Source organism: Schistocerca americana, chromosome 2 (assembly GCF_021461395.2).
Source record: "Schistocerca americana isolate TAMUIC-IGC-003095 chromosome 2, iqSchAmer2.1, whole genome shotgun sequence".
In the NCBI taxonomy this organism is placed as follows: domain Eukaryota; kingdom Metazoa; phylum Arthropoda; class Insecta; order Orthoptera; family Acrididae; genus Schistocerca; species Schistocerca americana.
Window position 1 is genome coordinate 538,097,137 of NC_060120.1, and position 105,666 is coordinate 538,202,802.

Genomic DNA, 105,666 nt, shown 5'->3' on the forward strand with positions numbered 1-105,666 from the left:
ATTAATTGATATATTAATGTGTGCTATAATGTACAAAGGTACAATTAAATATAAAATTGTTAACATTAACATAAAAAACCAAATATCTGTTGCACATTGTGCAACTGTAGATGAAAATGGATTATTAAATCAATGTCTGAACTTCAACTGAGGTTTTTAAGTCTGATCTTTTTTTAGGGGATGTAGCAAAAATCCTCCTCCTTTGCTGTTGGCCACGCTGAGGCTCTCAGCTAGCACTTACTGTGGAAGACGCTCTGGGTGGCATTGCTGTTGTTGGTACCTTTATTGGTGATGGTGCTGTTGGAGTCATTACTGTTGTTACAGTAATTGTAGGAAATTTGGCTTTTGCTGTCCTTCCTGGTTTGTTTTGCAGCATGCTTTCTGTTGCTCCCCTTGATGGTGCCTCTTTTGTCACCAGATTTCTGCACAGAAACCACTTCTGCATAGGAAGGTGTCCATGAAGGAGGTGTTCTGTTTGGTTTATTAGATTCTGTTGCTGCTTCTTGTGCTGTTTCTACCAATGTTGGCGTCGGTCCCACACCATGGAATTACGGTGTTTCCCTTCTCTCTGCTTGCAATGATTTCATTTATCATTTATTTATTTAATTATTTATTTATTCCATGTGATCTGATGGTACACAGTGTGTTACAGATGTCAGAAAAAATCAGTTAACATTGTTTACATATATTAACATATAGTACGGTATCATAATGTATTATATTGCAAAGATTGGTTAAGTTTACTTCACTCCATTGCTCAATGTTTTCAATTTAACATAAATAGCAAGATTACTGTTCTAAGTATTCATTTATAGAATAAAAACGGTGACAACAAATATGACATTTTACATATAAAGTTCTTTCCTTTGTAATTCAGCTGGAGTACATGCAGGCACCTGTCCTATTCTCTTATGTTGATGAGGCTGCAATTTCCAAACAAAGAACACATCTGTTTTATATGAATGTTAGTTTTCGTATTTCTTTGTTCACACACAAGTGATTTATTTAGTCAAATCTGTGTGGTAATGTTGCAACGACTGTATTATTATTATTGTTATGTTCTAGAAACTTCTTTATTTCTGCTAGGCAGTTATCTGCTTCGTTTTTGCAACATCCTTTGCACCTGCTATATACACAACAATCTTTGTTTTGTTAACATTTTTCATGCTGTTTGACACCAATAATATTTCTCGTTGTTGCTCCTGGCTTCACAGTAATGTTGTGCAACGTCTCCTGTGTTCTTTGAAAAGTCTTTTGTCACGTTTCAGCCATGGACAGCCGTTAAAAATAATATACCTACTACTGTCATATTTCTGATGTACGTTTTTGATACCACTTTCTTTCACATTCGTTTCATTATTACGTGCAGTGGATGGTATGTACAGCTTCTCACTGCTACTGTTTTTGCTAATGCTGATTTTCAACATTGTTTCACCATTCTATCCAGGTGATTGATTTGAGTGTTCATTTCCACTTACCGGCATAGGTTTAGTGTCTTCACCCACGAAAGAGCTTGAAATTTGTTTTTAACCACCAATTGTTTTATGTTTTCACCTTCTGACGGCTTTTTTGTGTTAAGAATTTTGTTTTTGTATTATATTTTACTCCATTCGTTTGATTTTTTAGGCAGAAAAGAAGGGGGACCTTTGTTTGTGTAAAGGCTCACTCATTTCTTTTCGTAGTGTGGGGTTCTGCCCACTCGTCTCGTATAGTGTGCCCAAAGGATGCTGCATTCTCGGAATGCTATACAACAATTAAAGCAAAATCACAATAGTTTTTATTAAAATATTGAAGATTGACAATAGTTAACTTGTATTTGGAACAAGTGTCGCAAGCGATGAGCAACATGCAAACAGTAATGTTCTTAGCTACAGACAAAGTCCAAATAAGCAATGGATATGGATCACTATTAACTGTTCTCCGAGCGCCGGTCTACAACTGAGCGACTACTGTCCTAATCCTCGTAAATACTGAGTGGCCAAGGCTGGCAGGGATGGCGCTTATATTCTCCTCTTGTAGAGGCCGCTCCTATCATGGTGTGGTCCAAATCAGCGCACCATTGGCCGATGTTATTTTACCGCCTTTTCTTCTCTTGTGTTCTTCATCTTCGCTCCTGCACTTGTGGTTTCACCAGAATACGTAGTATTTACATATCACTAATAAGTGATATGTAAATGAAGGCTAGAAATAAGCTCACTTAATTTCACGGTTTCCGTCCTATAATTTGCACACACTTCACTATTACCGTCGTCATTTTCGTTTTTCGCAGGAACACTAGTCATTTGCACACGCAATGCCGCCACACATCTGTAAATTTATCATACACAAAATACCTAATCTTAACTATTGAGATCAAGTGCTGTCAAAACTGAAATTTAACAGACATCTTTACTTAAGCTGGTCTAACAATCCCTGTTAACATATTCATCTATAGATCAGAAGGAAATATCTACCAGAATGTCTTTCAAACTGTTTAAATTGTGCATTATCTGAAACCAAGTTTTTAATGGTTGCTGGCAGTTTATTGAAAATGCATGTTCCTGAATATTGGGCCCTTTTTGGAGTAAGGTGATTTTAGGTCTTTATGTAGATTGTTCTTATTCCTAGTATTAATGCTAAGTATTGAGCTACTGGTTGGAAATAGAGACATATTGCTTGCAACAAATTTAATTACGGAATAAATGTACTGAGAAGCAATGATTCGACTACCCGGTTCCTTGAAAAGGTTTCTATATTATGTTCAATTTACTCCACAAATGAGTCTTACTACACGCTTTTGCACTCTAAAAACTTTTGTTCAGTTTGATGAGTTACCACAGAATATGATCCCATGTGTTGTAATAGACTGAAAGTAAGCAAAATATGCCATTTTTTATATATTTATATTTCTTGAATATGACCTCATTCACATTGCAGATGCACAGTTGTTTAGGTGGTTCAGAAAATCTGTGGTATGCCCTTCCCAACTGAATTTATTATCGAGTTGTAGTCCCAGAAATTTAACGCTGGCAATCTCTTCTGCCTGTGTCTTCATATGTTATACACATGCTGGAAGGAAATCTCTTTCAGGCTCTGAACTGCATACAGTGGATCTTTTCAAAGTTCAATTACAGTGAATTAGCTTTAAACCAATTATTAATGTCAGTGAAAATTTGATTACCAGCCATTTCTAAATCTGAACTTGGCTTGCTGTTTATTGCAATCTTTGTGTCATCTGCAAATAAAACAAGCTTAGCATCTGCCAGTGTAACAAACAAGAGGTCATTAACGTACACAAAAAAAGTTGCAGATCCAAGGTAGAACCCTAAGGAAGAACACATGTTAGTCAAAACTTGAACCATTTTGCAGCACTGCCAGTGACACAAAAACATAATAAATTACTTAAGAGAATTCTGTGATTCACACAGCCAAAGGCTTTTGATAGGTCACAGAAAATGCCAGTAGCATCTAATTTGTCATCTAATAAAGTAAGTACATTCTCACTGTTCGTGTAAATCGCCTTCTCTATATCAGAAACCTTAAGGAAACCAAACCCTTGATGAGACTATAGCCAAAGGTCCAGTTGATGAGTCTGTTATGATCCAAATCCTGATGTTTGTGCTCCATTGCATGAAGCTCAGATAAACAGTGCTCCTGTTGGAATACATTAGTTGAGAAGTCTGCTGCTGTTCTCAGAACTAGGCTTCAATAGTGTGCACTGTTTGTTCAATACACATCCTGCCACATTGGCACAGAATCTGGTATACCCCAGCCTTTTGCAAACCGAGGTCATCCTTGACACTCCTCAGTAATGTTCGTGGTTTTTGGGACAGACAGAAGAGAGCTTTTAGTTAGTATTTTTTGAGAAAATCGTAAGTTTTTCCTACTACCACAAAGGTATGCAGCATAAAGGTCATGGCTGCCTCTTTGAAATTTCGTCCATCTCTACAAGTTGATCCGTGTGGTGGGGCAACGAATACATCTAATCTGCCACTATCAGCGACATTTTCCCCCTAGAATACTGCCCTGAGGTGTTCCATTTCCCACAGGGAGACCCTCTGTATTTGATATGGCGTGCATATTTATAAGAGCTCTTTGAGCATCCCATTCTGCTATACAGGGCAGTGTGTGTTTCCTTCCGATAGACACTGTAGTGATGTGTGCTATCTGCTCTTCGCTTGACCATAAATTCCAGCAATAGTAGTCTTCCATTTACCTTGATCTCCATAATTAACTTGATTTTAGGATGTAAGCAATTTAGGTGGGTGAGAAAGTTTTGGACATTCTCTCTTTCATTTGACCAGGTAATTCAGGAATTGTGACTGTCTCACCGCAAGTACGTTGCACAGTGCGGCGTGTAATAGATGTTTTATTTATTCTAGTACCTACATTTTCCTTATTTTCCTTATTTTATTTATTGTAGTGCCTACATTTTCCTACCCCCATGAACCATGGACCTTGCCGTTGTTGGGGAGGCTTGCGTGACTCAACGATGCAGATAGCTGTACCATAGGTGCAACCACAACGGAGGGGTATCTGTTGAGAGGCCAGACAAACGTGTGATTCCTGAAGAGGGGCAGCAGCCTTTTCAGTAGTTGCAGGGGCAGCAGTCTGGATGATTGACTGATCTGGCCTTGTAACACTAACCAAAACGGCCTTACTGTGCTGGTACAGCGAACAGCTGAAAGCAAGGGGAAACTACAGTCGTACTTTTTCCCGAGGGCATGCAGCTTTACTGTATGGTGAAATGATGATGGCGTCCTCTTGGGTAAAATATTCCGGAGGTAAAATAGTCCCCCATTCAGATCTCTGGGTGGGGACTACTCAGGAGGATACTGTTATCAGAAGAAAGACAACTGGCGTTCCATGGGTCAGAGCATGGAATGTCAGATCCCTTAATCAGGCAGGTAGGTTAGAAAATTTAAAAGGGAAATGGATAGGTTAAAGTTAGATATAGTGGGAATTAGTGAAGTTCGGTGGCAGGAGGAACAAGACTTTTGGTCAGGTGAATACAGGGTTATAAACACAAAATCCTATAAACACAAAATCAAATAGGGGTAATGCGGGAGTAGGTTTAATAATGAATAGAACATAGGAAGGCAAGTAAGCTACTATAAACAGCATAGTGAACACATTTATTGTGGCCAAGATAGATACGAAGCCCACGACTACTACAGTAGTACAAGTTTGTACACCAGCTAGCTCCACAGATGATGAATAGACTGATGAAATGTATGATGAGATAAAAGAAATTATTCAGATAGTGAAGGGAGATGAAAATTTAATAGTCATGGGTGACTGGAATTCCAGAGTAGGAAAAGGGAGAGAAGGAAACATAGTGGGTGAATATGGATTGGGGGAGAGAAATGAAAGAGGAAGCTGTCTGGTAGAATTTTGCACAGAGCATAACTTAATCATACCTAACACTTGGTTCAAGAATCATAAAAGAAGGTTGTATACATGGAAGAAGCCTGGAGATACTAGAAGGTATCAGGTAGATTATGTAATGGTAAGACAGAGATTTAGGAACCAGGTTTTAAATTGTAAGACATTTCCAGGGGCAGATGTGGACTTTGACCACAATCTATTGGTTATGAACTGTAGATTAAAACTGAAGAAACTGCAAAAAGGTGGGAATTTAAGGAGATGGGACCTGGATAAACTGAAAGAACCAGAGGGTGTACAGAGTTTCAGGGAGAGCATAAGCGAACAATTGACAGGAATAGGGGGAAGAAATACAGTAGAAGAAGAATGGGTAGCTTTGAGGGATGAAGTAGTGAAGGCATCAGAGGATCAAGTAGGTAAAAAGATGAGGGCTAGTAGAAATCCTTGGGTAACAGAAGAAATATTGAATTTAATTGATGAAAGGAGAAAATATAAAAACGCAGTAAATGAAGCAGGCAAAAAGGAACACAAACGTCTCAAAAATGAGATTGACAGGAAGTGTAAAATGGCTAAACAGGGATGGCTAGAGGACAAATGTAAGGATGTGGAGGCTTATCTCACTATGGGTAAGATAGATACTGCCTACAGGAAAATTAAAGAGACCTTTGGAGAAAAGAGAACCACTTGTATGAATATCAAGAGCTAAGATGGAAACCCAGTTCTAAGCAAAGATGGGAAAGCAGAAAGGTGGAAGGAGTATATAGAGGGTCTATACAAGGGCGATATACTTGAGGACAATATTATGGAAATGGAAGAGGATGCAGATGAAGATGAAATGGGAGATATGATACTGCGTGAAGAGTTTGACAGAGCACTGAAAGACCTAAGTCGAAACAAGGCCCCGGGAGTAGACAACATTCCATTAGAACTACTGACGGCCTTGGGAGACCCAGTCCTGACAAAACTCTACTATCTGGTCAGCAAGATTTATGAGACAGGCGAAATACCCTCAGACTTCAAGAAGAATATAATAATTCCAATCCCAAAGAAAGCAGGTGTTGACAGATGTGAAATTTACCGAACTATCAGTTTAATAAGTCACAGCTGCAAAATACTAACGCGAATTCTTTACAGACGAATGGAAAAACTGGTAGAAGCCGACCTCGGCGGAGATCAGTTTGGATTCTACAGAAATGTTGGAGCACGTGAGGCAAAACTGACCCAACGACTTATCTTAGAAGCTAGATTAAGGAAAGGCAAACCTACATTTCTGGCATTTGTAGACTTAGAGAAAGCTTTTGACAATGTTGAATGGAATACTCTTTTTCAAATTCTTAAGGTGGCAGGGGTAAAATACAGGGAGCGAAAAGCTATTTACAATTTGTACTGAAACCAGTTGGCAGTTATAAGAGTCGAGGGGCATGAAAGGGAAGCAGCGGTTGGGAAGGTAGTGAGACAGGGTTGTAGCCTCTCCCCGATGTTATTCAATCTGTATATTGAGCAAGCAGTAAAGGAAACAAAAGAAAAATTCGGAGTAGGCATTAAAGTCCAAGGAGAAGAAATAAAAACGTTGAGGTTCGCCGATGACATTGTAATTCCGTCAGAGACAGCAAAGGACTTGGAAGAGCTTTTGAACGGAATGGACAGTGTCTTGAAAGGAGGATATAAGATGAACATCAAAAAAACCAAAACGAGGATAATGGAATGTAGTCGAGTTAACTCGGGTGATGCTGAGGAAATTAGATTAGGAAATGAGACACTTAAAGTAGTAAAGGTGTTTTGCTATTTGGGGAGCAAAATAATTAATGATGGTCGAAGTAGGGAGGATATAAAATGTAGACTGGCAATGGCAAGGAAAGCGTTTCTGAAGAAGAGAAATTTGTTAACATCGGATATAGATTTAAGTGTGAGGAAGTCGTTTCTGAAAGTATTTGTATGGAGTGTAGCCATGTATGGAAGTGAAACATGGATGATAAATAGTTTGGATAAGAAGAGAATAGAAGCTTTCGAAATGTGGTGCTACAGAAGAATGCTGAAAATTAGTCGGGTAGATCACATAACTAATGAGGAGGTATTGAATAGAATTGGGGAGAAGAGGAGTTTGTGGCACAACTTGACAAGAAGAAGGGACCGTTTGGTAAGACATGTTCTGAGGCATCAAGGGATCACAAATTTAGCATTGGAGGGCAGCGTGGACGGTTAAAATCGTAGAGGGAGACCAAGAGATGAATACATTAAGCAGATTCAGAAGGATTTATGTTGCAGTAAGTACTGGGAGATGAAGAAGCTTGCACAGGATAGAGTATCATGGAGAGCTGCATCAAACCAGTCTCAGGACTGAAGACAAGAACAACAACATACATTGTGGCAGTTTGAAAGTAGTTTATATATTAGTATTGACGATAAGAAAAGGAAAATTGATGCAGTCGCTGGTTCTGTGTACACTATGTACTTGTATATTTCTGATTTCTGGGATGGAAAATAACGTAATACCTGTAAAATAATAAAAGCAACACAGTGGGTAATAATCGACAATAACGAACATAGTAGAACTAACATTTTATTGGTGGTCACCTATAGTGTTGGTTTACACAACTGATCTCCACTTTATACACTTCTTTCAAGAGACTTACTCTTTCTGCCATCTGGGGTTATTTGTGAAATCAGTGAAGGTATTTTAAATGTGCCTTGCGAGTCCAACGAAATGTGTATTTTTATTACCAAATGTGTTTCGCATTATTGAAATAAAATAACATCAGTGGTCTTAATGAAATACGAGAGGCGTTTGAAAAGTCCGTGCAAAGCTCGAGAAATGGCACCACCGGCGCGTATCGAGACTTGCGTCTAGGTGACGCCGAGGAATTGGGTTTGCTGATTGGGCACATGGTGCCATGACGTCGTCTCCCACACCAGCCAATCCAGACCGTTGCTGCGTTGTGTGGGTAACTCGTTATAGTACTTCATGTGGTGTCACCGCCAGACACTGCATTTGCTAGGTGGTAGTTTTAAATCGGCCGCGGTCCATTAGTACATGTCGGACCCTCGTGTCGCCACTGTGTGATCGCAGACCGAGCGCCACCACAAGGCAGCTCTCGAGATACGGAATAGCACTCGACCCAGTTGTATGGACGACGTAGCTAGCCATGCACACTGTCGAAGCCTCGCTCATTTGCAGAGCAGATAGTTAGAATAGCCTTCAGCTAAGTCAATGGCTATGACCTAGCAAGGCGCCATTAGTAACATTGCATGTATCTACAGAGTCTCACTTGTATCGTCAAGAGCGATGTACCACAAGAATGGATTAAAGTTAAGTATTCCAGAAGCTACGTACTTTTCTTTATAGCATTCATTACGTATCCTGTTTCAGACCTCACGCCCATCTGCGTGAGCTTAGCGCATGCCTTTCGGCTACTTCCGTGGCGTGGCTGTCTTGCTACGCCACAACACTTCACTGTTGTGTGTTCTAGGCCTATGTCTATAATGGCAGATTCCAACACATTAAAGTCACAATCGTTGTAATCCACAATGGGTAATTAATAAACTTTATTTTTACTGTCCATAAATTGTGTAGAAACTTTTTTTTTCGTTCGCTCAAGGCATGGAACCCAGATTGGAATCCAGTTTCATGTGTAACAGATTTCTCTTAGCAAAAGGAACAATTTAGACATACCGGGAGATAGTGAGCAAATTCTGAAGCTGTGGGAAGAAATTGCTGTCACTTGTCACATCTAAGAAACAGAACTTCAGTCCAAAAAGTGTCTTTGGTAAACCAACCCTGGCTGAAAAGTCAAATGTTGCAAGTGCTCTGGTGCAACCTGACAGTGAAGTGTTGAGTGTACATGTTGGCTTTAATCACACATACTCTAAGAATTAAATTTATCTGCCCTACAGTTGAGTGTGCATGTTTGTGTATCATGGTTTATAGGCCTACTGGGGAAACTCGCCATGTAAAAAAATTAGTAACGCGTCATACTCGGTACCCCATGGTGATGTGGAAATCCGAGTGTTCTTAATAAAGAAAATGTCACTGTTTGTGTGTTTCTTTTGAATCATTTATCCTATAGCATATAGTTAACAAAATGTAACTGAAATATCTACTAAACTATAACATTAATTGAACTATGTACATAGTAATTTCAAATGGTTTTGCTATTTTTCACAGGTAAAGTATGGGTATTCACTAGAATTCCCCAGTACAAATATTTTCCAGTTGACAACTGAATGAAGTCAAAAAGCAAAATTTGCTTGGACAAGCTGAAAATTGTTTATTCAGTTCCAGTTATTATTTTTTATATTAAAACAGTCCCCGAGGATTTATTTTGCTGACTTTGTTGGTATAATTTTCTATATTTAACATGTCGGTTATACATGCTTGGTGATGGATGTTTTGTCACCAGGCATATGGCATTAGGTGTGTGGCTTTTAGCGACAATACTGCAGTTGATGTGTTAATAGCTTTTTGGGACCTTGAGCATGAAGTATATGCATCTAGAAGTCTTGTTTAAAAAGTGCAGCCAAAATTCTAATGGAATGTTTTTGCCCAATAATTCAGTTAATGTCTGCAAACTACTTAACATGGTAAGTGCTGTGAGGCCAACACCAGCCACAGCAGAGCCATCTGCCATGCTTGCTGGCATCTTTGTGACATTTCAGGGATAATATACAAAAGTGGGCTGTGGGCTGGTTAAAGCAATTGATATCAAACTTGTGAAGCATATTAAAAATCACATACTCCTCACCATAATTTAAATGTTTACATTGAAATGGTTCTGACATGTGCATAACATATGGAAATGTTATATTTTCTTGAAACCTTAAGAACCAAACCTGTTGGTTGAATTAACATGTGAGTAAAACCATCACAATAGCACTATGTTATACATCAATTAGCTGTAGTTACAGGACAAGTAAACATGTACAGAAAACTTTTCATATAAATTTTATTATAAAGCTTGCAAAAGTTTTAGAAAAGATGGACAATAAGATAAACTTGTGTAGGCATAATTTTAAATACATTTTTACTTTAAGAAAGCTGAATAGGATAATAATCTCAAGATGCCTTAAATTGCATGACACATAACACCAATCAGGTATTTTCTGTTGGAGAAATAGTCTGGTTTTTCAGAATTTTTTTATTTGTTCTTGTGAAAAACCTTGTATCAAACAGCTGTTTTTTTACGATCAGTCCATTATTAGATGCATGTAGTTTCAGTGCCCCAATGGCAGCCATCTTAAGGCTGTATGCAAACCACAAGATAAACATGTCTACATAGTTGGTCTGCATTGTGCAGGTCCCAGCAGGTTTTTTATTAGATTCTGTGAATGTCTCCTTCAGTTCCACGTAGATGACTCTGACATGAAATTATTATGATAATTTTATTAAATGCTTTCTCGCTGTGTTGACCTATATCAATGATGACACAAGAAAATTTTTACTGGATCGGGATTTGAACCCGTGTCTCTTGCTCTCAAGGCAGTTTGCACTGACTACTTCACTACCCAGACACAGTGCCCATCACGACTATGTGGATTACCTCAGCAAGTCTCCCATCCGATCCAAAATTCCATATGTCACTACTACTCCAGTAGTACCCTCACTACAGCAGTCCACCTCGCTCGTCATATCCATGAGATATTCCTGCACATGGCTCTGAGTGTATTAGTGCATCTGAACTGAAGAAAGTTCCCCAATGCCAAGCTAGGCTATGTATAGATACAATTGTATGCATGGTGATTGTTCTTTCGGATGTCTGAAAGAATGGATACCATGCATATAATTGTAGAAATATAACTAGTTGTCTTATGACTGAGGTGTCAATGTCAGTCAGAAAGAAGTGCGTGGAATCTAGTAAAAAAACTGGTGGCACCTGCACAATGCAGACCAACTATGCTTATACATTTATCTGGTGGTTTATGTATAGCCTTCAGATTAATGGGAAACTAGTTGCATATAGTAAAGGATTTATGAAAAGAAAAACAGCTGTTTGGTACAAGGTTTTTCACAAGAATTTGAAGCCACCTGCAGTGCTATATCCCACCTCTGATGGATTCACAAAAAGAAGAAAATATCATTATTGCCCTAAGATTTTCTCTGAAAATATTACCTGTTACATGGGATGACCAGATGCTGCATTCAGAACAAGAATTTTGGAGACCTATGCAGGACCAATGCCTGATAAGTGCTAGATCAAAATATGACCTCTTCCAACACCTCTTCATTTTCTACCTCGTTTTCATTTTCTTCTTCTTCACCTAACTCTGAATTACTGTCATGGCTGCTATATAATCCGGATAAAGGCCTGACTCGGCATTGTAACTGGTTACTTTCTGTAGAAGAGGGCAAAAGGAAGGCAGAAGTTCTAAATTTCGCATTTGAGAACTCGTTCACACAGGGTGATAATACAGACATACTCGATTTTGCCCATCATACAGACCGGCATGTGATTGAACTTGAACCTGGCATCAGAGCTCACTCCCCAGAATTTACAAGAACTAGGTGATTTGGGTGTGCAGATGTCTTGCCAACTCCCTCCAGCGACCTATTAAGGCTTCGTTGGTTCCGTGCAAAAACGCATCGTCACTATTATCCGTGCTGAAGATAGACATACCGGCTATTAGGTAGGTGGTCAAAATGGTCTGGTTAATCAGTGTGGGTAGCTGTACTTAGTCAAGGATAGACTGTAGCCATTCATGGAGTTGATCACATATTTTCATTTCTTTACGAGAACATAACATTGTGCCAATCTATAGTTCGTTAGAGAAATCCCACAAGCAGTATGGTGGGGTCAGTCTGGCTCCAAAATTACCTGCTCTAAACACAACCACTTGGTTTTACAGTTCAGAGCGCAGAGTATGCAGACCTACAGCACTACAATTATACAACCATTCAATCTAAACATAAACAAAATTCCTTGGCATCCGTGTGACCCCACCACACTGGTTATGGGTTAGATAGGCTACGCGTGATGACTTGGCACACATTTGTAAAAGAATGAAATGAAGGTAGTTAACGGAGGTGATGGAAAAAAAGAGGCAAGTGAAAGTAAAGAGTAAGTATCACTCAAGTAAAGATGCACTTGAAAATTGCATACAGGAAGTAAATTGTGTGAATTAATTGGAATATATTTCAAAATCTTGCAGCGCACAGAAACAACTAACTTTCAGTTTATTTAAATAATATTACTATTTGCTTAAATAAACACTTGCATAATATTGTATATACATTTTCAATAAAAACGTTTTGGTTGCCAGCAGCTTTTCAAGAAGTAATGTACCTTACACAAATTCATCCCACCAAATACGGTAATAAATTGTAAAGTGAAAGAGTTAAAATGATTGTTTCGATAGTATTCTGTAAAGTGATCGGAAAATGGTGTTCACTCATTCTACAGAAATTCTGGAAGTGCTTCTTAGTATTTCAGCAGGCTATATGATTCATGTTTTATGTACTTTCTAGCGTTAAAAGGTTTTGCTTTTCACATTTAACCAAATATAACATTGATGATGATTATTTATGGCAATGTTTGCCGACAAGATAAAGAATGCAACCTTTAACACTAGATGCGTACTCATGGCAGTTCTCCTTGGCCGTTTTTTGGTACGACTTGGAAAGACAGAAAAATTAATGAATGATCGCCGATGCATCGGTTCTCGATTGTGTTCAGGAGACGTACAGATTGATTGCGCGAAAATAGTTTCTCAAATTACGCCTTAACCCGGATTGATTTCACGCAATCAGACTCTTCAATGAAATCACCTAAGGGACCTATTTGAATAATAAAAAAAATTGGAAATGAATGCAAAACAGTGAAATTTTGTAAAAAAAGTTGTCAGATCGGAAATTGAACGCATTAATGGTCTCCCAAATACAATCGAGACACCGCGATAAAGAGCGAACCTGTAACAAAGTTCATTTAAACATAAACATTATTTGTGGTTAATTTAAAGAAAAGAATAAGCATAGATTTTCTGTGCAGTGAAGCATCAATATATCCACAAAGAACAAAGGCGTTGAACTATAAACATTAACAAATTTACAATGAATACAAAACTTACATTTTTATATTTTTCTCATACATGGAGCAGTCCAACAATCGCTGCTTTTGTATGTGTGATATTTTGTAAAAATTAAATGTCCTGGCATGCGCGTAAGTATTTTTTATCGTCACAAGGTTTACAAAAGCGTTTTTTTTCTTTGGTGATAACGTGGTTTTTCACACTAAATGAAATATAACTTGTAGCGGTGCTACACAACACGTCTTAACAAGTCGGCGACCAAACATCAAAGGTAATGAAGTGTATGTTAACATATCGGCGACCAGAAGTACAACTGACTATAAAGACTCTAGAATTTTCCTAACAAATGATAAATTGTTCTTTCTTATGTTTCGTAGCTTCTTGCTATCAAGCGCTGCGGCAATGATTTTAAATATCTGCGCCCAGCGAGTCATAGTGTTTAAAAGTACCTTTTAAACGCTGGCCGCGCGTCTTGGTATAGGCGCACGTTATAAGCAGATTTCTTTATTTATTTGTCCAAATAAATCTCTTTTTAAGTACATATATTGTACACAGGATATTGGACAGAAAACATTTTTTGGCTATTGGATTTTCAAATATCAAACATAAATTTTATAAATTTTTATGACAAATTGGATCTATACAGTTCATAATTACAAATTTTTGAAATACTGTATATTTATAATTTATTTCTACAATTAAAGATACAAATTACATTTTTTCTTGCATAAGATACTGTGAGACTGAATAGTAGCAGTTTTTCAGAAGGTAGGATGTCACAGACTTTTTAAAGCTTTGTAGTTCAGTAAGAGATTTTATATGTCTTGGTAATCTGTTGTAAAGTTTTGTTCCTGCATGATATACACCTTTTTGGCATAATGTGGTGTTACAATGATTGACGTGTATGTCACTGTCTGACCTGGTACTGTAATCATGGACACTTTTGTTTTGAGGAAAAAGGTTTTCTTTTCTCAGTATGCTTTTTTTGACATGCGTGACTATTTTCAGTATATAAATGCAGGGAAGGGGTAGGATCTTTAGATCTTTAAAGAAAGGTTTGCATGATTTTCTGCTGCTCACTTGTTTCATTATTCTTATAATTGCCTTTTGTTTCCTGAAAACTGTTATGGCCTGATGTACATTTCCCCAGAAAATGATACCGTACTTCAGTATTGAATGTACACGAGCAAAGTATACAGCCCTAACTGTTTCTGCACTAGTACTGTTGCAGAGAATTTTTACCACATAGCTCATTTTTGGTAGTTTTGAATTTAGGGCTGTGATATGAGTGTTCCATTTAAGATTTTCCTGGATTTGAATCCCAAGAAATTTAGTTTCATTGACAGAACTAATGTTTTGGTTATCTATACATATTACAGGTTGTGCCGGATTTTTATTTTGATCAGTGTGGAAATTCATTAGTACAGTTTTTTGGGGATTAACTATTAGCCTGTTTCTGGTAAACCATTCAGACACTCCTTTTGTAATATCTTTTGCAGATGCAGTAAGATTTTCTTCATTATTCCCTTCAATCAATAGACTGGTGTCATCTGCAAACAGTACTGGTTCAGAATCCCTAACGTGTGATGGGAAATCATTAATGTAGACCAAAAAAAGAAAGGGACCTAAAATGGAGCCCTGTGGAACACCATGAGTTAGTCCACATGGTTCTGAAACGTGTACCTGGAGTTCATTTCCTTCTGTGTACTTAATTTCAGTTACCTGAGAACGATATTCCAAATATGATTTGATCCACTGATTTGGCACACCTCTTACACCATACCATTCGAGCTTCCTCAGGAGTATAGAATGATCAATCACATCAAAAGCTTTTGTTAGGTCCAAGAATAAACCTGAGATATTTCTGTGGTTGTCCACTGCATTTACGACATGGTTTATCAGATTGAAAGTGGCAGTTTCAATTGATCTCTGTGGTCTGAAGCCATGTTGACACCCAGAAATAATATTATTCTTGTGGAAGAATGTAATTAGTTTTGAAAGGAACACTTTTTCAATAATTTTCGAAAACCCTGACAATAGAGACACAGGCCTATAGTTACCCATACATTGATGATCACCTTTTTTTATATAGGGGTATTACTTTTGCCATTTTCAGTTGCTGAGGGAAGACACCACATGATAAGGATGAATTGCATATGTCCAATAAAGGTGAAAGTATTTGTCTTGCTGTTATTTTTATAATATAATCTGGAATATCATCAATACCAGTTGAGTACTTACTCTTCAGTGAATTAATGGTATTTAGGAGCTCTGTTGGGCTTACTGGACTGAGGAACATGGATATATTATTTATTTCAATAGATGAAAGTTCTTTCCATGTTGTATTAGGTGGATTTCCAAATTTTTCCTTCACTAATTTCCCAGCAACAATTGCATAGTAAGAATTGAAACTATTTGCAACTTCCCTAGGGTCAGTGACATTCTTGCCATCATGTGATATCACAATATTTTTGTGAGTTGTCTTCTTCCCAGTAAGATCCTGCACAGCTTTCCACATGGACTTAGTTTTATTGGATGACTTCATAATATATTTGTCATTTTCCTTAATTTTTGCCTCCTTTATGATGCGTTTCAAAACTAGCTTGTATTTTTTGAAATAATTAATAAATTCTGGACTGCTGTTAGTTTTTGACTGCAGAAAAAGTTCCCGCTTCCTTTTACAAGATACTCTGATGGCTGATGTAATCCAGTTTCTGAATCTATCTGTGCTCTTGGAAATAACTTTCCTTTGTGGAAAAGCTATGTCAAAGTTATGCTTGAATATGTTCAAAAAATGTTCCATCTTTTCGTTAGTATTAGAGGTATCATATACTTCTCTCCAAGATTGTTCACTGATTAGGTACTGGAAGCATTCAATATTTTTCCCACTATAAATCCTTTTATGGATAACATTTTCTATACTGGTCGAAGTGTGACTTACAGGTATGGTCAGTAATTGTGAAAGGTGGTCACTATAGCCGGTATCAAAGTTTTCTGATGTACACTTGTCCATGTTTACACATACCTGATCAAGGAGAGTGACACTAGTTTTAGTTACATGTGTTGGAGAGCTAACAGTAAGACAAAGATTGTAGGCTTTTATAATATTTAAAAACGTTTCCCTGTGAGGGCTATGGCTCAGAAAGTCAATATTAAAGTCACCACATAGTACCACTGTTTTCCCAGTTGTCTTAAGTTTGCCTAAAGCAAGGTCCAATTTTTTGAAAAAAACACTTATGTTGCTAACAGGAGATCTATAAACACATAAAATAATAGTGTTTTCAGACATTAACTCTACAGCTGAGATTTCAAAGTCTCTTTCACAATCAAGTTTGCAAACAGATGTTATACTCTTATAATCTACATTTTCTTTTACATATATACAAGTTCCCCCATGTTTTGATTCCATTCTACAAAAGCAGTTTGCAAGGTTAAAATGTAATATTTTTAAGTACTGAAAATACTCATTTTGTAACCAATGCTCACAAAAACATAACACTGAAACATCTTTCCATTCACTATTGAGGAGTATATTTATTTCATCAACTTTGTTTGTTAATGACTGTACATTCTGGTGTACAATCTTCAGTCTATATTTGCAATTTAATTCTGCATCACATTTATTTGTGATACAGTCTACTTCCCTAAAAAATGCCTTTCGCCCTTTTTATAAGACATTGCATCTTTCTTTATGACCCATTTGTCCAAAGTACTTTGGACTGCTTCTATATTAGGCCTACTGTGATTCCAATTTGCTAGACGACAGAGTTCTTCAACCAAAAATTGTTTCCCAATGTGATTTAAATGAAGGCCATGGCTGGTGTGCATGGACCTGTCTAACGTGCTTACATTTATGAAGTTCACGTACAGAAACTTTTTGCATACAGTATCTATCTCTTTGTTTACTCTTTTTATTAACTTATTTACACATGACCAAGGAGGAAGGTCGTATCTGTGTGGTTGATTTACAACAGCTACATTTGTGTTGCCTAATTTGGGTAGCACACTTTCAAGAACAGTGATGAGTTCACTACCTTTATCTCTGGCAACATCATTCGCACCTGCAAAAATTACGACACAGTCTTTTGGGTTAAGGTTTTCACACGATTTTACCACTGTTTTTGTCACTTCTGCAATGCCTGCTCCTGGTTTGACAAAGGCTTGGACACTTGCGTTAGTTTGTGTATCTGCTACCTTTTCTGCTATCTGACGTCCATGATTATCGGCAAAAATCAACACTTTTTGTTCTTTTTTGCACACTTGAGGCCAGTCGACTGATTTTTTAATCACATTTCTTTGTTTAGGATGCAACATGCGCGAAAAATTTACAGTGCACGGCTGTTGTTGTTTGTAATTATTATCTGGACTCATATGTTCCTGATTGACATTGTTTGTGGAATCACCTTTGTCATTATAACTATTTGATGCAGTTACTTTATTATTTCCAAGTTTTGTACTGGTTTCCACAGTAGTTCTTCCTTTGATTACGTCACTCGTAGCTGATATTTCTTCCAGGTTCAGACCATGCTCTGTTTGTTGAGTTTTACAGCCAAGATGTTGCAGCTGTTTCTCCAATAAGGCTACAGTCCTTTTAAGTTCACTGATTTCACTGTTTTTTGCAGTTAAAACGAGACGAAAATCATCGCAATGTTTACATGTCGATGTCACTGAATTTGCATTTGCTACGGTTTTTTCACTTGATTTTGATCTTGTAATGATTTCGTTTGCGTTTTTTGCTTTAACTTCGCAGCAGTAACATTTTCCAGGTCGAACAACGATACTTTCTTTGCACTGAATACATAAAGACTCATTCTTTTTTACGTTTTTCGCGGAACTCGATTTTCGTGAACCTTTTTTCACCGCCATCTTTGCTTTAACTCTCGCATTGTCATGCTTAGTATCATTACAAACTACAACTCGATGGCTGTCCTTTTCTCATATGCAAAATGTCTGAAATCCAATAATATGACATAGCTTCCCGCGTGAGGAGCGATGACTCCGTCAGGATCATCGCGACTCACACGTAGTCGGGGTATTATTGCTTTCGTGAAACAAGTTAGTATTACTTGCAAAAATTCTTTACAATAGATTTTACACACTACATCAGGCAAAGTGGTTAACATACAGAGTATCAGGTAAGTATATTCGTACGACTGAAATTGATAGTAATTTGTCCATAGGGTAACTACATGACAATTGAACTGTGCTCTTTCTAATGTATTGTACAAGGATAACAAATGTTCATTTCTCGGTAAAAGATGATGAAATTAAGATAAAGATACACATACATAGATACATTATACAGCGCTGTTGTCCCGATGTTCCTGTTCTTCTTGCTTCCTCTTTAGATGAGAGGGTGATTTCATTAACCCCTTTTTCACGGCGCGTGCGGTCTGAAACTGGGCATAGCCATCTATTTACAACCACTGTTTTTCCCCTGATAATACCTACTTGCCAACTTCCTGATTTAGATGGGAGACGCCTGATTTTCAGCTTTTTCCCCCGCTTCCCGATTATTCCATTATTTATCCCGATTCTTAACTAATATCCGTCTCGCAGGAGAGTTTCTGTAAAGTTTGAATGTAGGAGACGAGGTACTGGCAGAAGTAAAGCTGTGAGGACGGGGCGTGAGTCGTGCTTGGCTGCCTCAGTTGGTAGAGCACTTGCCCGCGAAAGGCAAAGGTCCCGAGTTCGAGTCTCGGTCCGGCACACAGTTTTAATCTGCCAGAAAGTTTCATATCAGCGCACACTCCGCTGTAGAGTGAAAATTTCATTCTTAAAATATTTCTGCATTCAGAAGAGAAAGTTGGTGATCGAAATTTTGTAAGTAGCTCTTGTCGCAACAAAAAACGACGTTGTTCTAATGATTACCACATCAAAACGAAAAACGCCGTTGTTCTAATGATTGCCACATCAACTCATGTATCATTTCACTGACAGACTGACCCCCCGTCCCACCGCTATATCGCGACAGTACAAAACGAGCTGCCATTCTTTGGACTTTTTCGATTTTCTCTGTCAATCCCATGTCATCCATCATAATTCTAGCAGAGGGCGGGCAAGTGTAGTGTAGGCAGTCTCTCTAATGGATTTGCAGCATTTTTAAGTGTTCTGCCAACAAAGCGCAGTCTTTCGTTTGCCTTCCCCACATGTTATTTATATGGTCTTTCCAATTAAAGTTGTTCTTTATTGTAATTCCTGCATTTGTAGTTGAATTGACAGCCTTGAAATCCGCGCGACTTATCTTCTAACCGAAATTTGACGCATTTCTTTTAGTACTCAAGTGAATGACCTCACACTTTTGTTTATTTACGGTCAGTTGCCACTTTTCGCACCTTACAGATATTTTGTCTTTGCGGATGTAACATTTGTATATCACATGGTGGAAAACGCGATATTTCAAATCACCGAGGAAATGTTAAGTTTGTGACTGATAAAAGAAAATGGAATTCGGTGTTAGAATTATTTGCATCATTATTTACATCATTTACAATTTGCCAAATATTTGCACTGACCATGCATGTGACCTGTCCAGGAAAATGTTACCGGACAGCAATACAGCAAAAAAATATAGCTCTACAAGAACAAAAAACGCCTCAACCTAGTAACGCAGTTGTACTGTGTTACAGATAACGAGTAAGGAATTGACACTTCGGTTAGTTCTAGTGTTTGTATTTGTATTTTTATAGCCATTATATAGTTTTTTGGCATCACATGCAAAGACTCTCATCATTTGTCTCGGGACTACATTCAAAATGAGCTGCGATTTTTGATCATTTCTGCTTTCTGGTTTTTATAAACTGAATCTTCAGATTTTTGAATCTTAAAGGTTGGCAGTATGTAGTATCACAACTTTCACAAGGATCATGTCATCGCCTTATGTGGATATTTGATTGTGCTCAGGATCATGCTGCTTGTCGTCTGACAAGATAACTGGGCGTAATGAAGATGCTCCGTTGACGCTTGATAGGATGGTAGTGACTGGTGAATCGGGAAGCATACAGTTGACGGCCGGTTCGTTGACCTCCGAGCTATTGCAGCCTGGCGTCACCTCCACCACTGCCACTAAAGCTGCATCAACTAACAGTCGTATTTCAAATTACCTGATTCAGGATTATGTTAAAAGGGTGGAAATATTATGGACTTAGCAGGCTGTCGAAAATCATGGGTCCTTTTCTACTAGAGGAAAGCAGACTGCTTTGTTTTCGATTGTGTTCCCTAACGATAATGTAGCTAGTAAAATCCAGTCCGCGTAGACCAAGTATTGTTCATGGGTAGCTGCGTGCTTTAGGAAAAATATTCTCGAAGAACTTGAAGGAGACGTACCTTTTATAGTCTTATTTGATGAGAACATGATCAAGGAGGCTGAGTTCCAGCAAATGGATATTCTTCTCAGATATTGGCATAAAGTTAACAGGCAAGTTGAAATGCACTATTTTTCATCTGCATTTTTAGGCTACACCACTGCTGTCGATATGGTGGATGTTTTTAAGATAGAAACTTCTGATGAATCTTAATAACATGCTTCGAGTACCAAGGAATGTGCCTAATGTCAACTGGGCATTATTGAAGGGTTTGCGTCTTCATCTGAAGAGTATTCATGGGGACAGCGCATAAACTTATGATAGGGGATCTTGTGGCCTTCATACGATTTATCAGGGTTGAAAGAATGCAGCTTTAAAGACTTAACTGTGGCGTTGTGACTTTTTTGAGATCGATGTATAATTTGTTGATGAATGTAGGTCTACCTGCAAGAAGAGCTGATTGTAAAAGGTTTAATAAGCCCGAAAACCCACGCTTCTCCAAAATATTTTTTCCCGTGCGCTGGCTGGAAAACGAGAATGAGGCCGACTGGGGTATAAAAATCATCCCCTTTCTTAAGACTTCAAACTAAAGGAGCAAAAGATACTTAAAGCAGGCAAACAATGTTGAAGTGCGTCGAAGATCATCTGCTTCTGGCGAAAATATCTTTTTTTTTTTAGCTGTGTTTCGGGGCAGGTCACGCCATTTTTGGAGGAATACCAATTATTCCAGTGTGTAGCTCCCTTTACACCTTTCCTGTTTAGTGCTTTGTCATCTCTACTTGCCGATATGATGACCTAATTTGTTAAGGCTGAAGTATTGTCTGCCGCAAAAACAGCATGTGATAAAAATTGATAATAGAGCTGGTCTTATTCCTGCAATAAACATGAACTTAGGTCATCCTGTAGAGTCTGAGCTCGGAAAAGTAAAATTGCCTGCAAAAGGGCTTTTTGATCGAGATGTGCTCAAACCTCCTTCTAAAGTCACATGTGAACTACAACATTTGTAGATACATAAGCTTTTGTGATCCAGTTGTGATAAATAGCAGCTCAAGAACAAGCAAGGCTAGAATCTTGAATGCCTTGCAGAAATTCTCTTCACAGAATTGGATTAATACTTAAGGACTGTGATAAAGTTAAGAAATAATTCGCGCAACTTTGTGGTATGGAGTTATTTTTGGATCTCTGTGCAGACTACAGGTGGTTTGAGACGAGAATCGATCACTTTTGGAGAGGCTTATTGGATGGTGATGCCACCTGTCAGCATTTGTACAGCTTTCTTCAAAAGGTTCTCATTCTGAGCCATGGTCAAGCCGTTGTAGAGAAAGGTTTATCCATTAATAAAGAATTTATTATAGTAAACCAAATCATTGGTAGCCTTACGACAAGTATATGGTGACCTGAAATCAGCTGGCGGTGTCCTAAAGATTGATGCTAACAAGAGAATGATTCTGGACTATTGCAATAGTTGAGATCGGTATGTTGAGGCCTTAAAGCAGAAGCAATGTGAAGAAGAAGAAGGAGCTGAGAGAGCTAGAGGGAAGAGGTCCATTGTCCAACAAGTTAAAGAGCTGGAGTCTAAAAAGTCATGGATACTGGCCGAAAGGGCCGCTGAACTGAGTGGAATTGATGAAAAGATCGCTTCTCTCACAAAGGTTTTTGACTGGTTTTCATTGATTGATTGGGATTGTTTGACAAAATACATACTGTAGTATTATTATTTGGCAGAGAAAACTCAATAAATGTACCCCAGTGCTGTTCTTATTTTTTAAATTAATGTTATATATTTCTTTTGTAGTTGTCTGGCCTGATGCATTTTCTTGCCTGGAAGTTCACAAATCCTACATGGTAAGATGAAGGTGTTACCAGATATGAAACCTAATGAAAAAGGTGGCTGAAAAGATGTCTATTTACAATTTGATGTTCAGTGTGCCAGGCTTGTCATGATATGAATATGTTTTTTATACATTCTAATTTGTGTCAATTTTTTCAAACTCCCATGTAATATTTGGTGCCAGAATCTTGACCATGACAGACAGCCCATAACAATCCATGGTAATTTAGTGAAATAATGTCCACACAGCTTATGTGTCAGGTGTAGACTGCACATGAAGAAAAAAAAATTAATAAGAAATTAGTTACACAATGTGTGTGACAAACTGATGCTAAAAAGTATTTCGAGCCATGTCTCTTACAACATTTGTTACGACATTCCGATCAGTTGTGAAGGAGCCTCACAACCATTTAGTGGATGAACATGTTATTTCACAGTCTGTCAGTACCTACCTCAAATTTCCAAACTCAATAAGAGTTCTAAGCAAGAGTGTCGGTTTGTGTCCTAACTAACAGACACTTTTAATCTGTCAGGTGACTGCATGACAACTGATAATCCTCTGTGGAAAGAAATATGTACTCTAAAGAATAGTTTTTGATGTCATCTCTGCTGCAATATTTGTCCTCAGCCCATCATTTGAAAAATGACTTTTATGGTACAAGAGAAAACTTAAAAATGAGATAGTAATAAATCAATATTGTTAATGCATAGGTGAATTGCCATTTCCAACCATGTGGTACAAGGATGTGTACTATAATTATGATGTGAATTGTTGTTAAAAATTCTTATTTTCGCCCTTAACAACTTTTCAGATACATTGTGTATGATGTTGGGCAGGTAAACATTCAGTATTTGTTGAAAGTTAATTTCAAGTACAAATTTTAAATTTGCTATGCTTGCACCTTACAAAAAGTGTGGTAACACTTGTACACAAAGTATAAAGAAATGTACTGTTATTATTTTTATAAGTATGTCTTGTTACATTACAGTAGCACTTTTAGTGTCCTGAGCGACTGGAAAAAAGCGCGGATGACGCCTGTATATAAGAAGGGTAGAAGGACGGATCCTCAAAATTACAGACCAATATCCCTAACGTTGGTTTGTTGCAGGATTCTTGAACATATTCTCAGTTCAAATATAATGAATTTCCTTGAGACAGAGAAGTTGCTGTCCATGCATCAGCATGGCTTTAGAAAGCATCGCTCCTGCGAAACGCAACTCGCCCTTTTTTCACATGATATCTTACGAACCATGGATGAAGGGTATCAGACGGATGCCATATTCCTTGACTTCCGGAAAGCGTTTGACTCGGTGCCCCACTGCAGACTCCTAACTAAGGTACGAGCATATGGGACTGGTTCCCAAATATGTGAGTGGCTCGAAGACTTCTTAAGTAATAGAACCCAGTACGTTGTCCTCGATGGTGAGTGTTCATCAGAGGTGAGGATATCATCTGGAGTGCTCCAGCAAAGTGTGGTAGGTCCGCTGTTGTTTTCTATCTACATAAATGATCTTTTGGATAGGGTGGATAGCAATGTGCAGCTGTTTGCTGATGATGCTGTGGTGTATGGGAAGGTGTTGTCGTTGAGTGACTGTAGGAGGATACAAGATGATTTGGACAGGATTTGTGATTGGTGTAAAGAATGGCAGCCAACTCTAAATATAGATAAATGTAAATTAATGCAGATGAATAGGGAAAAGAATCGCATAATGTTTTAATACTCCATTAGTAATGTAGCGCTTGACACAGCCACGCCGATTAAATATTTGGGCGTAACATTGCAGAGCGATATGAAGTGGGACAAGCATGTAATGGCAGTTGTGGGAAAGGCAGATAGTGATTGTCGGTACATTGTTAGATTTTTGGGAAGATGTGGTTCATCTGTAAAGGAGACCGCTTATAAAACACTAATACGACCTATTCTTGAGTACTGCTCTAGCATTTGGGATCCCTATCAGGTCAGATTGAGGGAGGACACAGAAGCAGTTCAGAGGCGGGCTGCTAGATTCGTTACTGGTAGGTTTGATCATCACGCGAGTGTTACAGAAATGCTTCAGGAACTCGGGTGGGAGTCTCTGGAGGAAAGGAGGCGTTCTTTTCGTGAATCGCTACACAGGAAATTTACAGAACCAGCATTTGAGGCTGACTGCAGTACAATTTTAGTGCCACCAACTTATATTTCGCGGAAAGACCACAAAGATGAGATAAGAGAGATTGGGGCTCGTACAGAGGCTTATAGGCAATCATTTTTCCCTCGTTCTGTTTGGGAGTGGAACAGGGAGAGAAGATGCTAGTTGTGGTACGAGGTACCCTCTGCCATGCACCGTATGGTGGATTGCAGAGTATGTATGTAGATGTAGATGTAGAATACAATTGTTACATCGCATAGTTCTCCAGTCCCAGATGGTAATTATTGGGACTGCTGGTAATTGTGACTGAAGCTATATAAAAATACACTATCTATCATTTAAGACTGAATGTAATGCCTGAATGCTTTGATGGCTCATTTATTACATGCAGTGCATTTTCTGGCAGCTTAAAATTTGTTTGAATTTTACATGGAAGGATTGAATGTGACACCTAATTTGCTGAAAATTATTGAATGTTCACATATTGTAACATCTAATGAAAAGGTAAGACTTCTGTTTAGTTTTCATTGAAGCATAAAATTGTCAGCTCTTTGAATATAAAAGTAGCTTTGACAAACTTAAAATTTGTTACCGATTTTAACTTCGTGAACAGTTTTTGTTCATATTACATTCTTGTACTGTGATTCAAACAATTTGTATGATGATTAGATGCCATCACATATGTTTGATTTCATGAAAAATATTATCTTTAAAAGCATTGATGGAAACTATGATACTTCTTAGTATACACACCTTAAAATTGAAGTAGTCAACATGATGTATGACATTTTGGAGTGATAAATTGCAATTAAATATTGGATTGTGCCATAAAAGTTTCTTTTAAATTATGATTTCACAATATGTCACTATCACAGCTATTAGATGAAAAACAATTTTAACCAAGTAAAATTTTCTGTATTCACTTTAATTCTTTGCTGTCTGCCCCCGGTAGTTTAGTGGTCAGCATGACAGAATGTCAATCCTAGGGACCCGGTTCGATTCCCGGCTGGGTTGGAGATTTTTCTCCGCTCAGGGACAGGGTGTTGTGTTTTTCTCATCATCATCATTTCATCCCCATCAACGCGCAAGTTGCCAAAGTAGCATCAAATCAAAAGACTTGCACTCGGCGAATGGTCTACCCAACAGGAGGCCCTAGTCACACAACATCTATCTAATTCTTTGCTTTGATAAATTTGTGTTTTTAAAGATACACCATAAAATACAGATGCATGTCAATATTTGTTCTGCATTTGAAGAGGACTGATATTTTTGTAGCATTGTTACCTGAGTGTTTTAATATGTAATGTTCACCATTTGTGTATTTAAAAATTGAATAAAGTGACTAAAAAGTAAGCTAATAGGAACAGAAGAAAAGTTCTAGAATAAAATGTTTTTGCCTCAGTTTTTTCTGATTTGGTGTTAGAAATTCTGGGATTGCTGTTAATTCAAAGTTAGAGTTAACTCAGTAAAAACAGAAATTCTTCATCTAAAAATGGCTTTCACTTACACAATTTACTTACCCTTGAGATCATAAATCCTGTAAAGGAGACAGCTTGCTGTTCATTCATAATTAGAGGATTAATAACACATTTGGAAATACAGAAGTCCTCACATTTTTTTGTCAACTTACATCTTTATTTAACCTTGAGATCTCAAAGAATGTCAGGAAAAAATGCTAAAACTTGGCTGGAAATCAAGGAAATATCAGGGAATTTCACCTTGGGAAACTTGTGGCAACCCTGCATATTTAAATAAAGTCCATGGAATCACAGATGTGATGAGTGCATTTACCCACGTAAGGGCTGAATATGTCTGTAAGTGTTTTACCAGCAAATATTTAACAGTCCTTATGTCACTGAAAATAGGGCATAGTGGCATCCCATCTTTATGAACCTTGGAGAATCTGTAAAGTCTTGGCAGTACAGGTCCTTGTACTAATAGTTACTTCATAACCTCTTTGGGTAAATCCTGCTCTTTGAGAAGTGTCTTGGCCTTGTTCTCTACCATGTTGGTAGGGTCATTGTTGACCTTCTGGTAAGAGTCATCGTCTAGCACATCTTGCATCTTCTCAGAGTCCTGTTGGGTAAGCACAGCTGTTGCCCTAACTTTGTCAGCTGCTGCTAAAACAACAGTATCATGACATTTTCTCAGGTCCCAAATGGATGGCTTCTCTGTTTAATAGATGTTCAACATCACAGATTTAGTTCTTTTTAGAGATGATGAGAAGACACTTAGCAAACACTACAAGCTTTGGGCTGAAGTAGATGGAGCACCTATATCCACACTGTCGCATCCATGGCATCACTGGCCACAGTCACTGATCCAACAACTTCTTTGGCTGATGGCATGTGTGCCCTCAGGTGTGGACAGTGTAAGAAGCAGCCCACGGGGGGGGGGGGGGGGGGGGGGGGGGGGGCAGTCACCCAGGCGCTCCTAGGAAGGCAGTTTGAGAGCGCACCTGATGATTGCGTCATTTGTGATCACTGAAATATTGTTCCCACTGGACAGTATTAACTGGCAGTATACCCACGGGCTGTTCAATCTGTTTGTTTCAGTATTCACTTCTTGTGTTAGTGTCTGAAGAAATAGGATATTTCAGTTTATTGAATCCAATCAACAGAACGTGTACCATCTGTTTATTCTGCACATGAAATGCTTCTTCAGAATGTTGTATTGTATTCTCCAATTAAGTGGTCTGTTTTTTTAACCTGTTCAGCAGAAATTTAGGGAGGATTTTGTAGCTGCTGTAGTTGATTATATGATGTATTGGCTTTTTTGTGAAGCAGGTGAATTACTGTCGTCACCTATTCTTTTGAAGTAGTCTCAGTGTACCAGATATCCTCTAATTTTTATTGAAAAGTCTGGACTTGTTTTTTGGCAGCAATATTTTTGCAATTACTCTTCATCTCCCAGCATGGGCAGTGTTGAGGCCTGGTTTAGGATAGGTTTCACTAACTGGCTGTGTGCTATGGAGGACAGTCCTCAGAGCAATTGATGACATTGCTGATCACTGAAATATTGTACCTATTATCCCACACTATGAACTGAAAGTACATCTGTAGACTGTTCGATCATCTAATACAACTGGAGAAACTCAGGACTTTCTTATACTTACCTTATAAGAGTTCAATGCTGTAGATATTTAGTATCCTACGTGTCATCAGTTATCAGTAGTGTGAAGACTTAATAGAGAATGATGTGTGAAATAAAAGCTTAAGTTACCTGCAAACTGAAGAGTCTACTACTTACTGCTGAAAGTTGTTTGCCAGTGTCCACACACACATTTGTCAGTTTACAAAATAGACACATAAATCATATTTCTTTCATATATCTGAGACTTTTATTGCATTTGTTGGCAATACAGAGAAATTTGTTAACATTGAGTATAGATTAAAGTGCCAGGAAGTGCTCTCTGAAATTATCTGTGTGGAGTGTAGCCATATAAGGAAGTGAAACAAGGACGATAAATAGTTCAGACTAGAAGAGAATAGAAGCTTTTGAAATGTGGTGCTACAGAAGAATGCTGAAGATTAGATGGGTAGATCACGTAACTAATGATAAGGTACTGAATAGAATTGGGGAGAAGAGGAATTTGTGGCACAACTTGACAATAAGAAGGTATAGGTTAGTAGGACACACTCTGAGACATCAAGGCATCACCAATTTAGTATTGGAGGGAAACACGGACGGTAATAATCGCAGAGGGAGACCAAGGGATGAATACACTAAGCAGATTCAGAAGGATGTAGGTTGCAGTAGTTAGTCAGAGATGAAGAACCTTGCACAGGATAGGGTAGCATGGAGAGCTGCATCAAACCAGTCCCTGGACTGAAGACCATAACAACAAAAACAACAACAACATACAATACAGCAACCCAGTTTGACTAGTGTTAGTATAGGCCCTTTACTAGTATTTATTATTATTATCATTCATCAAAATTTACTAGTTGGACTGACTGACTAGTAGCCGGGCTCACATCCATTGACCATATTCATCTACATCTACATACAAGTCCTTGTACGATGCTTGGTGGAAGTACTTTGGACCATTACTAGCCATTTCCTTTCCAGTTCCACTTGCAAGAGTGAGGAAAAAACAACCGTATATCTCCATACAGACCCTAAGTTCTCTTATCTTATCTTACCTTTGGGCTGCCCATAAGAAATTATTTGGCAGCAGCAGAATCGTTATGCAGTCAGCTTCAAATGCTGGTTCTCAAAATTTTCTCAGTAGTATTTTACAAAAAGAATGCCTAGTCTTCGCTTTAGGGATTCTCATTTGAGTTCACGAAGCATCTCCATAACACCCACATGTTGATGGAACTTACTTCTAGCAAATCTAGGAGTCTCTTTCTGAATAGCTTCATTTTCTTCCTTTAATCTAACCTGGTGGGGATCCCAAACACTTGAGCAGTACTCAAGAATGAGTGACACTAGTGTTCTATATGTGGTCTCCGGTACAGATAAACTAAACTTTCCTAAAAGTCTCCCAATAAACTAAAGTCAACCACTTGCCTTCCCTACCACTGTTTTTATGTGCCATTCCATTTCATATTGCTATGCAACATCACATCTAGATATTTAATCGATGTAACTCTGTCAACCATTAATCAATGTAACTCCGTCAACCAGCACAACGCTAAAGCTGTTGTTCAAACATTACTGGATTGCTTTTCCTACTTGTCTGCATTAATTTACTTTTTTAAATTTAGAAAAGCTGCCAATCATTGAACCCACTAGAAATCTTGTCTAAGTCATCTAGTACTCTCCAACAGTCACTGAGCGATGACAGCCTCCCTAACACCTCAGCATCATTAGCAAATAACTGCAGATTGCTACTCAGCTTGTCCACCAAATCATTTGTTTATATAGAGAATAAGGGTGGCTCTATCACATTTCCCCTTGGGCACTCCTGTCGATACCCTTGTCTCTGAAAAACACTCACTGTCAAGGACAACATGCTGGGTTATATTACTTAAGATGCCTTTGAGACACTCACATATCTGGGAACCTGTCCCATATGATTGTACTTTTGTTAACAGTCTGCAGTTAGGCACTGTGTCATATGTTTTCCAGAAATCTGGGAATATGGAATCTACCTGTTGCCCTTCAATCAAGGTTAGCAGGATGTTGAGTGAGAAAAGCAGACTGTGAGTTTTTCACAAGTGATGCTTTCTAAATCCATGCAGGTTTGCTGACAGAAGCTTTCTCATCTCCATGATATTTCTTATTCTCAGACGGAGAATATGTTCAATAATTCTGCAGTAAACTGATTTTTATCTTGTGGGTCCCTTGTGTTATTCTTATATACAGGAATCACCTGCATTTTTCTTGTCCCTTGGGACTTCCCACTGGGAGAGAAATTCACAATAAACACAAGCTAAAGGCCCAATGCTGTAGAGTACTCTCTATAAAACCAAACTGGGATCTCGTCTTGATATGACAACTTATTTGTTTATAACACTTCCACATGCTTCTTCTGCTGTAGGGAAGCCTATCACTACTCACTCCACATGGGAGTCTGTGCAATGGTTGAATGGCGGTATCCTGGCAATGAATATGTGCCATAACAAATTCAACCACAGTTAAGTTTTCAAATTATATAGTATTAGTGAGAGAAAAATTTGAAATTCAAAGTGTTTCAGAGTTAAGTTTCAGTATCCTGTTGAATTTATTGGATAATACCAGATAACTGTTCCTAACAAAGTCACACACACATTCATTTTAGAAATCAGAATCCTGTGTTTTCGTGTGGTTAAATCCACTTTCAGTTACATGAGATTATTAGCTCTGTCAACAGCTAAAATAAAGGCGAAACTATAGCCATTATTTTTCCCAAGAGCATACAGCTTTACCATATGGTTAACAATGATGGCATCATCTTGGGTAAAGTATTGTGGAGGTAAAATAGTCCTCATTCCAGTCCTCAGTGAACAAAAGTGTATGAGACATTTTCTTAAGAGAAAATTGATATGTATCATTCAAGTCCCAGTTATGTATTTTCCTTAAAGCCCCCTGAAATTGGCACTCAACCATGCACCAGAGTAGAGAGCAGTAATACAGTGTACTGTGACCGTGGGTCCCACAGCAGTCCTGATACTAATGATGGCAGTGGCAGAGAGTGTTGCATTTAGAACCAATCCCTGAGGGCCCCAGTTTCCCATAGATATTGGTAGCTGCGGGTCAGACCTATCAAGACCCAGAATCATTGGAGGGATAGGAAATTCTGGATAAAAATGGATAAAATAGCCCCTGTAAGCCCCATTAGCACAATATAGGCAGGATGTGATGCTGCGGGGCAACTGGTATTATACACCATCTGTAGGTCAGAGAACATAGCAATCAGATGTTGGCAATGCAGGAAAGCAATGTGGACTGTAGATGCCAGAAGAATCAGTTGGTCTGTGGTGGACCAGAATGTCTGAAAGTCACTTTACTATATCCTTTTCCTTGGTGCAGTGCTGATGTTTTGATCAGTTTTGCATAGAGGTTTTGGCAGGAAGGGCTTATAGCTGCGTGGGTAAATATCCAAGGAAGGTAAAACGACTTTAATCTGTGGACTCCAGGGTTGATTCTTACTGTTCTGTTTGTTTTCATTTTCTGATTTGTTAAGCTGAAACTTTAATTTACTAAACTTAGACAATTAAAGTCTGTAATTCATGTATCTACAATAGCATTTGTGATTCCTTTTTGATTATGCTTGCTGACTGCCAAATGATCAATTTTGAATTTAACATTTTCTGCATTGACAATAATTTTAGTGTAAAGGTTTGCCCATAGTCAATTAATCTTTCATTATCCTTGTATGTTCTTTCATTTGCTCAGTGCAAACCAACTGTTCTAAATTTCTTCTTTGTGCCAATTTGTGCATTAAAGTTTTACATGGTCTGCTGGAATTTGAATTCTCTGAGTCATCAGATGTTTGTGGCTGTTTTCAGTTATTGTTCTTTGTGGAGATGAGTGAAATAATTAATGAGTATGTCTTATTTATTTATTTGATCAGTGGAAATGAAATCCATTCAGAATGACATGTGAAATTTAGCACTTAATTGACAATATATTTACTAACTGCAAGTGCTATGCCAAATTGGTGGTGATTCATTGCAATCTGTTATTTAACCTACATTATTTGATCAAAAGTATTCAGACACCCTACATAATGCATAATTGACCACTGTGCAGCACAAGAAGCATACCCACCAATATAAAAGGAGGCAGGGAGTAATTGTGTTGCCAGTGGACAAACAGTAACAGCATAATGGGTCAGACAGAAGAGCTCAGTGACTTTGAATGAGAGCTGGTCATTGGATGTCATCTGAGTAAGAAAACTGTCAGGGAAATTTTAGCAGAGATGACATCCTCATAAACACATACCCAATATTAATGTTCACTAATATGTTTCTGGATACTTTAGTGTATAATTTCCATACCCAAAATAAATTGCACCTCTATATTGGGTTTTTGGCAGGGCTAGAATTTGATTATTAAATTTATCATTGTATCTACATCTAGATATAAATACATACACACTTTGCAAGCCACCACATGCTGCCTTCTACCATGGCTAGTCATTCCTTTTTCTGCTACACTCACAAATGGAGGGACAAAAAACTACTGTGTATATTCCTCTGGATCCGTTCTAATTTCCTTACCTTGTCTTTGCAGTCGTTATGTGAGATATACGAGGGGGCATTCTATAATTAGAGAGACAGACTTATGTATAAATGAAACAATTTGTAAGAGGAGTTTTGTACTTTCATGACTAATTTGGAACGATTGGGATGAGTTGAGAACAGTTGCAGATGAAAGAAAATTGTTATGTTTACAACCTCAAGCTGCATTTAATGACAGTGTGCCTGCTTGAAGTTTACACAACATTAAGTGATCCATTTTTTTTTTTTTTTTTTTTTTTTTTGCTTTCTGAAGGTGAAAAACTGGCTTAAATCTATTCTTGAATGTTTGTACAGTTTGGTGAAAGTTGTATGAACCACAGAAATTTTTATAAGTGGTTAGAATAGTTCAAAAATTGTCAAACCTCAGTGAATGGTGAGCAGCATCCTGGCTGTCCAGTTGAAGTGTCAATTCCTTTGCATGCAACCTGCATTTGGCAAGATTGAAATGTTACAGTTGAATATATAGCAAAAGCAGTTGCAGTAAGTTTTAGCACAGTTCATAATACTATCAGTAACAAGCTCAAGTTCGGTAAAACAAATGGAAGGTGAATCCTGAAAGAGTTAACGCAACAGCACAATGAAACAAGACTGCAGACTTGAAAGAAGACTATGAAAGGAAAGGTGACACTTTTCTAAACAAGAATTTAATATGTGACAATAATTTGGTTCATCATTTTGAATAAGAATCCAAGAGACAAAGCATGAAATGAAAGTGGCTCAAACAACAAGACAATGACTTCTTTTGCCCCAGGACAAGTGTATTAATACTGATGGTGATTATGTTGAAATATAGTAAAAGTATACTTTTGTAAAAATACACAGTTTTTTTTTCTAAATCAATTTGTCTCTTTATTTATTAAATTCCTCTCATACACTGGTGGCAGAAGAATTGCTCTGTAGCCAGTTGCAAAAGCTGGTCCTCTAAACTTTCTGAAAACAATGTCACCTTCACTCCAGGTGTTATCATTTGAGTCCATGGACCATTTCCTTAATATTAGCATATTGATTCACCTTATCAGTAACAAATTTATCAACACACCTCTGAATTGCTTCAATGTTTTCCTTTAACCTGATCTTTTGGGGTCTCAAACACTTGAGAAGTATTCAGTGATGGATCACACTACTGTTCTGTATGCAGTCTTCTTTACACTCAATCTATACTTTTGTAGAATGCTTCCGATACACTAAAGATGGCCACTATCCCTACAACCAATCTTATGTGTTTGTTACATTTCATATTGTTTTGCAAACTTGCACATAGATATTTGATCTCATTGTGTTAAACAGCACACGACTAACATTGTATTCAAATGTTACAGGATTGTTTTTCCCACTAATCTGCATTAACTTATGGTTTTCTACATTCACAGCAAGCTGCTATTCATGACACCAAATAAAAATTCTGCAGTGTACTACAATCACTCAGTGACAACACATTCCCATACACTAGCAAACAGTTGCAGGCTGCTGATTACCCTATTTATCAGATTGTATCTGTGTATAGAGAACAAGAGCTGTGTATAGAGAACAAGAGTCGTCTTGTCACACTCCCCGGGGGCACTCCTGATGACACCCTGGTCACTGATGAAAACTTGCCTTCCAAGACAACATGTTGGGTTCTGTTAATTAAAAAGTCTTTGGGCCACTCATGTATCTGAGAACCTATCCCGTATGCTTGTACCCTCATTAACACTCTGAAAATCTAGAAATACTAAATCTGACTGTTGCCCTTTGTTCGTGGCTTGCAGAATGTCATACAAGAAAGGGCAATCTGAGTTTTGCGCAAGTGATGCTTTCTAGATCAGTACTGATTTGTGGACAAAATCTTTTCTCTCCCAAGAAAATTTATTATATTTGAACTTAAAATATGCTCAAGAATTCTGAAGCAAACAAACATTAAAGATATTGTTCTGTAATTTTTCAGGTCTGTTCTTCTGCCCTTCTCATATACAGGTGTCACCTAATATTTTATCCAGTCATTTGGGACTTTGATTTGAACTTAAAATATGCTCAAGAATTCTGAAGCAAACAAACATTAAAGATATTGTTCTGTAATTTTTCAGGTCTGTTCTTCTGCCCTTCTCATATACAGGTGTCACCTAATATTTTATCCAGTCATTTGGGACTTTGAACTAAGCAAGAGATCCATGATCAATGCAAGCTAAGTAAGGGGCCTATGCCTAAGAATATTCTCTATAAAACTGAATTGGTGATCCATCCAGATCTGGCAACTTACTTGCTTTCAACTTTTACAGTTGGTTCTCAGTGCCAATGATGTCTGTTTCTGTGTGCTTTACATTCGAGTAGTGTGGCAATCAGATGATTGTATATCTTTATGATCTGCCTGCATAAATGATTTTTTAAACATGGATTTTAAAACTTCAGCTTATCTTTTGTGTTTTCTATTGCCATACCAGACTGATTGATGAGTGACTCAATAGAAGCCTCCAACATGCTTAGCGATTTGAAGTAGGAGTACGATGTTTCATAGATTCTCATCCAGATCTTTCACTAATGTCTTTCACTAATATATGATGGTGGAAGTAGTTGTATGCTTCACCCATTAATGTTTTTATAGATGGCCAATTTTCTACTAACTTTTGCTGTTGATATTTCTCCATTCTTTTATGAATTGAGAATACAACAGTTTTCTTTCCTCAGCATTTTCTCAGTTTCCTTATTAAACCAGTGTGAGTCATTTATGTCCTTAATCCACTCACTGGGTACATACTCCTCCAGAGTGTGATTTACAATCACTTTAAACTTTGCCCATAATTCCTCTATGTCCATCATACTGGAACTAAATTATGTACATTTATTGTATAATCAGCATGTTAACAATTGCATATCTACTCTTTTTAAAACTCTCCTTGCATTCTCAGTGGATTCATTAATGTTAGTACCCATAATTTCTACGACAACATCATGACCCTATTCTTGTCTCTGCAGTAAGACTGTCAGTAAGGTAAAGCCTGTTTGTAATTACAAGTTCTAAAATATTTCCATTGTGTTTTTGAACTACCTGTTCATAGAAGCTTTTAGAGAATATGTTCAGAGCTGCTTCATGAGACTATCTATTCATACCACCTGCAATGAATCCATAGATGTTCTAGTCTATGCTTGGTAGGTTAAAGCTGCTTGGTAGGTTAAAGCTGTCTCCAATTAGTATTGCATGATTGACATACTTCTGCACTATTGAGCATAGACTTTCTTTGAATGGTTCTACTACTACTGTTACAGTGGAATTGGGTGGCTGGTAAAAAACCTGATGATTAACTTGAGGCCAGGTAAGCCAGTTACTCATATCCAGACAACTTTCCACTCATTCTTAATTTTGACATCAGTAGACACAATATTTTTATTGATAGCAATGAATACCTCCATCCCTATGATGTCTCTCTTCTCAGTAAGCGTTCCATGTCTCTTCTTTATAATGCGTCCAGTTCTTTGTTCCTACTACCTTAAGAGGGTGGCAGATTTCCAGGAAGGTGGTAAATTCAGGGACTTTGTTATGAATACTTCAGCAATTAGTGTTAAAATATTAACATCTGAAATGTCTTTACTTTGTATACAGTCTGATTTTGTTCTCTTCATATCAACGGGAAAGCATTCCTCAAAAGATCTCAGACTATCGCTTAGCCTAAAAACATTTGCACTCTACGTGAACTTTGCCTGCCAATGTTGTTTAGTGTTTTGATATTTAAATTTCCTTTGAAGTCTTTTCATTTTGCTTGGAGAGCTTCAGGGAACACTGATACATTCTCACATGATGCTCTTGATCACCCAAATTCTGATGATCAAGGTAACCTAGCATACTTAATAGGCCCTGGGGTAACTGTATTTTGTAGACATTGCTGTCTTGCTAATAAGTCACAGGTAATGAGAAGAGCTAACTTAATCTTACTATCCTAACTTAAGTACTGAGCCTTTGAGATTGCCTTCCACCTTTCTCCTGATTTGGAATAGAAAACAGCAACTACTGAGCTACTCAGTTCACCCAGACTGATTTAGAAGATTACTTTATTTTCTTACAAACTCAATACAATATTTCAGACAATGGTCTACATAAAGTAGTTGAAAATTTCCTCTGAACATGTTTTTGATAAACATAAAAAACACAAATATCTATCATATCTTAAACTTTTTCTGTCTGCATGGGTGTAGGTTCATTATCATTTATTTTGTCTGCAACCACCACAGTTTCAGTGACCTAAAAGAACAAAATAAATGTAAATTCCAATAAGGCTACTGCAAATGAAAAATACAGGTATGTAAATATCAGTATGCAGCTTACAGTCACTACCCAAAGAAACCAAAGCAAGAGGGGTGTGGCCAACACAGCTACTAATTGTTTACTACTTAACTAGTTCTAGGTTATTATATTTATTTTGCTGGCCTTTGCATAGCTGTTGCCAAATTTCATTGTTATCTTCTATATTTCATGTAATTGATTAATAATATCTTCTTTGTGTTGCTGCTACATCTACTATCACTTTCTCACCTGCACCTGGTGAGGAAATTCTCTCTCTCTCTCTCTCTCTCTCTCTCTCTCTCTCTCTCTCTCTCTCTCTCCTCTCTCTCTCTCTCTCACACACACACACACACACACACACACACACACACACACACTCACAAGGGGTCCATAACTATTAAAGTTCTAGTTTAGGAAGAGAATCACTGCTCAGATTGATATCAAATTTGAGCAGCATGCTATTGATGCAGGGTGAAACATCATGGAATGAAAAAACAATTAACAAAAATTTGACCAATATGTGACACTGAATGTGTCAAAATATGCATATCAAGAGATGTGTGGCACATGGCTGTTCACCAGTTTGTGTCTGAGATGCCCAACATAACTGTCTCCATGAAGGAATCCTACACTGTTGGTAAAGCTCTTTTACGAGAAAGGTGACTGTTGGCCATTGGCCCTCCAGAAGCTCCAGGTGCTCAAGGGTATGAAAAAAAAGGCATTGATCCAATGTCTGCTAAGGGTTTGGGGAAAATGATTACAAAATTTGAGAAGAAAGGTTCCTTTGAAGTGCAATGTGGCAGAGGGAGGAAGCCAATTGATCCAACACTTGTCAAAGATGTTGCCACATCATTACAGGAGGGGCTGAGCGATGATGTGCAAACATGCAATGCACAGGGCATTGCCTGAACTTTAGACATACCTGTGACCACAGTATATAAAGTGCTGTGAAACATGCTGCTTTGCTATCCATACAAAATCACCCATGTTCAGGGATTGCTTCCTGCTGACCTGCCACCAAGACAAACATTCACTGTGGAATATCTTTTTTGGGTGGCAGTGGACGATGAATGGCCATTGAACATTCTGTGGACATAGCCCATTTCCATCTCCAAGGACACATCAGTACACAGAATTCCAGAATATGGGCAACCAAAAATTTCCGCACACATTAACCAGTTTCATTACACTCTGCAAAGGTGACTATGTGGTGCGAGTTGATGGCATCATTTATAATAGGGCTCGATTTTTTGAGGAGATAAGTCCTGTGGGTCCTCTTACCCATGCCATCACTGGTAAATGTTATGAGAGACTTTTGCATTCGACTGTCATTCCAACACTGAATGTGTGTGTAGGATCATTTTTATGCAAGATGGCACTTCTCTGCTCATTGCACAGCCATTGAAGTGGCTGCTGCATTTCAGAAATGCAGCTATCATTTCCCTGTAGCCTCACTGTCCAGATTCCTGATCTTAATCCACGTGACTTCTGACTGTGGGGTTACCTGAAAGATATTGTGTTCAGTGTTTCAATTACAAACATATCTGAACTGAAGGCACGCAGTCTGACATGCATTCTAAACATGGCCCGCTCAAGACTCATAAATGTTTGCAGTTTCTTGATCTCAACTTAGTGGCAGAAAACGGTGGACAGCATATTGTACATGTCTTGCACTAGTCTCATGACAATTAGAAAGCAATGGCATTTTGGCCCCAGTATAATTAAAAACTACTGTCACTTTGCTTTTTATGTGGTTTTCAGCCTCAGGACAATTAAAAACCAATTTTTCCCGTCCCATGTGGATCAGTCTTGCTGTGGTGGACAGGCTTACCTAACTAACACTGTCACAACTGTTGACTGCTGAACTTGTGCAGTCATGCTCATTGGACAGTACAGATGGTGTAATGTGCAAACTCAACCCATAATCATCACGTTGCATTCCATGACATTTCCCACCTGCATCAATAATATGCTGTTCAAGTTTGACATCATTCTGAGCAGTGTTTCTCTTGAAACTTTAACTATAATTCTACTGCATTGTCTCAAGAACCCTAAATGCTTTAGTTGTACCATGTGTAACACAAATATCTGCATATAATACCATAACTATGTAATTGGTTCAATAGGAATGCTGTACTTCATGATTACAGTAAATTAGACTTCTGAAATTTACATACTTCCTCTGTACAGGTGTTTTTGTGTGTTTGATCTTCATTAGGAAAGACATTGCTGCAGTTTTCTGGATAAAATACTACTCGTTCAATGTTTTTGTTTTTTTTCCCCAACATGATTTTGAATGTGTACTGTTAATGCCAGAGCTGGAAAACATAGGAAAACTGAGGTTTAATGTCCCATCAACAACTAGGTCATTAGAGATAAAGCACAAGCTCAAAATTTTTGAAGTATGGGGAAGGAAATTAGCCCTGCCTTTCCTGAGGAATCATTCTAGCATTTGCCTGGAGTGATTTAGGCAAAAAGTGCAAAACCTAAATCTGGCTGGATGCAGATTGGAACTGCCATCCTCCCAAATGTGAGTCCAGTGGTTAACCACTGCACCACTCACTCAATCCATACTGGAGAAGTAGCTTGGATGAAGAAGTGTACTGCAACTTGTTTCTTCTTTTTCTTCTTCTTCTTCTTCTTCTGTAGCACTATGGGCCTTGGTGAACCACGGCTTCTTCAATATTCCTCCACATGTTGTGGTTGTTTGCTGTTCTTTTCCATGCCTAGACTCCCATACTGGTGAGATTCATTATTAGGTCATCAATCCATCTTCTTCTAGGTCTCCCTTTTTACCTAGCTGAATGGATGACACCTTTCATCATTTTCTTTGGAATTCTGTTCTCTGCTATTCTGTCCTAGCCATCATATTCACTGTTCTTTCGCAAATTTTACTGTGTTCCTACCTTGTATTAATACTTGTAATTTGGCATTGTAGTGTATCTTCTGTTCAAAGGTTCTTAGTGCATTTTTACCATGTTCTGTCAACATCCATACCTCTGACCTGTATGTGATAACTGGGCAAAGTAAGGAGTTATATATCAGTAGTTTTGTATTTCTTTTAACAAGGCTATTTCTGAAAAGTAACATATTTATAAAGTAAGCTCTGTTTCCTGCTTTTATTCTTTAACTTTTATAGTTTTTCCTGTACTTTTATCACTTGTTATTAGAGCTCCCAAGTAGTTAAAAGAGGACACTCCTTCAAAGAATTTCCCATTGATGTTTAGTTTTTCAGGGGTTCTTCCAGCTTCAGATTGTGGCATTACTACCCATTTTGTTTTGGTATCATTTACTACGAGGCCAGTTTTTAATGCTTCTGTTTCTACTGCCTGGTATATTTCTTGGAGTGTATAGATATTTCTTCCTACAGCAGCTATGTCATTGGTGTATGCACATATGTGGATAGTTTTCATAAACATGGTGCCTCTTTTGTGAATTTTATTTACTACGCTATGCAGGTTTGTATTTAATAGGACAGTGGGGTGACGATCACATTGCTTCATGTCTTCATCAAAGTCAAAGCTTTTACTTGTTCTGCTAAAACTCTTTACATTTGCTCTTGTCTCTGTCATTGTCATTCTGGTTGGATACCAGGGTTAGGTGGAGACAAGGGACTTATAGAGAAAAGTAGATATTATAAATTGATTTTTTCTGCTATAATGGCTTCTGGCTAGCAGTAATGATAGACTGTTCATGGGATACTGACTCTGATGTTCTGGCCAAAGGTACAGGGTGTAGAAGACTTGAAAATATTGAAGTGGATGTCTTGCCACCTTGAGGGTACAGCCTCACTTTCTTCCACTAGGCAAACTTGCTGATCAACATATGCACTGCAGTGAACACTGTGAGCTGCTTCTACTTTGTTCCTGCTCAGGCACGGCTCGTGGTTTCTATACTGGGGAAGGGTGCAGCATTTGTCGATTGAAGCCAACATAGACCTCGGGTTATGCTACAGATTAGTCTGACATAAACTACTAAGAATTCAGGGGGAGGGGGTGGGCAGATCACTCTCTACCCATAATTTTACGTACTGTATCTTCTATAATCAGGTATTAAATATCATTAGAAGCTAACTTCAAGTTAAAATCTTTGGTTAGTGTTTTTATACGTCATCATTACATTTTCTGACACTTTGCAGCAAATCATATGAAAAGACGCGTTTCGGAGAGCTCTTTAATGCGGGTCTGGATGCACCAAGTTCATTCACTTTCATCCTATGGCCGTGTTCCAAGTTTTTACCTATTAAATTGCACACTGAACTCATATTGCGCTTGTTTCACACTCGCGGTATGTCGCAGATATTCACCAGCAAGTAAAACTCACTAAAATCTTGCAAAATATACTCCGAAAAAGAAACTTGCTAATATCACACGGTATCAACCAAAGCAGTCAGCATCAGCAAGCAAGGAAAGTAAAGTAACGGGACAAACTTCGCACGCTTTGTCCTCTACCCACTTATGAAACTCTCGCTAGATGGCAGTACGGGTATGTTACTGTAGTGTAGTGCACTCTGGCGGGATATTTGCAAACTTATTCTAAATGTGGATAAAATAGCCAATGGCAGAAACAAAACTACTATGTAAAACATTATCAAAACAATAATACTAAATGTCGATTAATGACACATCGAAGCGTCGTAGAGATGTGCAGAGACAGAAATTGGATAGCGAAGTTTCGGCCACTCTACATACCTTTATTACATAGATAGTGGAACCTGAAAAATGTGTGGTGGTTGGTATGACACCCTTAGGCTGCAAGCTCTGAGCCTTCGGGTCGCCCATAAAGAGCAGTACTATGTAGATGCCACGCCCCCAAACCGCTACTACATGCAGCTTACGGACGTTCCAAGACGCAGCCTAAACACCACTTACTGTTCAGAAAACATCTATCGATACAAACAGTTCCAAAAACGTTGACCGTCCTTATTTTAATCGGAATGGGAAATATGCGAAATTCGTCCTGATAATTTAAATTATGTAATACGTTCTTGCGAAATTTACTTTAACATATATTTTGGGGCGGCTCCGCCTCAGAGCCTTTAATTACGAGCCGTGCCTGTTCCTGCTGAACTATTGTGAGATAGAAGGGCTATCTGGAAAGTTATCTCCGTTAAGCAATAAATATAAGAGGCAGTCAAATGAAAATGATACAGTTGGAAAAAAATATAAGTATACTGTTTATTATTTCAAAATTAAGTTAACACACTTGACCCACTGTGAGACAAGATGCTCAATGCCTTCATGGAAAAATGTTTTCAATTATCTGTGGAACCGTGATTGTACCCAGGCATGCATCTCTTCTTCTGAGGCAAATTGACATCCACAAATGTCTTTCTTCAGGACAAAAAAAAAAAAAGATGTTGCCAAGGTTGTTTCATGTACACTGCAGAAATTTTACTGGAAAGCCCTTTTCACAGCCTCCCACAGTTCCAATCTCTCCCAATGTGATTTCCATATTTGTGGAGTCCTGAAGAAAGACATGTGTGGATGTCAATTTGCTTTGGAAGAAGATGTGCTTGCCTGGGTACAGTCATGGTTCCCTAGGGCAGCTTCACACATTTCTCCATGAAGGCATCACCATCTTGTCTCACAGTGGGATAAAAATATTGTCAGTTATAGCTTTTACTTTTGAAATAGTGAACAGTATACTTACTTCTTTCCATCTGTCCCATTTTCATTTGACTGCTCATTATAAAATACAGGAATAATTTAAGCAAATTTATTAGAAAAAATCTAGAAATTATACCTTTTTATTACTTTTCTACTTGCTCACCATTCAAATTTAACAATATGGCAGATTCCCCCTGTTTGAAATTCTGCTGTCTGAGTTTGCAGCCAGCCCAACAATCACAGAACAAGTAGATCCTAGTTTTTATAGTCATGAGCTCATGCAAAACACTCCAAGAAATATATATGAAATGTTGTCTGACAGCTAAGATATTGTGAAATGTTGTCCTTCATGGACTGTTTGTCAGTTTTGTGTTCCAGTTCATTGTTGACTATAGATAAATGACCACATGTGTCCTATAATTAACATTCATCCTATTTGATACTAAAAGCTATGTTACATAATGGAATTGGCAGAATTTTCAGTTATAACATTCATTTTGCAACACTAAAAAAAGACAAGACTAAACTCCTCCCAAACAGGCCTTGAAGGCCCAACAGTACCAATCCACCGCCGTGTCATCCTCAGCCCATAGGCGTCACTGGATGCGGATACGGAGGGGCATGTGGTCAGCACACCGCTCTCCTGGCCGTATGTCAGTTTCCGAGACCGGAGCCGCTACGTCTCAATCAAGTAGCTCCTCAGTTTGCCTCACAAGGGCTGAGTGCACCTCGCTTGCCAACAGCGCTAGGCAGACCGGATGGTCACCCATCCAAGTGCTAGCCCAGCCCGACAGTGCTTAACTTCGGTGATCTGACGGGAACCGGTGTTACCACTGCGGCAAGGCCGTTGGCTTTTGCAACACCACTGTAGGTAAATGAGAAGCAATGTGGTGGGTTACTTGCTATCAGAGCTCTAAGCACACTGACCTACTGCATGAGCCAGTCTGTTCCATCATTCCCCTTACTTTTTATGCTCCATGAAAATGATGGGGAATTTCCAGAAAATCCTTGTACATATAACTCAACTTTCTATTGGTACATCCCTAATGGATATTGCTGGGCATGACATTATTACTGTTGATTACTACCATCATGTGACAGAACTTGACTGGTGTTACATTTAGTTATAGCACATTAACTTCTTATTAATTATGCTATTTGTATTTTCCTTTCTAGTTTTTACTACACTAATTTTACTCATCTCCATCATAATGCGTATTTCTGCATGGTCATTTTCTACTGAGCTGTTGCAGTGCGCTAATTACTGTGTGTTTCTGTGATCATTATTTGCAACAATGAAGACTAGATTGGTTACTAGCAAAACAGTGGCAGAGGTTCAAACTTTTAACATGTGCCCCATTTCAGCATCCAGTACAGCATTTCAGAATATTCAAACAGTAGTGACATTTACTTCAGGAACTGACATACCAAGAAAAGCAGAACAATTAGACCTCAACATAAACAATTTGACTGCGAATCGCAAATCACAGACTGAATCAACATTTTACTGCCTTGCAGGATTAGAAAACATCATAAATTGCAAGCAGTGAAAGTAAATACAGTAAAAAATCAGATTAGATGTAAAAAAATCAAACACAATCAGTTAAAAATGATAAACTTATAAATGTAGGCTCTTAGTTCCAGCATTCCTTTCCTGCTGACAAACAATAGTTCACAAAGCTATGGATCAGAGGAGGTAAGTTAAGAGCAATTACTTTCTTCTCTATGGCTTGAAGGAGCTACACATCTAAAATAAATACAGACAAAAATGCAAAACAAATTAATATTAAAACAGTAAAAGCAAAAAATTGTTAAAAATCTGCATAAATGTACAGAAAATAACCAGTTAAAAATGGAAGAAATTATGTTAGAGCCTACCAAAGTATTTAACTAAGTCTTCCTATCTAAGACTTAAAGAAGTTGTTAGTTAGGAAAACAGTATTTGATAGGGCAATTGATTCCCTTAGGCTCACGTTCCAAAATAAAGGGAAATTTCACAGTAAGGCTGTGGACTGATGATTCACTAGATACTCTTCCAATATGTGGCATATGGACAGTTGTACGCCAGAAGCACCATAGGCTGGTGGCTCCTTTTGGGGACACCTGTTTGCACATTCCAAGAAGACTCTCGGATGAACAAAAGCCTTAAAAAACGAGATGTGCTTTAAAAAATTTGCTTGCCAGAGCTGTGTCTAAGGTATTTAAACATATTTAGTATCTAAGTAATTTTGTTTTAAATCCCTTATGTGCCTAATAATGTCAATTTATAATCAAATATGAGACCCAGACCAGTGTTCCTCGTTATCATTGTAGGTGGACTTAAAAGGTTGTAAATGGGGAAATGAAGTCCATGTACTAAGATGAAAATGCTTAATGTGTTTCCTTGTGGTACACCATTCACATTTTCAAACCAGTATGACAGGATTTTCCTGACTTTGTATCTTAAACAGTGTACACCAGGAAGAACCATATGAAGATGAATGAACATCCCCAGAAATCCAAATTGTGGAGCTGTCTGGGGATGTTACTTCTCCAGGTAGTGTCACTGACTTCTCAAGATTGACAAAGTTACCTATGAGGTGTTATTACAGAAATGCCTGTTGTACACCATCCTCCAGCTAGGTCAGGCTATCAGTGGTGCAGTGATATATCCTGAACTCAGGCTGGAAACAGCTAAGAAACTACTTGAATTTGAGAAACTAAGCGAGACATCAGATCAGCACCTATTCCAAGGTCTTCCCATAATTTCATAGGAGGGATTAGGATGACTTCTCTCCATGGATTGAGCCTACATTCTGTCTCTTAAATCCAGGTGAACAGGGTAATGAAAATTTCATTTGCTTTCCCTGTAAAATGCTGTAGCAAGGTGCGGTGCTGTTTGTCATGCCCAAGTGGTTCATCACAAGCTGCAGACAATGTCAAATCCAATTCCCACATGCAGAAGGAGTTATGAAATTATTCATGGCTGGAACTGTAGCCCCAACTTACCCTCTCTGTAATAGCTCTATGGTGCGAAGATGGTGGAAGATCCTAGTTAACATCCCTCAGGGGCTCGGCATTGATTTGCTGAGTACAGACCCAGTGACCCCAGGGTAAACGCTGCCAGTCCCCTGTCACTGTAAGCTCTGGACATGCTTCAGCAACCACCATGCGGCGTGATGGTGGAATGTTGTGTGTCACAGGCTGTGTGATGGTGGAATGTTGTGTGTCACAGGGAATGGGGATCTTGACTTAAGGGCCCGGATCACAAGGATGGTAAAACCTCTATAAAAAAAACCTGAAACTCAAGGCGTGCTGCACGCTGATGAGATTCATGGCTGTTGAGGCGGAACAGTCATTAGCAGACAACCTCTGGTGAACCGGCCACACCTCAGTTGTATAAGGTGTACTCAGGCCCATGGAGCTCTGTCTGGGTGGATGCTTATTTCCCTAGCCACTCATGGGACTGAGATGGAACCCTTAAAATCTTCTTCTTCTCCTCCCAATGGGAATGGTGTACTGCATGGAAGTACTCACACCCATTCATCCAAAAGAATGTGGGAGGCTAGCCCTCATGATAGTAAGAACCAGCAACAGGGCTCATGTGGTTAACAATGAAAATGTGATAAAGAGTTTCTGGTGATAAAGAGGAAGGAAGGTACATTTGAAGAAATTTCCCCCTTCTATACCCATAAGGGTTCGGAAGGACATGCTGACACTTTAAAATAATTGCTTAATGGTTACTTGTGGGTCAAAACTAACAGGTCAAAGCAGTGTAACTTTTAAAGAAATTGCACAGACTGGGTGAATATAACATCATTGTTGAGATGCACAACTTTCTCAACTCGAGCAAGGGTGTGGTAACGTGCCATGATATCATGAATCTGGACATAGCATAGATGAAACAAGAATGTGCATCCCAGTGGATGGACAGTGCAGAGCAACAAATATGAAGGAATAACAGAGAAACTGGAAAGACGGTCACTTGAGTTGCCACATTCAATTCTCCATCCCTGCCTGAACATATTATGGCAGGGATCCTTCAATTTACAGTTGCCTTCACATACCAAACCCTACATGGTGCTATAAATGCTAGCGATCTGGCAATACAACCATGAGTTGTGGAGGTGAAGCGAACTGTGGGAAGCATGGGAAAGCAGCCCTTGACGACAGGACTGACTGACCATCTCCAGCGAGCTGCATCAACTGCTCTGGGAGCCATCAAATTTGGAGCTGAGACTGCCCTGTTTTCACCAAGGAAAGTGAAATACAGAAAATAAAAGTGGCCAAGCAGATCTTCTGTGCTGAAGCCAAAAAAGAAAAGAATATAAGGTGATGAAACTCCTGTCTTTGCCACTTCATATTCTTCCATGATGCAGAAACCTGTTCCCAAGTTGGACATGTTGACGCAGATGACGTCCAGCATGCCTGTATCCACCACAAGCACCTGTACTTGCAAGTTTGCATGCCATGGAAGAAAGTGTAAGGACAAAGCAATCCAGGCACTGCAACAGGGAAGACCAACAACAGTTCTACAGTGAGCATCCAGAAGGTACATGAAAAGCAATGTTCATCCTTGAAGGGACAGGTTGCAGGGAAAGGATCCCAATGTTCAGGTCAAAAGCTGTCCCCAGCACCATCAGACGTCATTCTGACATGTCTGACTGATAAGGAGGACATCATTGAGTTAGATGCCTCAGATCCAGGCAGTCTCTGCACTCTCCCTCACTCTACAAGTGCTTCACCTTCCTGATGCAAAGATAGGGGTAAACTAAAACTATGCTGGTGAAATGGCTCTCATACTGTAGTGGAACTTGAGTGAATTCAGGACTCATCCTGAAATTCTTGCACAAGTATTACCCTTGTGTCAACAAGAAACACATTTTAAAGATACAGATGTCCCTGTGCTACAAGCCAAGGGAGGGCTCACAGTGTTTGTCACTAATGCACATCAGTCCTCCGCTCTGCCCATGAGTACTGATGTGCAGGCAGTTACTGCTGAAATTCAAGTGTATAAGAGGATCACTGTTTGCTCACTGTATTTAATAATCAACAAGGTGCAGTAGTCCATTTCTCCTCCTGGGAGATTTCAATTCCCATCAAGTTTTGTGGGGTTTGACCTCTACTTGCCCTCAGGGTTGGGCTTTGGTGAGCCTCATGACATCTCACGAGCTGTGTATCCTCAACATATACATCTACGTGATTACTCTGCTAGTTACAATTAAGTGTCTGTGGCAGATGGTTCAATGAACCACCTTCAAGTTGTCTCTACCGTTCCACTCTCAAACGGCACACGGGAAACATGAGCACTTAAATTTTTCTGTGCGAGCCCTGATTTCTCTCATTTTTTCGTGATGATCATTTCTTCCTATGTAGGTAGGTGTGAACAGAATGTTTTCGCAATCGGAGGAGAAAACTAGTGATTAAAATTTCATGAGAAGATCCCATCGCAACGAAAAATGCCTTTCTTTTAATGATTGCCACTCCAATCCACATATAATGTCTGTCACACTATCTCCCCTATTTCATGGCAATACACAACAAGCCACCCTTCTTTGAACTTTTTCGATGTCATCCGTCAGTCCCACCTGATGGAGATCCCACACCGCACAGCAATACTCCAGAATAGGGCGGACAAGTGTGGTGTAAGCAGTATCTTTAGTAGATCTAATGCACCTTCTAAGTATTCTGCCAATGAATCACAGTCTTTGATTTGCTCTACCCACAACATTATCTATTTGATCGTTGCTATTTAGGTTACTTGTAGTTGTAATCCCTAAGTATTTAGTTGAATTTATAATCTTCAGATTTGTGTGACTTATCACATAATTGTCATTTAGTGGATTTCTTTTAGGACTCACGTGAATAACTTCACACTTTTCTTTTTTCAGGGTCAATTGTCACTTTTTGCACCACACAGATATCTTATCTAAATCATTTGGCAGTCGTTTTGGTCATCTGATGGCTTTACAAGATAGTAAATGACAGCATCATCTGCAAATAATCTAAGAGGGCTACTCAGATTGTCTCCTGTCATTAACATAGATCAGGAACAATAGAGGTCCTGTAACACTTCCTATGGGAACGCCGGATATTACTTCTGTTTTACTCGATGACTTTCTGTCTACTACTATGAACTGTGATTTTTCTGACAGGAAATCATGAATCCAGTCACGCAACTGAGGTGATATTCCATAGGCACACAGTTTGGTTAGAAGATGCTTGTGAGGAATGGTGTTGAAAGCCTTCTGGAAATCAAAAAAATGTGGAATCAATTTGACAACCCCTGTCGGTAGCATTCATTGCTTCATGCGTATAAAGAGCTAGTTGTGTTTCACAAGAATGATGTTTTCTGAATCCGTGCTGACTAAGTGTCAATAAATCCTTTTCTTCAAAGTAATTCATAATGTTCGAATACAGTATATGTTCCAAAACCCTACTGCAAATCGAATTAGTAATATGGGCCCATAATTCAGCGCATTACTCCTATTTCCCTTTTTGGGTATTGGTGTGACTTGAGCAATTCTCCAGTCTTTAGGTACGGAACTTTCTGTGAGCAAGCAGTTGTATATAATTGCTAAATATGGAGCTATTGCATCAGCATACTCTGAAAGGAGCCTGATTGGTATACAATCTGGACCGGAGGCCTTGCCTTTATCAAGTGATTTAAGCTGCTTTGTTACACTGAGGATATCTACTTCTATGTTTCTCATCTTTGCAGTTGTTCTTCATTGGAATTCAGGAATATTTGCTTTGTCTTCTTTGGTGAAGGAGTTTTGGAAAACCGTGTTTAATAACTCTGCTTTAGTGGCACTGTCATAAGTGACTTCACTGTTGTTATCATGCAGTGAAGGTATTGATTTGCATCTTGCCACTGGTGTGCTTTATGTATGACCAGAATCTCCTTGGGTTTTCTGCCAGATTCCAAGACAGAGTTTCATTCCGGAAATTATTAAAAGCATCTCACATTGAAGTATGCACTATATTTCGAACTTCTGCAAAACTTTGCCAGTCTTGGGGATTTTGTGTTCTTTTAAATTTGGCATGCTTTTTTCATTGCTTCTGCAACAGCGATCTGACCCGTTTTGTGTGCGATGAGGGGATCAGTACCATCACTTATTAATTTATGTGATTTATATCTCTCAATTGCTGTCAGTACTATCTCTTTGAAATCATTCCACAACTTTTTTATGCTTACATCATCAGGTCAGAAGTAGTGGAGAGTCTCGCTTAAAAAGGCATTAATAGCATTTTTATCAGCTTTTTTTAAAATAGATATACTTTGTGTTTCTTTTAGATGGTTGTGAGTGTTACAGTATTCAGCCTAGCAGTAACTGCAATGTGGTCACTAATCCATATATTAGTCATTATACTCACTATTTGTCCAAGATTATTTGTTGCTAAGAAGTCAAGTATGCTTTTGCAACCATTTGCGCTTCGAGTGCACTCATGAACTAATTGTTCAAAATAATTTTCTGAGAAAGCATTCAGTACAATTTTGGATGACATTTTATGCCTGCCACCGGCTTTAAATATATAACTTTTCTAGCTTGTCAAGGGTAGATTGAAGTCGCCACCAACTATAATTGTATGAGTGGGGTACCTATTTGAGATAAGACTCAAGTTTTCTTTGCACTGCTCAGCAACTATATCTTCTGAGTGGGGGGCGGGGGGGGGGGGGGGCAGTAAAATGATCCATTTAATAATTTAGTCCATTTGTCAAGTATAATCTCCACCCATACTATTTCGCAGGAACTATCTAATTCAGTTTCACTACAAGGTAAACTACTTCTGACAACAATAAATACTCCATCACCTACTGTATTTAATATATCCTTTCTGAATACTGTTAGGTCATTTGAAAAAAATTCAGATGAACTTATTTCTGGCTTTAGCCAGCTTTCTGTACCTATAACTATTTGAGCTTGCTTTCTATTAGGGCTTGGAGCTCTGGTTCTTTCCCAACACAGCTATGACAATTTACAACTACAATACCGATCATTTCTACAACTACCTTACTGTGTTTTATCTGCCCCCTTTTAGACAGATACCCTTCCTGTGGTTTCCTGACACCCTCTAACCTAAAAAAACTCCCCAGTCCCTTCCACACAGCACCCGCTACCTGTGTAGCCATTTCCTGTGTGTAATGGATTCATAACCTATTAAGCAGAACCCGGAAACCCACCACCCGATGGCACAGGTCAAGGAATCTGCAGCCTACATGATCACAGAACTGCCTGAGCCTCTGATTCAGCCCCTCCACTCGGTTCTGTACCAAAGGACCACAGTCAGTTCTGGCGACAATGCTGCAGATAGTGAGCTCCGCCTTAATCTTGCAAGAAAGACTGGCAGTCTTTACCATTTCTGGTAGCTGCCCGAAACCAGAGAGAATCTCCTCCGATCCAAAGTGACACACATCATTGGTACTGACATGGGCCACCACCTGCAGTTGGCTGCACCCCGTACTCTTCATGGCATCCGGAAGCAACCTTTCCACATCCAGAATGACTCCACTCGGTATGCACATGGAGTGCACACTGGCTTCCTTCCCTTCCTTGGCACCATTTTACTAAGGGGCCCCATTATGTGCCTAATGTTGGACCTCCCAACTACCAGGAAACCCACCCTCTGTGAATGCCCCAGCCTTGTGGGCCGAGAAGCTTCCTCTGGAACAGGGTGGGTGACTGTTTCCAGCTCAGAGACCTCATCAGCCACAGATAATGCCTGAAACCTGTTTGTCAAACAAACCGGTGAGGCCGTATGATTGGCTCCTCGAAAAGTCTTTCGCTTCCTGCCAGACCTTGGAATGATCTCCCATTTGACCACATGTGAGAGGCCAACCTCAGTGCAGGCAGTACCCGGGGCAGTCACAGCAGTGGACCGATTGGGGGACATGTGGATCGTGCTCGATGTCCCTTGCATCCCCGCGTCTGAACCCTCACAGTGATGCCCCTTGGCAGCAGCCTCAAGCTGTGTAATGGAAGCCAACACTGCCTGGAGCTGTGAGCGAAAGATCACCAACTCAGCTCGCATCTGTACACAGCAATCACAGTGCGTGTCCATTACTGAAGTCACTCCTGTTTGAAACTTGTAAAAAATATGTAATAAACGAATGGTGTACTCACCTTATTAGCAGCAGGAACTCGAGTGGTTCTGTCACTGATGATCTAACCGACATTGAGCTGTTCTAAGCAAAACAAACAAAAGACTGTATGATACAAGGGTCAGTACAAGGGTACTCACACTCATTTCTGTACTGCTACTGTGTCATTCTCAGACATTGACCCCTCTTTCACTCTTCTGCCCTCACAGACTCCAGTTCAGTGCGAGATCATTGATGAAGTTCATTCCAGTGACCACTTTCCACTCTGCATTCACCTACAGGATGGAGCACTACCTGAAGTGAAGCACCAATATGGATGGTCAGCAGGGCTAACTGGATGCTGTTCAGCCAGTTAGCTGTGTTCAAACATCACAGTAGCCTCCAAGGTGGGTGGACCACATCACATGAGTGATTCAACATGCTGCTGACCTATCCATCCCAAAGTCCTCATGTGACCTGTACCTTGGTGGAGAGATGAGTGCCATTCAGCAATCCAGGGCAGGTGTGCAGCTCTTTGACATTTTAAATGCCGACTGACAGCAGGCAACCTCAGGGTGTTTTGAGTCATGAGGGCAAGGCTCAATGCATCATTAGGCAGAGGAATAAAAGGTCATGGCAAGCGTTCCTGGACTCCATCAACTATTCCACTTCTTCTACAAAAGTATGGGAAAGCAACTGCAGGATTTCTGATAAACACAGTTGTTTACCAATAGCAGCAGTGTTGAAACACGGGTGGCTCCAAACAACACCCGGAGACTTCGCTCAGACACTGGTCAAGCAGTTTGCAAAAACTACTGCCAATCCAAGTCAGGATCCGGAGTTTCATCACTACCATGCAACTGTAGAGAGGGGCAATTTGGACTTCAGATCCAACAGTTCTGAGGACTGCAACTTCCCTTTCTCCATGAGGGAGCTGGAATCTATCTGAGACTCATGACACTGCACCCGGTCGCAACCAGATCTGTTACTGCATGCTTTGACATTTACCAGCGGTATCAAAGGAAATCCTCCTCGAATGTTTTTATCTCATATGGCAGACAGGCAACTTCTGTTCTCCGCATTCCACCCGGGGCAGGTGGTCTTCAAATAACGTCTAAAGATTTTAGATTGGAGGCATCAGTTGCGCAGTGGGTCATGTTTGTAAAGTGATTAGTTCTTCTTTGGACACGATAGCTAAGGAGCCCATCGAGTACCTGATGATGGAAAGTGACACTACAGCAGCACATGTGCTTAAAGACAGAGCTCTTTATTTTTACATGAGGCTCCCAATAGGTTTCTGTTGGTGGGGCATGTGATGGCAAAGTTCCATTGTACATTATGTGCATTAAGAAGGTCTCCACCGAAGAGAAAATGTCAGTAGTGTCAGGTTGCATGATGTGATTTTTGTGAGCCTTGTTCTCCAGGGCTTAATTATCAGCACATATAGTAAACACATGGTCACTCTATATCGTATGTCCACTATTACAGCAGCTCCTTATGATGTGGTGTTAAATGGCAAGTGGAAAGGATTCATGTTTTGTACTTCACAAGAAGGGTCACGTCGCTATTCTTTCTTTACCTGACTGAGGTTGTTTGTTGTGTGGTAGCCATACCCCCTTTAGTACAGGTAGGGAATGTACTTTTCATTGGTAATGTGCTTTTCTCTCCCTCTGTTTTTCTGTCACAGCAAAGTGCCTACATTGGATAGTGATGTAAGTTTAGAGCTACAAAGCGATATTCATATTCAGTGTCTACAGTATATTCACATTCAGTGTCTACGGTAACATGATTTTTCGTTCAATGACTATAACAGAGACTTTCACACAGATCATTATAGGCTTTGCCACTTTTTTTATTTTTTTTATTTTTTGTGTGGACTGGGACTGTGACTGGTGCCATTGCTGTTTCAGAGTTGAGACAAAGTTGCTGACTATAATGCATTATATGCCTATCTCATGTCCACATAGGATAAATGTCCTGTGTTACTGTTTCATGCATGAACAATGTGCAATTATGACTCCAGACAGTTGACAACTGACCAATTTTAATGCCCCTATACATTCAGTTTCAGCTTCGTGCGTATCCAAAGTCCATTTCTCATATGCTGCCCACACTTTGCATCCAAGGAAACTGTGGACAGATTTCTGGAGTTTATAGCATATCACTGGAGGGGTGATTAAATATCTGATACTGAAGGGGATGAAGCCAACCAGCTTTCACATAGTCTGGTTGCTTACATACAGTGAACAGGATAATTAAGGATGAAGTTGCCTGGGGTTCAACATTAACTCTCATAATACTACTTCATACCTCAGTCACTCCTTCATTTTCACCCTATTTCTGGAATTCATGTATCTGTAAAGATTTTATGTTGTTGCATGATACACTAATGTAATTAAATTAAGAGAGCTATTCATTTCAGTTCCTACAAGAAACTCACAAAGGTATTTTGAATTCAGTAAGTTATTTGGTTGATAACACTGTTGAACTCTCTTCTAAAACTGTTCCTATTAAGATTTTTAAAACTGTTCCATTGCAAAGGCATACCAGATAGATTCCAGCCCTGAACTGAGGCACTGGAAGGGGTACAGAATACCCATCTATGGCAGATATGAGGGTTTAATGTCCCATCAATGATAAGGTCATCACAGAGGAAAAAATAACCTCTTATCAGGGAAAGATGAGACAGAAATCAGTTTTATCATTTTCAATTAAACTGCCCTGCAATTTTCCTTAAACAATGTAGGGAAACCACAGAAAACCTAACTCTGAGAATGGTCTGATGGGGATTTGAACTCGGACCCTCCTAAGTGGAAGTGTGCTAACTACTTTGGACGTGGTAGTATATGTAAATCAGAGGGTGTAAGCTCTAGGTAAGGTTGATGTTTTACTATTGTAGTTCCTTAGATCTTAAACTCTGAATTTTATTTGACCAAGTTCTACAGTCATGTTGATTGCCATCTATCCTCCTCATTTCAGCAACACATCATTAACATTATGCCTTCTATATCCATTTATAGGCTTGACCCTGTGATTCCTTCCTTCACCATCCCTTCCACTAGTTTACAACAATGATTCATATTGCAATATGTGCCCATTAACTTAACTGTTCTCTGGAACAGTGACTTAACTGCATTATACATCGAGAAACAGAGCATCAAATATTTGACATCGTGTTTTCATTCATTTCAACCACTGGTACATTGACGAAAGTTCAGTCAAATAGAAACAATGTATTGTTGTTTCAGAATAAATGACACTATTACATGTAACTTACATGCTGATTTGAACTGATAATACAGTACCACATTTAAGTTGTTTTTCCATAGATCACTGTATAATAAGAACAAGAAAATGACATTTTCCATATTTGGCTATCAAACACCTGTTAAATTTACAAGTAGGGTACTCAAGACTGTAAAGCAACAAAATATATTTTTATTTCACATACAAAATTAGTTTTCAAAGAAACAGTATACTGTAAAGGCATTATATATACCAACAAACATAACACATAATAACCCTCTTTAAAGATCTAGTATTAATACAATCATCCACAAAGTGCAAGAAACAGTCATAAATAGTACACACCACCATCCTCAACAATGATCTGCAACAGTCTATGTGTGGTTACTACTGATCATATGTCTGTTTCACATACGGAGCAGTCATTGTCTGTCACAGATGCATAACCATCGACAATATTCTTTAGCATTTTTGCATTGTCATCTCAAAGCAACTTGAGTAGCGCAAAGATATCTTTCCTCTTTGCATCCATAATCCCAGGATAAGATGTCTTTGCCATCACCACATCCATCTTCCTCATTGGCAATGTACATCCTCGTTTCTTTGTTTGGTAAGGACTGAATGTTCCTGCAGAAATAGACAAGACGGAAAATGCGTTTCTGTTGTATTCCAAATAGTGTCTTTCCTTTGGGTTTTGTTACACAGTATTGTGATGAAGCTGATGCCCAGTCCTTAATAATGTTCACTCCTTTCACTTACATCAAAGTATGCTGGATTCTTTTTGGAGCTCTGAAGCACTGAGATATATTAGCATGCATTCTCAATGTTTTCAATATTCCTTAGCATTTTTCCACATAGGTTTAAGTTATGGTCACATTGACTGCATGAGTGGTCCCCAAACTGGAAATACGTATTGTATGGTTATGTTGATTCTGAAAACCAAGTGCCTACCGGGGTGGCCGAGTGGTTCTAGGCGCTACAGTCTGGAACCACGCAACTGCTACGGTTGCAGGTTCGAATCCTGCCTCAGGCATGGATGTGTGTAATGTCCTTAGGTTAGTTAGGTTTAAGTGGTTCTAAGTTCTACGGGACTGATGACCTCAGAAGTTAACTCCCTTAGTGCTCAGAGCCATTTGAGCCATTTTTGAAAACCAAGTACAAAATAGTATCATGCTCATACTTTTATTTTGCCCTCCACATGGATCTGATAGAAGTATAATAGTCATACTATTGTTTGGTTCCTGGAGTTTCCTTCTTATGAAGTCATATAAAAAGGAACAAACAGACTTTGAATAATTTGAATCTTTTTTTGTTGAACCTTCAAGAAACAAATAAAATGTACTTCATTGGTCATTATGACAGTGAACATTAAATACATAGAGCCACAGTAGCCTGTTATAGAACTGCGCAGTAATGCTCAGTTTAGGCAGAGGCAGGTTCTTTGTGTAATCAAACTCTGGTACTAAGGTATCTGTGTAGTCAAGTTTTGCGGACATCAGATACTTGTCCTTGAGCTTACTGCACTCCGCAACCTTTAGCTTGTGTTCTTTATGTATTTTTATGAAGATCATTTGCATTGACACTCAGTATAATTTCACACTCCTGTCAGAAATCACAGCTATGAATTCTTAGTTTTTGAAATGAATACAGACTATTCTCCCTAAAGAACTTAAGTTTTATGCTTCATCTGGCGTACCGTATTCATTTCATCGTGAAAATTATCTCTGAATGATGTTAATAATTTTGCAACACTAAGGTCAGGGATGTCAAAATATTTCCTTGCAGACTTGCTTTGACAATAATGCAACAGTTTGGAAGGAAACTGGTCCCAGTGAGAGCAGACCATGTCCCAGATTTCCGTTGCAATTTTATAGTCAGTTGCTGTGTTTCCATCTCTTACCTTCTACTGAAAGAGAAGTAGCATTCAGTGCCTTTGAAACTGTTTTCAAACGACTCTCAGTAATGTGCAAGATATTTTGGAATAGGGATTTACAGACTACTGTCTTATTATTGTCGCATTTTAGGTGGTATATATAGGTGGAGCTCCAATTCCAACCATACCTAGGTGCATTAGATGTTATAAATGGTTTTTTTATTTTTGATTGGACTTAACATCAATGTATCTTGTGTGTTCTTGTCGCTTAAAGCCCAAAATCATTCATTGATCCTGTTTTTGATCTGTTGGGCATATTTTTCTAAAGCATTCCTTTGTCCAACATTTATTGCTAACTGCAAATTTCTTAGAATAGACTTTCTTACTGGCTTTTGGGGAAACATAAAACTATCCTGAATGTTTCTTCTTCTTCGCAACCTATTTCTTCCACTTCCCTTTCTGAATTTTACGTTTCCTTCCAATTAGGTGGTTCTCATAATCACACTCCATACTGGATCTACTATCACAATCACTTCCCATATTTTATTTACAGTCACTGGCTACAGCAGTCAGTGGAACGATGACTTGGAGCAGCATGGCCATCAAATGTTTCTAGAGGGCATTGCATTTGTTGGAGAGTAATAATAATTTGTGAGAACAAAGAGTGGCTGCAGGAAATGAAAAAAAAACAACTTCCCAGGGAACACCTCAATTCTGTCTCTTCGCTTATGTTCTTTATTAGGCATGTTTTGTACTACAGTACTCTGAAATCATTTCAACCACCATGCACTAAACATCAAGAACAGCCAGAATAAGTTGAGAACCCCCACAAGAATGATTTTTCTACCTTATGTTGGTGATGTGTCCTTTAAAATCAGCAAGCTATTTGCGAAACATCAAATTAAGTGTGACTTCTGCCTCCACAGTGAATGAAAATGAAGCTGGGTTCTGTTAAAGACAACCTATGCCTCAGGAGACCAGGAATATATAAAATCCAGAGCTGGTGTGGGAAATAATATATTGGTCAGGTATGCTGCACTGTTAAAGATCGATGCAATGAACACAGAATTCACATCAGATTAGGTCAATCATAAAAGTTGCTGTTGCTGAACACTGTCTGGACGCTGGACATAGCATAAACAACAGAAAGACAGAGATCCTTTCATCCACCTCCATGTACTGGTACTCCATTATTAAAGAAGCAGTCAAAATACATATAACTAAAGACCTGATCAATTGAGACATAGGATTTCAACTTGGAAAGGCATGGTGACCCGTACTAAGGCCTCGTCTGCTGCAGATGAACAAATCCAACAAGTCAAACAGATTGGGAATCAAAGTCAGGATACTTAAACTGGGCACCAACACTCTGCATGCACATGCGCTGGGCCGCAGTTTACAGCTACACTTTTTTCACAATGCACGTGCTAAGATCATGTCACCACCTCTTGGTGCCTACACTTTTCTAACAAGCCACTGCAGCAACTTGTCAAAAAGCTCCTGAGGATGATGAGCAGCTGTCTCATTGGAATACTGTCCAGCTCTCACAGCTAAGGTGTGTATGATAACTCTTTGGCTGTTGTGTTGTTTGTGTGGTCTTCAGTCCTGAGACTGGTTTGAAGCAGCTCTCCATGCTACTCTGTCCTATGCAAGCTTCTTCATCTCCCAGTACCTACTGCAACCTACATCCTTCTGAATCTGCTTGGTGTATTCATCTCTTGGTCTCCCTCTACGATTTTTACCCTCCACACTGCCCTCCAATACTAAATTGGTTATCCCTTGATGCCTCAACACATGTCCTACCAACCGATCCCGTCTTCTAGTCAAGTTGTGCCATAAACTTCTCTTCTCCCCAACCCTATTCAATAGCTCCTCATTAGTTATGTGATCTACCCATCTAATCTGCAGCATTCTTCTGTAGCACCACATTTCAAAAGCTTCTATTCTCTTCTTGTCTAAACTATTTATCGTCCAAGTTTCACTTCCATACATGGCTACACTCCATACAAATACTTTCAGAAACGGCTTCCTGACACTTAAATCTATACTCGATGTTAACAAATTTCTCTTATCTCAGAAATGCTTTCCTTGCCATTGCCAGTCTACATTTTACATCCTCTCTACTTCGACCATCATCAGTTATTTTGTTCCCCAAATAGCAAAACTCCTTTACTACTTTAAGTGTCTCATTTCCTAATCTGATTCCCTCAGCATCACCTAACTTAATTCGACTACATTCCATTATCCTCGTTTTGCTTTTGTTGATGTTCATCTTATATCCTCCCTTCAAGACACTATCCATTCCGTTCAACTGCTCTTCCAAGTCCTTTGCTGTCTCTGACAGAATTACAATGTCATCGGCGAACCTCAAAGTTTTTATTTCTTCTCCATGGATTTTAATTCCTAATCCAAATTTTTCTTTTGTTTCCTTCACTGCTTGCTCAATATACAGATTGAATAACATCGGGGAGAGGCTACAACCCTATCTCACTCCCTTCCCAACCACTGCTTCCCTTTCATGTCCCACGACTCTTATAACTGCCATCTGGTTTCTGTACAAATTGTAAATAGCCTTTCTCTCCCTGTATTTTACCCCTGCCACCTTTAGAATTTGAAAGAGAATATTCCAGTCAACATTGTCAAGAGTTTTCTCTAAGTCTACAAATGCTATAAACATAGGTTTGCCTTTCCTTAATCTAGCTTCTAAGATAAGCCGTAGGGTCAGTATTGCCGCACGTATTTCAATATTTCTACAGAATCCAAACTGATCTTCCTCGAGGTCGCCTTCTACTAGTTTTTCCATTCGTCTGTAAAGAATTCGTATTAGTATTTTGCAGCAGTGACTTATTAAACTGATAGTCCGGTAATTTTCACATCTGTCAACACCTGCTTTCTTTGGGATTGGAATTATTACATTCTTCTTGAAGTCTGAGGGTATTTTGCCTGTCTCATACATCTTGCTCACCAGATGGTACAGTTTTATCAGGACTGGCTCTCCCAAGGCTGTCAGTAGTTCTAAGGGAATGTTGTCTACTCCCGGGGCCTTGTTTCGACTCAGGTCTTTCAGTGCTCTGTCAGACTCTTCATGCAGAATCATATCTCCCATTTCATCTTCATCTACATCCTCTACCATTTCCATAATATTGTCCTCAAGTACACGCCCTTGTATAGACCCTCTATATACTCCTTCCACCTTTCTGCTTTCCCTTCTTTGCTTAGAACTGGGTTTCCATCTGAGCTCTTGATATTCATACGAGTGGTTCTCTTTTCTCCAAAGGTCTCTTTAATTTTCCTGTAGGCAGTATCTACCTTACCCCCAGTGAGATCAGCCTCTACATCCTTACATTTGTCCTCTAGCCATTCCTGCTTAACCATTTTGCACTTCCTGTCGATCTCATTTTTGAGACATTTGTATTCATTTTTGACTGCTTCATTTACTGCATTTTTATATTTTCTCCTTTCATCAATTAAATTCAATATTTCTTCTGTTACCAAAGGATTTCTACTAGCCCTCGTCTTTTTACCTACTTGATCCTCTGCTGCCTTCTCTACTTCATCCCTCAAAGCTACCCATTCTTCTTATACTGTATTTCTTTCCCCCATTCCTGTCAATTGTTCCCTTATGCTCTCCCTGAACCTCTGTACAACCTCTGGTTTAGTCAGTTTATCCAGGTCCCATCTCCTTAAATTCCCACCTTTTTGCAGTTTCTTCAGTTTTAATTTACAGTTCATAACCAATAGATTGTGGTCAGAGTCCATATCTGCCCCTGGAAATGTCTTACAATTTAAAACCTGGTTCCTAAATCTCTGTCTTACCATTATATTATCTATCTGAAACCTGTCAGTATCTCCAGGATTCTTCCATGTATACAACCTTCTTTCATGATTCTTGAACCAAGTGTTAGCTATGATTAAGTTGTGCTCCGGCAAAATTCTACCAGGCGGCTTCCTCTTTCATTTCTTACCCCCAATCCATAGTCACCTACTACATTTCCTTCTCTCCCTTTTCCTACTACTGAACTCCAGTCACCCATGACTATTAAATTTTCGTCTCCCTTCACTATCTGAATAATTTCTTTTATTTCATCATACATTTCTTCAATTTCTTCGTCATCAGCAGAGCTAGTTGGCATATAAACTTGTACTACTGTGGTAGGCGTGGGCTTCGTGTCTATCTTGGCCACAATAATGCATTCACTATGCTGTTTGTAGTAGCTTAACCGCATTCCTATTTTCTTATTCATTACTAAACCAACTCCTGCATTACCCCTATTTGATTTTGTATTTATAACCCTGTATTCACCTGACCAAAAGTCTTGTTCCTCCCGCCACCGAACTTCAATAATTTCCACTATATATAACTTTAACCTATCCATTTCCCTTTTTATATTTTCTAACCTACCTGCCCGATTAATGGATCTGACATTCCACGCTCCGATCCGTAGAACGCCAGTTTTCTTTCTCCTGATAACGACGTCCTCCTGAGTAGTCCGCGCCCGGAGATCCAAATGGGGGACTGTTTTACGTCCGGAATATTTTACCCCAGAGGACGCCATCATCATTTAACCATACAGTGAAATCTATACACTTTTAATTACTTGATGCATGGCTATCATATATTTTATGTTTCAAAGTGAACAATTTATACAATTTAAACTTCACTTTTTCACCCTGTTGACTACAATTTCTCGTTTGTTTCCACAAAATTTATGTAAAGCAAATTTAACTTTGCAACACCTATACATATGTTACCACCAATTTACCATTTATTTTATTTAACTCATTTTTGCAATATATGCCTCACTTTATGTATGTGATTGGTGCTCACTTTATGTATGTAGTTGGTGCTTGCCTGATTAAACCTATTTTAGATGCTGGTGCTGTTATTAGAGCATACAGGTAGCAGTGTACAACCCACACCTAGACAGTATATATTCTGCCGTCAGGGTCATTCACTAGTCAATCCCCAACAAAGCTTTATAATCTATTTAAAAACATTTATGCCACACATATTTGTATTTCTAAAGAGGGTATACCTATCTTGGGTGACAGATATGTCACCCTAATTAAAGCTGATATTGTTTTCTTTTGCAATCCTGTCCTCTTCTCACTTTTTTCTCATATAAATGGTTATAAACAATTGAATTATGTTTGCCAGTTATTGTTTTACCATTTGTGGAGCAAGCAATACACAAAAGCCTATTTTCATCCCAGAAATGCTAGCCATAACCTTTCTGCTAGCGCATTCGGGAGGACGACGGTTCAATCCCGCGTCCGGTCATCCTGATTTAGGTTTTCCGTGATTTCCCTAGATCACTCCAGGCAAATGCCGGGATGGTTCCTTTCAAAGGGCACGGCCGACTTCCTTCCCTATCCTTCCCTAATCCGAGCTTGTGCTCCGTCTCTAATGACCTCGTTGTCGACGGGATGTTAAACACGAATATCCTCCTCCTCCTTTCTGCTAGATGAAAATAACTTAGATATCTTTTGGCGTAGTGGATTCATGTCATCAGCAGCAATTGATTTGACACGAAATCAGCTGGATTCTTTTTAAAATTGTTCAAAAATTGCTGAGAAAATAATTTTGACATTCGCTTTTGATCCTCATCAAACAAATGTGACATCTATCTTGCACACAGCCTTCTAATTCTTCATGTAAAATGTACTGTACTAATCTCTTTTATATGCAGCCATTTCGTAGGACTTTATCTAATATTTATTTATTTCTTTCTGAAAACTCACCTCTCATGTGTGTAAAGCAGGTCATACAGTAGTTCATTCTGAGCAAGCCATTTTGCCTCATAATAGTGGTCTTTTTTTCCACTCGCATTGGAATCAGAAGTGCTTCATGAACCCAAACTGAATGATGTGAAAAATTAAAATTACCTCAAAATCACCACATATATGCTGTTTGTGTCCTCATATTGGATAAGTGTGAGTAGCAGTTTAAAGTTCAGATTAACTGCATGAACAATTGGCACAATAGGACATTTTATCCCTTTGTGAAGTATTGATGTTTTCAGATTAACTTTGCTGGAATCTATAAACAAATGCTATTCATTTACACTAAAATCATGGCCAAGAGTCTCCAGAATGGGCTTAGTATCATTATAAAGCTGTCATTTCCTTGGAGAAATATTCAAGAGAATCAGTATGGCAGTCATTACAAACACCCACTTTTGCACTGGAAATAAGAAGGTTGCATCCTTTTAATCATGAAGATAAAAGCTCAGCCTGTATCTTTAACAAATTTGAATCATGAATGTGATCATTGAGACCGCAAGACACGAGAAATGTATCTGATTTGATACACAGTGACCTTGAAATTTTAGGTCAACATACATATCTCATTTGCTGTCTCTCCACTCATGTCCCACACTACTCCTGCCAACATCTTTAATTCCAGACTTCAAATTGATCACTCTCCCTGCAGCACTCTCACATATTTCTGTGTGTTGTTTTCTGTATCTTCCATGAACTTGTACCTCATCCTACCAACCTCTCCCCAGCCCCACTCTTTCTTCTCTGTTATTCCAGTTTGCTAATACTAATCTGAACTAATCTGGTCACATCTGCTATCCACCTTCCCTACACATATCTGGCCGCAGACCTACAACCCAAATTATACATTTTTATTTATTTTTATCTTTGATCTCATTGCATTTTCATGTCAATTTCAGTTTGATTTAGACTTTCACTATTGGGCTACTCCCTCAGGTTTCATCGTGTTTCCCCATCCTTCATCCGTTCCATCTTTCTTGTGATTTTCCCTTGTAAGAAAGGACAGTAACATTTAGAATGCAGTAGGAATTCCACTGGTAAATGCAGAGGAGAGAGAGCAGATGGAAATAATACAATGAAGACCTATCTGAAATCATGATAGAAGAAGAAACAGGAGTTAATATAGAAGAGATAGGGGATCTAGTGTTAAAATCAGAATTTAAAAGAGCCCTGGAAGGCTTAAAATCAAACAGGGCAGAAGGGATAGATAACATTCCATCAGAATTTTTAAAATCATTGGGGGAAGTAGCAACAAAATGACTATTCACCTTGGTATGTAGAATGCATGAATCTGGTGATACACCATCTTACTTTCGGAAAAACATCGTCCACAAAATTCTGAGGATTGCGAGAGTCAACAAGAGCAAGAATCATTGCACCATCAGCTTAACAGCTTATAAATCCAAGTTGCTGATAAGAAAAATATACAGAAGAATGGAAAAGAGAATTGAGGATGTGTCTGATGACAGTTTGGCTTTAGGAAAGGTAGAGGTGCCAGAGAGGCAATTATGATGTTGCAGTTGATAATGGAAGCAAGATTAAAGAAAAATCAAGACATGTTCATAGGATTTGTCAACTTAGAAAAAGCATCTGACAATGTCAAATGGTACAAAAGTCTGAAATTCTAAGGAAAAATAGGGGTATGGAATAGGGAAACACAGGTAATATAAATATGTACAAGAACCAAGAGGGGACAATAAGAGTGGAAGACAAAGAGCGAAGTGCTCATATCAAAAAGCTTGTAAGACAGGGATGTAGTCTTTCACCCCTATGTCTTTCACTCCTACTGTTCAATCTATACATCAAAGAAGCAATGACTAAAATAAAATGGAGTTTCAAGAGTGGGATTAATGTTGCAGGTGAAAGGCTATCAATGATAAGATTTGTTGATGTCATTGCTATCCTCAATGAAAATGAAGAAGAATTACAGGATGTGCCAAATGGAATGAACCGTCTAATGAGTACAGTATATGAATTGAGAGTAAATCAAAGAAAGATGAAAGCAATGAGAACAGCAAAAAACTAAACATCAGGATTGGTGATCATGAAGTAGATGAAGTTAAGGAATTCTGCTTCCTAGGCAGCAAAATAACCCATGACAGATGGAGTAAGGAGAATATGAAAAGCAGACCAGCAGTGGCAAAAAATGCATTTCTGGCCAAGAGAAGTCTATAAGTATCAAACATAGACCTTAATTTGAGGAAGAACTTTCTGAGACTATAAGTTGGAGAACAGAATTGTATAGTAGTGGAACGTGGACTGTCGGAAAACTGAAACAGAAGGGAATCGAAACAGTTGAGATGTAGTGCTACAGAAGAATGTTGAAAACTATGTGTACTGGTAAGGTAAGAAATGTAGAGGCTCTCTGCAGAATCAGTGAGGAAAGGAATATGTGGAAAACATTGACAAGGAAAAATGACAGGATGGTAGGACATCAGTTAAGACATCAGTGAATAACTTCAATGGTACTAGAGGGAGCTGTAGAGGGCAAAAATTGTAGAGGAAGACAGAGATTGGAATATATCCAGCAAATAATTGAGGACATGAGTTGCAAGTGGTACTCTGAGATGAAGAGGATGGCAGAAGAGAGAAATTCATGGCCGGCTGCATCAAACCACTTAGAAGACCGAGTCAAAAACTTTTTTTTTTCCAGATTTCTTTCCACATTACTTATATTTACATATTTTTACACATTTTTATCCTCTGCTGTGGATCCTTGCTCCTTGTACCGGTATAGAACCCTAGCCAGATCCCAATCCCACATACTGCTCCTGCAGTTGCTTGGCTCATGGAATCCCCACAAATGGCCTTACCAGCTGCAACCTCTCCTTTCACAATGACCTCCATCTGTTTGGAAGTCTCCAGTCCTTAACCCTCACCAACATAGCCCTGCAAAACCATATCAATCAGACCCAAACCTCCTCGAAAAAACCTCCACCCCATCCATAAAATTCTCCTGTTGTTCAATCTCAAAGTCCTGGAACCTCTATATCAGAGGATAAAACAATTGCCCTACAGGAACTAGAGCAGCATGTACAATGCCATCCAAAAAAATTCTCCAACCTGTTCAGTTCCTATACTCACCTTAGACTACCGGTACCTCTACTACAACCTCCAAACCTCCCCCACATCCCTCATAGATGACAAATGTACTACATTTACCCCATCTTCAAAAACTCTCTCCTACCGCCGTACAGAATCCAGAACATAAAATTACCTGAAGCAAAGTCATGAACCTTTCCTCCAGAAGCCTTAGCTGCACAGTAGTATCACTACTTTCTAAAGGCCTCACCTTTTGCCCCACTCCCAAATTCAATCATGCTGGACCTTCTCTTCTTCTCACAGTCCCTGCAGGGAAATACTTTTTTGCAAGCAACCCTATCAATCAAACTCGACCAAAGACCAATGTAGAACCCTGCCTGATTCAGTCCCCTTCTCCATCCAACTGTAATCCACCCCAATTGCCCACAGTCACCCCATGTTTACTTTCCAGAATTTCTTAATCTCAAACACTGCCTCACCATCATTCTCCGAATCCCTCAACATGCAAACTAACCTTACATCTGCAGAAAGAACCACAATATGCCACCTAAAAACAGATTCCAACCTAATAATCCTACCTGCTGACAAAGGCTCTACTACTGTTGTTTTGAACTGCAAGAATGACCTGGCAAAAGCACTCTGCCAGCCATCAGATTCTTCCACCTACAAACCGTGCCACAATGACCCCATTCCAGAAATCCAGCAGGATCTCCAGTCACTACTCAAATCCTTAGGCCCATCCCAAAATCTTTCCTCCGGAATCTATCTCTTTCCTCACCCCTACCACTCCCCACACTCCTACCTTCTACATGCTTCCTAAAGCCCATAAACCCAACTATACAGGACACCCCATTGTGGCCAGTTACTGTGACCCCTTTGAGAGAATCTCTGCTCTCATAAATCAACACCTTCAGCCAGTTACCTGCAACCTACCCTCCTATATAAAAGAAACCAACCATTCACTTCACCAACCCGCCACAGTTCCTATTCCTTTCCTAGATGGACCCTGCTCGTCACTATTGATGCCAAGTCCCTTTACACCAACATCCCTAATGCCCATGGCCTTACTGCTGTTGAACACTACCTTTACCAGTGCCTGACAGATTTCAAACCTACAACCACCTTCCTGGTCATGATGACCAACTATATCCTCATCCACAATTGCTTCTCCTTTGAAGGCCTCACCTACAAACAGATCCTGGGGAATGGCAATGGGCACCCACATGGCACCATCCTATGCCAACCTATTCATGGGCTATCTAGAGATATCATTCCTAATCATCCAAAATTCCAAACCCTTCACCTGTCCAGATTCACTGATGACATCATTGTGATATGGATTGAGGGTGAGGACACCCTATCCACATTCCTCCAGAACCTCAACATCTTCCCTCCCATTCACTATACTTGGTCTTCCTCAACCCAACAAGCCACTTTTCTTGATGTTGACCAAGACCTCAAAGCTGGCTACATCACTACCTCTGTCCATATGAAAACTACCAACCACAATACCTCCACTTTGACAGCTGTCACCCATTCTATATCCTTCCATACAGCCTAGCTGCCCATGGCCATTGCATTTGTATTGACGAGCAGTCCCTCTCAAAACATACCAATGGTCTCACTGAGACCTTCACAGACTGTAATTACCCTCTCAACCTTGTACAGAATCAAAAATCCTGTGCCTTACCTCTCCAATCATCCACAACGTCCCAAAGTCCCATCATCCAGCCACCGAGGTGCATTCCTTCGTGGATCACTGCCACCCAGGCCTGGAGCAACTGAGTCACATTCTATGCCAAGATTCTGACCATTTCTGGTCATGCCCTGAAATGAAGGCTGTCCTACCTACTATTTACCCCACCTCTCCCATAGAGGTGTTTCACTGCCCACCAAACCTGCAAAGTATCATTGTCCATCTGTGTACAACCCCTGCTCCCAACCCCTTGCCTAATGGCTCATATGCCTGTAATAGACCTAGATGCAAGACCTGTCCCATGCATCCTCCCACCACCACCTACTCCAGTCCTAAGCATCACTTATCCCATCAAAGACAGCGCTACCTGTGAAACCAATCAATGGCTGCATTCTATGTGAGCATGACAACCAACAAGCTGTCTGTCTGCGTGAATGGCCACTGACAAACTGAGGTCAAGAAACAGCTGGACCACTGATTACGGTTAAATAATTTGTAGCTCCTGCACGTTGTGTTGGAAGAGCTCTCAAGAGTCATGTACCTATGGTACCAGTAACAAAGGTACCTCAAGTAGTATCTGCTCCTGTGAGTCCTGTCTCCTCTGCAGAAAGTACAGGATCTGTCATTACTCATCCACTTGACTGCAAGTGGTGTTTCAATGGTAGAGTAACACTCCTGTACAGGCTGCTCAGGGAGCAGGCACAGCATATTGCATTGATCCCCCCAACCAAAAAGTTTGAAGTGCTGTCTTTCACTGAAACTGCAGTTGAGCCAGTGGAGCTCACATCACATGTTTTGAAAAATCTGTTTTGACCAATGTCAGGAGGAGACAAACATAAAAGGGTAGGGGTCTATTAATGGTCGGCAGTTCAGACATATGGTGAATCGTGGTATCTCTTAGGGAAATGGCAGCAAGGGACAGGAAAGGACACCAGGGGCACTCAGTGTGAATGCCTGTGGACCTCATTCAACATGCTGAAGAGGCTATTCCAGCAGCCATTGAGGGAATAGGAATCAACCAACTGCAGATGGTGGCACATGGTGGAACAAATGATGCCTGATGTCTGGACTCCAAGCTCATACTTGAGTGTTTCCAGCAGGTGGCAGAGAATGTTTGAGAACACCAGCCTTGTGCATAGAGTTTCAATGAGGCTCACAATTTTCAACATTTTCCTGAGAATTGATCATTGCCTTTTTGTTCTGAGTCGAGAGGAAGGACTGAACCATAGCTTTCAAAGTTTCCATGATAACTAGGCTGTGACATCCTGGCCTTGTGTGATAGGGTTAGATTAGATTAGATTAGATTTACTTTCGTTCCAATTGATCCGTAGAGAGGAGGTCCTCCAGGATGTAGAACATGTCAGAGACAACCAGGGTCCCCCTAAACGGGTCAGGTGTGCACTACATATCAGAGGCTGCTACTTAGGTGACTGACTACGTGTGGAGTGCAGACAAGGTTTTCTTTTAGATCAAGTGACTCTCCATCAAATCCAGATAATGATAGTTGTAGGAAACCCAGAAGTATCAGTGTAAATCAAAAGACATGCCTCCCACTTGTGAGAGTGTTAAAATCCTAATGGTTAACTGCCCAAGCATACACAACAAAGCCCCTGAGTTTGGCATGCTCCTGAAAGGAAGTGAAGCTCACAGAATACTAGGTACAGAAAGCAGACTGAAACCTGAAATTGATAGCAGTGAGATTTTTGAGGATAACATAAGTGTATATCAAATGGATAAGCAAAAGAGAAATGGAGGTGGTGTATTTGTCACAGTAGACAAGAAAACCACATCCACCAACATAGAAACTGAAGCTGCATGTGTGATTGTTTGGGCAAGACTCATTATCAAGGGTGGGGATAAAATGATAATTGGCTCCTTCTGTTGCCCGCCAGACTCATCTCCTGATGTAACAAGAATTTTAGAGAAAACCTCAGCTCACTTGTATGTAAGTTCCTTAGTCTTACTGTGAACATTGGTGGAGGCTTAAACCATCCAACAATTAATTAGGAAAATTACTGTTTTGCTAGTGGTGGATGTGATAAAAAAATTCTGTCAAACATTAATAAATGCATTCTCTGAGAACTATCTAGAACATATAGTCAGGAACACCACTCATGTTGGAAATGTATTGGATCTAATGCCAACAAATAGATTTGACATCTTTGAGGATGTCCACTCTGCAACTGATATAAGCGTCCAAGGTGTGGTTGCAGCAGAAATGATTACCAAAGAACAAAGGACAACTAAAACAAGCAGAAAGATATATATGTTCAGTGAACTGGATAAAAAATCGGTAGTGTCATATCTCTATGAGTAAGCTGAAATTTTTAGCAAAGGGCAGGAGCCTGTACTGGAACTATGGCTCAAGTCTAAAAGAATCGTCAACTATGCACTGAATAAACGTGTACCCAGTAAAACAGTTCACAATGGGAGGGTCCGTCAATGGTACACAGTCACTGTAAAGAAACTTCTATAGAAACAGAGATTACTGCATAATAGGTTTTAAACAAAGCATAGGGCTGTAGATAGAGAGATGCTGAATGAAACACATTTGGCTGTCGAGAGAGCAATGTCTGATGCCTTCAATGACTACTGTACCAGAATGTTGTCAAATGATCTTTCACAAAACTCAAAGAAATTCTGGTTGTATGTAAACGCTGTTAGTGGCACCAAAGTTTGTGTGGATATCCCTAGCAAATGAGACAGGAACTGAAATTTAGGGTAACTGTGTTTTCAAATGTTCCTGTACAAAGGAAAACCCAGTTGAATTACTCACTTTAAGCTTTGTACCACTAAAAAGATGAATGAAATAAGTATTAGTGTCAGCGAAATAAGTATTAGTGTCAGTGGTACTAAGAAACAGCAGCTGAGATCATTAAAATTGAACAAACTCCAGGGCCTGATGGAATCCAGCAGATTCTATACTGAATTTGTGGCGAGTTCTACCCTTTTCTAACTGTAATCTATTATAGAAACAACTATATCTTGTTATTGGAAAAAAAGCACAGGTCACACCCACCTACAAGAAGAGCAGTAAAAGTGATCCATAAAATTACATCCAATATCCTTGACATTGATTTGTTATAGAATGTTAGAACATACTCTGAGCTCAAACATGATGAGATATCTCAAACAGAATGACCTCCTCCATGCCTACCAGCATTGGTCGTGTGATACTCAAATCACACTCTTCTCACATGACACACTGAAAGCTTTGTATCAAGGCACACTCGGATAGATGTTGTATATCTTTCTTCCAAAAGCATTTGATTCAGTACCACACCTACACAAATTATCAAAAGTATGTTCATATGGGGTATCAAGTGAAATTTGTGCTTGTATTTAGGACTTTTTAGCAGGAAGGACACAGCATGTTATCTTGGATGGAGAGCTATCACCAGATGCAGAAGTAACTTCAGGTGTGTCCAAGAGAGGGGTATTGGGATCCTTGCTGTTCATGCTTTATAGTAATGAACTTGCAGACAATATGAACAATAACCTCAGACTTTTTGCAGTTATCTATAATGATGTAATGCCTGAAAGAAGCTTCATGGATATTCATTCTGATCTCAATAAGATTTCAAAGAGATGCAAAGATTGGCAAGTTGTTTTAAATGTTAAAAAATGTAAAATTGTGCACTTCACAAAAAAAAAAAAAAAAAAAAAAAAAACCTGAACCCTACCAGTGATTTGTTATTGTAATTGGCCAGCTCATATAAATACCTCAATGTAATACTTTGTAGGGATGCAAAATGGGTAAAGCAGGTGGTAGACTTCAGTTTATTGCTAGAATACTGGGGAAATGCAATCAGTCTACAAAGGAGATTGCTTAAAAATCACTCATGCGACTGCTTCTAGAACACTGCTCATGTTTGTGGGGTCTGTACCAAATGGGACTAACGGGGATATTGAGCATACACAGAGAAGGGCAGCATGAATGGTCACAGGTTTGTCTGATCCATGGGTGAGTGTCACAGAGATACTGCAGAAACTGAACTGGCAGTTTCTTGAAGACAGATGTAAACTATCCTAAGTAAGTCAACTAACAAATTTTCAAGAACCAGATTCAAAAGATGATTCTAGGAACATACTACAACTCCAAATGTATTGCTCACACGGGTAAGACTAGAATAATTACAGCACACACACATGCATTCAAACAACCACTCTTCCCAAGCTCCATACATGAATGGAATGGGCAGATACCCTAATAACTGTTACAATGGGATATACCCTCTGCCATGTGCTTCACAGTGGTTTGCAGAGTATAGATGTAGATGTAGGGAAAATAGGGTAGACAGTGTCAAAGCTATAAGGTACCAGCAAGAGAAGTAAGAGATGCCCTTCTTGGGGTGAAGAATAGCACTCATGAATTGAAAACAAAGAGCGAAGCACTCTTGCTTGCTGCAAGTGACTTAGAAAACTTTGAGTTTATTGTAGGTATGATCTTCTCTTTGCTATTAAAACATCAAGCAGAAAATGTGGATGTCAAAGTAGCAACAAAATCCCCAGAAGTTTAGTGAAATTTATTGAAAATTTCCATGAAGAAGGTTTTGTTAATATTCAGATAACTGCAGAAGAGATAGCTGAAAGTTCACTGACTGAGCCAAAATTTCAAGAAAAGAGAATTGGCAAGAAGATGCAATTTGATTATGAAAATGATGACATGGTTTTCAGGGTACAACTTCCAGAGGAGACATACAAAACTGATTTTTGCTGCCCTGCCATTCACACAGTATTAAAAAGTTTGAAAGAAAGGTTTAGGCAACTGGCTAAGTACTCCAAAACATTGGCTTTTTGTTTGCGCCAGAAAGTTTAAAGAGACATAGAGGATGAAGAACTGAAAACACTAAGTACAAAACTTGAGAAAGAACTAAGTGTAAACATAAATGGTGAATATTCAAAAGATATTATCACATCAGAGCTTTTGGTGGAAATCAAAGCGTTCATAGAAATGTTGCTGAAGGATATGAAAACTCAAGTGTTAATATTGAAATACTTAAATGAAACGGGAACCATCTCACAAGATGCCTTTCTGCTCTCATTGTTAGAGGAACACTGAATTTTGATGATATTGTTGATGAATTTGCTTTTCAAAAAGCAAGGGAATCATGTTTTGTTTAAACTGTGAAAAGCAGAAAACCCTTAGTGTCCATAACTTACAAATCATTTAATGTCATCTGAAAAAAAGCTCAGTGAAGTGATGAATACATTTAAGAGTGTATCCTAATCTGTGAACCTGACTTGCATTTAAATTTAATTAAATCTGGGAGATTCCCATAGGTCAGTCAGTTTTTATTATTAATATATTATTACTATACCTCTAATGACAGAAAAAACTGCAACACCAAAAAATAATTAATGTAGAGTAATGAAATTTCAAGAATACATTTGTCTAGGAACCGTATTTAACTGATTAACACTGCAAAATCACAGGTTAATCCAAGCATGAGATAAGCCATTGCAAATGTGAAGAGTTAGTACTTTAACAAACGGTGTAACAGCCAGAATTATGAATGCAAGCATGGAAATGTGCGTGCATTGTGTTGTACAGGTGCTGGATGTTAGTTTGTGGGATTTAAAAAATGGTTCAAATGGCTCTGAGTACTATGGGACTCAACTGCTGTGGTCATAAGTCCCCTAGAACTTAGAACTACTTAAACCTAACTAACCTAAGGACAGCACACAACACCCAGCCATCACGAGGCAGAGAAAATCCCTGACCCCGCCGGGAATCGAACCCGGGAACCCGGGCGTGGGAAGCAAGAACGCTACCGCACGACCACGAGATGCGGGCTTGTGGGATTTAGTTCCATGCCAGTTGCACTTGTTTGATCAATAGAGGGATGGTTAATGCTGTATGTGGATGACACTGGAGTTGTCCAATGATGTCCTATACATGCTCGATTGGAGATAGAACCGGTGATTGAACAGTTCTAGGCAACATGTCGACATTGTAGAGCATGATGGGTTACAATAGTGGTATATGGGTGAGTGTTATTCTATTGGAAAAATTAATTTGTTAAGAAAAATAGTAAACCCTTTGGAATATGGTTATTTCCACAGAGTGAGAGAGTCATAAGCATGCCTGTGATGTGATCGGAAATATTTTTTTTTATTTTCTGTGAACAATGTAATTAATGTAAAAAATCAAAAGACTGTATGATATACTAAAATGTGAGGAGATATATTAATGTAAAAACAAAAATTCTGCAACAACAATTTTCAAATTTATTTAGATCAATCCAACTGTGAGGACCTCAAATGTGACATTTTCAGCGTCAAGAATCAGACCAATAGACAAGGAGAACTGGAGCCAACTCTACATAAAAAGCTAAGTAAACTAGAAAGTTCTATTGTAATCTTCACTCCTCTCAAATCTTCATAAAAGACTAATGTGGGCAATAGAACGAATCAGGAAGGAGGGGGGAGATTACAAAGGCCTGAAGCTCTTTCGTGGACCAGGAGAGAGACATAGATGTAAAAGCAGAGGTGCAGTTGGTTAGAGGATGACCCCCAGCCCATGAGACCTTGAACCCCAAATAAACAATAGAAGGTTGAAAAAAACTGAGATTTTATGATGTTACCCTGTAAGCCTGTGGACTGCAAGTCAGAAAACAAAGTGCACATATTTTTCAGTGACAACAATACCATCCACATAATTAATACAACCTGGGACAGACATATTCAAGGGCTCTAAATTTGTTCAAAAGTAATAGGGGTGCTAGCCACACAAAAAAGAAGGTGCAAATATTGATAGAGCCCAAAAGGAGTATTCAAAACCAGAACTCACAGAGATTCTTCATCCACAGGAACTTGCAGATATGCTTCAGACAAGCCAATATTAGAAAAGTACTGGCCATCCGATATTTTTGCCAACAGTTCCTCCTGGCATACCAGAGGATAAGTATCCACAATCGACTGTACGGAGACAGTAGTACTAAAGTCACCACAGAGACAAAGTTTCCCCGACAGCTTCCGAAAAATAGCCAGTGGAGATGGTCATTCACTAGCAGTAACAGGTTGCACCACTCCTGGAGATTGAAGCCTGCCCAATTCTGCTTTCACTTGATCTTTCATGGTGACAGGAATAGGTTGCACATGACAAAAATGAGGCTGAGCTGTGGATTTCAAAGAAATATGAGCAGAAATGTTTGTATCACACCCTATACCTTTCAAAAACAAGTCCAGAACTCCCCACACAGTGTTTCCAATTGAGAGTATGGTATCTGATCAGATACAAGGTGAAATGCAAGGGTGATAGAAAAACCAAATGCCTGAAATGCATCCACCCTGAACAAGTTCTCAGTACTGGCATCAGTAACCACCAAAAATACAATGGACTGAACCACTGACTTGTAAGCGGCAGATGCCATAAATTGTCCCAACAGCACAATGTTCTATTTGCTGTAACTGAGCAGCTTGTGTGTGACCAGTGTCAACAGTGGTGAGACTAAACTCGCATAGGTTTGAGAATTTAATAGTGTCACTGCAGCACCTGTGTCAACCAGTAACCAGAGCACTTGACAAAATACACTTTACTCAATAAACAACTTGGGAGAAGTCACATGCATTGGGCTCACACAGGTTATGTCCATGTCCGTAACCTGAGTAACCTGTGGTGAATGATACACAGAGACGATGTGGCCTTTCTTCCGGCAAGCATTACAAGTAGCCAAAGCACCTGGGGCATGAACGGTCATGCTGGACAAAACAGAAATGGTAAGACGTAAAAAAAGAGCGCTGATGCTAGCATTGTGGCAGTTGTGGCTGCTGGGGCTGGCCTTGGTCTACTCGGTGCTTGGCCTGCATGTTTACTGCCGCTTCCTCGTGCAAGCTGTCTGTCATTCTAGTGAGCACATATAACATTACTGCCACATTGTCCCCCACTTCAATTTGGTCATCCACTGCCTGAGAAACTTCAAAAGATTGTGTTATTTTCAGAACTTCTGCCAACCACAGAATAAAGCTTTCTGACACACTTCCTTGTCTGGAGCTAAACAGATAATTGTGCTTCACAGCACAGAGTCTGCATTAGAGTCATTATGGTATGGGCATCAGTAATGAATTGACACATGTCATTCTCAATGGAGCAAAGTCTTCTGAAGTAAGAGTGATTTCAGGTGTGCCGCAGGGGAGTGTCATAGGACCGTTGCTATTCACAGTATACATAAATGACCTTGTGGATGACGTCGGAAGTTCACTGAGGCTTTTTGCAGATGATGCTGTGGTGTATCGAGAGGTTGTAACAATGGAAAATTGTACTGAAATGCAGGAGGATCTGCAGCAAATTGACGCATGGTGCAGGGAATGGCAATTGAATCTCAATGTAGACAAGTGTAATGTGCTGTGAATACATAGAAAGATAGTTCCCTATCATTTAGCTACAAAATAGCAGGTCAGAAACTGGAAGCAGTTAATTCCATAAATTATCTGGGAGTACACATTAGGAGTGATTTAAAATGGAATGATCGTATAAAGTTGATCGTCGGTAAAGCAGATGCCAGACTGAGATTCATTGGAAGAATCCTAAGGAAATGTAATCCGAAAACAAAGGAAGTAGGTTACAGTACGCTTGTTCGCCCACTGCTTGAATACTGCTCAACGGTATGGGATCCGTACCAGATAGGGTTGATAGAAGAGATAGAGAAGATCCAACGGAGAGCAGTGCGCTTCGTTACAGGATCATTTAGTAATTGCGAAAGCATTACGGAGATGATAGATAAACTCCAGTGGAAGACTCTGCAGGAGAGACGCTCAGTAGCTCGGTACGGGCTTTTGTTAAAGTTTCGAGAACATACCTTCACCGAAGAGTCAAGCAGTATATTGCTCCCTCCTACATATATCTCGCGAAGAGACCATGAGGATAAAATCAGAGAGATTAGAGCCCACACGGAAGCATACCGACAATCCTTCTTTCCACGAACAATACGAGACTGGAATAGAAGGGAGAACCAATATAGGTACTCGGGGTACCCTCTGCCACACACCGTCAGGTGGCTTGCGGAGTGTGGATGTAGATGTAGACACTTATAGTTAATGCCGAGATGTTTGGCAGCCATGCCCTGTGTGACTGGTTTGGTTTCTTGTGACATCAGTATAATTCAGTTCATGCCACAATGACATGCATTTGTTTGTGATGGTAGCTGGACAATAAACCACGCATGTGATCAAAAGTAAGAGCTGCTTGTTTTTATAAAGGGGCAAGCTGACACAGTAATTGATGCACTTTAGATGGAATCAATGAGAGGAATAAGGCTTTGCACAAATTCGAGTCTGTCACACTGGAAGCCAAAAAATGCTGTCTTGAGTCTTTTTTTGTAAGCTTCAAAATCCTCAGCTGAATCATTATACGGAGGAAAAGTGGGTGGATAGACTGATGGAATGGTACCCTGTCTGTCAATGTAAGCTGAATAAGTGGTCACTGCTTAAGTAAGCTGTTCCATCATGGCCAGTAGCATGGCATCCATGATGACTAAACCTGATGAAACCACACTAAAGACTATCGTTAAACGGGGTGATTTTGGACACCGGGGCGAATTCGGACAGTATAGATTATTTGCTCTTTGCCACTGCATAGAAACAAAGAGTTACTTATTTTAATGTTGCTGCGCCAGTTATTGTAAGCGCAAGATTGCATTTGTTGCTATCCACAACTTTTATTTTGTGTCAATTGTTTCCCTAGTTGAATAATTGACGAACAGTCTCAGTGTTAAAAATCATGCATTATCATAAAGTGGAAACTTTCTATTGTTGCGCCAAGTGGGAAGTTAATTGTAACCGTAATTGTTGATGCACTCAGTAGCTAACAGCATTGAGACAACTTCTGTACAGTCGAGTTTCTCGAGCAAGGTTATAAAATAACGATGGTTTTTGTAAAACTGTGTACTGTGTGGGGTGATTTTGGACAATGCAAAGAACCTATAAGAGCAGGAGAGGTGCTACAGTATGGTGTAATTGTGACTCGGAACTTTTAGATTAAGCTGTTCGTGATATTCAGAGTGGTAAATTATCGTACAGAAAAGTGTGTGATTCGTATGGTATACCTAAATCAACCCTACAAAATAAAGTGCAGGAAGCACATCTGAAAAAAATGGGAGGACAGCCAGTGCCAAATAAAGAAGAACAAGCAAGGTATCTTGAGGGCTAAACATTGGGGATTTCCCTTCACTAAATTGGGTATTAGATATTAAGTTAAAGGCTACCTTGATAAATCGGCCAAAAAGAGAAGAAATTTCGTAATAATTTGCCAGGAGAAGAATGGGTGCATTTATTCCTCAAATGACAGTCAGAAGATCTTTCCATTCACTTAAGTGAAAATATTAAACGAGCCTGTGCAGAAGTGAACAAAGAGACTGTTAAGATGTTTTCCTCTAATATCAAGGCAAAGCTGGAAAATCTCCCACCTAGCAACATGATCAACTATGATGAAGCATTCTTCTGTAGCACCACATTTCAAAAGCTTCTATTCTCTTCTTGTCTAAACTATTTATCGTCCAAGTTTCACTTCCATACATGGCTACACTCCATACAAATACTTTCAGAAACGACTTCCTGACACTTAAATCTATACTCGATGTTAACAAATTTCTCTTTTTCAGAAACGATTTCCTTGCCATTGCCAGTCTACATTTTATATCCTCTCTACTTCGACCATCATCAATTATTTTGCTCCCCAAATAGCAAAACTCCTTTACTACTTTAAGTGTCTCATTTCCTAATCTAATTCCCTCAGCATCACCTAAGTTAACTCGACTACATTCCATTATCCTCATTTTGCTTTTGTTGATGTTCATCTTATATCCTCCTTTCAAGACACTGTCCATTCCATTCAACTGCTCTTCCAGGTCCTTTGCTGCCTCTGACAGAATTACAATGTCATCGGCGAACCTCACAGTTTTTATTTCTTCTCCATGGATTTTAATTCCACCTCCAAATTTTTCTTTTGTTTCCTTTACTGCTTGCTCAATATACAGATTGAATAACAGCAGAGATAGGCTACAACCCTTCCCAATCACTGCTTCCCTTTCATGCCCCTCGGCTCTTATAACTGCCATCTGGTTTCTGTACAAATTGTAAATAGCCTTTCGCTCCGTGTATTTTACCCCTGCCACCTTCAGAATTTGAAAGAGAGTATTCCAGTCGACATTGTCATAAGCTTTCTCTAAGTCTACAAATGCTAGAAACGTAGGTTTGTCTTTCCTTAATCTATTTTCTAAGATAAGTCAGTATTGCCTCATGTGTTCCAACGTTTCTACAGAATCCAAACTGATCTTCCCCAAGGTCAGCTTCTACTAGTTTTTCCATTTGTCTGTAAACAATACGTGTTAGCATTTTGCAGCTGTGGCTTATTAATAGTTCAGTAATTTTCAAATCTGTCAACACCTGCTTTCTTTGGGATTGGATTTATTATATTCTTCTTGAAGTCTGAGGGTATTTCACCTGTCTCATACATCTTGCTCACTAGATGGTAGAGTTTTGTTAGGCCTGGCTCTCCCAAGGCTATCATTAATTCTAATGGGATGTTGTCTACTCCTGGGGCCTTGTTTCGACTTAGGTCTTTAGTGCTCTGTCAATTTCTTCACGCAGTATCATATCTTCCATTTCATCTACATCCTCTTCCATTTCCATAATATTGTCCTCAAGTACATCGCCCTAGTATAGACCCTCTATATACTCCTGCCACCTTTCTGCTTTCCCTTCTTTCCTTAGAACTGGGTTTCCATCTTAACTCTTGATATTCATGCAAGTCATTCTCTTTTCTCCAAAGGTCTCTCTAATTTTCCTGTAGGCAGTACCTATCTTACCCCTAGTGAGATAAGCCTCTACATCCTTACATTTGCCCTCTAGCCATTCCTGCTTAGCCATTTTGCACTTCCTGTCGATCTCATTTTTGAGACATTTGTATTCCTTTTTGCCTGCTTCATTTACTGCAATTTTATATTTTCTTCTTTCCTAAAGGGTGGATTTGGGCCCCGGGCCTAATCCCTTTTGATCCAGATAATGTCTTATGGAAATTGCTTGATAATGAGGAGAGCCAGCAAAGCAACACAGACGCATGATCTTCCACTTTTGAAGAAATGCCCATAGAAATTTGTTATTCTCCAAATAAGCTTGGTAGCTCTCGCCGCCACTGCAAACTAGACGTTCAACCTGGAAAATCAATCACTGGCCGAGACTTTCAAGGAAATGAAAACAGTGCTGAAACTGTGACAGTGCTTCTAGCAATAGTGAAAGTGAAAATGACACATCATCCAATGAAGTTTTACTGCTGAAAGAAGAGGCTTCTCTTGTTGAAGAGTACAAATATAAACGTGGAAACAAGGAGCAAACAAGCAATATGTTGGAGTGGCCACAAATGTTGGTACTATGGAAGTAAGTGTGAAATTCTTGCGACCACACGAGAACAGTAAAAACATATTTGTGTTTTCTAATGTCCCCAATGAAGATACAATACAAAAATTGCAAATTTCAAGAATACTTCCCACACCAGTTGAGAAGAGAGGAATGTTCATTTTTCGAGAAGATGTGCTTTAGACTCAAAGACAATCATTTAAATAAATTAAAACATTAAATTAAGTGTTTGCAAGTTAATTTAGAATGATGAGTGAGAAAAATTATTTTGACCTTTTAGTTAAATTACTTTGTTTGTTTCTGTCTGTTTCTAATATTTCAGTTAAGAACTGCAAATTTTTTTTATTTAAATTCATGCAAAATAAAAACTTACCTGTAATATATAAGATTCATTATATCATTCCATATCACTTATTCATAACAAAGGGCTACCTTAAAATGTGTAAAATGTCACCAAAATTAAATAAAAAGAATGTAGAATTTAGAAGAAGGCAGTAACTGTCCGAATTCGCCCTCTATATACTGTAACTTTGGACAGAGCTTTAAAAAACACTAGTTTCCGAAAGCACCCCAATCCATGGGGTGACTTCGGTCACTTTGTTTAACTGCCTCAGATGAATATACTTACACATACACTTTCTGGTTCTGGGATATTTTATTCATTACACATATACCCTACCACTATCATAACAATCAATTTAATCTAACAATATATACGAAAGTTACAATCAAAATAACGGCAAAACTCTCCGAAATCACCCGGTTTGATGATACACTTGTGGAAACCATCCCAATCTCATTACCAGTCATGTGTTAAAAAAGTAATACATGAAATCAATCCCGGTAACACTAATATGGATTCATTCGTAACCTTTGAACAATAATGGAAATAAGCTTCTTTTGACTCCACACATAACAAGACATAAGCATCATACAGAAGGTGCACCATAAGTGATATACAGAACAAATGATGTGCGCTAAAAGGACATAGGGAGTCAGAGCTGCTCCGCACAAATATAGGCACGAGTCCCCAGTAGACAGTATGGTGGAGACCATGCTTGTTCACGCTTCCTAAAGGCAGCCTCTAGTGGCTGGCTCACACTGATAACAGTTGGTGATTGATATAAGTACACATCTTCAGTGACACTACACTCTGTGCACTCACACTCATACACACTAGTAGCAGGGTGCAACAGTTAACAATTCCAAGTCCACATAAATAGTAATTACTATTTTCATCCATTACTAAGACAACCAATGATAGTGTTTGATCTCTTTCACCAGTTAGAAGTGGAAGTTCATTAACAAATGACATCACCCACCATAACATAACCATGTCAGGGCTCAATGCTAATGGGCAATACTGAATTCTCAAGTTGACCCCAGTTTCAACTTGTACCAAGTATGCTTTCATGAGTTCATATCAGCAGATACTGCAGGCTGTTTCATCCAGATGATTCCTGTCTCCTGTAAGAAGAGGGTATTCATGAGGTAAGTGTGGTGCACTTGTGTAATATGGTCATTAAAGAAGACCTGTCACCAAAATATTGACTCTGGGGCTGGACCATGTATTGGAGGATCCTGTCCTGATACTGCACAGCCATCAAATTACATTCAAAAGTGATGAGAGATATGAGATCTATACATGATACCAGCCCAAAAATATGATAAACCCATCTCAATGTTGAAACTGTTGGGCTGCATTCCTGTGATGTGCATTGGAACTTGACTACCTCCGCAATCAGGCAACAGAAAAATAATGAACTTGTTGGTGAAGAAGACCTGACATCACTGGTTCTGGTTCCACTATGAGTGTTCCCCTGCCCTCCTCTGTCACACATCAAAATTCTGAAGGATTTGTGCTGTTCGTAATAGAAATCTATTGGCCAAACTGACTATATGGAGATGGCTGCATATTATCCTGTTCAGCAAGTCCTCCCAGTAGCCTCTATAAAGGCAGCTGCAGTTCTGTTACATTCTTGTCAGGTACTGTTTGTAGGTGGTGGTCATCAGCTGGTGTTGCTAGCTGCAGGTGACCACTATGAGGAAAACTACCAGTGTTTTGTGTCTCTTGATAGTGACTGAATATTCAAATGATGCTGCTGTGGTGCACACTATGGATGTATGAGGAGGAGTCAAATGAAAACTTAAGTGTAATTAAAAATGGATATTGCAGGCCGTTGTTCTGTTACTGATGATATAAGGAAGGCCCTACAAGTAGCAGCGTACTACAGACAAGTGAAATGCGGCCACATAGCAGTTTAAATTATCTGCCCCCCTTAGGATATACAACAAAGAAGAACAACATTCTGTCATTCCTTTTCTGCGCAGCGATGGTATGAGTCCTACCGAAATCCATCAGTGAATGAAGGTCCAGCATGGTGATTCATATCTATCACTGCAGAAAGGGTGTGAGTGGAATATAAAGTTGAGAAATGGCATGATGTTTGAGGCAGTTCCTCAACACCAAAGTCATGCACACCACATTATGACACCAGAGTCTACTGCAGCAGGTGAAGCCATTATGATGTAAAATCACCATTCGATTATGGATGAAAGAGCTGCAAATTTCAACATTAGTCATGGCTCAGCACATATTGTCATTCATGAAGTACTTCTGTTTAACAGTGTCTGCAAGATGAGTACCACAGCAGCTCACTTCAGAGCTGAAAGAGTGATGTGTTTACATTTGTGAAGAACTTTTGTGGCACTTTTAAGGTGATACCTTCTTTGTGAGAATTTTTACAGGAGGAGAAACCTGGGTCACTATAACCAACCCGAAACAAAGACAGTAAGCAAGAAAGGGTGCCATTCTTCATCAGCAAAATCCAAAAAGTTTTGGACATAGCCATCTACAGGGAATGGATAAATGTCATTGTCTTGGAACACTACACAACTATGGCAAACACTATCACCAGTGTGTCATATTCCATTATGTAAAAAAATAAGCTTCAGCCTGTAATAAGATCAAAGTGATGTTGACCCTGACTACAAGTGCCATCTTACAGCATGACAGTGCTCATCCTCATACTGCCCATGCAACATTTGCAACTGTTGATGACCTTTACTTTGATACTCTGGCACATCTGCCATACTCACCAGACCTCACGCTGAATGTTTACCACATGTCTGAACCACTCAAAGAGGCAATGGGAGGAAATAAATTTCATTTTGATGAAGAGGTGCAGCAATGGCTGTGCATACAACCAAAAGACTTTTTGCTTTTTTTTTTTTTTTTTTTTCAGTGGAGTCCGTGCACTTCCCATGCACTGGAGGAAGCATTTTGAACAACAGGCAAACTGTGTCAACAAATGGTGTGTTTGTAAACAACTTTTGTTCAATAACAAAAGTTTTAAACAATATTTAAGATTTTTAGTAGGCTCATCTCATAATAACGTTTGCATATTATGATGCTCAATAGCGCAACTGTGAGTTACAATACTGACAGCAATTCTGGAATGCAAATAACATCTCCAAATTCCCACTCTCCTGGTGTACCAGGGGCCAACTTTGATTGACACAAGTGGAGGACATTTTTCGATTACATGAAACTGTATCTGATATGGAACAGTTTGTGTTGATTATATACTCATGTTCAGAAAAAACAGAACACTTTAAATGAGTAGAGATAGGAGATTCATATTCACAGGACATGTACAATGGTATGTTCTGCAGAAATTATTAGCATTTGAACCATATTGGCCTGCTGGTTCAAGGTCAATATTGATATCATGGCGCAACACTACCCATCAGTAAAATGTGCCTGCAGCTCTCATTGTTGCTATAAACCAAAGATAATGGATCAGTGTGACTTGAGCAGACATGCAGGATGCCTCGCAGATGTATGTGCGAACTGTACCACCAAATCAGTAAGTTACAAAAGAGTGTGCATTGCTGGCACGAGAGAATGTGTTCATGTAAGACCAAGTGTTATGGCAGTGCAACGGGTGTGTGCAGAATGGTTCACAGAAGGCCATAGAACACAAGAAGATGAGTCTGGTTGAACCACACAGACACCCCCCCCCCCTCTCAAGAAGATCAACACCTTGTTCTAATGGCATTTCAGGACAGTTCTGCATCCTTCTCAGCTCTGGCGCAACAGTGGAACACATCATACATTATCAAGGGTGACATTCGGTGACTGTTTATTAAAAATGGTTCAAATGGCTCTGAGCACTATGGGACTTAACATCTATGGTCATCAGTCCCCTAGAACTTAGAACTACTTAAACCTAACTAACCTAAGGACAGCACACAACACCCAGCCATCACGAGGCAGAGAAAATCCCTGACCCCGCCGGGAATCGAACCCGGGAACCCGGGGGTGGGAAGCGAGAACGCTACCGCACGACCACGAGATGCGGGCACTGTTTATTATGGTAGGGTTTACATGTGCATTGTCCACTTCTCCGTGTAGCTTTGACAAATGTGCAGAAACATGGTAGACAGCAATGGTATATGCAGCAACATCACTGCAGACAGGAAGGGCACCACACAGTGTTTACAAATGAATCCAGGTACTGTTTGTTTCAAAATGATGGCCGCATTTTGTTTCGCCATAGTGACTGCATTCACACAAGGCATACAACACCAACTTGAGACTGTATGATGTGGGGTGCTATTGGTTAGAGCAACAGATCACAGCTGGTGTGTGTACAGAGCACTGTGACCAGAGTGATGAACATGAATGACATCCTGCAATCCATAGCCATATCCTTTCTGCACAACACCCCAGACGCCATTTTTCAGCAAACCAAAGCATGGCCACATGTTGCACAATGAATAAATGTCTTCTTGGTGTCACAGGATGTCAACCTTTTGCCCTGGCCTGCCAGATCACCAAACTTGTCACCAGTCAGAAATGTGTGAAATATGGTGAAGTGACAAGTGCTGCTCTGTGACCCAATGCCAACCACCACAGATGTACTTTGGAACCAAGTGAATGCAGCGTGGATGGCTATACCACAGGATGCCATTTGCACCTTATACATGTTGATGCCATCACAATGGATCAAGTTATCAGGACCCATGGCATAACCTCTACTTACTAAGCAATGGGACACATGCTGAATTGAGGCAACTGAAATGCTAATCATTTCTGCAGAACATACTAATGTGGGGATGTAGAACCACTAGATCAACCGCCCTCTCCCTCCCCAATAATACTGCTGCCCTACTACAGCAAGAACAACTGTATCTTTGCCAGATCAATTCTCTGTAGTATGCATTCTATGCTAAACGCATTGTGTATACGCTGTGAGAATAAAAGCATTCATAGTAAGTGGCAGGAATATGAGTGATTATTTATCATCATAATTACCATGCCTGCTCCCCACTACCTACACTAATATATATGTCCTTTGAATATGAATGTCTTATCTCTTGTTGTTCAAGTGTTCTAGTTTTTTCTGAATATGAGTCTATTGCTGTAGTTAAACGTGATCAAACAACTGGATGATCTTTTACATCAGCAGTATTATGCCGTGTTTAAGAAAGCTGTACTCCAGCATTCTGTGCTACAACCAGACCCAAGGTTATTAAAAAATTTTAGGTGTAAAGCATGTGCCAGTGACTCCCTATCCCAAGTGCTTTGCTCATAACATGTAATGACAGGTAATGAACTGCTATCAGAATAGTCTTAAAATTTTCTGGCACTGAAGACTCTCACAGAATGTGAGGGCCTCTCTTTATGTTTTTATGAATCTCTCCCTTGACAAACTGGCACACAAACCAGATGCAGTTGTGACTGCATGCATGAATAATACAACCTGTGCCATTGTGAATCAGATTACAGCAGGAGGCCCCAGACCGCTCATTGGGACCACAGCTACTAAAGGGAGCCTCAACATGCGCATTGTGGCAGCACAGACAAGGCCCACTGGCAAAGCCACCTATGGGATAGTTGATGAAGGAGCTAGCCAGAATAAATGCTTGGCTGAATACCGTAGGCATTTTGACAATGATGAGATTCAAGACAATAGCAACCAGTGACATGAAAAGTGGTATTGATACTACAGGCATTTTGCTGATGCAGTGAGGCAGTGCACATGCCCCTGCACATTCCAAAATGGGAGCAATGGGTGCCAGTAGGTGTGCATACTCATCTGAATTTTTCACAGCACCTAAAATGCAGAACAAATGCTATGGTGCGAGCTGTTACAGACTTGACTCGATTACTTTCAAAGACAGAAATCTGGTGCATTTTTCCTAGTGGCCACTGGTTCAGAAATCAGTGTTGATCCAATGATCATTGCAAAAATGAAGATGTTCCTTTTCTCTCCCAAACTCATTGCCTTATCAGACTATGTACTGTCCAGGTCAGCTGCTTTTGATCACACAAATATTTGTGGGCTACACACATTGGCTAAACAAGAGTTGAGATTGCTACCACCTCAATGCAGAGTGCACATGTGTGCATTATGCAAGAGGACACTGGACTCTTATCTGCATGCAACAGTCGATCATTCGGAATTGAGGGAAACCTGCAAGGTCCCTGAATCGTAAATTTTTGAGAAACAAGGACTGTGTTCTGTGGAAAGATCAACCATCCATGAATTAAAAAGAAGAAATTGCTAAAGTACAAAGAAAAATTTCCACATCACAAAAAGAGTTGGAATGCGGATTTGAAGATCTTTAGTGTCTGCATTGCACTACTGTGGTGTCAGACAAATTTAGCCAACACCTGCTGCTTGAGTTCCCTGTGCTGATGGATCCAGTATTGGCCAAGAGCAACAGAAGTCATACCACTCAACATTTTATTGGGACAACTCTGGGTCAGCTGATGGCTCTCAGACTGCAGCACTTGCCTCCTGATAAATTATCTGCAGCAAAACTGGAGTTCAATAAAGCGATCACTGATGGAGCTGTATCATGATCACATAGTTCATGGGCAGCTACATTGAAAATGGTAAATAAGAAAAATGGATCATAAAAAAAGGAGAGAGAGGGAGAAAAGACAGCTGCAACTACACCCTTTGGTCTTTTTGAGCACAATACTAGGCTTTTTGGCGTGCGAAACATTGCACAAACTTAGCAGCATTCCATGCTTGAGATCCTGTGTGGACTCCAGTTTATGTTCTGCTACATGGATGATGTGTTAGTATTTTCAAAAACCAAAGAGCAGCACATCGAGTACCTGTGTACTTTGCTCAAAAGACTAGAGTACAATGGTGTTATGATTAATAAGGATGACTAAAGAAGTAGTAAAATTTCTTGGTTACGCCGTATCACACTATAGTATCTACATCTACACCTATACACTGCGACCCACTGTGAGGATTATGGCAGAAGGTGAATCCCACTGTACCAGTTATAAGGATTTCTGTCCATTCCAGTCAAGAATGGATCATGGGAAGAATGATTGATTGTATGTCTCTGTGCATGCAGTAATTATTCTAATCTTATCCTTGTGATCCCTGTGTGAGTGACACATAGGAGACTGAAGTATGAGGGTAAGTCAATTATTATCCAAAATTTAGTTATATTTTTGTTTATTTTGGGAGTACTGTCATTTTACATTGATGACACGTTTTGTTTAATTGTTGTTATATCTATGCAATTTTCAAGCTGCTGGGTTAGTTGTGTTGTTAATCATGGCTGCTCCGCTGTCTATTTGCACCAAAGAAGAGCAATGTTCAGTGATCTGTTTTTTGTGGTCAGAAGGTCATATCAGGGGGCCCAAATTCATCAAAGATGCATGGTACAGTACGGGAACAGTGTTTTGCCACAACAGAGTGTATACAAATGGATTGAAAAATTCCCAAATGGTCGCACGAGTGTTATGCACGATGAAGGAGCAGGACGACCGCTTACCGCCGCAAATGAAGAATCCACTGAGTGTTCATGTGAAATGATTCTCTTAGACAGACAATTAACGACTGACAAAGTGGCACATCGTCTGCAAATTAGTCATGGTTCTGCCTACGAAATCATCCACAACAGACTTGGGTTTCATAAAGTTTGTACAAGATGGGTCCCAAAACAACTCACACAGCTGCATAAACAAACGTGCTTGGACATCTACAAAAAACATTTGGATCACTACGGTAACAAAGGGGACAACTTCTTACACAGGATCATTACTGGTGACGAAACATGTATCCATCATTATGAGCCGGAGAGTAAATGGCAGAGTATGGAATGGAAACATCCAAATTCGCTGTGCAAGAAAAAGTTCAAGACCCAACCATCTGCAGGAAAACTGATGCTTACAGTTTTGTGGGACGCACAAGGTCCAGTACTGGAACATTATGGGGAAAGGGGCACAACAGTAAATGGTGTATGTTAACAGTGAGATGCTTACTGCCAGGCTAAAGCCTGCAATTCAAAGCAAACACTGAGGATTGCTGTCAAAAAGCATTGTGTTGTTGCACAACAATGCCCATCTGCATACTGCTGCCCACACTGTTGAAACACTCCAGAAACTCAAATTTGAAGTACTGGATCATCCTCCATATAGTCCCGATCTTGCCCCTTCTGACTATCACTTGTTTGGTCCACTCAAACAGGCATTAAGGATCTGTTGATTTGCCGCGGACAAAGCAGTGAAAGAAGTGGTGCATTCCTGGCTTGCAGCATAGCTTCTTTTATGAGGGCATCAGGAAGCTTGTACAATGATGGACCAAGTGCATTGAAACACAAGGAGACTATGTCAAAAAATGATGGTCATGTAAGTTTCCTATTTGATTACAATAAAATGTTATAACTACTTTGCAGATAATAATTGACTTACCCTCGTATATTCCTAGAGTCATCATTTGAAGCTGGTTCTTGAAACTTGTCAACAGGCTTTCTCGGAACAGTTTACAACTGTCTTCAAGAGTCTTCCAGTTCATTTTCCTTAGTATCTCTGTAACACTTTCCCATGGATTAAACAAATCTGTGGCCATTCATACTGTCCTTTTCTGTACACATTCAATATACCCTGTTAGTTATTAGTCCTATTTGGTATGGGTCCCACACACTTGAACAATATTCTAGAAACAGTTGCATAATTGATTTGTAAGCAATCTCCTTTATAGACTGATTGCACTTTGCCAGTATTCTACCAATGAAATGAAGTCTACCACCTGCTTTACCATGGCTGACCCTATGTAATCATCCAATTTCATATCTCTATAAAGTATTACACCCTGGTATATGCACGTGTTGGCTAATTCCAACAGTGGCTTGCTGATATTATAGTTATAGGATAATACATTTTTTCAGTTTGTGAAGTGTACAACCTCACATTTCTGAACATTTAAAGCAAGTCGTCAATCTTTGCACCACATTGAAATCTTATCAAGACTTGGCTGAATATTTATATAGCTTCTTTCAGATAGCACTTCCTTATGGATAGCTGCATCAGCCATAAAAAGCCTGATGTTACTATTAATATCATCTGACAAGGTCATTAATATACAACAAGAAAAGCAATGCCCCCAACACATTTCCCTGTGGTACATCTGAAATTACTTTTACATTACATCTGATGACTCTCCACCCAAGATAACATGCTCGTCCTCCCTACCAAAAAGTTTGCAATTCAGTCACAAATTTCACATGATACCCCATATGGTCATACTTTTGACAATAAGTGTAAGTGTGGTACTGAATCAAGTGCTTTTTGGAAATCAGGGATACTGCATTACCTGATTGCCTTGGTACAAAGCTCTCAGCATCAATACCAGAGAAGGAAAGCTGCTACTCACAATATAGCGGAGATGCTGAGTTGACTCAGGATCTCCGCTATATGGTAAGTAGCAACTTTCCTTCTGTGGTATTGTTACATTCGATCCTGGATTTTTGATTGTTTGAAAGCTTTCAGTATGTTATGTGATAAAAGTTTTTTTGAATCCACAATGATTGGCATGGAGGAGGTCATTCTGTTCAACATACCTCAGTATGTTTGAGCTCAAAACATGTTCTAAGATTCTAATAAAAATTAATGTCAAGCATATTGGGCAGTTGTTTTGTGGATCACTTCTACTACCCTTCTTGTACACAGGTGTGACCTGCACTTTTTTCTGAGAACTGGGCACAGATATTTGTCTGAGGGATCTACCAATAGATTATAGTTAGAAGAGGGGCCAACTCATCTATGAGTTCATTATAGAACCTGATGAATTCAATCAGGCCCTGGAGCTTTGTTCAATTTTAATAATTTCAGCTGCTTCTCAACACCTCGATACTAATATTTATTTCATTCATATTTTTTGTGGTACAAAGCTTAAAGTGGGGCAATTCTTCTGAGTTTTTCTTTGTAAAGGAACATTTGAAAACAGAGTTATCCTAAATTTCAGTTCCTGTATCATTCACTAGGGACTGGACATTAACTTTGGTGCCACTAATGACAACATTCTGGTACAGTAGTCATTGCTCTCTTGACAGCTAAATGTGTTTCATTCAGCATCTCTCTAGCTACAGCCCTACGCTTTGTTTAACACCTATTATGCAGTAATCTCTGTTTCTTTAGAAGTTTCTTTACAGTGACTCTATCCATGCAGGTTCCCTCCCATTATGAACTGTTCTACTGGGTACATATCTATTCAGTGCATGGTCAATTATTCTTTTAAACTTGAGCCATAGTTCCAGTACATGCTCCTGCCCTGTCGTGAAAACTTTAGGTTACTCATAGAGATATGACACTACCGATTTTTTATCTAGTTCACTGAACATATATGTCTTTCTGTTTGTTTTAGTTGCCCTTTGTATTTTGGTAATCATTGTTGCTGCAACCACATCATGGACACTTATACCAGTTTTGGAGTGGATGTCCTCAAAGATGTCATGTCTATTTGTTGCCATTAGATCCAATATATTTCCATCATGAGTGGCGTTCCTGACTATCTGTTCTAGGTAGTTTTCAGAGAACGCATTTATTAATGCTTGACAGAATGTCTTATCAAACCCACCGCTAACAGAACAGTAATTTTCCTAATTAATTGTTGGATGGTTCAAGCCTCCACAAATGTTTACAGAAAGACCTAGGTATGTTCAAGTGAACCAGGTTTTCTCTAATTTTTTTGGTTAAATTACGAGATGAGTCTGGTGGGTGAGAGAAGGATCCAACTATCACATTATGTCCACCCCTGATTGCCCAGTCAATCTCTGTGGGAGGTATGTCTTTGATCTTACACTGATACTTCTGAATTTCCTACAGCTGTTGTTATCTGGATTGGATGGAGAGTCACCTAATCTAAAAAACCCTTGTGTGCAATCCAAACTCAGTCAGCTACTGAGTAGCAGCCTATGATGTGTAGTGCACACTTGATGTATTTAGGGGGACCACAGAATTCTCAACCCTACGGAACAGGTCCAGGGAATGGCAATCTAGCTTGTCACAGAACCTCTGAAGGCTCTGATTCAGTCCTTCCATGACTCAGAACCAAAGGGCCATGATCAGTTTGGGAGAACAATGCTGCAAAATGTGAGCTTCATTGAAACACCATGCACAAGTTTGGTCTTCTCAACCATCTTTGCTAATCGGTGGCATGATCCGAGTATGACCTCAGAACACAGATGAGAGACATCATTTGTTCCATTGTGTGCTACAATCTACAGTTGGTTGCACCCTGTTCCCTAAATGGCCACTGGAATAGCCTCTTTAATATGTTTGAAGTGCCAACAATTAATAGACCTCTACCCTTTTGCATTTGCTGCCTCCTGACACCAGACAAAACAGGTTGCTCCAAAACAGGTGAAGTGAGTCAAGCTGGCTCAGTTTCAGTGAGAGACAGCACTTCAAACTCGCTGGTTAGGGGGAACAGTACAATACCCTGAGTCCTCTCTGGTCCCCATCCACTCTATACAGGATGCCTAAACTACCACTGACATGCCACATGCAGGCAAGTGGACAAGTAATGACAGATCCTTTACTTTTTGCAGAGGAGACCAGATCCACAAGAGAGGACACTACTTGAGGTACCTCTGGTACTGGTACCACAGGTACATGACTCTCGGGAGCTCTTCCAACACACTGATTCGCAACAGTGCCAATCATTTGACAGTAGTTGGGGCATTTTCCAGCTGCTTATGAACATCAACAAATTCATCGTGTGTTCTAGAACAGCATTCACATTGGGCTCCATTTTGGTTGAGGCAATGTATTACAAGGAATGAAAAAATAAGTTTAAATTAAGCTGGCTGATTGTCTTTTAATCCGTTGAGCTAAAAAGTAGCTAATTCCCTGTAAGACATGAAGCAAATACATAAAACAAGATTTCTATTTAGGCAACACAAAAACCTGAGGTAAAAATTACTAGTTTTCTAAAACTTTTCATGGTAAATTATAGTTGTTAGCAAACTCAAAAACAGAGGTTATTTGTGGTAAATGTAGATAATATGGGGGACTACTTTTTAAGGGAAAACTAGACATAACACAATACTTTACAATATTTACTACAGTAACTAAATTACAAACTACTACAGTAACTAAATTACAAACTCCCATTTACTATAAATTAGATTATGCACATGACAGTTGTAGCTACTAAAAACTCAAAAATGCACATTTATCAGTATTGATATACAATGAAGTTCAAGGATGATGTATTCTTTGGCAGAACTATGACCCACAAATTGTGATTTGCTATGATATAAATTACGTATCCAAAGCACTCGTATTGGTAACTTATGAAAATATAGTTTCGTAATCATCCAAAAATTTTTAAAAATAACCTGTTTCTCATATAATTGTACAATGAAATTAGAGAAAGATTGTTTCAAACAAGAATAGGCCTACTGTTCTCAAAAATTTAAAAGAGCATCATTAAGTTTATAATTGACAATAACAGTAAGAGTTTATTACAACACTCACGAATGTTGGAAATTTCTCAGTATATCAGAATACAAATGGGTATTGATACAATCAATTAAATATTATGCAGAAGCAAAGCGAATTGTAAAATAAGGGGTCTAGAACTTCAAATTGATACATGAATCTTGTGCACGCAGTCTCAACAAAGGAAAATTCTGAAGTTGATTTTTATGCATAAAGAAAAGGACGTATTGCATAGATTTTTCACTTAGTTGGTTCTGTTCACACTTCTACACGGGCAGGCCAAAGAAGAACACTGCCCCATGAGTTTATCATGGTCAAAATGACTAAATTGTGCAGCACCAACAAAGTACATTTTCTGCCTGTTGCAGCTAACAATGCATCATTCCACGTCACACCATTTCCTGAAAAAGTGACAGATTTTGTAAACATGCCCACTGCTTCTACATTTAAAGGCCTTAGACATTTCCTGGAGACCTTAAATTATTACAGAACACATTTGGCAGAGCTACAGGAGCGACTTAACAAACTGCTCACTCTTAAAAACACATCCGGTAGCAGGAAGGTACCATGGACTCCTGAAGGTACATCTGCATACAGACCTAAAAATTGCAATGGTGAGTGCTACATGTTGGCATATCCTGTTCAGAATGTGCCAATCACCTTGTGGGGTGACAAGTCAGACAGTGCTGGGCCCAGTGTCACAATACATTGCAGTGAAATAGCAGCATGTGGCTTTTTTTCCAAAAATCTGCCAGTGAAGCAGAAACAATGGAGTGCATTTGACAGGGAATTCCTGGCCGTACATCTGGCTGCCAAACATTTCCAACCATTCCTAGAGGGACAGATATTTATGATTCTCACACATTATAAGCCTCTGACAAACATATTCCAATATATTACTGGTCTCAAATCACCACATCAAATTCACCAAGCAGAGTGCAATGCCCAATATTCCACAGATGTGCAATGCATCACAGGACAGGATAACATCATGGCTGACTGCTTGTTACGCAACTGTGCAGCATTTTCCATCGTTAACAGGACTGACATTGCAGCAGAGCCAGATACAGTTTCCTTCAGTAGTGTCAGACTGATCCTGCATTAACAGGCCTATACCTTGAGCCCCTGGCACTGCACAATACAAATCAAGGGATTTGGTGAAACACTTCAGGGAACAAGTGACGTCCATTTATCCCAGAAAAGTGGCAAGTCTGTGTTTGACACATTTCACAACCTAGCACACCCAGTGATAAGAGTTACTGCTAAGATAGTATCAGATGGGGTTGTTTGGTAGAGAATGCAGAAATACTGCTGTTGATGGGCTCAATGTTGGATGCAATCTCACCATAACTTTTCTGCAGTGGATGGCTTCTCCTCTTTTTCAGGGAGGTTCTGATACTTGCAATTGGATATTGTAGGCCCTCTTCCCCCTTCAGAATGGTTTTGTATCCTATTTACCATGGGAGGCTGTCCCAGTACCATATATTTCAGCAGTGTCTGTTGCCCGTGCCTTGATCTCTATTTGATTCTCCAGGTTTGGCATTTCTTGACAGGGACAGAGAGTTTGAATACCAACTGTCTGAGGAACTTTTGAGATTATGGAGGTACAAATACGGATTAACTACAAGCTAACATCCCACCAGCACCTACTGTGCAGAATCCTGGATGGCTTCACTACCATTAGTACCTCTATGGGTTTGCACCATAATTGAAGAAGATGTATTGTGTTCCTCTGCCCATTTAGTCTATGGTGAGCAACTGAAAATACTAAGCTAACTTTTCTCACTCTTGACCCCTTCCACTCTATTGGTTATGGAAGATGGCATATTTTTACACAATCTAAAAACTCATATGCAACTGCTCAAATCTATCAATGCATCGCGACATGGAGATAAACAAATTTTCTTCAAGAAAGATTTGTTCAAATGCAAGTTTGTACAGATAAGAGATGCCACTGCTACACCTCCTCTTCCCCCTCCACATAAATCTCTATAAGGCCCTTTCCATAAGTGTCAAAATGTTTATAGTTGAAAAAAATGGTAAACAAGACACAGTGTCAGTTGAGCCCCTTTGGCCAGCATACTCTAAAACATGTCAGGATGAACCACGCAATGAAAGAGCCCATTGTTATATTCTTGGCATGACATGTTGGACAGGGATAGACAAATTTACCTCCCTGAACAGACTGAAAATCCAAATGTGTTCACACAGTCTGGCAGACAAATATTTTGCTGACACACCATGGTCCAGGGGCCCAGCATTTTGAAGTTCAGTCCAGTTGATGGACCAACAAATCATGTTAGTAAATATGATACACACATTAATTGCTGAGCTACAAATCTCCCAAAAGATGGGGAAGGGTCTGATGTGTTGGAATAAAATGGAAAATCAATATGGAGTGAATGCAGGCATGATCATGAGTTAGCTGTGATATGAAAATGGGATTTATCTTTGTATTGGACGATATTATTTATGTTTACATAATCTTTGGTAACTATTATGGTGTGTGTTTCTATTGTGTGCATTGTATCATTATTCTACCTATAGTGAGTAAATGCAATAAAATGTTGGCTACTATCATAATTGTGTGTATAAAAAGTGAAAGAAGAATACCCTAAACTATGCCTCACTGGTGAAAAATTACAATACACAATGACATTCATCCTCAAGGCATCAATCATAAATGACTGATAACTATCCCAAAACTCTAACTTATAGTCGGAAAATGACACTCCACCTCATGAGACATCAATCTGGCAGATTTATAGCTGGAGGTGTCAGTCACAGTTGCATTGCCACTAGCACATTTGAGATTTTGTACATAGTTTGATATCTACTGTTGTTTTCAAACACATGCCTGAATTTATTTTGTAACATTTGTGCTGTAGATCCACTGAAACTATAAGGTTTCTTTTGGTGTCATGAACATGCTGAACTGTTTCAGACAGGAGGATCTCTTTCTTTTCAAGTTTGTCAATTTGTGCTGATAAGGAAACACAAGTTGGCAGATATATATATATGCCAAGTCATTTTTAACACTGTGTCACTCAATGTTTCCTGAAGGATTCCAAGTGAAGCTGCATCATCTGTGTATAGTACAATTGCTACTAAGGCAAAATCATCAAAATCTTCTGCATAATACTGGACTTCAGTGAGACAAGTTCCCACCAAGTTATTACTTGGATGGGTGGCAGTGATATGTTGGGAATTTTGGTCCTGAATATGGGAATTCTTCTCAGTAATATAACAAACACTCTTGTCCGAATAGAAATCAATTTATCCATATTAGGATACATTACTCCAATTTCTCCACATAGTTCGTGCAAACCATGCACAATGCATGTAACAATGATCATTTTAGGATAACTAACAACAAGACCTGTAGACTTTTCTTCATTAAATAATCTTACCACCATATCACGGTATGCAGTAGTCATTTCTTGGCTTGTTGACAGAAAACATTTCTTCAAAATCACTAAAACATTTTTAATACCCCTCAATGGTATTTCCAACTTTCCTACCAGTTGAGTGAGGGTTCATCTAATGTAACCCAGATTTTCTCATTTTCATACACAGATTGGGTTTGCTGTAGAGTAGATTGGTAACGCTTGGGAAGATAATTTTTTCTCAACATTGACTCTTCAGAAGTGTGAAGATTTGCATATTTGTAGTGCAACTTCCTTAGTACTGAACTGTTCACCTTAGAAAGAGGTTTCCTGACAGGCACAAATGCCATACATAAATCTTCACAGTAAACTGAAAATGTGTCAGGTCTTGCAGAAGAATCTGGAACTGCGTCACTAATTAGGGGCCATTTTTTTCATCAGGCGTGAACTGCGGCAAGATATTGCTTGCCCTCCATGTGTTGTGTTAACTTGGTTTTGCTGTTCAGTCTTCACTGCTTTCCACATGGTTAGTAGAACAGAATGTGTCCATCTGAACTAAAATTATCCTTAAATTTTGCAACACACTACTGCAGACTATAACATGTTGTCATTTTTATTTTAGGCATTGTAGTATTGCCTTGCATTTCCAACTACAAAAATGAACTATCCATGTGTGAGTTAGGAGGAAGGTGAGGCATATGGTGCAATAAAGCTCTGGACAAGGTAGTCCATGGCTTCTACTGTGAGTGTGACTGATAGGATGATAGACAAATCACTGCAAGCTGATATGCAGAAATAGAATAACACTGCATTTAGGGGAGCAGATGTTTATGTTAATATTAAATAGCTCACAGGTTCTTCCTCAGCTGAATAACACAAAATAGAAATGAAATGACCATAAAGAACTAGCATATTGATAAAAAAAACTGTAAATATTATGTGCTAATAATTGAAAAACAGGAATTAATGTAATTGTAGGAAAAATGTTTAAAATATGTATTTGCATTAAAAATGTTTATTTATCTAAATATCTGAGCTTCATTTATAATACATGCTGAAAGCAGAAAATTACTAAGACACTGGAAAAAGGCCAAAGTAATATCAATTTACAACAGTCAGGGTATATTTCAATTGAGCACAATTTGTAATTAGGTCATTCTCTATGTGGAGACAGCAGTCCTTATGGGATTACATTGTAATGAAAAATCAATGACCTCATATCCTGAAGTTGTGCTAATGTAGAGAAGTTCAAGCAGATAAAAACAAAAATTTACAGCAGTGGGTAAAAAGTTAGGTTTGCAACATGAGACACAGACATATGAACTAGATGAGAATAGAAGTTGATAATAGAACCAGCTATATTGATAAAATAATTTCATGTGCTCCCCCCATGAACCATGGACCTTGCTGATGCTGGGGAGGCTTGCGTGCCTCAATGATACAGATAGACTTACCGCAGGTGCAACCACAACGGAGGGGTATCTGTTGAGAGGCCAGACAAACATGTGGTTCCGGAAGAGGGGCAGCAGCCTTTTCAGTAGCTGCAGGGGCAACAGTCTGGATGATTGACTGATCTGGCCTTGTAACACTAACCAAAATGGCCTTGCTGTTCTGGTACTGCAAACGGCTGAAAGCAAGGGGAAACTACAGCCGTAATTTTTCCCGAGGGCATGCAGCTTTACTGTATGATTAAATGATGATGGCGTCCTCTTGGGTAAAATATTCCAGAGGTAAAATAGTCCCCCATTCGGATCTCCGGGCGGGGACTACTCAAGAGGACGTCGTTATCAGGAGAAAGAAAACTGGTGTTCTACGGATCGGAGCATAGTGGGAATTAGTGAAGTTTGTTGACAGCAGGAACAAGACTTTTGGTCAGGTGAATACAGGGTTATAAATACAAAATCAAATAGGGGTAATGCAGGAGTAGGTTTAATAATGAATAAAAAAAATAGGAGTATGGGTAAGCTACTGCAAACAACATAGTGAACGTATTATTGCGGCCAAGATAGACACGAAGCCCATGCCTACTACAGTATTACAAGTTTATATGCCAACTAGCTCTGCAGATGACAAAGAAATTGATGAAATGTATGATGAGATAAAAGAAATTATTCAGATAGTGAAGGGAGATGGAAATTTAATAGTCATGGGTGACTGGAATGTGAGAGTAGGAAAAGGAAGAGAAGGAAACATAGTAGGTCAATATGGATTGGGGCTAAGAAATTAAAGAGGAAGCCGCCTTGTAGAATTTTGCGCAGAGCATAACTTAATTATAGCTAACACTTGGTTCAAGAATCATAAAAGAAGGTTGTATACATGGAAGAATCTTGGAGATACTAAAAGGTATCAGATAGATTATATAATGGTAAGACAGAGATTTAGGAACCAGGTTTTAAATTGTAAGACATTTCCAGGGCCAGATGTGGACTATGACCACAATCTGTTGGTTATGAACTGTAGATTAAAACTGAAGAAACTACAAAAACGTGGTAATTTAAGGAGATGGGACATGGATAAACTGAAAGAACGAGAGGATGTACAGAGTTTCAGGGAGAGCATAAGGGCACAATTGACAGGAATGGGGGAAAGAAATACAGTAGAAGAAGAATGGGTAGCTTTGAGGGATGAAGTAGTAAAGGCAGCAGAAGATCAAATATGTAAAGAGACGAGGGCTAGTAGAAACCCTTGGGTAACAAAAAAATATTGAATTTAATTGATGAAAGAAGAAAATATAAAAATGCAGTAAATGATTCAGGCAAAAAGGAATACAAACGTCTCAAAAATGAGATCGACAGGAAGTGCAAAATGGCTAAGCAGGGATGGCTAGAGGACAAATGTAAGGATGTAGAGGCCTATCTCACTAGGGGTAAGATAGATACTGCCTACAGGAAAATTAAAGAGAGATAAGAGAACGACTTGTATGAATATCAAGAGCTCAGATGGAAACCCAGTTCTAAGCAAAGATGGGAAAGCAGAAAGGTGGAAGGAGTATATAGAGGGTCTATACTAGGGCGATGTACTTGAGGACAATATTATGGAAATGGAAGAGGATGTAGATGAAGATGAAATGGGAGATATGATACTGCGTGAAGAGTTTGATAGAGCTCTGAAGGACCTGAGTCAAAACAAGGGCCCCGGAGTAGACAACATTCCATTAGAACTACTGACAGCCTTGGGAGAGCCAGTCCTGACAAAACTCTACCATCTGGTGAGCAAGATTTATGAAACAGGTGAAATACCACCAGACTTCAAGAAGAATATAATAATTCCAATCCCAAAGAAAGCAGGTGTTGACAGATGTGAAAATTACCGAACTATCAGTTTAGTAAGTCACAGCTGCAAAATACTAATGCAAATTCTTTACAGACGAATGGAAAAACTGATAGAAGCCGACCTCGGGGAAGATCAGTTTGGATTCCGTAGAAATGTTGGAACATGTGAGGCAATACTGACCCTACGACTTATCTTAGAAGCTAGATTAAGGAAAGGCAAACCTACGTTTCTAGCATTTGTAGACTTAGAAAGCTTTTGACAATGTTGACTGGAATACTCTCTTTCAAATTCTGAAGGTGGCAGGTGGCAGGGGTAAAATACAGGGAGCGAAAGGCTATTTACAATTTGTACAGAAACCAGATTGCAGTTATAAGAGTCAAGGGGCATGAAAGGGAAGCAGTGGTTGGGAAGGGAGTGAGACAGGGTTGTAGCCTATCCCTGATGTTATTCAATCTGTATATTGAGCAACCAATAAAGGAAACAAAAGAAAAGTTCAGAGTAGGTATTACAATCCATGGAGAAGAAAAAAAATTTGAGGTTCGCCGATGACATTGTAATTCTGTCAGAGACAGCAAAGGAAGTGTAGTTGAACGGAATGGACAGTGTCTTGAAAGGAGGGTATAAAATGAACATCAACAAAAGCAAAACATGGATAATGGAATGTAGTCGAATTAAGTCGGGTGATGCTGAGGGAATTAGATTAGGAAATGAGACACTTAAAGTAGTAAAGGAGTTTTGCTATTTGGTGAGCAAAATAACTGATGATGGTCAAAGTAGACTGGCAATGGCAAGGAAAGCGTTTCTGAAGAAGAAAAATTTGTTACATCAAGTATAGATTTAAATGTCAGGAAGTCGTTTCTGAAAGTATTTGTATGGAGTGTAGCCATGTATGGAACTGAAATGTGGACGATAAATAGTTTGGACAAAAAGAGAATAGAAGCTTTTGAAATGTGGTGCTACAGAAGAATGCTGATGATTAGATGGGTAGATCATATAACTAATGAGGAGGTATTGAATAGAATTGGGGAGAAGAGGAGCTTGTGGCACAACTTGACTAGAAGAATGGTTCGGTTGGTAGGACATGTTCTGAGACATCAAGGGATCACCAATTTAGTATTGGAGGGCAGCGTGGAAGGTAAAAATCGTAGAGGGAGACCAAGAGATGAGTACACTAAGTAGATTCAGAAGGATGTAGGCTGCAGTAGGTACTGGGAGATGAAGAAGCTTGCACAGGATAGAGTAGCATGGAAAGCTGCATCAAACCAGTCTCAGGACTGAAGATGACAACAACAACAACAACAATTTCATGTGTACAAAATACTTGAATTACAAATGAATTTTGTCAAGATTTGACATTCTTCAAACTGACAACTGGAAAAATAGGGATAAAAAGTTAAAAATATATCAATAACAACACAAATGTACACTTTAACAAAGAGTAATCATGCATCTGAAATATGTATTACAGTCACAATTCATAGAAAATCCACAAGTAATGATCCATTCACAATTCATTGAGAATCCACAGATAATGAAACAAATTATCTGTGATACAAACTTTCACAAAGGTATGCTATGTATAACACATTAATTTACACAGAATCAATGAAAATTAACAGGAGGAACAATCAAATAATGTGTAAGTTTCCATGTAAATTTTTGATTTAGAGTGATTTTCTCTGGCACATGTTGTCTGACTTGCACACAAAGGAGAAGATGAAAGCCAGCAGAAGTCCTTAAGAATTAAGAAACATGGATAGATATCCACTCATTTTCACACTCAATATGTATAGTGACACTTTTTGCACTAGCATGCCAAACCTGATCAGTACAATGTCAGTTTATGTGGCTGAGAACTTGAATAATAAGCAGCACATTCACAGCACATCTTTCTCACTTGAAGTACATAACCTTAAATTTTCCTTTTCCTACATATACAACAGGTCTGGGTAAGTAGTGGCCCATGGTCCGTATGTGGTCTGCTAATGATTTTTTTCTGGGCTACCAGGACAGTCAGAATTTTTATGTAACAATTTATACCTTTTCTGAAATGCAAAGTTAACTGATGCATGCAATCATTTTAAAAGGTACAGCCCTCTGCTAACCTCTTCTTCCACAAAGTGGCCCCCGAAACAAAACTGTACTTTCTCCGTAACAGTAACACTTGCTGAGGAATCCCACTTTCTCTTTCTTACATTATGAGTAGTTGATAATCTATCATTCTCCGGTTACTAATTTGTTTCACATTCTCAGAACGTTAAGATATGGAAAAAAGATGTCTTGTATGTTTGCTGGTTCTATTCAATGAAACTTGGACTAAAATACAGTCGGAGTTGACAGCAATCAACCTAGTGAATTATAAACCATAGGTTCCATTAAGATACTACACTCCTGGAAATTGAAATAAGAACACCGTGAATTCATTGTCCCAGGAAGGGGAAACTTTATTGACACATTCCTGGGGTCAGATACATCACATGATCACACTGACAGAACCACAGGCACATAGACACAGGCAACAGAGCATGCACAATGTCGGCACTAGTACAGTGTATATCCACCTTTCGCAGCAATGCAGGCTGCTATTCTCCCATGGAGACGATCGTAGAGATGCTGGATGTAGTCCTGTGGAACGGCTTGCCATGCCATTTCCACCTGGCGCCTCAGTTGAACCAGCGTTCGTGCTGGACGTGCAGACCGCGTGAGACGACGCTTCATCCAGTCCCAAACATGCTCAATGGGGGACAGATCCGGAGATCTTGCTGGCCAGGGTAGTTGACTTACACCTTCTAGAGCACGTTGGGTGGCACGGGATACATGCGGACGTGCATTGTCCTGTTGGAACAGCACGTTCCCTTGCCGGTCTAGGAATGGTAGAACAATGGGTTCGATGACGGTTTGGATGTACCGTGCACTATTCAGTGTCCCCTCGACGATCACCAGTGGTGTACGGCCAGTGTAGGAGATCGCTCCCCACACCATGATGCCGGGTGTTGGCCCTGTGTGCCTCGGTCGTATGCAGTCCTGATTGTGGCGCTCACCTGCACGGCGCCAAACACGCATACGACCATCATTGGCACCAAGGCAGAAGCGACTCTCATCGCTGAAGACGACACGTCTCCATTCGTCCCTCCATTCACGCCTGTCGCGACACCACTGGAGGCGGGCTGCACGATGTTGGGGCGTGAGCGGAAGACGGCCTAACGGTGTGCGGGACCGTAGCCCAGCTCCATGGAGACGGTTGCGAATGGTCCTCGCCGATACCCCAGGAGCAACAGTGTCCCTAATTTGCTGGGAAGTGGCGGTGCAGTCCCCTACGGCACTGCGTAGGATCCTACGGTCTTGGCGTGCATCCGTGCGTCGCTGCGGTCCAGTCCCAGGTCGACGGGCACGTGCACCTTCCGCCGACCACTGGCGACTACATCGATGTACTGTGGAGACCTCACGCCCCACGTGTTGAGCAATTCGGCGGTACGTCCACCCGGCCTCCCGCATGCCCACTATACGCCCTCGCTCAAAGTCCGTCAACTGCACATACGGTTCACGTCCACGCTGTCGCGGCATGCTACCAGTGTTAAAGACTGCGATGGAGCTCCGTATGCCATGGCAAACTGGCTGACACTGACGGCGGCGGTGCACAAATGCTGCGCAGCTAGCGCCATTCGACAGCCAACACCGCGGTTCCTGGTGTGTTCGCTGTGCCGTGCGTGTGATCATTGCTTGTAGAGCCCTCTCGCAGTGTCCGGAGCAAGTATGGTGGGTCTGACACACCGGTGTCAATGTGTTCTTTTTCCATTTCTAGGAGTGTATTACTATTGCTGCTGCTGCTACTACTACTACTACTACTACTACTACTACTACTAAAATACTGTTACTATTGCTGCTGCTGATCTCTCTCTCTCTCTCTCTCTCTCTCTCTCTCTCTCTCTCTCTCTCTCTCTCTCTCTTATACTTATTTTACATGTCATTGCAGCTCATCAGCGTCCTCACTCCTAAGGATGCAAGATTTGTCTCATCATCCACAGTATTATTTTCTAGATGGGAAGATATGTGTGACCTAGTTATGGTAGAATGCTCCAGATGTTCTAGAATGAGCATTCCTTGTGCTAAGCATTCTAGAGTTATACTGGAACACCGGCCGGAGTGGCCGAGCGGTTAAAGGCGCTACAGTCTGGAACCGCACGACCGCTGCGGTCGCAAGTTCGAATCCTGCCTCGGGCATGGATGTGTGTGATGTCCTTCGGTTAGTTATGTTTAAGTAGTTCTAAGTTCTAGGGGACTTATGACCACAGCAGTTGAGTCCCATAGTGCTCAGAGCCATTTTTATACTGGAACATACACACAGGTGTACATCCATTTTATACATATATATGAATGAGTTATGGACACCGCGAAAGGTAAATTAACGAGTTGTTTTGTGGCAAGGATAATGTTTTGATCCATCATTAAATATCTGTATAAAACAAAGTGAGAAACACGCTTTTCAATTTATTAATTCACGTATCTTCGTCCTTTTGTTTTGGGAAGTGGTAGCGTACAGACATATGCTTGGATCAGTCATACCAGCCTTGTTAAAAATGTTTATTCTAATCATTCATTAAAAGTATCATAAAAAGTTATTGAAAAAGGAATATTTATTTATATGGTTATAAGGTCAACTCCTATCTATTCATCATTTCTTTCACAGCCGAGATCCTGCAACAAGAGGTTCAATGGAGACAAGAATAATTTACACAGTATCCAGAGGAGTGTTTCTGCATCAACATTGTTACAGTCAAGACTAAACATAATGGAATTACTATGAAGGTAATGACTCAGACTTGATAGACACCAATTGAACTTGGTTTAATTATACTAAAAATACTGTGCTTCATGTGGCAGATCGACAATTTCAATGGTTGCAGTAATTATTTTGCACCGCACACTACTGGAAGCAGCAGTACATAATGCAAATTGTGTATTGACCTTGAATTCCATAAATTACCTTCAAAATTTTTTTCAACTGTTCTTTGCAATCAATTTTCCCAATTATTCTAGCAATTATTCATTCACTTCCACATCCCTATTCAAAAGTGAAAGAGGATACTAACGATGGACAGAGAATGAAAACTAGAGGTGCAGCAGTATGCATGTATGGGTCGTGGAGCAGGTACACAATCAAATAAAATAAAAGACAGGGGATCAGTAACACACATAATTTCATGGCAGCGATGTGCTGGAAAGTGTCTCAACAGTCCAGGAAGAAAAATAATCAATTAGACTTCAGTTAGTGCACTGTATAGATAGTCTTTAGATATTAATGCAGTCTTCTGGCAGTACAACCATTCATGTACTAACAGTAATACCACACATATTCATAGAACCATGGACAAGAGAAAAATGAAACTAGCATTATGTTTAATGAAAAAACTTCAATAATATGGAATTATGAGGAATAGTCTTACCTTCTTGTCTGGACTATATTGCTTTAGATCTGTGTGATAAACACAAGCTGTATTTGGGAATACAGTGAGGACAGGTATTCTGCATTCAACCTCACCACTAACAGAACCACAGGCTTGAAATAAAATCTGCTTAGAATCAGAGAGTATGTGTTTAATACAGTGCTTTGCCAAGGGAAGTACTTGTTCTGTGCATCTGACACCTCCCTCAGTAAACATACACTTCCTAAATCTCTGTTTACGGATAGCCATTCCTGCCTCTGTTCTTTGATCGTGCAATTTACGCATTTCTTTGGCAAGACCTGAATGTTGATGGTACCTTGTAGTGGCCTTGGAAAATTCAAAATTTGGGTGTCCATGTTTCATTAGTGTGGGAAATATTTGTGAGCCCCACATTTCTTTCTCCTGTTTCTTCTGAGATAAGTATTTCCTGTAACCTTCCTTCAGATGATATTCAAGTGTTCCAAGTTGTTTTTTATACAGATATTTTAGTCTTATTAATTTACTAGAAGTTATTCTTAAAACTTCTTCCAATGTGTAAATACCTGCATTTTTTAGACAATCGTTTGAGTAATTAGGAGGATGTTCTGTATCAAGGATTCCATTTGACATAATTGAATCTGTATCACTATCATATTCACTCTGAGAACTAGATGTTATATCATACCTCTTGTAAATATTATCTCTCACTTCAGAATGAATTTCCTGGTTTTCATGATATTTGGAAGTCGTCGTTTTTATGTCACATGAGTTACGATTTCCAACCAATAAATTAAAACTTGGAAAAAATGATTCAGGAATCGTTTCAGCTGTAAATAGTTGATGATCCTTTTCTTCATAGATGTGAGCTTCCACAGAATTCCTCTCAGAAAAAGACTCTTCTGACAAGTCAGTTTTATCACTCTGACTAACAGGCATATCACATGTCTTTACATATTCATTATGATCACAGCAGCGACATTTGACTGGCGTGTTTGTTTCTTCCTTCATGTCTTGCAAGTAGTAATCAAAAATGTGTTCTTTGGATTTCAGACTCTCATAAACCTTATGCTGTTCCGTATGTGGCTGCATTGTGTACACAAATTGTATTACAAGCCCATATCACCTGAAATGAAAATAAGTGAATGTTGATGAATCACAGTGTGAGAAAGTCTATAATAAATGTCTTAACCCCCCCCCCTCCCAAACACACACATCAAATAAAATTTAAAAAGCTCAAGTGAAACTAAAATACACTGCACTCATCCTCTGAAACTATGCAAATTATTATTTCTCTTGAGAATAAATGTTACAATGGAGTGAGAGAGTTTTCAACAGAATAAAGAAGTTTCATTCTAGAGGGGGTCAACTTACCCATCATCATGCACCAGGTTTCCTTAAACAGTATCTCATTAAACATCACTCTTTAAGATGCTGCAGTTGTAAAGTCACTAGAGTCGCATTTGTGAGAAACAAGATTCTAATCCCTGTCCCGACATCCATATTTAGGATTTTCTCAGTTTCCCTAAATCATTTTAGACAAATATTAGGATATTTCATTTGAAAAAGACAACCAATTTATTTTCCCAATT

The 105,666-nt window shown here is 39.3% G+C and overlaps 1 protein-coding gene and 1 pseudogene across 1 annotated transcript; both read right to left on the reverse strand.

Moving 5' to 3' along the window:
- Positions 1 to 36,404: 36,404 nt before the first annotated feature.
- LOC124594153 (KAT8 regulatory NSL complex subunit 2-like) lies at positions 36,405 to 105,166 on the reverse strand. Its single transcript, XM_047132509.1, has 2 exons — positions 104,099 to 105,166; positions 36,405 to 36,528 (listed from the first exon to the last, which is right to left on the reverse strand). Exons 1-2 carry the CDS (start codon positions 105,164 to 105,166, stop codon positions 36,454 to 36,456), a joined length of 1,143 nt encoding a protein of 380 aa, XP_046988465.1. The 3' UTR covers positions 36,405 to 36,453.
- Positions 42,914 to 43,031, reverse strand: LOC124597367 (annotated as a pseudogene).
- Positions 105,167 to 105,666: the final 500 nt, after the last annotated feature.

Excerpts from the sequence above, each read along its gene's own strand:
- LOC124594153 (XM_047132509.1), bottom strand. The coding sequence starts at position 105,166 with ATGCAGCCACATACGGAACAGCATAAGGTTTATGAGAGTCTGAAATCC. Across the intron at positions 36,529-104,098 it reads AATATAGTCCAGACAAGAAG|GTCACTGAAACTGTGGTGGT; the intron begins GTAAGACTATTC and ends TTGTTCTTTTAG.